Raw genomic sequence first — 113794 nt, 5'->3', positions numbered from 1 at the left:
AATGGAGCCGATTAGAACTAGTCAGAGAAAAGGGTATTTTTCAGGGAGCGGGGTTGTGGGAAATTTGGACTTTTTTTCCTTTGGTCAAAAAAACTCAAAACCTGTTAAGTTTGGGTTTTCAACCAAAATCTTTTTGCATTTTTCATGATATGTCAAAATTTTCTATGGAAAGCAGAGACTGCCGTGAAAATATAAATGTTCTGTCAGCACCTGTCAAAACAGCCTGGAAGGAAAACTCTTGGCCAGACTTGGATCACATGCTGACACTGCTGCCTTTGGTTTGTTTCCTTACTTGTGCGTGGCCTCTGTGTTCTGCAGTGAGGTGCCCAGCAGTGAGGCTATAGTCCAAGTGCTAATGCACAATCAGACAAGGGAATTATTACACTGTGGGGTTTTTGGTGGCATGTACGAAGATAGTGGCTTGGGGGTGGCAGGGACTTATTTATTTTTGGCAATGGTATGGTGGCTATTTAGTGTCCCAAAGACATTCCCCGCCAGTTCAATCTAAAGTTATGGTGGCATAGAGCAATTCTGGGGTCTGTGTGACTTAAATCTTTCTTGCTGCCTTTCTAGTGCTGTTGCAACAAAGATTCTATAACCACAATTCAGGAAACATCAATTTTATTTGGGGGCAGGGAGAGCAAAATGGGCAATTTCATACCTGTTGTAAGCCTAGTTATCCCTTTGCTCTTCCCGAGCAACAGGTGACGTGCAGGTGAATCAGATCTGACTGAATCGATAGCAAAGCTTTTTCACTTGGATATTTGTGTTGGTTTTTGAACCCACGTGAAAATAACCTCATGAAATCAATGACTGCATCTGGGGAAAAAACTTTGATTTTTTTTCTCTTTCATGCCTATCAAGGAAGACAAGATGATGTTTTTAATCAAGGTAGGGGTATGTGTGTGTGTGTGTGTCACACACACATACATAGAGAGAGGTGCTTTTGTTGCATTGAAAGTCAATGGGACTTACACTTATAAGTAATTTAGGCTCATTTGAAAATCCCACCCATAATACATTACAGACATACTCACACTTGTAAACTTGCATTTAAAACAGTGATACTCAGACTTCAGTGGTTCAGGAGTCAAATTAGCGATCAGCATTACCCAAAAGAGCCAAGGTCGTGTGAATTCATTATTTCATTTACTATATAGTCAGACTTAAACAGTGCGATGGGAAATATTTAGTTTATTATTCTCACAGCAAAACGACTGACCAAGTAGTATTATTTTATAAACTACAATTGGTTAATAACATAGTAAAAGCCTCCTGATTGGTTAATCATTCAGTCACACAGTGTTTTAATAGCATGTGCTGGAAAGAGCCACAGGAAACCCATTAAAGAGCCACTTGCGGCTCACGAGCCTCAGACTGAGTATCACTGATTTAAAACATATTTTCGTGTCTTCCTTGATGGCCATGCACAAAAGCAGATTTCTGCTTTACATGCTGGAGTAACCGGATCAGAACATCTCCAGGGATCAAAGGGAAAATCTCATGCAAAATGTGTTCTGTGGTGGCACACCCCATTGCACACTGGAACATGTTGCGTATGCTAGTACGACAAGTGGATAATTTCCTTACTGCTGGTCAGACTTGTTGAACCATCTTGGCTCTGTCTTCCTTATTCCCTTCTCCTCAGTCCCACAATCTGTTAAATTCAAGCCCAACGAACCATTGCCGTTTGGGGCCACTGGGGACCAAGGCCCAGATTCTTCACTGAAATCAATGGAAGTTAGAATCCTAAATACCTTAAGGATATGAGCCCAACCCCTTTTCCTCTAGTCCAATATATCTCTTGAATTAAATACCAAACAAGAGAAAAATTGGCTTCCATAAACTCCTCTCAGCATGTGAACAGTATTCACACCTGTGTTCTAAATATCTTATCAAGAGCCTCCAGGTCTGGTCTCATTGAAAGGTAACATGCTCTCTTCGAGCCGCTGGCATTTCCAAAGGACTTGTCGTCATTGTGGATTATCTTCTGACTTTTAGATTCAGCCTCACTGTGGTGGTTTCCACTTCCCATTGTGATGGTTTTTCATCAGAGGAGCAGTCAAGTCTCACTGACGATTGTCTTCTTCTGAAGTGGATTCAGTTTTCTGATGATGGGTTTTCCTTTCTGAAGGGTTCACCCTTGGCTCCAAAGAGAAGGAAAAGGGTTCACTACCTCAGTTCATTCAAGGGAATCACATGACTTAGCAAACACTACAATTTTTGTGTATATTCACGTAAGGTGGGGCTTTCAGAGGCACCTGTCTCCTTCGGGAGCTTCTGGAAAATCCCACCATTCAATAAAAATATAGAATTCCCTTTGGCTGAGTTTGCACCCCTTTCTGCTTTCACTCTGGGGTAACCTTGTGGCCAGTGCAAATAGTCAGTGAATACTGGAGAATACTTAGGGAAGACAGATCCCAAGTCATAGAGGTGAGTGTTCACACAGGAAACTTCAGTGCTAGGACTTGTGCTCATCCAATCATGGAACAGTAACTATTTCATGGGTCCAAATGAAACCAGTTGGATTTGGGGTCTCCAACACTCAGCTAGCTGTTCACAAACATCCTTGAGATGCACAGAATTATCTGGCGAATCATGGAGAAATTAGAGAAAATGCTGAGATGTTTGTGGATAGTTCACTGAATAAATTTGCTAGGAATCACTTGGCCCTAGCTGTTTCCAGCATACCTATCTGACTGAGGCTGGGGAAACTATGCCAGGGCAATTAAGCGAGGAGAGGCCGTTTTCAAACCTCATTGCATTCTAAAAAGGACAGTATGTTGCAGAACAAGGTGGGCTGCACCGTTCTTGTTGCAGACAGCTTATATATGGAGCTGTGTCCTCTGCCAACCTCTCGCTGTTTTGGCTGCATTCTTTGCACTTCACTTAAAAGTGGAGCAGGGGATCAGTGTGACTATAGTAAAACCTCCTCCCTTCTGGCTCAGCACATGGGTGCTAGTCTCCATCAGCCCTGTAAGCCAGTTGCAACACAGTCAGTATGATTCTCTTGTACTCTTTCCTAAAGTTATGGTTCATCGCCCCATAAACCACAGCGTTCAGACAGCTGTTGAAGTAGGCCAAGAAGTAACTGGCCGTGAAGAGCCACTCGGGTATCAAGGAGCCCAGTGTGGGCTGGACCGCCACCGCGAAGCCGATGAAGTTTAACGGCGCCCAGCACACAGCGAAGAGCACAAAGACCATGAACATGGTCAGGAAGTTCCAGAAATCGTGGGACTTGATTTTGGGCTGCGTGTCCGGCTTGACCCTGCGGCGCACCTGGATGACCAGCACCCAAATCCGCAGGTAGCAGTAGGTGACGATGGTGATGGGGAGGAAGAAATGGATGAGCACCACGGCGATGGTATAGAGGGCGCTGACAGACTGGGCAAAGGTGCAGGAGTACACCCGCGGGTCGTACTGCAGGGACTCCACAAAGAGGTTTGGCATGATGGCCAGCAAGGTGAGTGCCCAAACCAGCCCCACGTAGCACACGGTGTTGGGGCCCGAGAAAAGCTTGTCGTACTTCAGGCTGTGGCAGATGTAGCAGTAGCGGTTAATGGCGATGCCAGTGATGTTGAAGATGGAGCCGATAACGCTGATGCCCATCAGGAAGCCGCTGACCTGGCAATGGAGGTACCCCATCACCCAGCCGTCATGGAAAATAGCCATCAGGACCAGGGGATAAGGGTAAAAAGCCACTAGTAAGTCTGCAATGGCCAAGCTCACCACAAAGGCGTTGCCTGGGGAGGGTAACAAAAAACAACAACAAACAGTTAGAACCTATGATCGGAATGCAGCAGCAGCCCGGAAAACGCCTTCTCCTTGCTAAACAGATCAGCTTCCTGTGTCTACTTCAAACTGCACCTGCTTGTCGTACTGTCTTTTTACTTCTCTTTGCATGGCAGAGGTGGCTCTGAGAGATGGATTCTGTTCTGGCTCATGCATCATCTACAGAGTAGCGTAACTTATTACCACTTTAACTACCACGACTGCTTCCTTTCATCGCTACCTTGTACCCCCACCCATTTGTCTGTTTATCCCCTTGTTGCATCTTGTCACAATCTTAGATTTTTAGCTCCCGGGGGCAGACACTGTCTGTTTTATTCATTTTGTACAGCACCTAGCACAACGGGGCCTTGATTGCCTTTAGGTGCTACCAGAATTCAAATAACATTGAGCATCCATCTAATATATTATCCTCATACACCCTTGGGAGGCAGGGCAGTGCTATTAGTACAGAGGGGGAGCAGAGGAACAGACGAGCTAGTGGCTAGATTTGTTTTCTAAAGTGAAACCCACTTTTGAAAATTGGGCTGTGATTGACTGGCCCAAAATCGCACAGAATGTCTGTGGTGGAGCCAGGCATCGAACCTGGGTCTCCCGCGGTGTCAGGCCCTAACCACTGGGCCAAATTTGAGGTGCACATCTATCACTTGAGCAAGGAAAGCCAAATGGGTGCTTTGCAGTTCTTTGGTCCACAATCGTGTGCTTGCTCTCTGCTGGGCTGATTTGGGAATTAAAGCCCCAAAGGGGATAATGCTGCCCAGAGTTATTTGCGCCTCCTCTTCCACAAGAGGACTAGTCCCGAGCCAGCGGCAGTGTCTTTTCACGCAGGGATCTTTTTTCTTCCTCACCGTGACAGGAGAGAGGTGGGGTTTTCCCTCTCTTTGGAGCAGCTCTAGGGAACTGGTGCACTGGGTGGGGTAGGGAATTCGGTGGTAGGTGAAAGGCACAGCCCAGCTGCCTGGAGAATACAATGTCTCGGCTGCAGGACACCGGTCAGATGGAACCGTGTGATGGAAGAGGCAGAGAGCTTGCAAAATTCTGTACCCGACCTGACCCCTCTACTGCTTGCAATAAAAGAAAAGAGCAGGCGAGGGGTTTAAATCACTGCTCTCCCGGGAGACAATACAACGGAGACGTGTTCTCCTGGGTGGCACTTGCAGCTGAAGCCAAAGCAGATGGTAACCACTCAGTTTAATGCAATGGGGCCATTCAAGCTGGCTGCACTACGTTGCCCTGGCCACGGCTCTGCTCCAGCAGGGATGTGGAATTGGCCACTCCATGCACAGGGGAGTTGATTATACTCAGGTGCTTGGAATGGGCTCTGGATTTTGACACTGGGGACCCCTGTTAAAGTCAGTCCTGCTGTGATGACCGATTTGGTTCTGGCTTTGTGCTTTTCAACGGCCTTTGACATTTCTCGGCTCTGTAGGATTGGATTGATCCTGGCGTTAGATTGCATCAGTCGCACCCGGGCTATCCCCAGCCACTGACTTCGAATTTGGTTAGCCAGAGACAGTCTAGGTAGCATAAATGAAGCAGCGGTTAGGTGCCCCCCCTGGTAAGGGGCATGCAGGTGCACGCACGCCTATCGAAGTTATTTGTTTGCTCTCCCAGCCCCTCCTGCCTTTTCCCGGCAGTAAAGTCAGAATACTGGGATGCAGGGGATCAAACCCCGGACACAGCCTGGAACCCAACCCTGGCCATCACGGACCTACTTCTGCCAGGCGTGAGAGCCCTCCACGCTTGTATACCTAGTCATGCCAGCGAAGTCCAGTCATATTGGAGCATACATAACATTGTTCCCGCTCCCATTGCAAAGACTGTGATGTCCTAAGGATTGCATTGTCACTGCATGGCAAGGGAGAGAACCCATTAAAAGATAAGGAGGTGACAACTAGAAATGTAGTGTCTAGCAGTTACCGAACAGGACTAGGTGTCAGGACGCCTGGATTCCATTCCTGGCTTTGTCTTTTAGACTGGAGCTTTCGAAGGTATGCTGACTTTGAGTCACTGAATTCTGGGGAGAAAGACAGCCTGCTTTTAAGAGGCATGGGATTTGCCTGGCTCCCACTGAAGTCACTTGGGATTCTTGGACACTCGGCCCCACTGAAAATCAGACCCAATTTGTCTCCAGTTAGACATCCTTGACAATATAAGCCTCCAGCTTTCTGCCTCAGTTTCCCCCCCTTAAAATAATTTCCTAGTGGCGCTGAGAGTCAGATTTAGTGTAAAATGCTTCGGGATCCAATGCTGCAGAAGGACAAAGTATTGTTACATGAAGGGACTGAAGGGCTTTTCCAGAGATGGAGGCTAATTATTACGGACCAAGACCTTGGCTTGTAGCCTGGGTTTATTATAGGCAAGGGAAGACAGAAAACTTTCTACCTATGTGGGGCTTGCAAGCAGAGCGTGAGGTCAGCAAAATTCTCCACTTCATTGCCGCAGAAACAACCTAACCCGGAGAGTTACTGGTAACTTTTTTAGTGCATGAAGATGGACAAAAACCCAACCCCCCTGATTTAGTAAATGCCAGCTGAACAGTAGCTGCTGCTCGAATCAGGCTGTGCAAATGGAAAAGAGCTGTTTTCTCCTGTGCGAAGGCAGGAACAATTCTTACCATTCATTTTGTGTCCCATTCTACCCATGCACTTACAAGATCACCAGACAGGCTAGTGGAGGGAGCTTTAGATCCTCCAAACCCCTTAATTGACCTAAGAAGAATCTAAATCCCACAAGGAACTAGGCCAGAATTCCCCCGGAGAGGGATTGATGAGCCCTGAAGCCAGCTGGTGGAATCTGAGTCAAGATTTTCAGAACTGTTGAGTGATTTGGGGTGTTTCAGTTTTTGGGGTGCCCCGGCTGAGCACTGAGTACCCACCCTCTGAAAAATCGGGCCCTTTTTTAGGCTGTCCCAAGTTGAGCAGCCAAAATCACTAGTCACTGGGCCGCGGATCTGGTTGAGACTGTAAGCCAACGGGTGCAATGTATCTCAGGCATGGAAGCACGGGTCACTATGGCCAACAGAATTTTCCCCTCTAAGCTTTGGTAGCCTGCTTTACTAGCCTTTCCAACTCCAGGCACTCCGCACCTACTAGAAATTTGCCTTGAATCCCAGCTGTGCTGGGTGGGAGAAGTTTACATACCGAGATGGACGGACAGACAGACATGCACGCACACGGACGGACACACAGACACAAAGGTGGATTCTGCTAGCACGGGCATGTCACTGCACTAGCGGGGCAGGAGGCTGGCTTACTGCTCCTGGGCCCTGCGGAGGGAGGCAGAGCTGTTCCTGGGAGCCTGGAGAGTGAACCCCTCCCCCCACCCCCAGCAAGGCCATTACCTGCTTTTCTCAGGTTCTTGTTCTTGAAGACTGAGACAATCACCAGGAGGTTGCCCAGGATGTCCACAGTGATGGTGATGATGAGGATGACAGCCAGCGTGATCACCACCCAGGTGGGGTAGAGACCATCCTCCCTTCCCAAGCCAGCAGACAGGTTCTTCAGCCGAGAACCTTCCTCCTCCATCCTCGGTCATCTAACCTGCCTCTCAGGGCGGCGCAGAGTCCTCACCCAGTCAGGACTAGCATTTCCAGTGGCCCTGAGCCAAGAGGTCAGGGCTCAACCAAGGCAAGGGTCAGTGCCCCTCTCAAAGCACCAGGAGAGGCGCATGGGCCGCTCCCGGAGAAGTTCCTTGGAAGTGTGGCTTGCTCCGGCGTCCGGCGTGGCAGGGTCTCGCCTTTGTCCCTGTCCGCAGGCCCTGCGGGGAGGTGGGATTCCCCGGCCGATCACCGCTTTGGGCACCCGGGCGGAGCTAAGAATTGCGCACACGCGTCTCTGCGACCGGCGCTGTGGCTGCTCCGCGGGGCGCTCTCTCCAAAGCACCGTGCCTGGGGGGCGGACGGGGGCCGCTCCCCATACGCGTCGAGTGGCTCTAGTTGGGGAAGTCCCGCTCCCGCAGGCAGCGCTAGGAGCCCGGGAGAGCTCCCAGCTCAGCGCCGCCAGCCCCTTGCTGGGGGCGCTCCCTTCCCGGTGCCGCGCTCTGGGTGCCAAGCGCCGGGCTCCGGGCACCTCTCCAGCCCCACTGATGCTCTTCCCACCTCGTTCATCCCTTCGGCTCCATTCAGCCCTGTCCCTGGGCTCCCTCGGCAGCCGGCGCTCCGCGCTCTCCCGTGCGCTCCTCGGAAAAGTTCCCGTTGGTGGGGGCAAACTTTGCAGCCTGCGGCAGAACCGGACACCCCCGCGGAGCCGTGCGCCACGCTTCCCCCGGGGCCCCGGCTAGCGGAGCCCTTCCGCTGCCCTGCTCCTTCCAGTCCCCCGTCTCCTGCAGCGACGCTTGGTCACGTTCTCCTCTTTGCCCTTGGCCCCTCCATCCCTTCTCCCAGCCCCCCTGACCTGCGGCTCTGGGCCAGGAGAGCCCCGTGTCTCCCAGTCCCCGTGAAGCACCTTCCGAGGCGCAGCCTCCGCACCGCAGCCGTCTCCTTCGCGCATTTATAGGCTAACCTGCCCCGGGTGCGCTGCTCGCTCCTGGTTAGGGGCTGGTAACTCCTCCCTGCCCGGGGCGGAGAGCAGCGGCGCCCTGAGCCCCGCGGCTGTTCACGCCAGTTTTATCCAAGCTCTGGATGCGCGCAGGTGGGGAACGGGTCCCTATGGTGCGAGGGGAAGGCAAGGAGCCCTGCAGGCCGCTGGTCACAGTCACTCAGCCCCTTACAGCGAGGCTAGCTATGCCCCCTGTCCGACCCGGTACAATGAGCCCACTAGCAAAGGAGCCACCGTGAACAATGTCTGAAGTGGGACCTCAGTTCTGCCTCTGTTTTGGCCACTTGGTACCAGTCCCAGCATTGCGGGCTTGGTCGCTGTGGGAAGCCCAGCGCCAGGATTCCCAGTTTGATCTCCCACAAGTGTCTCTCTCGCTCTGCTCTTCCAGCCAGAGGGAGGCCAAGGCAAACATCACAGAGCAAACTGCCAAAACAGCACTCAGCAGCACTGCGCCAATGTTCTCCATCCTACAGGCGCCAGGCTGGGATGCCTGGAGAGGACGGTGTGGTCATGGCATGCTGCTGCTCTGGGGGGCAAGGGGTGGCAGCTGTGTGAGCTACTTGGTCTCGGGGCTCATCTACAGGGGGATGCTCAGGAAAGTTAGGGGAAATCAACCCACGGTGTGAGGTCGATGCACATTGGTTAACCCGCTCCCCCCCAGCAGTGGCGTGCTATCTGCGTATGCAACACATGGCCCAGGACCGGCTGTGCCTGCAAGATGATCCCTCCAGCCCCCAGACGTGTGCCGGAGGACGCCATTTTCTAGGACAACATGGCCTCCTCCACACAGCATGACTGGCATGCAACGTATGTGCAAGGGCTCGCCTCGTGGAGTGTAGCATTGCATGCCGGGCGAAAGGCCTCACGGCTCGCCGTTGCCCCCCAGTGCAAAGATGCTTTCGGGAGTGAAGTGGCCTTGCCAACTGGGGAGTTACGTTACAGTGAACTGAAAACATCCCCCGGGGTTTAAGGGGCCTTAATTCATGTGCGTTGCCTTCACATCAGTTGTAGTTGATTTGCCTCCACTTTCCTGAGTGTCCCCTCCCCATGTCGGTTTGGCCTCTGTGCTCTTCCAGCAGCAGTAGCACTCAGAAGGGGTGAGCAGAGGCGTTACCTTCCATCTTTCACTAGGCACAAAGCACTGTGTGTTAGTTTGAGGGCAGCGGGTTTTAGTTTGAGTGACAGACTTTGCCATGCAGGGCTCAGTTTTCATAGAATCATAGGACTGGAAGTAGGGTTACCATATTAAAGGTTTTCAAAGAGAGGACACTCCACGGGCCCTGGCCCCGGCCCTGCCCCAACTCCGCCCCCTCCCCTGAGCGCCCCGCATTCCCCCTCCTCCTCCCTCCCAGCCAAGCGAAAAGGGCTGCCCGAGCGCTACCGACTTCACGGTTTGCCGGGCAGCCCCCAGACCTCCAGACCCTGCCCCCGGCCGGGCACTTCCCCTCCTGGGCTCCGGCTGCACTGGGGAAGCGCCCAGCCGGGGGCAGGGTCTGGAGGTCTGGGGGCTGCCTGGCAAACCGTGAAGCCGGTAGCACTCGGGCAGCTCGGCTCTTCAGCTACACAGAGCTGAGGTGTCTGGGGGGAGCAGCAGCAGCCGCCTCCACCGCCGCAGCGGGGAATCCGCCCGCAGTTCGCAGCCTGCCGGAGCCGCTCAGGTAAGCAGGGCACTGGAGCAGGGATGCCGGCATTTTCCCGGACATGTTCGGATTTTTGGCATTTCCCCCCGGATGGGGATTTGAGCACCAAAAAGCCGGACATGTCCGCGAAAATCCAGACGTATGGTAACCCTACTGGAAGGGACCTCGAGAGATCATCTAGTCCAGTGCCCTGCACTCAAGGCAGGACTAAGTATTATCTAGACCATCCCTGACAGGTGTTTGTCTAACCTGCTCTTAACAATCCCCAGTGATGGAGATTCCATAACCTCCCTAGGCAATTTATTCCAGTGCTTAACCACCCTGACAGTTAAGAAGTTTTTCCTAATGTCCAACCTGAACTTCCCTGGCTGCAATTTAAGCCCATTGCTTCTTGTCCTATCCTCAAAGGTTAACGAGAACAATTTACCTCCCTCATCTTTGTAACAACCTTTTATGTATTCGAAAACTGTTATCACGTCCCCTCTCAGTCTCCTCTTCTCCAGACTAAACAAACCCAATTTTTTCAATCGTCCCTCATAGGTCATTTTTCTAGACTTTTAATAATTTTTGTTGCTCTTCTCTGGACTTTCTCCAATGTGTCCACATCTTTCCTGAAACGTGGCACCCAGAACTGGACACAATACTCCAGCTGAGGCCTAGAGCGGAAGAATGACTTCTCGTGTCTTGCTTACAAAACTCCTGCTAGTACATCCCAGAATGATGTTTGCTGTTTTTGCAACAGTAGTACACTGTTGACTCATATTTGGCTTGTGGTCCACTATGACCCCCAACTTTCCGCAGTACTCCTTCCTAGGCAGTCATTTCCCATGTTGTATGTGTGCAACTGATTGTTCCTTCCTAAGTGGGGTACTTGGCAATTGTCCTTATTGAATTTCATCCTATTTACTTCAGACCATTTCTCCAGTTTCTCCAGAGCATTTTGAATTTTAATCCTATCCTCCAAAGCACTTGCAACCCCCTTCCAGCTTGGTATTGTCCGCAAAGTGTACTCTCTATCAAGGCCGGCTCTAACTTTTTTGCTGCCCCAGGCAAAAAAGAAGAGAGACGCCCTGCCGTACCCCCCCGCCCCATGAGCGCTGCCGAAATCCCCACCCCTCCAGCACCACGCCACCCAAAGCCCCGCCCCCAGCGCCACCCTGCCCGAAGCCCCGCCTCCTCCAAGCGCCACGCCAGCCCCCGCCCTCCCAAGACCCCGCCCCCCAAGCACCACGCCACCCAAAGCCCCGCCCCCCAGTGCCACGCTGCCCGAAGCCCCGTCCCCCCTCCGAGCACCACGCCACCCGAAGCTCCGAGCACCACGCCGTCCAATCCAAAAATAAAAAATAAAAAATCGACTGCCGCCCTGCCCCAAGGTGCCACCCCAAGCACATGCTTGGTCGGCTGGTGCGTGGAGCTGGCCCTGCTCTCTATAGCATTATCTAAATCACTGGTGGGTTTTTTGTTTTTGTTTTTTTGTTTTTTTTGCCCTGGGACGTGAGCCCAACCCCCCCATTTTCCCCTTTTGTCTGACTCCATGGCAACTGCTGATGACATCACTGACACCGAAGGGTTTCGGTGCTGATGTCACCCCCTGTTGTTGGGGAGATTCAGAACCAGCTGAGTTCATAGGCCCGATCCTGTGTCTGTGATACTGGTGTAAATCTGCTGGGAGGTTAGTGGAGTGACTCCTGATTGACCAGGGTGTAATGGAGAGCAGCAGTGAACCTATGGTCAGTAAAAACCAGCACAACCTTTAAGACTGGTGCACACCTGCCAGCAATAGGGAGCTATGAACAGGCGTAGCTGGGGAAGAAAGCAGAGGCCAGCCAATGAAGCACAGTGGGCCAGGAGTGGTGCAGAGGTGCTAAACAATCTGCTCCAGCCATCGGCATCAGGGCATTGGCTGCTCTGCTGGACATCCGTCCTTAACTCCGATTTTGGGGCACAGTGGTGTGGATGGAGGGGAAGGTGGGGCTGGAACCACCCCCTCGGTCCCCTGCTCACAATCAGAAGGCCAAGGTCTCAAACCCAGTCTGATTGCTGCCCTGTGCTGAGCCAGTTCTCTTGTATTTTGCGGGGACAGTCACAGCGGCCACCCCCAGATTGGTTTGTTGAGTGCCCTCCACTCTCTGCAGGACCTCACTGAAGGTATTGGAGCTGTAGCCACTTCCACCAAGGTGGAGTTTGGCCCTCTGGCTCACAGGAAGAGGAAACAATCCAAAAGCGGGATCATCCCCATATAGCAGTGTGCAGAAAGGACCCTTCCCACTTGGCTGCCCTCCATCCTGCAGGCTGGGTGTGGTGGTGGTGGGGTTGGCCACCTGTGGGAAATGGGGTCCCCTCTTCTGGATCCCCACCAAGTGGCCTTTGTCAGGCAGAAGCTCAGTGTGGTGGAAGGGCTGGATGCAGAGCTAATGGGGGCATGCACCACTTCCCCTTCCACCCCCCAAGCAATGCAAGGGAGTTAATGCAGCCTAGGCCTCCGCTTGATGCTATGGGAACTTGCCCATAGGGCTCTAGGGACATCTGCCCCTGGAATAAGCCTGGTCAGTGGGACCCCATGGGCTGCATGCTTGGGAGCCAGCCCAGAGCCTCCAGGCAGATGACTGGCTCCAGAACATCCTGTGAGACTATGGGCCTTGGGGCTAGAACCTCTCGTCCTTCTGGTGGTGATGGGGGACATGGCCAACCCTCTGTTCTCCTCGGAGACCCTTCTGGGAGAATTTCCCTCTTTGAGAGCCCCTCCCATGGGAAGGGGCAGGCTGGCCTCTAACTTTGAACTTCTCTTGCCTTCCCTTTTAAAAAGGAAGGAATGAAAGCGGTCGGGTGCTTTGAGCCGCATTGAACGTGTCCTCCCTTTAGTTCTGACTGTCCTTGCTGCAGCTGGTTAGGAACTTGCAACTTAAAAGTTACATGGTGGTTCACCTGGTGTCTGATGGGGGTGGGTGGGTTCTCCCTTTGGGGGCAGGGGGGGAGGGAGAAAAGAGCGCTCCCTTTTCCAACGACAGAGTTCATTTAAAAAAGGGGGCGGGGGAGATAGTTTAAGACCCCACTTCTGTGTCCGTGGGCCTCATCCTGAAGAGCCACCAGAGTTTCTGATTTGGGTCCCACTTTCATTATCTTGGCACAAAGAAAGATTTCCGAGCACTGAGCTATACCATGCCCCCTCCCCTCAACAAATCAGCCCCATTTTTTACATTCAAGCGAGGAGGTCGGGGGGAGGAATCGCACTCATACAGAGTGTTTCTTGAAAGCGGCTGTTAAAAAAGAACAATTTATTTTCTCTGCACTAACCGAAAGCCGGGGGACAGTAATAAATGGCAGTTGCTCTCTTTAACAAAGGCTCCTTTGCAGAATAAACCTGTCCACCCCCACTCCAAGCCCATTTTCAGCACGCTGGGGGGGCTGGAGGGATGGAAAAGGAGAGGAGAGGTGTTACTTTGATTTTTTTTTCCTAGCAAGACCCATCTCCTTAAGGCCCCCTGTGTGACTCATTCAAACCTGACTCTGGTGCAATTCAATTTCACCCTTCCTTAATGAGAAGTGCTGGCTACATCAGAGAGGCTGTAGTTAAGGTTGCATCACTGCTTCTTTTCAAAGGGCGACCTTTCTAAATCTTCTGAAATTGACATGCATAGTCAGATGCCTTTGAGGTTTGGTGTGCCTCAGAAGGGAGCAGGGTAGGGGTTGTGTCCCAAATTTGGGGTCATTTGAGTTAGGGGTTGCAGAGATATAAGCCCTGAGAAAAAATAGCCATTTTTCAAAAAGTTTCCAGGCTGTGGGTTTGTTTGGTGTTGTTTGCACAGAACTAGAGATCAAACTCTTGATATGATGCCGGTCAGAATGGTTTCAAGCTGTTGAGTTTTACCAAAGGGGTGTGTGTGGATCCCCTAAATCTTTGGGGGACCCAAACTGAGAACAGGTTTCAGAAAATGTACCTTTCTACACAGACGTGTACGTAGAAAAAAATGGCTAGAGAATGTCCATTCCCATTGTTCTCTATGCTTTGCAACTTGACTCTTGTAAGGGCTCTAAAATCCGAATAGCTGCTCAGATTGCTTTGAAATATGGTGTGCCTCATGGGGATGTGGGCTAGGATCAGTGCTCCAAATTGGGGATCATTTGACTGAGGGGTTCCCAAGTTACAGTTCCTCCCCCAGCTGTTAAACTGAGAGGCACTAACCAAAGGACTGGAAGGAACTTCGAGGAGTCATCTAGTCCAGTCCCCTGCACTCATGGCAGGACTAAGTATTATCTAGACCATCCCTGACAGGTGTTTGTCTAACCTGCTCTTAAAAATCCCCAATGATGGAGATTCCACAACCTATAGGCAATTTATTTCAGTGCTTAACCACCCTGACGGGAAGTTTTTCCTAATGTCCGACCTAAACCTCCCTTGCTGCAATTTAAGCCCATTGCTTCTTGTCCTATCCTCAGAGGTTAAGAAGAACATTTTTTCTCCCTCTTCCTTGTAACAACCTTTTATGTATTTGAAAACTGTTATCATGTCCCCTCTCAGTCTTCTCTTCTCCAACTAAACAAACCTGGTTTTTCAATCTTCCCTCATAGGTCATGTTTTCTAGACTTTTAATCATTTTTGTTGCTCTTTTCTGGACTTTCTCCAATTTGTCCACATCTTCCCTGAAATACGGCACCCAGAATTGGACACAATACTCCAGTTGAGGCCTAATCAGTGCAGAGTAGAGCGGAAGAATGACTTCTCGTGTTTTGCTTACAATACTCCTGCTAATACAGCCCAGAATGAGGTTTGCTTTATTTTGTAACATTGTTACACTGTTGATTCATTTAGCTTGTGATCCACTATGACCCCCAGATCCCTTTCCACAGTACTCCTTCCTATGCAGTCATTTCCCATTTTGTATGTGTGCAACTGATTGTTCCTTCCTAAGTGGAGTATTTGGCTTTTGTCCATATTTAATTTCATTTTATTTACTTCAGACCATTACTCCAGTTTGTCCAGATCACTTTGAATTTTAATCCTATCCTCCAAAGCACTTGCAACCCCCCCCCCCAGCTTGGTATCGCCCACAAACTTTATAAGTGTACTCTCTATGCCATTATCTAAATCACTGATTTAAGATATTGAACACAACCGGACCCAGAACTGATCCCTGCGGGACCCCACTGGTTATGCCCTTCTAACATGACTGTGACCCACTGATAACTACTCTCTGGGAACAATTTTCCAACCAATTATGCACACGCATTCCTTTGGTAAAACTCAACAGCTTGAGAGCATTCTAAATATCGATAGTTTGATTAGATAGTAATGATTGGATGAGTCAGACCTCATTGAGATTGATAGCTGTGAATTCACCCTTCAATTGACATAATTAAGGATAAATTAATCACAGGCCCCCACCTGAGACAAAAGGAGTTTGGGAGTGAGTGGCTGGCGAGTGCTACGCTATGTGAGTCATGCATGGGGGGAAAGTAATCAAGTATTTGGGTGGAAATTAGACACATGACTGCTTCCTGGGAGAGGAGAGGTATCAGGGGGCAGAGGAGAGGGGCAGTAGGAGGCGGGGGGCTTGGGGCTGCAGTGAGGGGACAGGGTTATGAGAAGGGGGATAAATGGGAATGAGTAGTATAGGGGAGGGGAGAGGTGTTTTGGGGGCTCAGGTGAGGGAGTGGAGAGGTGGGACACGGGGAAAGGGTGAGTGGCAGAGTAACTGGGGGAGAGTAGGGGCGGGGGCATCTCTCAGCTCCAAGTTCTCCCCTCCCATGTGTGTGCCCAGATCTGGGGGGCTCTTGCCCCGCTTGGGTATTTTGAGCTCACTTCCCTGTCCCCCTCCTAGGGGCTGGAATATGGGGCCCCTCACCCTTCTGGGGCTGTCTGAATCCCTCTTGCTGCCCCCATGTGTGTTCTAGGATCTGAGGTGCCTGGGTCCCCCTTCCTACCTCCCACTCATGTGAACTGGGTTCTGGGGGCACTTGTCCTTTCTGGGAGGGTCTGAGGCCCCCTCCCTAGCCCCCATGTGGGCCAGGTTCTGGGAAGGCCTGCCCCTTTGGGTGGGGAGCTGAGAACAGGCATGCTTCATACATATCACAGGCTCTAAAGCCCTCAGGAGGGGGGATGGGCACACCGACTGAGCTGAGTGGAGCAGCTCATAAGTCTCAAAGCTGCTGTTTAGGCTGTATCCTCCCTATGGGGTGTTCTCATCGGACCAGCTCACGCCTCCCAGAGCCTCTTGTGTTGCCTAGGGAAGTGTAGAGGAAAGGCTCTAGGTGGGCTTTGTTTTATTTGCATGGCACTAGAGATCTAACTATTGCCATTTTATTGAGGAGGTTGTGAAGGCTAGGACTAGAACAGGGTTTAAAAGAGAACTAGATAAATTCATGGAGGTTAAGTTCATTAATGGCTATTAGCTACAATCGGTAAGGAATGGTGTCCCTAGCCTCTGTTTGTCAGAGGGTGGAGATGGATGGCAGGAGAGAGATCTTATAGACTCATAGACTCATAGACTCTCAGGTCAGAAGGGACCATTATGATAATCTATTCTGACCTCCCGCATGATGCGGGCCACAAAAGCTGACCCACGCACTCCTGGAAGAATTCTCTCCCTTGACTCAGCTGTTGAAGTCCCCAAATCATGATTTAAAGACTTCAAATCGCTGAGAATCCTCCAGCAAGCGACCCCGGCCCCATGCTGCGGAGGAAGGCGAAAAACCTCCAGGGCCTCTGCCAATCTACCCTGGAGGAAAATTCCTTCCTGACCCCAAATATGGCCATCAGCTGAACCCCGAGCAGGCGGACAAGATTCTCTAGCCAGACCTTCTGGAAAAAGTTCTCTGTAGTAACTTTTAATATCCCATCATTGACCATTGTTACTAATTACCAGCGATGGCACGTTATTGACCTATTGACTAAAATCACTTTATCCCATCAAACCATCCCCTCCATAAACTTATCAAGCTTAATCTTAAAGCCAGAGAGGTCTTTCGCCCCCACTGTTCCCCTTGATCATTACCTGTTCTGTTCATTCCCTCTGGGGCACCTGGCATTGGCCACTGTCGGAAGACAGGATGCTGGGCTGGATGGACCTTTGGTCTGACCCAGTATGGCCATTCTTATGTTCTTGTACCATGATGTGGGCCCAAATGGTCTCAAACCGTTCATGTATACCCAAGGGAGGGCATGGCACCCTCTAACTCTTCAGGGGACCCAAACTGAGACTAGCATGTGAGATCATGTTCCTATCTTTGCTTGCACAGATGTGCAGTCTGGAAGGGTTACGGTGCATGTGCACCATTAAAGGGTTACACTTAATGCTTGCCTGGCTTGTTCGAGAGGCCATCCCAATGCCATTGCCGCGTGGTGAGCGCCTCACCACTGCTGGTTCTAGTCCGAACGTTTGCTGTTGCAATAAAGATTTAGTAACTCATGTTGCTTGCGACAAGTTGTCCCTGTTAGAATGCCCTGTGTTTTTATTTGATGGGGAGGCTTACTGTGAACACAGAGCAGACGGAGAGAGAACCAACCGCACGGGACACACGTTAGTCACGTTGCTTAATGGGCCGGTGCTCAGATGCTGCGGTGAATGCTGTTGGAACTCCAAGAGCCTGCCTGTCAACTCACTTACACTGTGAGGTTTCCCTGGACTCTAATGGGGTTACTTACTATAGGGTCTGTGGAGAGAGCAGAGTCAGGCCCCGGAGTTCTGATGTGGAGGGTGGTGAAGCACTGGAAGGGGTTCCCTTGGGAGGTGGTGGAATCTCCATCCCTAGAGGTTTTTAAGGTCAGGTTTGACAAAGCCCTGGCTGGGATGATTTAGTTGTGGATTGGTCCTGCTTTGAGCAGGGGGTTGGACTAGATGACCTCCTGAGGTCCCTTCCAACCCTGATATTTTATGATTCTATGTAGGAGAGTAGCAGGGGAGGGGTTTGGATAGATGGTTCTGCTTTTTGCCCCCATCTCTGTGTGAAACCTTCCGATGCCCGGCTGTTGCTCAGGGCTTCACATCCCCACCATTGTATCCCCGGGATGCTCATTCGCACCCACAGAGCACCCGGCGCAGCCATCTGTGTTGGAGAGCCTTGTTTCATGCAGCATGGAAGGGGTTAATACCCAGTCATTATGCTGTCGGTCTCTGCAGCCCAACAGGCTGGCATGGGTGGGGGAGGGGGAGTTCTCTGTTCACCTGGATGGGCACTGGGAGGAGCTGGCTGAATAGTGCAAACACGTATCCACCAATACTGGTTCCAATAAAAAAGCCAATCTGCTCTGATCAGTATGGCCAGCTCTGGGCCTTCACTCCCCTGAATCTCTACACGTGGGGGTGTTTTACACATGGAAAGCACAAGTCATCCGGATACTCATGACTGCTGTGCAGGTGGAGACTTGTGGCAGAGGAAAGCTCTTGGATTGCCGTCTTGAAATCTTGCATATCCTCCCTCAGTTAACACTGGACCTGCTGGCAAACACGCCCCAAATAACCCCTGTGGCATAACACTGTCAACTGGAAATGGGGCACAGGATAACGTTGATACGTGTCCTGTATTTCCTGTTCCACTTGAACAGGATCTAGTGGCTTGTGGGCTGAGACCCCAGTGCCGCTGCCTGCAATCCAGTGCTCAGTGGTTTATGGGGGTAATCCTGACTTTGGGTGCTGGTTTTTTTTGCATTGTGCCCTGGTATTGCAAGCAAAGCCTGGTGCATCATTGTGTCCTTGGGGGTGTCTCTGCTGCATTTCCAGAGCGGTCTTTCTCCTGATCCTGGCATGCTCTGCCAGGCCTGCTCCATCTACTGCCCTAATACCTGTGGGTCAGACGCTTCCTTTAGACCAGCCTACCTATTGCACCGCTCCTTGATCCTGCCATGTCCTTCTCTGTCCAGGGATGGCTGCTGCCCTGAGCTATCTATGCAGCTATAATTCTAGCTCCCTGTGCCCTTGTGTGGGCATGATGCACTCCCAGGACATCATTAACCCTGGATGCACTCAGGTCTCCAGTGTTGTCAGGGGACAACAGAGTGCTGTTTGCATTGCTTCTTTGAGTGCAACTCTTGTCCAAACAAACTTTTCTGCCCCCATGGGGACAACTGGTTCCTATAAGGGCAGTACTGACCCTATGTGAGTCTGAGAATGGGTAGGGTCATCGTCACTTGCCTTCCTAACACAAAATCATTTATGTATCAATTCAGGACTTGATAGGGTCTAGTAATGGCAGCCAGCGAGCACCCTGGACAACCTTCCTCTCCCCTTGCCCAGTTATCTGGTTTCTGAGTGGGAGAGAATGAATGTTCCTTTGTGTGGGGGGCTGTATGTGTCTTGCTTTGCAGATCTCTTTGGCCTTGGTGCGTCTCAGGTTTGTGACCTACTGTCTAGTGGCGTGAAACTTTGGGTTTGCAACTTGGGGTTGCTCCTGAGGGTCACGCTGCTTGCATCATGCCCCCCATGCCAAGGCTTCAAGCTGACTGATAAATGAAATGAAAAGGGAGCCTCGTGGGAAACATCCCATTTCCTGGAAAAATCGCTCTCCTCTGACTGAAGCGGAGATGTTTACCAAGGGTGTGAGTCCTGACCACTCCCCGGGTACCACTGGGGGCTCTCGGGCCCATTGCTAGGAAAACATGTAGCGAAGCTGGAGTTTGTGACCCCAGCACAAACTGCTCACACTTTCCCCACCCTCATTGTCTTGGCTCTAGAGCAGGGGCCCAAATCCATGGATCCAAAGGCCTCCAGACTTTGAGGGTGTTTGAAATCTGAGACGGATCCAGAGGCAAAATGTGCAGGTGGCCTCTGTCTTTAGAACGGGTTCAATCAACAGCCAGAATCTGATTGCACCTGAAATGTAGGGCATCCAGATCCAAATTTTGCACCCCACGCCTGTCTTTCCTCTGAGCTAGGCAGCTGCCTGACGCTTACAAAGGAGTCCCAGTTAGTTTTCAAGTAAAATAATAATACAAAACCGCCTCTTTTTTAATTGCTTTCAAAAACCGGCCAAACAAAAAAAGATAAACTCTCTCCGAGAAACTATCCATTCCCAAGCACAAGGAGATCCAGGCGAATCCCATCTTAAATAATCCTCTCTCGCCGGGAGGGGACCTGGGAGGAACGAGCGCACAGTCTCCTCCCCCGTGCGGATATTCACGGCTGCACATACACACATTGACACGCGCACACACACACTCGCACAGGACGCGCATTCACATGTCTGTGGGTCATTGCACATAGTGAGCTGCTGTAGCGTCGGCAGCAGTTCTTTCTGGGTCCCTGATCCCCAGGCCAGGACTTGGGCAGCCCCTGGGTGGAGATGCTCGGCAGCATAGGCTGTGTTGAGTCTGGGCATGAGAGAGCCAGCGAGAACCTCAGGTTCCCCTCTGTACCCAGCAGCCTTTATGAAGAATCCCCCTTTATATGACGACAATGGAGCCATGTCCCCAGCACGAGGGATGCTGTAGATGTGGATAGATGACCGGTAACACTTGCGGTACAGATGTAGCCTGGCAGATTTCCAGATGGGAAGGTGCTGAAATCATTGTCCAGTCAAACACCTACCTACTTTGAATTCAGGCCTGCCTGTATATCTTGTGCCTTCTCCTGCCAGCAACCTGTGGTACCTCATGATGTGGGTTAGGGAGGCGGGATTCTTTGCTCAGTTTCTCCTGTAGAAATGGACATTTTTCTGGGCTCTTTACAGTTGTAGGGAGACAAGCCCAGGAATGAACTAATGTAACGGCTAAATTCCCCCTTCTCTCTCCCCCTCATGGCCATGAGGGGCGCCAGCCCGGAGGATGGACGGAATCGGGGGCAGGCTGTCGTCAAAACTCCACCGTTCTGCTTGGAGAATTATTAGCCCACCTGAAGCCCTTGGAGCCAGGCACAAGAGACCCCTCAGAGATGTAGCTCAGATCTCCCTGGACTACAGTGAGGAACCAATCCAGTCCCACCTTCTGCTACCCTGGCAACGGACTGTCCCAAAGTTCCGTGGTCCTCTCTCCCGCTGCCAGGCTCCATGCCCAGGGCAGGGAGAGGTGGTGCCTCCATGTCTAAGGAAGCTGTTGGCATGAAGACTGACTTGCCATCAGCGCCTGTTGGCATCTGAGGAATTCCCTTTGTGTTCCCTGGCACTGGCCTTTGTGTTTTCTGCCCGGCTGAGATCCATTCCAGAGCAGCAGCAGGATCGATTTATAGAACGCCAGGGACAAGAGTCCATGCTATATTACAGCCCGACTGAGCACGGGGAAGCTGTTAATGGGGGACAGGGAGCGTTGTATGTCCCAGGAGAGAGGGGACTAAAACAAGGTTACTTCTCCCTCCATACACGTTCCAGTCACCGCTCACGCTGCTTCCTTCTCGTTTTGAGCACACGGCCCCATTAAAACATCACCTCCTCGCAACTCCCATAGTCACTTTCCACCATGTCAGAGCCCTCGTAGTTTGGGGGTGGCATTGGCTGGGCCCTGATGCCGGGCTGGTGCCCCACCTCGCAGTCTGCGTAGGATGGCTGGGCCACGCTGAGGCGCATGCTCACCCTTTTGTAGCCAGCGTCCGGAGGATAGGGGGTCCCCTCGCTCTGCAGCAGCTGGGAAGGATAGTAGCTGATGGCGGTGTACTCGTTCTGGCACTGGGAGGCGGGCAGTTCCATAGGGTCAGGTGGCAGGAAGTCCTCCAGGTTCTGGTTGCTGTAGCGTGGAGGGATGGGGGCCCGCTTATTGCTTTGGTCTAGTGGGAAGGGAAAGCCACCATAAAGACCAGCTGGTTCAGAGTCTATTTGGGGAGGAGGAGGATGGGAAGATGGCAGAAGAGGGCCTTGAATAACGTCGTAGTGGGGATGGTCCTGGACATCCAATGGGTGGTACCTGGGAGGCCAGTAGGTGGTTTCTGCTGGATATACTGGAAATAAATCAGAACCAGGTTAGCAGCTGTCCATAGCCATTCCTACTTGGAATCAGAGCAAGGTAGGGCTGGAAAGGGTCTCAAGAGGCCATCTAGTCTATCCCCCGTGCTGAGACAGAATTAAGTATGCATAAGTATACATCTAGTCATCCAATAGCTCTTTATCTCTTCTTCCTCTCTAGCCATCTCTCTCTCTCTCTCCATCCATCCAAATCTGGGTATATTAGAGAGAAAGGAAGAGAGAACAAGTAGAAAAGAGGGGTGTAGTGGGTCAGGTGTGAGGGGTGTAGCAGGTCAGGACTGAGGGGTGTTGGCAAGGCTGGGGGGGGAATAGCTGGGTGTAGCGGGTCACATGTGAGGGGCGTTGGCAAGGCTGTGGGGCGGGATAGCTGGATGCAGTGGGTCAGGTGTGAGGGATGTAGCAGGTCAGGAGTGACAGGTGTTGGCAGGGGTGTGTGTGTGTGTGAATAGCTGGTCAGGTGTGAGGGGGGTAGTCAGTCAGAAGTGAGGGGTGTTGCTAGGGCTGTGTGTGTATGTGTGTGAATAGTTGGGTGTAGCTGGTCAGGATTGAGGGGTGTAACAGGTCAGGAGTGATGGGTGTTGGCAGGGCTGTAGGGTTGCGGGGGGGAATAGCCGGGTGTAGCTGGTCAGGGTGTGAGGGATGTAGCAGGTTAGGTGTGAGGGGTGTTGGCAGGGGTGTATGTGTGTATGTGTGAATAGCCAGGTGTAGCTGGTCAGGTGTGAGAGGTGTTGGCAGGGCTGTGGGGGGGGGATAGCTGGGTGTAGTAGGTCAGGATTGAGGGATGATGGCAGGGCTGTGTGTGTGAATAGCCGGGTGTAGCTGGTCAGATGTGAGGGATGTAGCGGGTCAGCAGTGATGGGTGTTGGCGAGGCTGTGGGCTTGCGGGGGTGAATAGCCGGGTGTAGCTGGTCAGGTGTGAGGGGTGTAGCAGGTCAGCAGTGATGGGTGTTGGCGGGGCTGTGGGGGTGAATAGCCGGGTGTAGCTGGTCAGGTGTGAGGGGTGTAGCAGGTCAGCAGTGATGGGTGTTGGCGAGGCTGTGGGCTTGCGGGGGTGAATAGCCGGGTGTAGCTGGTCAGGTGTGAGGGGTGTAGCAGGTCAGCAGTGATGGGTGTTGGCGAGGCTGTGGGCTTGCGGGGGGAATAGCCGGGTGTAGCAGTAGAGACTAGACTGCATGGGGAGGGCTGTGGCACAGGCTTGGACAGCATCTGCCCACACTATGCCGGCTCTTGCCAGTGCCGTTGGCCCTTCACAAGCCTGAAGCCCCAATGCATTGGGGAGCCACCTCTAGCAGGAGGAAGGGGCGTGTGGAGGGGGAGCACTGACCCATCTGCTCCCTGGCCCAGGAGCTCTTGATGAAGGACTCGTTGTCGGAGTTGGAGGAGGGCACGGCCGACGGGAGGTTGGGGGCCACGCTGCACACGATGGTGCCCCGGGGTTTCTGGGCATTGCCCGAGCTGAAGGTGACGAACTCCGGCATGGGGATGGGCTTGCGCTGCTCCGGCGTGCCCCTGTCCAGGTTGTTGTGCGGGCCGTTGCTGAGGATGTTGAGCTCGATGGGTGGCGGGGCGTGCGTGGCCACCCCCACGCTCTTGGAGAACTCGCTTTTGGAGAGCAGGTCTGGGTCCTCGCTGGCCACCGGCTTGTGAGCCTTGGCGGGGCGGCAGTAACGCCTGCGGATGAAGGCGAAGGCCACCGCCAGGATGGCGACGCCCAGCACCCCAGCAACAATCTCGCCGATCTCCTCAGGACCCATCCCCCACTTGGCGGGCGCGATGTCGGGGGTAACGAGCCTCTGCGTGCAGAATGCCCCCTGATACTCCCCCGTGCAGATGCAGCTGACAGAGCCGCCGGCGTTCACACAGCGCCCCGCGTTCCGGCAAGGGTTGTCCTGACATTCCTCAGCCACCTTCTCACACCTGCAGCGGGGAAGGGGAAGGGAGACACCGGCCATCAGAGCTGGGGACACCTGCTAGAAGCTCTAACCAGCTGAAGCAGTGAGGCTGCTCCACACAACTGTTCTCAGAGCCCCAGCACCCGCTAGCCCGAAATTATGCCCAGCCTCGGTTGCTTGCCAGCCAAGAACCAGGAGATGGTGTATTGCCACCAGGGGATTTTGTGGGACTTTTCTGTCCACAGCGCTCCCAAGTTCTCCAGCTTAGATGGAGGTGGGGCCAGGCTGGGGAACCTGTGAAGTTGATTTCTGAATGGGCCTTTCTCTGGAATGTGGTGTGTTGCTCCCTCTAGTGGTGAAGGTGAGGTGGGGCCCACAGGGACATGTCCCTGGCAATAAGTTAAATGACAGTTTTCAGGGAACAGGAGCAAAGTTGCCTTTTCTCCAATTCTGCCAACTCGCAGGAGGATTGTGGGGTGGGGCAGAGGAATGGCCAGCTCCTAAAGGCAAACTTGGACCCCAGCCACATTCGTTTATTTTATACCCATATTTGTGGTTCGTTTGGTCCGGAGCAGCTGCTTTATCCCCATTTTTAGTCCTTTCATGGTAGCACTGGCTACCATAAAGTTCCTTCTCCTTGGTTTTCTGTAGGGTGATGCCACCCAAGCAACCCTGAAAATGCCTCCGCCTCCCTCAGCCATTACCCAGTACATTTCGCCACACCACAGCGACATAAAACAGATCATTGCAATACCAAAGGCCAAGGGACAAAACTCCTCTTTCCAAAGTTCAGAGGAAGATTCTTCTCCTCTCCTTTTCTGGGGAGAACTGGGTGCTTGGAACCTCCCCACTCTTGAAGTCTCTGATAAATCAGGCTAGGGAATCCAGGGACACTCTGAACTGCATTGATCTTTAAGAAACCTCCTCAGCTGTAGTTTACCCTAGGCTGTCTCCCCAAGGGAAGCTACAGATGTTTGCCGCCTGGAGCAAACATCTGGGGAGTGTCCAGAGTAGCTTTGACAAATGCATGAATTTCTAGAAGCTCTAGTAAAGACCAGCCCTTAGGCACTTAGAGATTTTATGAAAAGTCCGAGGAATCAAGACCAAAATACTGATCTAAATCCCCACCCCCATTTAAAAACCCGACACACTCCCATTCCTGAATAGAACAGGAATCCCATCAACTTCAAAATGATTCTAGAACTCTGAACTCCTTCAGGGCTCGGAAAGTTGGATTTGGGATCCTCCCATCCAGAAGCATCAGCCCTCCCACCCTGAACGGGTGCCTTTTTTATCACATTCCTTTTCTTTTTCAGCTTCCTCTCCATGCCTTCTCGTGCATAACGATTTATTTAAGGGAGACATTCCCACACCCTTTAAGGCTACCTCCTTGTGCTAAACAATCTGTTCCATCTTGCATTTAGCTGTGACGCTCGGAGTATCTTTCCCAGACCTGCAGAAGTGCTCCGTGTAGCTCAAAAGCTTCTCTCTCTCTCTCACCAACAGAAGTTGGTCCAATAAAAGATATTGCCTCACCCACCTTGTCTGAGTAGAGGTGCAGCCTGTTTCAGGTGCAGCAGTGCCATCTGGTGATCAGTTGCACATTCTCCCCAAAATAGGGTGGATAATTTCAACCTTCATATTCACCCAAGAGGCCCGTCTACATGCCGGGCAGCTTTAATTGAAAGGCAGTAGAGATGTGCTAGATTCACTTCACATTCAACTTGAGCTGGGCTATTTTCGGCCATGTTGTGGGGCAGGCAGGAGCGAGGAGCCCAGAGAGGGACATGTGGTTACTGCCGGTGTAACTGCTTCCTTACTGATGACCCAAGGTGACATGGGTAGTGAAATCTACTTCTGGAGCCATGTTAACTCTTTCAGTGCTGAATGTGTATTCTGAACATGCGCTAATGTGGATATGAAGAATATCCAGAATTATCAAAATGAATGACAACAATAATTTGGGAAGGTGCCTTAAACCTTGTGCTTCAGGGCTTAAGCCAGTCTCTAATTATTAGAGACCAGGACGAGACCCACTGTAGGGGCAGATTATCCTATATCTGCCTGCTGTAGGGTTCTTACAACTTTCCCTGAAGCATCTGGTGCTGGCAACTATCAGAGACAGGATACTGGGCTGGATGGACCTTGGGTCTGATCCAATGTGGACATTCCTATGTTCCTTAGCACTGCAGATCTGGTGTCTGACAGATGTGGTCCCTGGAATATCCCCTCCAGCAGTGACTTGGTAACGGTAAGGATCTGACTCTTGGCTGATATTAACCAACTTGTAAAACTTGACAGGTATCAGCTACAGAGCCGTCATCAGTCTCCCCCAGAACAATGCATCCTCTGTGCTCATCCTCTCCATTCTGCGAAGGAGCCCTGACATGTCAGGGGTAATTTGTAACACAGCCGAGCAAAGTGTGTACTTGTTAAAAGAGCAGTTCTAGGAACAGCCCTGTCACAAGAAGACACTTTGAATCGGCACCAAACAAAACATTCACAGGCACCCAGCGAAACGCTGACTAAAGGAGATTATTTTCTCAGGCTCTAAGAACCGTGAGTACATGACTCGACTAGTGACAATGCAATCGCAGGGGGATTAATTCGTTGTCTGGTTCCTTCTGCCTTCTAGAGTCTGAGAATGCCATCCAAAAAGTGCATGGAATGTGGCAATCAATCTTGGAGTGGCTGTCTGGGGGATTAAGATTTGTGACCAGGTAAACTGCAGGAACATGCAGTTCCGGATATTCACCCCAGCCATGAGAAACGGTGCCCAAAGTTAAATGTGTCTTGTAAGCTGAGAGCTCCGCACAGGGGAACACGCAGTCAAAAAGCCATTCCTTGGTCTTACCTGTCCCCCAGGTACCAATCGGGGCAGCGGCAGGTGTAGCCTGTTTCGGAGAGGAGGCAGGTGCCCCCATGCAAGCAGGGCTTGGATTCACACGGGCTGTCCCCCAGCTCACAGCGGTCGCCAGAAAACAGCACCGGGCAGATGCAAGTGTAACCTAGAGAGGGCGATAGAGAGCTGTGAGATGGCTGCACCAGCTAGGCGGCGGAGGTGGTTTCTGGCCCAGGGTGCACGAACAATCTGACACTTTGGGAATTAGCAGCGGGAGAGAACTTGGGGTTGAGGCTGCAACCGCCCAGCGCTGAGACTCTCCTGAATGCGCCATCTGAAGAGCACAAAGGTGTTGTCCTGTAACCCCGGGTACAGCTCAGGTGAGGTCCTAAATGGAGCCGGTGGCCCCCTCCCTCCTGGGCGGGCAAAGCTGATCCACCGGCGATAGATTTTTATGACTCTTTTAGACATGATGTCTAACGATGATAGCCTTCAGCCCGCCGAGCGCCCGGCAAACGGCCATGTCTAGGCAGCTCCTGTCCGGACACGCTTTGTTCCACTTCCCCGTGGGAGCTGTCATGTCAAATCAAATTCTGATCCTGGGAGTTTCAACTGCTCAGCTGAGCTCTTTCGCACCAGGCACTAGCATGCTGCGCTGGGGAAGTGCAGCCCCTCCACCTTGGAGCATCCTAAAAGTGCCTGGTTATGACCCACAAAATAAACGTCTCCATTCTCTGTGCATAGAGTAACTTAGGCAAGTTCCGGCTCACTTCCACGTCACTAGTAGAGCCGTGTGCACACACGCGTGCACATGGCAGGCACAAGCAGCCAGCCATGCAAACACAGAGACGTGTATGTTCAATCTTATCCATGTGCTCACACACACTATCCCTGAGCGTGATCCTGTCACTGACTGATTGGCCTTATTGTGACATTTGCATGAGATCCAGGCATATTTACACAAACACTTTCTCGCACAAACACACATGCCTTTGCACTCCAGCACACATGCACACACATGCACAAGCACATTTGCACATATGTGCACACGTTCCCCTGTATACACATGACCCCTTTTGCAGGGTTGCACACTCACACACCCTGTGTCTGTGCACTTTACCTCAAACAAGTTCACCTGAGCTAAACAGCTGCCTAGCTGACAGGAATCTAAATCCTGTTGCCCAAGGGGGCAGGCAGGGAGGGAAGGAGGGAGGTGTGCTCTCAGCCCTTTGATTGCTGCTAACCCAATAGGGCGTGGGACTCTGCAGCAGACCTCAGGCAGAAAAACAATAGCATCAATAAGCACAGACAGGTTCAAAGGATTCCCCTGTGCATGTCTCCCATCACCATGTAGCTGTGTCAGAGCCGCCTCCAGATGCCCCCAAGACAGGGGAATGGAAGTCAGAGAAGGAAAGCCCGAGCATGGGCAGTGGCTGTCTCAAGAAGCTCAGTGCTGCAATGTTACGCTGTGCACATGAGTCCCTCTCACATACTGTTCACCCACAGAAATCAGAGCAAGATGTTCTGGAGAGGAAGGGTGGTGCAGTAGTTAGGGTGCTAGCCTGGGACTGGGAGACCCGACTTTAATCCCCAACTCTGCTACAGGTTTCCTGTGAGGCCTTGGTCAAGTCACTTAGTCTCTCTGTGTCTCAGTGCCCCACCTGTGAAATGGGGATGATAGCACTGCCCTGCCTCACAGGGGAGTTGGGAGGTTGATGAGGTGCACAGATAGATACACCCGTGTTTGTGACATGGATGAAATCCTGCTACAAATAACTGCTGGGCAACCAGGTTCAGATGAACCCGAGAATTGCAGGCATGAGCTTGTGCTAATGACTTTCATAGGTTCCCTCCCCCGCCCCCGGGAGTCACTTATAGGATGGGAACAAATCCACATCTCGTCTTCCCACAGTATTTCCACCTTCCAGGAGCTGAAACGTCACGGGATGACCAGACCTCACGTTATTCCAGCTCCTTGAGGCTTTGTAAAAGCCTGAATGAAAATACAACTGAATCCAAGGCCCTGTGCAGAAACAGCGGTGCACCCAGTCTGATCTGCCAAGGACTGCCTCGTAATGCTTCCAATGTGTTGTTTCACTGATTAAGGACATTGCCCCCTGACAGCCTGCTGGGAGACACGCAGCGCTGTGAAAAGCCAGAATTTCCCCTCCTCTGGGGCAGCCCCCTTAAATTTGTCCATTCAGCTCAGCTGTTTTCCACGCTCGCCTCCAGACTATTGATTTCTTATTGCCCAGAAAGTCATGGCGGGACATACACGTACCTCCTCCGTGAGTCTCGGCGCACATCCCCTCATTGAGGCAGGGGTTGCTGCTGCAGGCGCCGGTGTGCGGGCAGCACTGTTTTATCCCCACCTCCTCCACAATCCCCTTCACCTGGCTGTCCCCAGGCAGGAGCATCACGTCTTCGCTGTCAATTCTGACCGCATCCAGGCAACCTCTAAACCCCCGAGTGACCCGCTGGGGCTGTCGGGACTGGACGATCCCCCCGAAGAGCAGATCTCTCCTGGAAGGGGAGATGCTGCAGGCCCCGGGCAGCCGGAGAGACGTATTTCCCAAGCTGTCGACGAGCAAGCGGAGGGATGTGCTTTTCACTTCCAGAAGGACCGAGTGCCACTCTCCGTCGCTCACAAAACCCAGGGAGGAGAGGTTCCCGTTGATATTGCCACGGCATCGGTGTCCGAGATGAGGCACCCCATTAATGAGCTGCAAAACACGCCCAAACAGCCAGAATTAGGAGCGATGCAAACACCGTTGTGCCGCTGGGCTTTCAACGCTCCCTGCTTCCCTCCTTCCCCTTCTGTGCAAGGCAAGAGGCAAACGCCTGAGATTTCCAGGACCCAAGAACGTTCAGCCAATAGGACCGTTCCACCAGCCAAACCTCCTGAGGCTTTGCCTTGCATTAGAAATGAAATGCCCATGGGACTGTCCGTGGTGGGGGACGACTGTGTATATCTTTTAAATTACAATGCGTCTCACCGCAGTTCCTGGTGGACTGAACTACCACCTTCACCATTAACTCTACTCAGGAAGCTGAAGAATTGCACGAGCCTTGCAACCAAAAGTCTCCTCTTGCCAATTGGCAGGGCAGGCTTGGGGGAAGCTGGAGTAGGTAGGTGCTGGCCTGGAGAAGGCAGCCGCCTTTCGCCAGCGCTAAACTTCGCACCCTACTTTAAAACTAGGTTTACGTTGCTATTTTGGAAAACAACTAGTCCGTCTCACCTTGCTCACACAGCTCGATCCCTGGCCTCTCCTGCAGCCCTTGACTGGTAGGTGGAGAGGGCTGTTCATGAGATGGCCTGTAAAGCCAGGAGTGGCTCTGGGCCACCTGGGTGACCCGGAAAGTGTGAGGTCTCTAGAGGACTGCACTATGGACTGGTCCAGGATCACCTCCTTCTAACTGCTGGACCATTCCAATCCTCAATTACAATGGGGAGGAAGAGGGCAGGGCAGGAGAAAACCATTCTTAATGTGAACAAACCAAACGGCATTTTATTATTTCCTTTGTTTTTCGTTCTCCCTAGAAATGGCTCTGAACCAAAACCCAGCTCCTGTCACTTTTTCAATCGGCCAAAGATACGTTGTTTAGCTGCCCCCCGGGACTCCTGTAATATGTAAGGCCAAATTCTGCTCTAACTTACTCCTTGCATCACCCCGTGGGTTCAGAGTGCACGCTAGGACAGGCGAGATTTAGCCCCTCCTGCCTCCCTTTGTAAAGAGCTGGGAGGTGGGAAGGAATCAGCTCTGTGCTGTGAGTCATCATGCTATAATTGGATTATGGTAGCACCCACAAGCCACAACAGAGATCAGGACCACGCTGGGTGCCGTACATAGGCACAGTGAGACAACTGCCACCCTAAGGAGCTAACAATCTTTTGACCCCCAGGTCCACGCTCCGTGCCCCAGACCACACCGCCAGTGGCAGCATGCAGACGCTGCATGACTTTACTCCCCAGCTGTTTGCAGCCCCCACCTGCTGCCTCGGGGTTTAATTTGGGTCACCGTGGTGCTGGCGTTCAGGATGCCTGTGCACAAGTGAACTCCATTTCCAAGTGATTACTTGGTATCTTGTTACCGGTGTGGAAGCTGCCCAGGCCGGAGCGTCTCTGTTGGCATTAACAAGAGGTGCTGAAAGAATCTAGGCAAGCAAGAGCAGCTGGCAGGGCTGCATTGTAGGAGTAGGTGAAGGGGGCGAAGAAGAAAGAAAGAGACCTGCTGTAATACCCAGCTTTTTATCAGCACATTTGAAACCAGGGCCAAAGCTGCTAATATCCTCTGCAATCCAATACTCCCTCTCCAGCACCCGGGAATGACACAATCAGATCATTGAGCGTCTAATTATACTAACTACACAAACGTCCTCTGCATTGTAATGGAGGGGCAGTGCGGGAAAAATGCTGTCCATTGTCTGTGACTCCTCTTAAAAGCTTTGGTGGGACAGTGAAAAGAGAGAGAAGCATGTAAGTGTGGTTTCGGGGTGAATTCAGGTGAAAACCCCTCTTTTCCCCTACCCCATTGATTCGTAAGGGACTGTCTTCTATAGAACCCAGGGGGCCATGAATAGGGAGAATGCACAGGTAGAATTTTAAACATTCGTTTGTCTGTCTATATATATATATATTGAACTTGCTTTGATCCGTCGGCGTGCACAGCCCCACCCCCCTGGAGCACTGCTTTACCGCGTTATATCCAAATTCGTGTTATATCGGGTCGCGTTATATCCGGGGTAGAGGTGTATGTGACAAGGGGAAATCTGTTTTGGAAGGACTCGTAGAAGCTGGTGGATGATCTCCACTGGGTGACCCTTGGAGGAGCTGTGCTGTGAATCTCTGCACTGTGGGGTGAGAATATCAGAGAAGGTTTTGCCGTTTCCCTTCTGTTTTAAACACAAGCTGAGCATCAGTAACTGGCTTGTTCAGATTCTGGGGACAAGTTAGGATTCAATGCCCCTGAAGCAAAAAGAGACTCCTTTATGAGTCTCCTCCAGCTAGCCTGTCTTTTTCCTCCTTCTGGTGCACAATGCCGTTTCAGCTCGGGTGCAGTGCTTGGAGATCATGAGGATAAGGCAGGTTCACCCTGGGAGGAATTTATTCAAAACACTGGAACTACAAACCTGAGACAATAAGCAAATAAATAACAGATGCTACTGACTTGCGCTTATTTGCCTATTTTTGCAAAACTAAAAGCTCGAGGGCCCCCCGAGTTTATCAGACATGTCCTGGCAATGTTTTGGTCCCTCTGATGCACTCCACAAACAGCGTGACAAAGAAATGAGTCAAAGGCACTGCTGCCCCTCCAGCTGCAGGGCAGAGTATCTATTAATATTACGCACTGGACAGGCACAGCTGTCTATGTATAGCCAAAAAGACTGGGGCTTTGGACTCAGTCATTAACTAGCCTTTTGTCACCAGGTCCTATGTGTGGGACTGGCTAATAAATTGTCTCCTTGGCTACTATGCACGCCTCCTCCTCTTTCCCTGTGCACCTCCCTGAGGGCTAAGATCAGTGGAGGTGATTTTATTGACCAGTCTCTGAGCTGCTCTAAGACTTGGAGGCAAGGTGCTTCCAGTGGCGCAGCGGCATCTCTGGTTATGTGACTTTCTTGCTCCAAGCGCCTGCTGGAGCCTAACTCTGCTGGCCTTCAGGGCGAAGTCTGAGGCACCCCTTTTAGATCAGATGGGGGCTTGACAATGGCCCCTCCCTGAATGGCTTATTGGGGCTGGTTGGGGCAGTAGAGAGGGCGCTCCGGGGCTGTGCCAGGTGCAGAAGAGGGTACAAGAGCCTTCTGCAGCTTTCGTGACCCTGTGCAATGGGTAGCTACAATCGCAGTCCCTGCATTCGCTGTCTTGCTTCCCAGCCAGAGGGGCCAGCAGATCTGAGCGGCTGGGCAAGGTCACGCCCTCTAGCTGCTGCTCCAGCGAGCTCCTCCTCAGGGCCAAGAAGGAATTCTGGCTGAGAAAATTCTTCCAGGGACTCCTGCTGGTAAGCAGACCCTTTCCCCATCTCCCCCCATGCTCTGCAGCCAATGGCTTAACGCCACCATGGGGCTCAGGGGTGGGGTTTGTGTGAGCTGCCTCTTCTGAGCAGTTTGAAATGGACACTGTCATCTTAAAAACCATCCTCCTGTCTCAATATTATTAGGGTTACCATATCTCATAAATAAAAAAAGAGGACCCTCCACGGGCCATGGCCCCGCCCATTTCCCCACCCCTAGCCCCGCCCCAACTCCGCCCCTTCCCCACCCTAACTCCGCCCCCTCCTCCCTCCCACTCCCAGCCAGGGGGAAAGGGCTGCCCCAGTGCTACCAGCATCACGGTTTGCCGGGCAGCCCCCAGACCCTGCGCCCCCAGCCGGCGCTTCCCCAGCGCAGCTGGTGCCCGGGAGGGGAAGCGCCCAGCTGGGGGCGCAGGGTCTGGAGGCTGCCCAGCAAACCGTGAAGCCGGTAGCGCTCGGGCTTTGGGCAGCCCCCATGCCTCCGGACCCTGTGCCCCCAGCCGGGCACTTCCCCTCCGGGGCTCCGGCGGCTCTGCGTAACTTACACTGTATAAGTTACACAGAGCCGAAGAGGAGCAGAGCCCCCGCAGCTGGAGGCTCTGCTCCTCTTAGGCTCTGTTTAAGAGCCGGGCTGCCCCAGCACTACCGGCTTTGGGCAGCCCCCGTGCCTCCGGACCCTGCGCCGCCGGAGCCCGGGTGGGGAAGTGCCCGGCTGGGGGCGCAGGGTCCGGAGGCAAGGGGGCTGCCCGAAGCCGGTAGCGCTCGGGCAGCCCGGCTCTTAAACAGAGCCTCCAGCGGCTGGGGCTGTGTGTAACTGACACTGTGTCAGTTACACACAGCCCCGGCGGCTGGAGGCTCCAGTCCCCGCGGCTCTATTTAAGAGCCGGGCTGCCGGAGCGCTACCGGCTTCGGGCAGCCCCGTGCCTCCAGACCCTGCGCCCCCAGCTGGGCACTTCCCCTCCCGGGCTCCAGCGGCGCAGGGTCTCCAGGCACGGGGCTGCCCGAAGCCGGTAGCGTTCAGGCAGCCGGGCTCTTAAACAGAGCCGCCATTTTCCCGGACATGTTCCGCTTTTTGGCAATTCCCCCCGGACGGGGGTTTGACTGCCGAAAAGCCGGACATGTCCGGGAAAAAGAGGACGTATGGTAACCCTAAATATTATTCCCCCACCACTGTTCCAGCCGTCCCCTAGGATTGCTGTAGCTGCAAGAAATTAGAGAAGAAAAAACATATTTCCCTGTATTTTTTTCAGTTTGTTCATTTAACAGCACTTGGTGTATTGCCAGCGCCACTGATTCCCCTACTAGACCATTTCCCTTGTTGTTTGTGGGGGTCTTTTATACCAAAACAGCGGAGAGTAAAACATTTTAAAATTGGAAAACGCCACAGAAATAGGCAGGGGATTCAGGGGCCGGAGACGCACTTGAAAATATTGTTAAACTCAGTTTAAAAAATGGATTGTGTCCCTTTAAATGAGCATGATGCTGTATTTAATTTATGTCGTACGTCTAGATTACACAGAGATGGGTTCAGGGGAAAAAACCCAGTAAGTCAATAAGTGAGTTATAAGATATGAAACTTAAATTAGGCCCATTATAATTAATGAGACACAGACAATAAAACCCTTTTCTGAAGGGCTCTTGGTTTCCTTCTGCTGCCAAGGTTGAAGGGAGCAGACACATGCTCCTTTGAATTCTTTATAGATTCAGCAAGTGCAGCCAAAGAAAGGGGAGAGATCAGATTAAGATGTTCCTGGTTCTGGCAGCTGTCCGGAATGACGAAACCCACTGCAAGAAACATAAACTAAGAGGCCTGCAAGTTTAAGCTTGAATTGGTTCTCCCCCATCTCACTGGCTAAAGTTGCCTGGATCATTCATGAAATAGTAAGTGATGTGAGAGGCCATTTTATAAGACTTCTGTCCTCACCTTCTCCCTGCCTTCCATTAAAACAAAGAGCCTTTAATCCATTGGTGTCCATCTGGACAACTTCTCTGTATCTTTTTGGGTGGCCACTGGATCCGTGCTCAGCCCAGCTCAGCCACTGAGGAAACTAGAAGCAGCTGTTGTTTCCTGTGGTAAGTTAATGGGTAACACCATGTTTAGGGGTTTCTGACTAATTCCCTGGTGAATAAATGGGGTTGGGTTGCTCACTTACAAGCTTGTGGGTTGGTGGAAACACCATGTTCACAGGCCCTTGAATGATCTGTTTGTGAGTCTGTAGGTACCATGGGCCAGATCCTCCATGGGTGTGAGTCCATTCAGCTCCCCTGAAGTCAGCGGAGCACTGTCAATTTGTACCAATTTGCACTGAGAATCTGGCTCCTCGTGGTCCCAGAGTGACTCCTGTGTGTATGTGGGAACTCTATCTTCTGGCATCCCTGAATTGTCTCCTGTGCTGCTCGTACTATTATTAGTTAGTGCGGTACCCTCGGGGTTGGGATCGCATTGTACCTGGCGCTGTACGAACACCTAAGGTGACATTTCCAAAGATGCTCAGCATCAGCTTAACTTCTGCTTTTGGTCAAGTCAGTGGGAATTTTCCCATTGGCTAAACAGTACGGGGGAGGGGTAGCTCAGTGGTTTGAGCATTGGCCTGCTAAACCCAGGGTTGTGAGTTCAATCCTTGAGGGGGCCACTTAGGGACCTGGGGCAAAATCAGTACTTGGTCCTGCTAGTGAAGGCAGGGGGCTGGACTCGATGACCTTTCAAGGTCCCTTCCAGTTCTAGGAGATAGGATATCTCCATAAATTTAGGAGCAGAGCGTTACTGAAAACCCCAACCGGTACATAACAGTCCTTTCTCCAAGGAGCCAACAGTCAAATGGACATGATGTCACAGAAGGATGAAACAAACAAGGAGGGGTAAAAGAAGAGAGGTAGTAGCATCAGGCTGCTTTAGTACAGACTGGCTGTGTGCACAATCCATCGGTTCAAAAAGCCCATCTCTAGCAGTCATGCTGTAATCACAACGTGTCATGCTGTAATCACGTGTCACCTGCCTAGGTGAACATACCAAGTTGCACAGTACCCAGGTTACCAACGGGTCTTCACCACATGGTATTTTACACCTACACATAGATGGGTATTACTTTGTTCAGTCTGTTCCTTCCTTTGGTGATAGTTCCCAGTGCACATGCAATGGAATTGTAATAAATCCTTAGGTACTGCAAACCCTACCTCCAGAACAGCAGCGTTGGTCCCATTGACGAAGAGCAGAACACCGTGCAGCTGGTGGGTTTTCAGGCGGAACTGCATCTGCCAGTCCCCTCTCTCCTGGTGATGGTACCAGATGTAGCTGTGCCCACTGAATCTCACAGCCGTGCCTAGAAATATAACCAGGCAAGGCGGGTCATCTGAAAACAGTCTGAGATTCTGGATTGTGGTCAACCTACGGCATCCAGTGTTTTCCCCAGCCCTGTGCTTTCCCCCATTTCAGCCACCATAACTCCAGCCTGACCTGCAGGAGTCTTTGCTGCCCCCAGTCTCTACATAGCTCTGCCAGTGAAGCTCATGAGGACCTGCAATGCCCCCTGGCTATTCACATTTTGAGCCTCCCCAACAGCTCTTCCACCATAATGACCTGCAGCCCAGTCTTGTCCTGCAGCATCCCCGGACATTCCTGTTCGGGGGCTGCAAACAGCTTTTCCAGGACAGCTCCTTCCCAACCTATCAACCCCTGCTATTCCATGGGCAATGTGGAAATACAGTAGATTCCACTTATTAGTAACCCTCCGGTCACCAGCCAAAAGTTGCTATTACCCAGCCGTTACTAATAAGCAGGAGGCAGGTTTGCAGGGCTGCAGCCAGGACAGAAGCACTGGGACATGCCTTCCCTGGTTTCAGCCCGGATGCTGGGACTTTCTATGGGAAACAGAAGTGCTGGGGACCCCTGAGGCTGCACAATGCTTCTCCCTGCGCTCTTTGGGGCGCAGCATGCCCCAGCACTTCTTTCCCTGTGTGTAGTTCCCCAACAGGGCACAGCCTGGAGAGGCATCTGCCCTGCCAACAGCCTCCCCCCTTACGTCATGGGCGTTCCTGTGCAAGCAGGTTTGCCGGGCTGCAGTCCCAGAAGGAAGTGACAGGACAGGCTGAGCACCGGCCGCAGGCAGGTTTGCAGGGTTGCTGCCAGAGAAGGCAGGTCCCAGCACTTCCTTCCCTGGCTGCAGCTTCCCTCCCAAACCTGGGCCGCAGCTGAAAAACGTTGGTAATCAGCGGCAAACCGTTGCCAGGACCCAAATCCCCTTAACGTTAAAGTCAATGGGATGGGATTGGTGCCTGGCAAAATGTTGCTGTTAACAGGAAGTTGTCAATAGCTGGTATAGTAGGAAGAGGGCCTGAAACATAAGGCCTTGTATTAGAGGCCTGGTAGGAGGCCTGAGGCCTGGGCTAAAGTAATGGTCAAAACTTGCTAATATAAAGCAAAGTTAAGTTATGAGCAAGAGGCAAGCCCTGCTCACAGAATTTGGCAAGAACAGGGCCGATATTGCTGAACCACCCATTCCTAAGTAGTGTTAGTCACAAGAATACACACACAAACACATTCCAGAAAGGTGGTACCAGAACACCTCGATACCAGCACATTCCCCAAACATAACAGGAACACGCTGACCCATCCTAAAGCTAAGGTTAGGATGACAGCATGATGAATAGAGATGTTTTGATCATTACTTTAGTCTCAGGCCTCATTACAGGCCTCTAATACAAGGCCTTATGTTTCAGGCCCTCTTCCTACTACAGGCGGGTTGCTGCTAAGTGGAAGCTACTGTACCTAAAATATGAATACAAAATCTTTGCCTTGATTTGAAGCACTGGAATAGGTTACCTAGGGAGGTGGTGGAATCTCCTTCCTTAGAGGTTTTTAAGGTCAGGCTTGACAAAGCCCTGGCTGGGATGATTTAGTTGGGGATTGGTCCTGCTTTGAGCAGGGGGTTGGACTAGATGACCTCCTGAGGTCCCTTTCAACCCTGATATTCTATGATTCTATGATTTGAATTCACCACTTTTAACTAGTCTGTGCTTTGCTGGGCACAGGACCAAAGCATGGGAACCCAAGGATAGAACTTCTACCCGTAGAGCCCAGACCATTTTGCTCCACATATGAGTGACTTTACTCTCATCGGGGCAACAGAGATCCTGTTATTATTTAATGACACATGATAAGAGCTTAGCATTATCCAGTGGAATTCTTCCTACAGGCCAGATGGAATTTGAAGCTCAAGGACGCTAGGTCTGGCCCTGAAAGCGAAGGCAGAATGGCCAGTTAATGGAACAGTGTAATTCCATGACAACTCCCTGAGTTTCGTGATGTGCTGAAGGGATAATCCCACACACTAGAGACTGGCATTGCTTTCCCAAGGGGGAGAATTCAAGAGCAATAAGGAGGATCTCTCACCATTGCAAGAACAAATTTGCTCCAAGCTGTGCCGGGGCGTGAGAACGCTGAGTCGGGCAGTGCTGTAGGTGGACACCATGCCCGGGTCCAGCTGAATTGTCTCCTTGCAGACACGCCGGGCACAAGCTGGCCCATGACATGGCACGTGAATGGCCTTCTTTAGCTGGAGCCCCACCTGCTGGTCCATCTCCCCAGCCAACAGAGAAATCTTGTTTGCTAGGACGCGGGGCTCATAGAAGGCACCGGGGGACTCTCCGACAGCCAAGAGGAGCTCCACGCCGTTAGAGGCTGCCGTGGGCTGTAGGCTGGCCATGTGGATGTTCTGACGTCTTGTGACCAGGGTGTTTCCCAGAAACCTTTGCAAGTTGCGCCAATGGTCACCCACAAACTCCTCAGGGGAGAGGTGCTGGAAGTGTAACACCACGGCCTTGTCCAGCGCCTCCTGACTGAAGCACCACACATGGACGTTGATGGTGGTGGTGGTTTTGAACGTGCCATCGCTGACAGTCACGTTCAGGGCGTAGTGGCCATGGGGAAGCTTCTCGCCAGCGATGATTTTGCCATCCGTTGCCCCCACTGAGAAGTGCCCCTCTTGGGGTACTTCTGCTGCCAAGGTGTACACCAGGGTGTCATGGGGGTCTCGATCCGTGGCATGGATCTTGCCGAGAACACCGCCTCGGAAGGCGCTCTCATTAGTAGTGATGAACACCTCCAGGGGCAACGCCGAGGGCGCATATTGGCTCGGCTCACTCACTTGGATGTTTACAAAGGCAGAGGACGAAAGAGGAGGGATGCCGCTGTCTGAGACCTGTCAAGGAAAACAAAAGGACCCGTTACAGGCCTGCACTGAGTTACATTGGCACTGCTCCCAGGCTGGGGATCAAGAGGAGGTGGCACTGCTTGTGTTTGAGGTGCTAGGCCAGCTTTCCACCCTGCTCTGCTGACGAACCTCAATCCTGATCTATCCAGTTTCCTATTCCCCCCACGGCCCACCCGCTCCTAGTCTCTACGGCTGAAGCAAAAGTCCCGAGAGACTAGGAGTGTATGTGTGGGAAGAGCGTCTCATCCCCGCTCCCCGTCAGATGGGCGCAGAAGGACACATTGGGGTAGAGCACCTCTCACTTCCTGTGTGCAGGAGCTGGGAGAGCAGGAGCTGGGGCTATGGGATGAAGGAGGAGGAAGAGCAGCGGGGCAGCAATGGCAAGGCAGTGCCAGGAGATGGCCTTTGTGATTGCAGCTCTCCAGGAGGTGGGCGGGTAGGACTGAAACGGTGCCCTCCAAGAGAGAGACTCAGACCAGGCCTCCCCGTGAAAAAACCAGGAGCCTGCAGGCTGCTGAGGGAGGTGGATCACTAACAGAGTTAACATGGTGCATTCATTCGCATTCAGAGTGGAGCTCGTCGGCAGAGAACACGCCTGGGTGATTCTGATTTCTTGGGGTTTAATTGGCTCTTCAGTGATGGTTCTTTGGAGAAGGGGATGGTGCAGGAGCCTAGCCAGGAAAAAAATTCCCTGCAGGAACATTGACTACAAGTCACCGCCTAATAGGGTCTCCAAAATAATGCTTCTGGAATGTGTGGGAATGCAGCAGCCCCAGAAGCAGACTTGGAGCTGCTCAGTTTTCACAAAAGAGATCCTGTACCCACTCCGGTAGCCTCCTTCCTGTGAAGTCATTGGCCAGGTTCTGAGGGCACCATAACTGCAGTGAATAACGTAAGGACGGCTGCCAATCTTCCAACGAATCAAAATGCTGGTCCAGATTTTTAGAACTGTGCGTGTCGAAACACAGACGCCTTTGGGTGCCTAAGTTCTGGGCAAAATGACTGCGCTTGTCTGTGCAACTGCAGCCATTGTACATCCATATTAAGTGCACAACTATATGATGCAATTGCACACCCAAGCACAATTCTGACACTCCACACCTGCAGCAGGGGAGCTGCCATGCCAACTCAGAGCCGTGGTCCATCTAGCCCAGCATCCTGTCTCTGATAGTGGGCAGACAGTCCAGGAGGCCAGCAACCTCATAATGGACAAATATGGAACAATCAGAGCACAGGACATGTTTCTTTCTAACCTCAGGCAGTTAGTGCTTGGGGCTTATGTTATGAATAATTAATAATAATATTTATTTCTTTAGGTATCCATTATTATGGAAGATTTAGATCCCTTCTATGTTTTTACCCCATTGACGATACTTGTGGATGACTCTTAGTCACGTCAATGTCTAATTCTTTCATGAATCTTGTCTTTGTTTTGCCTCAGTGATATCTGAAGGTGGTGAGTCCTAGCGGTTAATTATTCATCGAACCATAGCATTTTCTTTGATCCCTGTTACATTTAGTTTCTTTTACTTTCTTTGGGTGATCCCTACACCTAGTAAATAGGAGGTTCTGAGTTACTGTCTCTGAAGCATCCATTCTGCCATATTTCTTCAGAGAGAAAAGGTGGGTGAGGTAATGTCTTATATTGGCCCAACCTCTACTGGGGAAAGAGACAAGCTTTTGCGCTACACAGAGCTCATCTACAGTCCAGGACTGCGTCTCCAATATCCTGGGAAGAACACGGCTACGATACTTCATATTTCTTTCTCATGTCACCTCTAAATCCTCCTTTCTCCTATAGTCCTAGGCTCTGGTTCTGCACCACTGAGCCCATGAGACCTTGCTATTGATTTCAGTAGGAGCCTGGTCACGCTCTCTAATCTTTTTACCTCTTCTCGTTCTATGGGTGGAACAGTGGATTAGTGCATCTCTGGAAACTGTGGCTTATAGTCTTCATTATTTACCAGGCAATATGATTTTGATGGATCTCATCTGAATCCCTAACTTTGTGCGCATCACACACCTCCATGTAGTTTGGGAAAATTGTCCGTTTGGGCTCAGCAGGGCTCCAGAAGTAGATTGGCAGGAGGCACTGGGGGATCTGGGTGTGGAGCTCAGGGGTAGAATAGCATTGAGCATTGCAGCACAGGGCTGAGGTGCACTGGCAGGGCTGTGGGGGTGAGGCCTGCTCAGGCATTTTAACTTGCAAATAAAAAAATAATTTCCCGCCCCTGTTGATTTGTTCCCCCAGGAAAACCAGTTCAGGCTGAAAACAAGCTATTTTCCTGTAATTTGTTTACTTGATGCGAGCATGAATAAAAGGGACCAGCTCCTTTCTGGAGTACTTAGGTGAAGCTTTCAGGAACAGACGCGAGTCTCTCCCCAAGTGGAAGGTCTCTAGAATTATATCGGGGAAAGCATCATACAGGGTCAATTGCACCGCAGAGGTTCCCATGACTACACCAGCAGGTTTTATTGCTGGAAAAGCTGGCCCCAGTTTTATGCAGACGCAGCTCTTGGGAAGTGAGCTCTATAGATGGATTCAGGCTTCAAAATTTGGATCTGGATCCAAACTTCCCAAAGATTGGAGTTGCTTTTATCTGGGCTTTTGGGTGTAATTTCCATTGCCTTCATTGTTACTGCACTGGCCTTGGTGAATTCATATCCTAAAGGGGAAAGGCAGGATCTACCTGGACCTGTAGGAGATACTGCTCTTTTGTTCTTCTATCCAGAACAGATGAGGTCACCAGCAGACCATCCTGGGTGACATCAAAGGCTTTCCCGTCGTTTCCCTCGGTGATCTGGAATGAATATGGCGGCCCGTTCTCAGGGGAGTCTCTGTCACTCATGATCAGCTGCAGGACACTTGTGCCAACTGGGGCTATCTCCTGAAATATGGGAGAAAAGGGGTTGAGCAAAGTGAGGGAAGGCACCTGGCCAAGATAAGGGTGGAATTTCTCTGCCTCTAGGGTTGCTGTTTGATCGTGGCACCGAAAAGGCACAGGGTGGTTGTGGTGACGTGAGCAGATGCCTATGGAAACATAAGGGGAAACAGCCAGCAGCTCGGGCATGGCTTTGTTACCCCCGTTTTTACATTCCAAATATGTAAAACTCCACTTGTGCTATGGGAAGAACAGTGAGCAGGGCTGGACACAAGGCTGCAGCTAACTGCTGAAAATCCATTTAACTCTCTGACTTGCTGTTGTTCCTTGTAACTTTGGGAGGAGGTAGAAACCCCCTCTGCCTCCTGAGGAATTAAAACTCTCCCTGGGCTTTCACTGGTTTGGCCCTTTGTGTGAATCTTGTCGTTCAGCATTGGCTCTCTTAATCTTTCTGATAGCCCACGGCTTGGCAGCTCTCAAGGTTTTCACTGGAGTCAGTTGGGTAGGTTCAATAGGCTGTAGAGCAGTGGTGGGCAACCTGCGGCCCATGGACCGCACACGGCCCATCAGGGTAATCTGCTTGCGGGCCGCAAGAGAGTTTGTTACACTGACTGTCCGCAGCTCCCAGTGGCTAACTTCAGGGACCATTGTGCTCCTCTACTCTGTCCTCCTGCATAAACCAGGCCATAGATTTCACCCCAGGCATTCCTGCACCTAGCCCAACTACCAAGGGCTAAAACTGCCTTCTTGATTTAAAGACTCCAAGTAACGGAGCATTTACAGCATCTCGAGGTAAGGGTCCAATGGTTAATTACCCTCACTGTTAAAAATGTGCATCGTATTTCCTGTTTGAACTTTGCTGACTTCAACTTTGCAGTAGCTCTATCTACTTTACTGAGTTGGAGTATTTGTGACTGCAGTAAATGATATATAATTATATCTATCTATCTATCTATCTATCTATCTATCTATCTATCTATCTATCTCCAGACACCCCCTCTATCTATCTATCTATCTATCTATCTATCTATCTATCTATCTATCTACCTAAAATAATAATAATGGGCCTGATCTTGGAACAAGAACCTGTCAAACCTCAGAATGATAACTGGGAATTCTTAAGTAATCAAAATAATTAATTAATAATCTATAGATACAACTTCCAGCCATTGGCTTTTGCTGTGCCTTTGTCAGAAAGCTTAAAGAGCCCTCTACTATCAGATGTCTTCTGCCTGAGTAGGTATTTACAAGCCATGATTCAATTGCCTCTTAACTTTCTCTTTGATAACTAAATAGACTAGGCCGGTTTGCCAGACCACAAATCATACTTGTAGCTCTTAAACTGTTCCTATTATACCCATCACCAAACACCCCAAATTACCCAAGGCCCTGGACAATTTTTAACCATGGAATCCAGATTACCTAGGGCAAGAAGATGCCTTCACTATTACATGTGACCAGATTGTGTGTGTAGTGGCGCGGGAGGGCACAGCCTGAGAAGGACCAGGAAGAAGTGCAGGGACTGGCCTCTTCCTACGTCCCTGGGGACGCTGTGTAGACCAAAGAGGGCAGGGAGGAGGGTGCTGCAGGGCAGGACCCCAGGTCTATTAGTTCATCGCTTGTCACCAACACAAAGCAGAATCTCCCTTCACAGCTAACCGCCCACCCCCAACCCTGGTGTAATTCATTGAGGGTCCCTTAGGTGTCCTGAAATGAAAGGGAGGCAACACAGTGTCTCCGTTGAGCAGAGGATCTGCCTTACCTGCACCACCACACTGTAATTGAGCTGGAAGAACCTGGGTGGGTTGTCGTTGACGTCCGTCACCCGGACGCGCACGGCAACGTCGCTGAACAGTGCAGGCTGGCCGCTGTCTGTGGCTCGGACCGTCAGGGCATAGCTGGGAACCTAGAAGGTGTACGGCATGCATTGATTATGGGGATTCGTGTCCGGATGTTTTATTCTCCCCACGTGCAGGCTTATTAAAGAGCACAAGGTACTGGGCAGTTTAATGATAATCACACTTAGCCCTTCTCTGGAGCTTTCCATCCATATGTCTCAAAGTGCTTCACCAAGAAAGTAAATATCACTGTCCCCTGTTCGTGAGTGGGCAAACTGAGTCACAGAGATTGGAACTGACTGGCTGAAGATCACACAGGAGGCTAGGGGCCTAGCCAAGCAGAGACCCAGGTCTCCTGACTCCTAGTCCAGTGCTCTAACCATTACACCATATTATCTCTGCTCTAGCCCAGCCCCCATGGCATGTGTTCCTGACCCTTCAGCAATATCTGTGGGTCCAAAGGATTCATGTGCATGGCAACTGATTACACTGGCCTGCCGAGTGCAATGGTTTCAATGGATCGTTCAAAACCTGGCAGACAGATGAGCACTGTGCGCTTCCCCAGTCTTTTCCATCCTCCTCCTGGTGGGGTGACGTAACCTTGTTTTCTAACTCGCCCATCTGCAGCATCAAGTCTTAGTGTGGACTGTAACTCACCTCCTCCCGGTCCAGGTGCTTGGCAATACAGATCTGTCCGCTCTTGGGATGGAGGGTGAAGTGTTCCAGGAGGTTCCCTCCCACAATGGAGTATGTGATCTGATTGTTCATCGCCCCATCCAGGTCATCAGCTGACACCTATTGGGAGAGTGATAAGAGGGGGGCTCCTGAACAAATGTCTCCTGTCTCAGAGGCAATGTCTTGCCGGTTGTTTGAGGGTGGGAGGTTCTGACTAAGGCATGAGAGGGGAAGACGGACTGTTTGCTTTTGGTACAAGGCTTAAGAGTACCTTGCAGAAGCCCAGGGTAGGAACAGAGAAAACTCTGCAAGGCCACTCCGCTGTCTTCCTTCAAATCATAGAATCATAGAAGATTAGGGTTGGAAGAGACATTAGGAGGTCATCTAGTCCAACCCCCTGCTCAAATCCCCAACTAAATCATCCCAGCCAGGGCTTTGTCAAGCCTGACCTTATAAAACCTCTAAGGATGGAGATTCCACCACCTCCCTAGGTAACCCATTCCACTGCTTCACCACCCTCCTAGTGAAATAGTGTTTCCTAATATCCAACCTAGACCTCCCCCACTGCAACTTGAGACCATTACTCCTTGTTCTGTCATCTGGTACCATTGAGAACAGCTTAGCTCCATCCTCAGTGGAATCCCCCTTCAAGTAGTTGAAGGCAGCTATCAAATCCCCCCTCACTCTTCTCTTCTGCAGACTAAACAAGCCCAGTTCTCTCAGCCTCTCCTCATAAGTCCCTCCTTAAAACTCACCTCTGCCATGGTGCCTACAAAACACTCAACAATGGCCTGGCGGCTGGTGTGCCGGGACCACTGCTTTTCACACAGCTGTAACAGTTTCACTGTTGCCTTATGCTTCCCACCCCCGGCCCCCCACTTTCTGGATCCACCTGTTGTCTCTGGTAATACATTTAGCCTGTAAGCTCTGTGGGGCAGGGATCTTTTAATCAATGTGTGTGTACAGCGACAATATCCCTGACTGAGGCCTCTAGGCTCCACCACAATGTGAATGAGAATGTGGGTGGACACCTGGCATTAGGCTGCTAAACAAGAGTCGTTCCGTTCTGTCTTACCGTAAGGATAGTTTCCCCAACAGCTGCATCCTCGCGGATTTCAGTGATGTAAGGATCCTGGGTGAACTTTGGCATGTTATCATTGATGTCGGTGATATTAATCACCACCATGGTGACGTCACTGAGAGAAGCAGAGCCCTTCCTTGTGCCCTCAACCGATAAGTAATACTCGTGGCTCACTTCAAAATCCAGGCTCCCGCTAACGTACAAGATACCTGTATATGTGTGCAGACAGCAAAGACAGGAGATGCTTTGAACGCAGGACATGTAATGTCTTACAGAGACCCCCAGATCAATCAAGGAGACGACTGGCAAACCACCGGCAGATAAAGCCATGGTGGCTACTGCTCTAGTCCATTAAACCAGGCCACTAAAAATTGTGACGTCACATAAAACGAGCTCCAATCAGACAGACTCTTTTCATAACTAGCCCAACTCTGCTGTCAAATGCGTGAAGAAGTAAAATATCCTTTCACTGCATAACAGCTTCTGGATTCATATGTGGAAAAGATCAGATCTGGGACAATATAAACCAATAGCATCTTGCGGTAAAGTAGAAAGATACATAAGGTGATAAGTTAGATTATGGTGAAACCAGAACAAGATAGGTATTCAATCAAAAGTGCCATGTGCAGGAAAGAAAAGATGCTTGTTGAAGCCTATGTGGACGTATGAGAGACAATCGCAGATAAGTATCAGCTGGAGATCGCTAGCTGTCCCCTTTGAAAGTGGTGGCATGAGTGTCTGGGTTTGTCTGTGGGTATATAAGCAGAAGGGTAGGGTATAGCTCAGTGTATTGGCGAGAAACCAAGGTCTACGTGAAAGCAAAGAGGGAGATAGAATGTTGCCATGTACTTGAATCAAGTCATCATGAGATTATTACCAAAATCCCATATTAACCTTTCACTAGGAATTACTCTGCTCCAAGTCTATTAGGATGGACGTTCTGAAGAAGTGATCTTTGTGGAAAAGTTAGCGAGAGTGTTGGGGCTGGGATGATAGAGATAAGGACGGCATCTTGGATTGGGATGATCAAGTGAAGGGTTGAAGGCCTCCATTGTCACATCGAAGTGGCTATCTCAGGGAATCTGACATTGTTCTTGCAGTAGGCAACCTTTATCATCTCTTTGGGTACACAATATGGCACATTACGCTAGCTCGTCAGGGCTGACTCAGCACCTGCTGCATGAGTAATAATTCCATTTTTATCCATGCTCGTTGAATAGCTACCTAATAAAACCACCTATTGTAGCACTTTCTGCCCTGTCAGATTCCTTGTGGGTTCGGGGTGGAGTGTTTTACCCTCCAGTACCAAACAACAAGAGAACAAAACCATCCTGAGCATTCACAGTGGAAAAATTTCCACACTCTGTTCTATGTTTATCCATCATCCCCCAGAAGCCTGATTCAAAGCCCACTGAAGTCAATAGGAGTCTTTCTGTTGACTTCACTGGACTTTGGATTGTTCCCTCAGAGAATCTGGCATCTGTATTTAGGGTAGCGGAGAATTACATATCCCTCCCTCTTCACAAATCATACGCTGTATCTGGGCAAGAAAGAGCACAGGGCTGAGTGTAGGGGATGGGGAATAGGGGTGAGGAGCTGTTGAACATGGAAAGACAAGAGAAGCTATTTTAAAATATGAAACATGATTTTAAAAAAAGGACTTGGGGAGAGAGGGAGGAAAAACATTAAACAAAGCCAGGGAAGATAAGAGGGGAGCGAGAGAAAGATCAAAGAAGAGGGAAGGGGAGAGAGAGATGGGAATGAAAGAAGATAAGAAAAGACCTCCAGAGAAAGATAAGGGGTGGTGGTGGTGGAAGGGAGGATGAGGAGGGGAGAAGAAAGTTTTAAGGATCATGAGAAGGGGCTAGAATAAAAGAGGGAAGACAGGTAAAGAGCATATGGAATGCAAACAAACTACATGAATTACAATATGGAGGAGAAAGGGAGAAGCAGCATGAGGCAGACAGAGAAAAACCAGGAAAACGGGCACTGACTAGAACGGTGTCACTGCCAGTCCAGCAGGACGTGCCGTGGAACAAGACCTTTTACCTGTGTTTGAGTTGATTTGGAATTTCCCGTGATCATTCCCATTCACGATTTCGTACTTGATCTCCATGTTCTCAGAGCCATCCCTCGTCAGCATGGACAGGCTGAGGACTTCAGTGCCCACGGCCACGTCTTCGGTGACCGTGGCCACATATTCGGTGCTCAGGAAAACAGGCAGGTATTCGGTCAGATCCACCACAGAGACAGTGACGGTGGTGAGAGCGGAGAGGGGGCGCGGGGAGCCCCGGTCTGTTGCACAAACTGTCAGCTCAAACGCTGAAATCTGAGTGTCCTTTAAGGGCTTCTCTAGCCGGATTACCCCAGTAGTCTCCTCGATTGAAAAGTATTCATCCGCTGAGTCAGTGAGAGAATAGATCACTTCTGCATTGCAGCCTGGAAGGATAACGGGGCAGACTGGATTAATCACAGGGCAGCACTGACCTGGGTTCATAGTTTATAATCAGTAGAACTATGCATACCCAAATGAACTTAAACCCAAGAGAGACACTGAGTCTTTTGGTTGCATTTAAGTCCCAGTTCATGTGTGCATCCATCCAATACAGAGCCAACCTTTTATCCATCCCTGCAGCCATCCAGCAGATATTTGTCTCTGATCTGCTGTTGCTCCCTATTTTTTGAATTAATTATTTTTATTTTCACCCTCATCCCAAAGTGGATCGCAGTCTCACATATACAATCACAACTGTAACAAAAAAACCTTCACAGAGGAGCTCTTCCAGGAGCCTTATCCAGGGCTCAGGAAACCCAGGGTCACAAGACAAATCCAAGCAACTTCCCAAAGATCATTTTCATTTCTCTTCCCTCGCCTTCTCTTCCTCCCGCCCCATTTATAAGCCTTCCTCACTACTGCCATTGGCTCCCATTCTCCATCAGTGGTGATATTTGCATCCAGCAGCTCTGTGGTGCTCCCACAAATACTGGCCCAATGAGAAAGAGGCCAGTCGAGACTGGAACTTCAGGCTTCTACCTGGTTGTGCATAATACTACTTCTAAGCTACGAAGATGCCCTCAGCTGGTATCTTCTGAAGTTTACACATGTATCGAATTTCCTACAGGGTCTTCAAGGTCTTCCAGAATGTGTAAGCAATGAGGAGATTGGCTCAAAGATCCAGACACCTTTGCACCAAGTCACAGCCGTCTATGCCCTTTGCTGCATTCCTTCCCGGTATTTTGAGAAATTCTATCCATGAGGTAAAAGAACTCCGGCTAGAAATCTCGTTCTGACTCACCTTCGTCGAGATCCCTGGCAGAGACCACTGCAATGGGTGTCTTCATTGTGGTGTTATCAAAGACAGCTACGGCAAAATGACTGGGAAAGAACCTTGGAGCGTTGTCGTTCGCATCCTCTATGACTAGGGTTATATCTGCCTGGCAGGAACGGCCTCCACCATCTGTTGCCTTGGCGACAAGATGGTACGTAGGTTTCTGCTCCCGGTCTAGAGGTGCAGAAGTGGTCAGCTCCCCTAGTGAAATAAGAAGAGATGGCAACGGCTGAGATCTAAGAGAATTTTGGTAAAGAGGGCTATATGACACACTCTGTCAATGCTGCACTAGCCTTGGGAGACAGCAAACTTGGGTTCAAACCCTAGCTCCAGCCCAGTTAGCAGCGAGAAAAAGCCCATGTCTCAGTGCTATAAGCTATTCCGATATCACTGTCCGCCTTTGCACAGGAGTGGCCCAGAACAGGCAGAACGCTATTCAAGGGAAGTTTGCACAGGATGTGTCTGAGCTGTCATAAATTGCACTTCGATAGCAGGATCTCAGTCTTTGCAAACATTGAGTTAATCACCCCCAGGTAGTAAGTATTATCTCTCTTTTAGAGATGGGGAAACTGAGACCCAGGGAGATGAAATCTTGCCTAAGGTCATGCAGAAAGACCTTGCTAGAGCTTCGAATGGAACCCAGGTCTCTTCATAGAATCATAGACTATCATGGTTGGAAGGGACCTCAGGAAGTCATCTTGGCTCATTCCCAAAGCTCTTGGCTCTTTCTTGCCCCCTAAAATCCACCTTCTCCTCTTATGCCCGGCTGTAGACTGTAATATTAGTCCTTCCCCTTCCCCAAGCACTAAAAACCCACCCGGGTAACTCCAAACATTTTTAAAGGAAGTCAGTGGCAGGAGCACTCAGTTAACTCCAGAAAAGAACCAGTATTCTAAAGATATTGCAATAAATGAAGGAGGCTTCCTGTTTGCCCTTCCCTGCTACCTTGACAGAGATGAAATTAAAGGCTTTTCTGTTTATTCAACAAGAGATAAGGGGTAGGCAGCTCCAGGGAGCGTCCTCTGCAACTGCAACTGATCTCCGAACTGAGTGGGTGGGGAAAAGAACATAAACCCGCCGTTCTCTGCAAACTGCCATATGGGAGGTGCAGCTCTTACCTGTCTGTGGGTCCAGTCTGAACTCCTCGGCACCAAGACCATGCAGACTATATGTTATCTGTGCATTGCTGCCAACATCAGAGTCAGTGGCTGATATTTTCAAAATGAAAAACCCAGGGAGTGCATCTTCAGAGACTTTCCCTGTGTAGAGAATCTGGAAAGGAGAGAAGTTACCGCCCTCAGACGTGCTTGGCGTCATTCTGTGTGCAGGACGTGCATACTCAAGCCAACATAACAAAACTTTACTGCTAGATGTTGTGATTTCAAATAAAGGAGCGGGGAGCTGGTAAGAAGAAGGCTGACATTGTCCAGGCTTCTCCTGCTTTTCTCCCACCTCTTCTCCAAGCGGATGGAAATGGGGAGGCCACGTCTATGGCAATTTGAGTGGGTTATTATTGTCTTTGTGAACCTTTAGCAGAGTTTTCTGAAACACGAGGTTATCAGGTTTGCCAGTGAATTGGGTCCTGCAGCTTCAGCTGCAGCAGTCCCCTTCAGGTCTCACTGCGGCTTCCATTTGTTACAAAGGGAAATCTATTTTATGATATATGTGTGGGTCGGGTGTGTATTACAGTGCTCCTAACCAGTGGTAGAATGATAGGCCCGGGGACTCAATCCACTATGCACAGCTCAATGTGCCTCCATGCGGCTTGTCAGTGTTCTGTGCCAGGGGGACCACCTCTGGTGGGAGAGGATAATTCAATGTCTGCTCCTTGGTCTCTTTGCTGAGAGTGCCTCAAGGTTGTTCATTAGCATCTGTGTCTTTTGTGATGAGGAAACCTGCCCATTGGAAACTGGGCTGAGGTCAGCAAACTCATTTCACAGAGGCCATTGCACATCGCTTGGAGAATAACAACTTCTGGTCATTCCCAATGTGAGCTTGATTCATACCAGTGACGTGGAGGTGACTATTGCCAAACCCCTTAGTCCCCTGTGATGGAAATCCTTTAGTCTAATGGGAGACATGGCTTGTCGATTTTCATGCCCCTACCCAGAAAGCTCCCCCGACCCTTTGCCTCTATATGTTATCCGTCACACAGCTCCCTTACTCATCTGGAGTCTGGGTCTGACCCTCTAGTTACCATGTTGCTTAATTAAAAGATGGTGAGTACGGTCAAAGTAATCAGGAGCTAGCTCTGTACAAGAATTACAACAAGACCAAGCCACGTTCACTAGGGCCAGCTCTGTCATCAGTTCCACTTCCGTTGCCTTTTCCCCTCGCCTTACCTGCTTGCATTCAGGGTCGTTGTCATTGATATCGAGGACAAAAATCTCCACTTCCGTGACGGCCTGAAATTTCCCATCGGATGCTGTGACCTTGAGGAGATATTTCTCTATATCTTCCCTGTCAAGAGGCTTCTTGGAAATGATTTTCCAGTCTTCCTTAACCTGTTTAACACTGAACTGTCCTAACATGTCTCCTTCTGGAAAGATATAGAAGACAGAGTGAGGAAATACAGTGTACAGCACGCACTGAAAGTGTGAAGGGACGGGGCTGGGGACGGATATGCTGCTTCTCTCCTGTACCACCTCACCCACTCCATGCAACCTGCTGCAGAACTTGCATGTGTTAGAAGCAGCTGTAGGGAGAAATGGGCAGGAACGTCCTATTGGCTCCATTTATGCTTCAGTCATTGGTTGCTTAAATATTACATGAGCTACTTGAGGGGAGAACAAGGTGTTTTCAAAAGGTTGTTTTCAACAGCTTTGAAATGTCCCAGCGATATACCTATGAGCCAGCACCAAAGCACATAACGTATCCCATTTCCAAAAGTCTGTCCATCTCTTTCTCTCTCTCCAACCACAATAGAATTATAGGAGATCTGTAAGCTACACATACACTGAAATGCAAACATTGATTATTCATTACTGCAGTGCAAGAAAAGATTTTTTTTTAAATGTACTAGTGCAACTGATCTCCTGGAGCTACTTTTAATGATATAATAAGTGAATCTTGAGGCGGTTGCATAAACGCTAGTGGGCCGGATTCTCCAGTCTGCCAAGTTCGCTTTATGCTGCTAACGTGACAGAAAGTGAACTTTAAAGTGGCCAGAAACTACCCCCAGGGGCGCTGGGACAGTTTGTATAGTGGGGGGGCTGACAGCCCTTGACCCAAACTGCAAACCCTGCAGCTGATAGAAACCACTTCAAGTCAGGGGGTGCGGCAGCACCCTTAATTCCAGCACCTATGACTACTCCTGGAGAATTCACCCATATTGTGGGAATCTCCGGTGGCAAAGAACTGATGGCCTGCACTGGAACTGTGCCAGTGGAAGCAGCGGCAGAGGGTGTATTGGGTGAGGGGAAACAGTGTGTGTTTGTGTGTGTGTGTGTGTGTGTGTCTCTGCTACACCAGGTTCTTCACTTACATCAGGCCACGAAGTGCCGTACGCCAGCGGCATAAGTTCGAGTTGCCGCCTTGAAACTTGCATTTACACTGGGGCTGGGTGGCTGAGAAGCAGGGAGCCAAACTGGCTCCCTCCGTTGCACCCCAGGAGAATCAAGCCCAAGCATTTTTATTTTGAACTTGCTCTGTGTTTTAAACCAGTGGTTCTCAAACTAGGGCTGCCGCTTGTTCAGGGAAAGCCCCTGGCGGGCCGGGCTGGTTTGTTTACCTTCCGCGTCCGCAGGTTCGGCCGATCGCGGCTCCCACTGGCCGCGGTTCGCCGCTCCAGGCCAATGGGGCTGCAGGAGGGGCAGCCAACACGTCCCTTGGCCTGTGCCGCTTCCTGCAGCCCCCATTGGCCTGGAGCGGCGAACCGCGGCCAATGGGAGCTGCAATCGGCCGATCCTGCGGATGCGGCAGGTAAACAAACCGGCCTGGCCCGCTAGGGGCTTTCCCTGAACAAGCGGCGGCCCTAGTTTGAGAACCACTGGTTTAAAATATCTAGTGACCAGTCAGTGGCCACCTAGGCCTCCTCAGCTGTCATTATGCTATTCACTAGGCCACTGAGACCCTCATGGCAGCAGTGGGAATAGCGCCCAGATCCTCCTGCTACAAAACCGCAGGCCTCACAATGTGAAACTCACCATTACCTTGGGCAGCACAGATCCTTGTGTTGTGGGCTCAGAATTCTAGGACCACTGACTCCAAAAAGTTCCAAGTGGCCTTGGCATACAGAAGAGAGACACCCACCAAGACCTAGGATGCCCCGGATTTGTTACCATATTTATGATGAACCCCTTCTATAAGTTTACTTCAAAATAGCATGTGCTGTGTCCCATGATCCAGTTCATTAGCGCTTGATGGGCATCAGCTTACACCCTGCCTCCTATTAACCCCACTTTTCTTTCTGATGCACATTCCCCGTTAGCTAAAAAAACAGGCAGTTCAGTTAAAGGGGGAAAGAATGCACGAGAGGATCCCCCCTAAAATAATGATCTGAATGGTTTTTCTTCCATGGACCCTAAAGGAGAACTGCTTCTTGATTGCCTTCTGTGTTATTTTGCTACAGTTTGTAGGCCCCGGGGCAATACATTTATTGTTTAGAATTTTAACTACATATGGAGTTGCCCAACCCAAAATAGTGAAAACATAAATAAAACCCAAACAACATCAAAGTGCATTTTCCAGGGCGGAAAGTAATCTGAAACCAGATCTTAAAGAAGCCAGAAATGTTCTGACAAAAGCAGCCTAACAAACTCAGCCCGATGAGTTAAAAATAACCAGGCATTCAACAAACAGGCTCAAAAGAGATTGAAAAACCAGACACACTTCTTCTGTTTTAAAAGATTGTAACAGATCACAGGCTCCAGCATGATCTGGCTAAATGCTTTGACCCTGAAGGGTCTTTTATCTGAACTGGAACAAACATTTTAATTTTAAGCATTTGTTTCACTGGTGAGAAAGACCCTTTGTAGTCAAGACATACTACAAAATCATGCAATTACTTGTCGAAATGAAGTATGGACATTTTAGTTTTTAATCATCTTTTGACTTTTTTTTTTATTATTATTTTTTGTATAGGCTGTGGTTAATTTTGATTGGCCTGGCTTCCATTCTGGGTGTGCAATAACCTCCTTATTGTTTCTTAATAGTGGAAAACTTTAGTATGTTTGAAACTACAATATTGGACAGACAATGGGCTAACTACATCACTGGGTAAGCGTATGCAATTACAGACATATAAGGACTGATTCTCAGAAATGCGGAGTGCCCATTGACTGCATCCTGAACATGTTCAATACCAGAAAATCAGGCACATATTGTGTGTGTGTGTGTGTGTGTGTGTGTGTGTGTCAGAGCCTCCATGAGAAACGAAATATTATGACTCACTCTGAGATCGCTGTAACACCCCTGTTGGAAAGCACTTAATAAGATGCATGCAATAAGTATTTTTGCAGAATAAGTAGGGTTACCATCCGTTCGTATTTCCCCGGACACGTCCGGCTTTTGCGTCTCTAAATAGCCGTCTGGGAGGAATTGGTAACAAGGTTAAAATGTCCGGGTTTTTTTTCTCCCTTGTCTCCCTTCCTCCCTTCCATGCAGAGTGTGGCTGCTGATTGGGTGGCTGGGCCGATTGACCCACTCCCATTGGCCTCCAGCAGCCAGAGCCCTCCCCTGCTCCCCCCTCCCTCTGTCTGCAGCCCTGTGTAACACACAAACCAACCCACCGGGCAGCGTGTTTTGCAAACACGTGGAGCCAGAATGGTAAGGGGAGTCCGGAGGGGGGCAGTCAGGGACCGGGGGAGTGTTGGATGGGTCCCCGGCCTCCACCTGCCATCCCTCCTTCGCGCGTCCCCCCCCCGTGGACCCTCCCTCTCTGCCTGCCTCTCCCTTGCCTGCTTGTACTGCCAGAGCCAGCAGCAACTGCTGTCTGCTGCCCCCGGGTCCTAGCGTCCCCTATCCACTAATGGGAAGACAGGTTGCCCTTACCCTGCCCTTCCACCCTAGCCCTGAGCCTCTCCAACGCCCCAAGCCCCTCAGTCCCAGCCCTTATCCCCCCGCACCCTAATCCTCTGCTCCATCCCTGAGCCTTCTCCTGCATCATGAACCCCCATCCTCAGACCCACAGCCCTCACCCCTGCATCCCCTCCTATCCCCAAACTCCCTCCCAAACCCCCTCCCTCTTCCTACACACCCCCTCCTGCCTTCAAACTCCCTCCCAAAGCCTGCACCCCCTCCCTTTGCACCACCTCCCACCCCCAAACTCCATCCCAGAGCCTGCACCCCTCACCCCCTCCTGCACACCCACCCCCTGCCCCAGCCCGGAGCCTGCACCCAGCACCCAAACTCTATCCCAGAACCTGCACCCTGCACCCCTCCTGCACCCTAATCCCCAGCCCAGGACCTGCACCCTAGACCTCCTCCCCCCACCAACCCCCCCTCCCAGAGCCTTAGGCAGGTGGTGGTGGTGGGAGTTCTGGGCACCACCAAAATTTCTACAACCCTGCCACCCATGTGAGTGGATAAGGGTCGGGGCAGTCAGGGGACAGGTAGGGTCCTAGGGGGGGCAGTTAGGGTGGGGGGTTCTCAGCAGGGGGCAGTCAGGGGACAAGAAGCGGGGGGGTTGGGGTTCTGAGGGGGGCAGTCAGGGGGTGGGAAGTGGGAGGGAGTGGATGGGGCATGGGCGGGGCTAGGGCAGGGCTTCCCCCACCCCAGTGTCCTCTTTTTTGATTGTGGAAATATGGTAACCTTAAGAATAAGATACTATTCAGTGTGACTAAAGGTAGCAGAATCTGGCCCTAAGATTATACGCTAATTATTCTTGCCAGCTCAAGAGTTAAAATTAATAGCAGCTCACCAGTTATGTAACATGTGACGCGTCTATTCTGCTCTGAGATATCAGCATCTGTGGTTCTGAGCGTGGCAATGATCTGCCCAGGATCAGCGTTCTCAGTCACCGAACCTTTGTAGACCTCTGAGGTGAACTGTGGAGCATTATCGTTTTCGTCGGAGATGGTGACCTCCACCAAAGTTTGGGAAGACAGCTGGACTTTCCTGCCATGGTCTGTGGCTACGACATAAAAACGGTAGGTCTCCTGAGCTTCACAATCCAGCTCTTTCAGTGTCGTGATCCACCCACTCTCACCATCAATGGTGAAGAGTCCTCTGATGTTGCCAGGTTCTGCTTCCAGGCTGTAGGTCACCTGCCCATCGCTCCCTGTGTCCTGGTCATTAGCGGTAACTTGAATTACTGTGGTTCCTGATGGCATGTTCTCCGTGACAAAAGCCTGATAGGGATCTGCCTCAAAAAATGGTTTATTATCATTGACATCTTTCACTTGGATACTTACGGAGACCAACGAGACCAGCTCGGTCCCCTGGTGTGAGCAATGAGCCATGACATCAATCTGGTACCATTTGGTCTTCTCGTGATCCACGGCCTTCTTGATTTTCAAAGCCCCCGTTTGCTTGTCCAGCGTGAATACCTCATCCTTATTGCTTTCAGCGGTGGTTCCCTTCACCAGGCTGTATATGATGGGCTCCTCTGCCACAGCTTTCACTGACCCTATTTCTGAACCTTCTGGAAGATCCTCAGATGCTGAGAACGTATACAGTGGCTCAGAAAACCTTGGCAAGGACACTTCTCTGGGGACAATCTGAAGATTCACGGGGACAAGAGAGTTCCAGTGAGGGGGTCGGCTGTCTTCAGCTTTGACTTTAAAGTTAAATGCTCTATTTTCTAACCCAATGAGGCTCTCTTTGACTTTAACAACCCCAGTGGCAGCACTGATCTCAACAAGATCCTCCGCAATGCCTTCCACTGAATCAACGGAGTAGGTGACGTCTGCATTCCCACCTTCATCGGCATCATAAGCTAGGATCTGAATGACTGGGGAGCCTTTGCTTACATTGGACTGAATGGACAAGGTGTATTCGGAGGCTTTGAACTGAGGCGGGTTGTCATTCTCGTCTGTAAGGATTATCTTGACTGTGCAGAAAGCCACCTTCCCGCCCCCATCCTTTGCCATGACTTTAATAGCAATGACTCGCTCAGTGGAATTTTCCCGGTCCAGCTTCTGCAGCGTGGCAATGTGGCCTTTATTGTCGATGGAGAACTTCTCATGGGCAAGTTTGTTTATGATAGTATAATCTATAGTGCCATATGGGCCATCGTCTGGGTCAATAGCCAGAAGCTCAATCACCTTGGTTCCTACCTCGGCATTTTCAGCCAGCTCTGCTTCATACACATTTTGCCAAAAAGAGGGGTTGTATTTATTTGCATTGGTGGTATTGATGTACACGGGCACAGTGGTCTTGAAAACCCCATCGGAAGCAGAGACCTTGAGGTTGTAAGATGACTCAAGGTCCTTTCTACAGCGGTTGAGCATGGAAATTATTCCAGAAGTGCTGTTGATGGCAAAATGTCTTTTGTCATTGCCTGAGAGTATTACATACTCCAGTCTGGTGATGTCTCCACTGTCAGGGTCCAGGGCCTGGACCTTTATGACAGTGTGGCCACAGGTGGCCATTTCACTCACCTTGGCTTCATACTGAGGTTGGCTGAACTCAGGGGGATTGTCATTTATGTCTGCCACGTCAATGATTACCAGGGCTTCGCTGCTAAGTGGGGGCATTCCGTGATCTGTAGCTCTTACTTTCATGAGAAACTGGTGGTTTGTTTCATGATCCAGCACGTGGGCCGTTGTGATTTCTCCTGTGTTAGGGTCAATATCAAAGGACTTGGTAGCATCTGAACTGTCGTCCAAAATCTGATAGGAAATTACTTTGTTTCGTCCTGAATCCTTATCAGAAGCAAAGAGCTGGACAACGAGGGTCTGAGCTGGCAAGCCTTCTGAGACAGATGCTGTGTAAAGCATCTGAGAAAATACAGGTGGGTTATCGTTAATATCCTCCACCTCCACTTCCACCGTGGCTTCCGAAAAGGACCCCAACGCTGTGTCCGTGGCTCTCACCGTAAATGTATGTTTTGTCTCTGATTCATAGTCCAGCTGCCCAGTGACAGTAAGGACACCGGTCTTGAAGTCCGTGTTGAACAGTTTAAGGGACTCTTCTTCCATGATGTTGTAGATGAGTCGCAGGCCTTCGGGGCTACGAGCCTGCGTGTGGAGAATAGGTGTGTACAGGGGGATATTTTCCGGCACTTTCACAGTATAATAAAGGCTTTGGAATAAAGGATTGGATTTGTTCCTCACAGTGATTAAAATCTCTTCTTCGGCCTGCAAGGGAGGCTCGCCACCATCTCTAGCGATAACTTTAAGGGTGTATTTATTTAAAGCATGATAATCGAGAGGTTTCTTGAGCGAGATGTCCCCCAAGTCGGGGTCAATCCAGAAGTACTCATAGAACTCTGCTAGTGAATAAGTAATGGCTCCATTGTTTCCTATGTCTCTGTCAGTGGCAGATACCTGAAAAAGGACATCGCCTGGTTCCGTACCATCCTGAACTGATGTGTAATACGGCACGTTCTCAAACTGTGGTGGATTGTCATTGACATCTTCCACGTAAACCTTGACTGTAGCCTGAGACACCCTGGGTGGGTTTCTACTATCTTTTACTTCCACCGCAACCTCATACGTGTCCTGTGTTTCACGGTCAAACTCCACACGCTTGGTCTGCAGCACTCCTGACGCCTGGATCATTTTGAACCTCTCCGTGCCATTTAAGAGGGAATAAAAGAGTGGCTCATTTAGTTGATTCCCCCTGACTCCAAGAACAATGAGAGTCTCTTGATCTGTAGAATTCTCCAGCACTGTTGCTGTGTACCAGTCCTGATCAAATTTTAAGGCAGTAACTTGGGCTTTGATTAAATTTATCCTGACCAGAGCTGTACTCTTATACAAGCCATCACCAGCTCTGACTGTGAGCTCACGATAACTTCCCAGGAGGGTAGCATTAAGCACGGAGATGAGACCTGTGAGTGGGTGAATGGAGAAAGCGTTATCAAGGTTGCCTTCCGCTATGCTATAAGTCACCTCCGAATCTGCGTCTTCTGCTTGCACTGCCAAAAGCTCCATGCCTGGGTGGGCAGGCAGCAAGACAGAAAGTTCATAAGTGTCATTTAAAAATACTGGAGGAGAGTCATTCACATCTTTGACGTGGACTATGACCTTGGCAGGCGTGGATGCAAATAAACAGGGATTGCCCCTGTCACGGACATGTATGCTGAAGTAGAAAACTGGGATGAGCTCATAATCGATGTCAGCACGAGTGGTAAGTGTTCCCATGCTCGGATCTATATTAAAATATTTCAGTGCCTCCTGTTCTAAAATTTCATAGACCAGCAAGGCATTCGAATCTTGATCAGCATCTGTTGCATGTGCTACCAGTGGGGCATTGTTTCCATCCATAACCATGCTTTGCGATGGAGCATTCTCGGTGATCCAGCCGACGAAGGAAGGTTTAACAAAGGCAGGTGCATTGTCGTTCTCATCCATGACGTAGATAAGCACTGTTACGTCCGTAAATGCTCCTCCCATGTTGGTGCCTCGGACTTTCAGCTGGTAAGATGAGACCTGCTCAAAATCTAAGTTCTTCTGAGTGGAAATAAGGCCGGATTGATAATTCATAGAGAATACACCATCCCCATTTCCTTCTTTTATTTCATAGCTGACAGGTGACACACTTGTGGCTGAAACCAGGATAAGAGGAGAGCCAGCAGCAATAGATTCGCTGATCTCTGCGATGTATTCCACCTCTGGAAATCTAGGAGGGGTGCTGTCGGAGGGTTTAATGTGAATGTGGACAGCAGTGGAGTCCTTAAGTTGGGGGAACCCTTGATCTTCTGCCTTTACAATGAGCGTTAACCGCTCTTGCTTGGACTGATCAAGTTTCTGGGCAACTGTAATAATTCCAGACAGCGAGTCAATGCTGAAGAACCCTTCGCTGTTACCTGAAATAAAAGAAATGTCAAAATCAAGAGATGACTCCACTCTTTGGCTGTGTTCTCTTGGGTTGTTTCCAGGGACATTCCTGGTGTCATATCAAATGACTTGTGCTAACCACTGTCTGTTTCTTTCATTGGGAAATAACAATCTATATTAATGTATAGGCTGGTCCAGGGGTGCTGGAACAATTTGTATAGTGGAGGTCTGAGAGTCATATATAAAGCCCATATATAATGGAAACCACTTCAAGCCAGAGGGTGCAGTAGCACCCCCTGCACCTCTAGTTCCAGCACCTATAGGCTGGTCTTCCTCTAGACATAATGATCCTGCTGTAAACTATAGGCAAACTTGTAAATTAAGGATTATTAAAAAAATTATTCTTTAACTCCGGTGAATTTAATGCTGGAGAAATGTGCACTTGAAGTTTTCTATTTTTGTATTGAACAGGTACAGCGTGGGCGGTGCCATATCCCCCCAACCCTACCCTGCCATTACTATTATTATTATAATATGTGTTTTTCAGTAGAACCTATGAGCTCCAGTCATGGCCCAGGATCCTAATGTGCTAGGCGCTGTACAAACACAGATCGAAAAGGCAGGCCCTCCCCAAAATGCTGACAATCTAAGCAGCCAGTGTGGCACATCCTTCCATGTTTGGGTTGTACTGTTAGAGTGATAAAATACATGACCATTGCAGTCTGTGGGCACCTTTGAACTGGAGGGACCATCACTAGGAGTTGAAAAGAGGTACTTCAGTTTCTATAGCAATTAATTCCTTGGCACCTCTACAGAGACAGCCAACAAGAAAGGTGATGATAAGTCTGGGGATCATTAGCGGCTGGACAGAGACCATCCACTTATTTCACATAAGCCATCAAACAGTAGTCTGGAGGCTGCTGCAGCTGGTCCCAGTGTTCCAATCACTAACGTCTTAGGTTAGACTTGAACTAGTGACCGAGGGGTGAAATTAACTTCTCTAAGACAGTATGTTAATATTCTGTAACATGACAGAGGAATGAACCATTTCTAAATGTGCATCCATGTACGGCTCCCATTTCCAACACAGGTTGGGGATAGATATAGTTGTTAGAAAGGGCATAATGTGCTGTGATTGTCCAGCCGGTTATGGCCCTTTTTAAGGTATCCAGGAATCTGGAGCTCGTTCAACTCTGCTGACGCTGTACGTCAATTGGAGACGTTAAAGGTGCCCTGGAAGAATGTTCATGCAGCAGCTAGGCTCTGGTGGCTTGAAGATATGAGGCGATAGGGAACAATGTGAGTTTGTGCTGAACTGAAGTCAGAGCCGGGGGACTGGGCATGAGGAAGAAATGCCAGGAGGTATTATTCCTAGCAAGCCTTCTCCTGCAGTTCACCCACAGTGCTGATTTTCCAGGCACTTTCTCCATTTTTTTAGGCGCTGCCTGTCTCCTTCTACCAGAACCCAGAGAGGAATGAGATTGGATGACCAACCACAACTGTATAGGGTTCCGAATGATACTTTCTACATCGGGTGAGGCTGAGTCTGTGCACATCAGGGGAGGTCAACAGGTCTGTTTCTACAAGGGGGGATGCAAAAGCAACTTCCCAATTAAAGAAGCTGAGCCTGGCTTCTGCGGCCTCAGCCAGGGAGATAGCTCTGTTTCAGCTCTGCAGATCACAAGAGCTCAGCAGTGGCAATATTGAGGGTACATAGAAACGGGACCAGCCACCGAATGGTGGATCCCACTAATTGGACAAGATTGCTCCAATGCCTGGACCAATGTTGCATGCATGTTCTTTACTAACACTGCCCTGCCTCATGTCCCTCACCTGCCTGAAGAGAGTAGCGGATTTCAGCATTAGCTCCTTGGTCCTGATCCAGGGCTGTGACTTGTACAACCTCTGTGCCTACTGCCGCTGAGTCCAGTGCCTCTGCTTCGTAGTGGATGCTGGCGAACTGGGGAGGGTGAATGTTGCAGTTCTCCACGTGGATGACTACCCTGGCAAAGTTCCGTTTGATGGGGACTTCCTGGTCCCTCACCTGAATGGCAGAGAGGAAGACCAGGTTAACATTATGCTCAGTGAGGGGAGGGCCATCACTGGGCAATGCTTCTCAGTTATTCTTCCAAATGCTCCTCAAGATTGAGATGTTTTGATTGTAAAAGCCCTGTATTATGGGTAGTTCTCAGCAGGGACTGAAACGATGCCCTTAAGAGCCAAAGCACAGCCCTCTACCAACTGAGTTGAAGGAGTAACTTTGTTAGCTGGCAGCAGCAATAGGCTCTTAACCTTGATGTGGATCAGCCATTAACACGTTTATCTGGTGTGTTACACGGAGAAAGCAAAAGGCCTGCCTTTCCCTCCCCTCTAAAAACGTTGGCCCCAGTTTAAACTTCTCAAGTCACCCAGCCATATTTCTGATGGACAAACCATGTTCCAGCCCAGCGGTCTGATGCTTTTGCTCTAACATACCATCACTGTTAAGATGTGCTGCAGCACGGATTGAGAACTGAGCCCCTCTGCAGTCACGATGGCGCCGCTGCTCGGATCCAACTGGAAAAGCCGCGCGCTTCTGGGATCCACGCTGCCATGGAGGGTGTAGATCAAACCCTTCCCTTTGTCCTCATCTGTTGCACTGACCCGAAGGATTTCTGTCCCAGGGGGCGTGTCCTCCGGAATTGTCAGCTCATAATGGCTCTCCCGGAACTGGGGGCGGTGCTGGTTAATGTCAATCACATGGATGTAGGCCTGCAGAGGAAGTAGTATGTTATGCAGGGGAACCCTGTTTTGGGGGCCAATCCTATTTACTAATCAAAGGGTGGCAGGAAAAATGATAGACACAGCCTGAGCAGTAAAGATTGTGTAGTACAGTTAGGTATGTAACTCTTGTGCCTCGGTTTGCTGAATGCAGCACCTTTAAATCCCTTAGGACTCTGCAGAGATTAGCAGCCATTTTGTGCTGATTTCAGGGCAGGCTGTCCAAGAAGAAGCACCCTGTGCTCTTTTCATTAAGACTTTATCTTCGCTCACTGTAGTGTTGCCGATCTCTCAAGCTAAAAAGCCATTTAGACTGAAAGTGTCGGCTGTTGGCCCTGAAAACATTAATGCAGCTACTGGTTTTGGCTTTGCTGGGTAATGTCATGCTGCTTCTTGTTAATTTTCACATTGGGAAACTGAGGGAGTGGTGGGCATGGTGGGTGGGAGGCGCTTGTACATATCAGAAGCAGCGTGAAAATATGGCTGCCCAAACAAGTGTTGCAGTTTACACTTATTTAAAAAAAAAAAAATCCCCTTGCATATTTTATGGCAAAGCCTGCAAACTGCAAACCCTATTTCTGCCTGGGAGATTGGCTGGTTCCCTCCGTTGTCCAATACCCCTGGATCCCTCCTTTCCCCTCCCCATTACACCCCCACCTCTGCACCTTTTGACCACATCGTACCTAGCCCGCTGTAATGATTTGCTTCCCTTTAATAAAATCAAACATGCCACGGTGTTTTGCAACAGCAAGTTCGCTGACATCCAGCAGTGCCCACCAGGGCCAAATAAACCGATGGTCAGATTGTGGGAGGCTGGAAATGGGCATCAGCCAAGGTGGTGGTTGTTTTTTATTTGGAATGATAGTTTGTGACATTGAAGATAGCAGGTGGTCACCAGTGAATTTCGGTGGAATGGCAGTCTCTGCCTATCTAACATCCTTGCTAACCTCCCCCTACAAACCACCCCAGTGAATTTCCCACCATGAGTTACCACAAGGAGCACTGATGGGTCAGTCAAGGTTAGAACCCCATTGGAAAATGCTTGTTGATTTTTGACTTCTCCTTGTCTCTGCCGGGTAATGGTCCGAGAGCGAGCAATCCCTCTCAGGGTGGAGCATCCTCAACCCACACAGGTGGAGAGGGGCTGTGCCTTTGGATACAGAATTGAGGAAGGGGTAGAGCAGAGAGCCCTGGCCTCCTCCTTTCTATTCCCCAGCCTTCTCTCCACATCACCAGTCTGAGGCTAGTCCCCTTTGTGCTGAGAACGAGAGAGGTCGCTGCAGTGCCAAACGGGGAAGAAATGGGAATAACATTCGAATGGGTGCATCCCCCCTAAATCGGTCACTGCTGCCCCTTCGGTTATCAGGGCCTTGAGTCTCCGCTGTATACACGTACTGATCCTCCAATGCTCCGTGTCCTCTCTGCTGTCTCACTCTCGCTCCTCCAACCGGAAGAGTTCAGCAAAGAACCCGGATAAAAGGATTAAACAGCCTCCTTCTTACTCATCCCTCCCAACTCCCTTCTTTCACTGAGGTTGATTTCCTGTGGGACTCTTCTGCTTCTACTCTTACGATATAAATGACTAAGGGATTGAGCGCAAGAGTTTAAATTAGAGTGTCCAGTCCTTAGGGCGCAGGTCTCACCTTCCTACATCTCTGGCAATATATAAACCCTGAGCCCAGGGAGTGTAAGAGGGATTTATAGCCCAGCCCAAATGGGCACAATGCAATGAGACTTGCATTGCTAGGGCCCGATCCAAAGCTTGTTGAAGACAATGGACAGATTAGCGACTTTAACAGCCTTCAGGAAGTTACCTGGGTCCTGATGAAACTCGACCCATCAGTGACTTCTACTGTAAGGTTATAGCTTGGCTTCTTCTCTGCATCTAGGGCTCTCGCAATGACCAGGCCGCCTGTGCTCTTTTCAATATCAAAGTCCATGTCGTCATCACCACCTGGGATGGGAAGAGAAATAAAACGGAGGTGGGGCGGGGGGAAGCAATATCAGACTGTAATATAAGAGAAGAATTTTGCTCCAAGGAAGCTGGGGTGTGTGTGAATTAAAGCTTGGCATTGGCAGGTGTTCTAAATGTCCCACCACCAGGACATGGAGGGAAGTATGTAGGTAGGACAGGAGGGAGGTTCCACAGGAAGGATGACTCAGTGAAAGCCCTTTTCTTGTTTGGTATAAAATCTAAAAGGCCTGATCAGAGGCAGAGGGAACACTGGGGCATCTCCAGCTGAAGAGAAGGACTAGGAAGGTGACCCAGGGCTAGAATTGTCAGGGGAGACAGAATGAGCTGACTTCATATCGGGCGGGAATTTTCCTCTCTTTACCCCCGTCCCAGTCCCAGAGGGAAGCCATCAGTTCCACGGATTGCTTCTAGCCCTCACTGTAATAACTGCAAGAGCTGGGTGGGGAAGGCAGAGCTGCTAAGTCTCCCAGATTGGCTAGAGACTCCCAAGTCTGGGGACCCGTCACTGGGCACCATCTCTTAGTTCTTGCCCTCATTGGGAGAGCAGGGGAGTGGTTTGGAGGAAGGAGCTATAGGCCGCATCTCTATGGTAAGAGCCCTGGATGGAAGCATTAGGGATCTAAACCATACAGACCCCTATGAGCCCTCGAGACTGGTAACCATGAAGATCTGGCCTTGAGGACCATAACCCTCAGCTCATTCACAGCCACCGAGATGGCTAGACGAGGACTGGTAGTGAATTGAATGGTGAATTATTCTATTCAGCTCTAGCTGTACTTCTGTGGCCATGGGCGGTTTGGGGGCTACGCTCTAGGCAGGGTTTCTATGGTCAGGACATCCCATTGTGGGTGAGCAGTGGGAAATTTGAGGGACAAAGAGGGGAACCAGAAATGAGACGGAGATGGGAGAAACTAGGCCAGAGGGGTGCCAGGGGAAACACTAGCTGTGAAATAGGGAGCTCAACAGAAAAAAAGGGAAATCTCAGATGGGAGACAGAGGGGAAGAAGAGTGATTTTATGCAAATAATGTCATGGATATTCAAATTTGAAAATTAGGGCATTACCTCATTTGCATCAGATCTCCAGATTTCTAGAGCTACAGGCTTATCACCTATGGGAAAGGGGGTGACTTTGCACAAGGGAATGCTGCAGTGGATTTCAAGCTCAAGGGTTGCACTGACAGTAAGTTAGTGGTGTCCTTCCCTGTCATGGCAGGGAGCCTGCAAGCTCTCGGAGAAGCCCAACGCTGAACAGCTGCAGAAGCAGACGGCGCTCCCAGTGTGAGCCAAGACCGTTTCCTTCAGCCCAGATGGCCGCGTAGCACTTGAGGAACTCAGCGGAAGAGTCATTCCTCATATTATTGCAAGGCAGCCCAAGGATGACAGCTCCTTCATTGTGTCTCACACTCTATTTGCTTGTTATTTACATATGACAAGCAAAATGCCATTGGAATAATCTGGTTTACAGACTGTTAGAGGCAGTTTGGGTTATTTATCGTGTGCCCCAACACCTCTGCCAGACAGCAGCCAGATTCCCCGACATTCTGAATCAGGCTTATTTTCCTGTGAGCATCCAATGGTGCAGCTATCAGAGCACGTAGGAAAATCCTGATTGATACAGTGCGAGAGAGACGAAAGTAGCCGAGGCTGAGGAAAAGAAATAGACACGTGGATTCCCTTCCACCAGCATAAGAGATCAGTCCTCTAACCTCACTTCCGTGGGGAAATGGGGCCAGAGGAGAAGAGAAAACCAGGTAAGTAAAGACTCCAAATTGAAGAGGAAAGAAGATGCTCACAGCCCCCCAAGGAAAATGTGAAATCCCTCCCCTCTCTTTAGCTGCTACCCCCTTGAAGTCGGCTCAGTCTGGGCTCTCACCCTCTCAACTGTCAAACCCTGCTTCCAGTGAGAAAAACCCTGATATCGGTGAAAGGCTAGTTTCAAATTATGCACCAAGGCTGCCTGATTTCTGCAGCATCAGCAGTGCCGCATTCTGCTGCAAATCACAACTTCACCAGCCGCGTAAAATAAATGAAACACTACGGATTCAGATGCACGGTGGGGCAGCACTTAGGATGCATGAACAACTGCCTTTTCTGAATTTAGTGGTCAGCATGCAGGAGGTCAGAAAAGGCCTGAACTATAAGGGAAGATAAACGCTGTGATTAAATTAAGAGTAAATATCCTTGGGGCTATAAAATCCAGGCAAGTGGTAATAAAGCAAGAGAAACGTTGCATTGGGATTGTCAGCGCTACACGATGTCGACTCCCATTGTTCATTGTATTTGTACTTCGTTATCCTTGCCCAAGTGCACTAGAGGAGGGAGAAGGATTTACTCACACACTTGAAGCTCTGCCTGCGAAGGACAATTCCTGCAGACTGGACCCCAACGGGGACTAGGATAATAGGAACATGACATAGTCCCAAGATAGTACTAGGCGCTTACTGAGCACTGAACAGCAAGATGGTTCTGAACCACTATCTCTGCCCTGTGCGATCCATGGACAAATTCACCCCAACGTCACAGTCTGCTTCCCACAAAGTTGTCCCAGAGGGGAGTCCTAAAAAGAAGAACCGTCATGGGTAAGCACCTCCATCAGAAGTAAGGGAAAGACACCCTGTCTATATCGAACCTGATCTGATGGAAATCATAGGCTATTTAAGAGCAGACTCAGAGGAGGAAGAAGCGGAGGAGTCCAAAAGGAATTGTTTTCCAGAGAAATCATACAGTGCCCTGAGCAAAGCAAGCATGGTAACCGGGTCAGCCAATCAGAACGCCCAAAAAGTGATTTACCAGGCTGCAGGGCCATGATTGCCACATATTTCCCATGAGCCATGTGAGTCTGTCTCACCCTCGGCATCTTCCAGAGCAGGAGATTTCATTAGAGATGGGCAAGTGCCAGAAATGTCACTGTAAAATAGGATGGGTAGTTGTTCTTGGACACCAACTCTTTTAGTGGGGCGGCTATGTTTACTGTGTAGTCAGCCTGAACGCCAGTCAATGCATACATGGAGGCTTCTCCTATAATCTTAAGTAAACAGCTTCGTTAGCTCAGGGCATGTATGTGTTGAATGCCAAGGGAACTGGGGCAAAATTCTTCCAGCTCGTAGACACCAGAGCACTCGTTTCCCACTGGGGCCTCACCTGTGATGTTAAACCAGAGCTGGCTGGGTCCGATCTCGACGCTGATCACGCCCACCATGTGGTTCACGGGGTCCGTTTCCATCACAGCAAAGTTAAAATGGGGCTCGTCGAAAGCTAGCGGCTCTGAGGAAGGGCCTGGGCTAGAGACCCAACTGATGTGAAGCCGCACGCTGGAGGAAAGTGGGGGGTTGCCCCCGTCTGTCGCCTTGACCTGCCAATGAATACACAGGCCGGGTTTCAGAGAGACGTGCTGGTTTAACAATCTCGCACACTAATCGGGTTGGGCTGCAGCTCTCAGGGGCCGGCTCTGCATGATACTTCCCTGCAGTTTCTCTTTGAGTTTTAAGCCTGAACTCACCCATAAACCACAAAGCAAACCTCACTCATATGGGCAAAGTTTCACCTGCTTTCACAGTGACATCATGCAAACCAAATTCCTGTTGGTCACGAAGCAAACCCTTATACTTTCCCAGGCTCACTCCAAATCAGACCCTTGCTTGCGTCAAAGCAGAGAGGGACCTGGGCCAGGTGCCTGGATCCAAAGGCCCCTGAAGTTGGCAGAAGTTTGAACCTGAATTGAAACTTTGTGAGTTGGGTCCAGCTCCTCTCTGCAATGGATCTGAACCGGAACCCCAAATCTAAACACCTCTAAAACTATGGGAAAGCTCAGACTCAGATCCAAGCCCAGGTGAGATCATGTGGAACATGATATTCTCCCTGGAAGAATGTGGTGTATTCCACCCCAGACTTTCCCTCCATTTTTCATACCTCCATCTCACTTTTGCTGGTTCTCTTTGTCCCTCCATCTGCGTCCATCTCCCCCTCCTCACTCTCTCTCTCTTCCATGTGTCCCTCTCATCTTATCCATCTTCTTTCTCTCCTCTCATTTTCTCCCTCCCCCCTACTTCTGTTTCCCTCTCCCCTTCTCCCTTCAGGTGCATTCTCTCTCTGTGCCTCTCTCACCGTTAGTATGTTGTATTCCGAGGCAGGGAAAGCCTTTCTGGAAAGCACCATGCCTGTTGCAGGGTTGATGGTGAATATCCCCTCATCATACTCCTCCATGCTATAGGTGACCTGTCCATTCTGCCCCACGTCACGGTCTGAGGCAATCAGCCTGCAGACCGGCAGTGGAGCCTCGGAAGCAGCTCTCTCTTGGAGCTGAACCATGAAGAGTTTGTGGGGGAAGCTGGGAGGATTGTCATTGGCATCCAGGACCTGGATCACGACTCTGGCGGTGGACTTCAGGGTTGGATCTCCGTTGTCTGAAACAGCAACCTGCAAGCAAACCAGGGGACTCGGTGAAGGAGCATCTTGTCATGACCCAGGGCACAACAGCCAACCCTCATCATGAAGGGCAGTTGTGAAAATATACGGTGTTTGTTGTGTGTATGTGTATTTGTCCGCCAACATGATCTGAATGTCACTTCCCTTGTCTGGATGAAATTTCAAACCTATCCAACTGCATGTGACCAAGTTGTTCTCTGGGGTCTGCAGTTTGCAGAAGTTGTGTAAGTCACACAACATGGTATTGTCTAGGGCTGGTCCACATGAGAGGAGATGCATTTACTACAACTACACCTTGTGCTGAAGGGTTAGAGAGTAAAACGGATGTGGTTAAATCTGGTCCTAATCTTGCTACACAAATATATACATTCTTCCAGGGTTCTGGATGTATGAACAGGCAGTCATGACCTCCCCATGGTACATGTGAGCTCTGTGCCAAAAGTCATTAAAAAGGTGACTTAACCTAGACTGAGCAGACCTGTGATCTTTGTGTGACAAGTTATTGATAATGTTTTGTATACAGGGACTGTAACAAATGGGATGGAGGTTATTTGTTTTTGTTTAGGATTTGGCCATTTTCACTGATGTGTTTGTGAAACTCTTGGAGGGTGAGAGAAAAGGAACACAAAGGTCCTGAAACTGCAGAATAAGTAGTGTGCTGAAATATCTCCCAAATGATCATGGAATCCACAGAAATATAGAAATGGGGCAGGAAAATTCCCCCTCGTCTGGAACTATAGAGTATTTAGAAACAAGGAAGATGCTGACAAATGTACTGACATAACTGAGCACTGGCACTGGAGACAAGAGCTTCTGAGTTCTAATACTGACTCACCCCGAGTCTTGGGGCAAGTCACTTAACCTCTTTGTGCCTCAGTTTATCCCGCTATAAAATGGGTATAATCAGATCTCTTGGGGATGCTGTGACACTGAAAAGGTATGTGTGTGTAGAGTGTTCTAAAATTACTAAACATTATTGTTAGGGAGGAGGGGGCTGGTTCCTCAAGGCAACTGGGGATTCCTTCAGCTTTATGGGAATCACCCGACTGTAGGGGAATCTCCTAGTGATGTAAAGGCAGCATAGGTTGCTCCATACCCACCCTTACTTTCCTTTCTGCATAGGCAATCCTGGGCTGGTGGAATGGCCCATAGGGTTGCTGTGCCTTCTCTAACTTGTACTGGGGGTTAGTTTGGCCGCAGCTGTGTTCCAGGACTGGGGAGGCCCCCTTCCCTTCCCTCCAATCCAACGGCAGCCAGCGTGAGGTCAGTGCTGCTGAGGACTGGGCCCAGATAATGTCGTACACCAAGACAAATAAGGGTGAATTTCTTTGGCTTGGCCTCTTACAAATGAATCGTTGTCTATGTTGTTAGAGGTTAGAATTGTAATTCCCACCCTTCGTTCCCCATGGTTTGGCAACAGGCCTCATGTTTCTCTGCTCTTCCGTTAGGAAATCTTGAGGCACTTTTCAAAAACATTGTGCAGCTGGCACTTGGGGCAACACGGGGAAAAAAAGCAGAACATTTAATTATCTTTCCCAGCGCTTGGGAGCTGATGGTATGAGCCTCTTTCTCTGTGTGCCAACTTGCAAGGCAATGTTCTTTGAGGACTTGAAACACTTGTAGGTAAATAAAGCTAATTACAGCTTCGTCATTACCCACCTCTAGGATATGTTCAGCCTTGTGTTCTCGATCCAGCTGCCGAGAAGTGGTGGAAATCAGACCTGCCAAGAGAGAAATAATCTTTGAGTTCCAAGCCTCATAGGAGGGGATGGCGCAAATCGCTCTTCTAACTCGCCAGCCAGAGCCACCGATTCCAATGCCGACGTTACCCCTTAAGTAAATGGATAGAAAAAAGCAAGAGGACTGTGGGAAGAGAACATTTCCTGGCTTCAAACTAGCAAACTTCCCATTCTTGCGAGTAGAAGTGGTTTTCCAATGTGGAAATGTTGCCTCCTGTTTCTCCATTTTAAACACTGGTCTCTAAATGTTACAGTATTTTGGGCAAAAGTTTGAAGTTCCTTTTTATGGAGGGGAAGAATCTCTCTCCCAGCCAGCAGCTGGAAGCTGACGCTAGATAAATCCGGGCTATGAGGCACACATTTTTAACAGTGACAGTAATTAGCCATTGGATCAGCTTTCCAAGGGATATGGTGGATTCTCCATCATTTGAAGTCTTTAGCTCTAGTGTCGATGGCTTTCTGAAAAATATGCTCTAGTGTGAGCTTGTTGCAGGGATTAGTGGGTGAAATTCTCTGGCCTGCGTTATGCAGGAGGTCAAACCAGGTGATCATAATGGTCCCTCCTAGCCTTTAAATCGATGAATTTCACAAGTAGCTAACCGAGGAGGGATCCTGATGGTGACTCCTCTCCTGGCTTAACAATGATCCTGTTCAGACAGGCTGCCAGCTCTGCACTGTTTTCAAAACCAGCTTTTCCGCTGATGGAAATGTTATATATAATGCATGACTTTCTGACAATGAATAGCCTCCTGCCTGCGTCAGCCCTGTGTCTGCCACGGCCAGCAGTCACTGCTTGATTTATTATGTATTCGTTATGGGTCAAATCCTGAGGGCCCTTACTCACGCAAACGCCGACTGAAGTCAATGGGAATTTGTGTGAACACTGAGTGAGGACCTCCGATTTGGACCAATAATAATACTACAATAACCAATCATAATGCCTAGGGAGTTTGTGGAATCTCCATCATTGGAGATTTTTTAAGAGCAGGTTAGACAAACACCTGTCAGGGATGGTCTAGATAGTACTTAGTCCTGCCATGAGTGCAGGGGACTGGACTAGATGACCTCTCAAGGTCCCTTCCAGTCCTATGATTTTATGATAATGCACTATCATAGTAAGCATAATTACAATCTATTGGACTTTCCATCTGAGAATCCCAAACAGCTTTCCAGACATTCATTAAGGTGCTTTGGCACCTTTAATATCTCTGCAATGTAGATATTATTATGTCCTTATTCCAGATGGACAAATGGAAGCAGGGAAGGTTGAGGACCATGTACAAGGTCACAGAGTAAGTCAGTGGCAGAACTGGGAATAGAATTCAGGGGCCTGTTTGACAGTCCCCTGCTTTAACCATTTGGCCTGGTCCACACTAACCCCCCATTTCGGACTAAGGTACGCAAATTCAGCTATGTTAATAACGTAGCTGACTTCGAAGTACCTTAGTCCGAACTTACCGCGGGTCCAGACGCGGCAGGCAGGCTCCCCCGTCGATGCCGCGTACTCCTGTCGCCGAGCTGGAGTACCGGTGTCGACGGCGAGCACTTCCAGGATCGATTTATCGCGTTTAGACAAGACGCGATAAATCGATCCCAGAAGATCGATTGCCTGCCGCCGAACCAGGAAGTAAGTGTAGACTTACCCTTAGAGTACACACCCTGTTACTAGGCAGTGTGGCCTACTAGCCTGGACTAGGGCTCAGGAGACCTGTGTTCTATTCCCACCTTTGCTATTGGGTGTCACTTCCCCTCTGTGTGCCTCAGTTTTCCCATCTGTAAAATGGGGATAATGATACCACCCTCTTTTGAAAAGCACTTTGAGATCTGCCATTGCAAAGCTAGGCATTATTATTATTTATGATTTATAATGAGTACGACAAATATGTCCTCTCCTCCTTGTCTCTCTTTATTGGTATGACCGCTCTGCAGAGGGGGGAAAGCACAGGGTATGAGAGATTCCAGACGAGACCATTGCTAAGGTGTATGTTTGGTTTAACAACCACGTTGGAGGGGAGGGATAGCTCAGTGGTTTGAGCATTAGCCTGCTAAACCCAGGGTTGTGAGGTCAATCTTTGATGGGGCCATTTAGGGATTGGTCCTGCTTTGAGCAGGGGCTTGGACTAGATGACCTCCTGAGGTCCCTTCCAACCCTGATATTCTATGATTCTAAAGGCACCTTTTTAAAACCAGATTGTTTCACAGGGTTGCTTGCCCTCAGTAACCATACTACACAGCAGCTGTGTCCACTGGCTGGCCTCCCTGAATCTCATCCACTGTCCGCTACACAAATGCCAACTCCTGGTGAAATATCTCCACATGCAGAAAGTACCTTTGAAAATAAATGGGGAAAGCTTAGACTTTACCTTGCATATTACAGATCCCATGTGGGAATAGACTCTCTATATTTTTCATATACTACTGAACATGTGTGTGGTGCAGTGTTGCTAACTCCAGTGATTTTATCACAAATTTTGGGACACATGGTGCTTTAAGCCCCAACTCCTGGAGTCGAATGATGATGTGAGAATCTCAGCTTTCTTTTTGTTTTAAAGTAAGTTTTTAGCCCTCACAGTTAGGGATAAAAGCTTGAAAATGCGACTGTGTGTACCCCAAAGGCTCAGGAACCAGAAGGCAAATTAAAGTGAACTCCAAATATATAGTTAAAAAAACCTCGTGATTTTTAAGTTCATCTCATGATTTTTGAGGCTTGACCTAGGACTTTTGAACACTAATTGTTGACTAGTTGCCTGGGTGGTAGTGAGTGCCTGTAGCAGTCTGTCTAACGGATATGTAATTCTCATTGGCAACGCTGTGCTTACATCATCCCTGCTTTCCTTCACCACCTGCTGTCAGTTGGATTTGCCTTTAAAAAGAAAGTGGAAGGCATCAAATGCCATTAAACATTTGCAGGGGTGTCAAAAATGACAACCCAAATGTTTTAATATCCTGTTTCTGATCCAAGGGTTAATACATTTACTGGACCGATACTGTTGTTTTAAATTTTGTCATAGGTACTTTTGTGTACACGTGTCTAAGTGCAACAGGCAGCAGAAAATCACATGTGGCTGCGAGAAACGCCCTGCAGCTGTGGCAGCTGCCACTATAAATATTTATCTGATGCATTTAAAACAGTAAACCTGGTCTCCTTGATGTATCTTATAACAAGAGTTTGGATACATGCGATGGATTCTTCCCCCAATTATCATTTCTACATCTGAGCAGAGGTAGAAAAGCAGGAAGCAATAATACAGCAATCAAGGAATCTTTGAATCTGTCCCTTGTCATAGAATCATAAAAATGTAGTGCTAAAAGGGAACTCAAACAATCATCTAAGCCTCTCCCCCTGCCCTCCCGCTGAGGCCGGAACAAATATATCTATGAGAACAAGTAAGGCTCTGATTTAGCAAAACACTTCGGCACATGCTTAAGTGCTTTGCTGAATCAGGGCCTAAATGCTGAGTCATAAACAGTGGTGCGTGGTGAGACTGCTGAATCCTGTAGCAACCGCTTACGTGTGAATAGCTGGGAGAGGCGGGTGGATGCCAGGTGGGTAAGTGGATGTGAAAGGGGGAACATGGGTGAAATGTATGCAATGCAGTTGTAGTCATGTCGGTCCCAGGATATTAGAGAGACAAGGTGGTTAAGGTGATATCTTTTATTGGACCAACTTCTGTTGCTGAGAGAGACAAGCTTGCGAGGCCTGAAGAAGAGCTCTGTGTGGCTCTCTCGCCAACAGGAGTTGGTCCAATAAACAATATTATCTCACCCACCTTGTCACACTGGTAGAAAGTTAGTCACAAAAAGGAGGCCAGACTGAGGGCTGGGCTGGTGGTGGAACTGAAAACAAACTGGGTTCTGGCTGAGCATCACAGCAGCTGAGAAATGAAGGAGTAGAAGGTGGGTGGACTCGGTCCTACTGATCATCATTCTATGATAGACGTATCATGGTCCATGCTAAACCTTCCCTGTGGATAATGGAGGACCCTGCTCACCAGCACTGGTGATTTTGCTTTATGTCCATAACTCCTGTGTACAACGGGGCGGGAGGGGGAGTCTCTCTTCCATTGGCTTCTCTTTCTGACCCCAGGGCAAGCTCCACTAGGCCAGACTTGTTTCTGTGCCCTCCACCCCATGCCCAATCGCAGCTAGTGATGCCTCTCCATGGTTTGTTAACCAGCCTGCCTTGAGCCCAGCAAGTGCGTGTGGTTAATGGTTAATTGCTCTAAGTCCCAAACGGAGCTGTAGTGCTGCACGCCTGCCAAGGCACACAAATGCCAAGTGTGTTCGCACAACTCCGGCAGCTGAGCACTCGGAGCCCCAGAGGCTGAGACCGGACGTGAAGTTTAGGGGAAGCCAGCTGGAATTAATACCTAGTTTTTCTTTGTTGCCCTTCTGTTACGCACACTCTGAAATCAGAGGGCTAGAGTGGAAGGCAAAACCATTACTTCCCTTAGCTCTTGTGCCCTGAAGAGATGTTTACACACAGCTGTTTGAACCACTTCCTCCTCGGAGCTGGAAAAAAGCACCCTCCCCCGATCATTGCTGTTTTCCTTTCTCATTTGGCCAACACCGAGCAGGCTCTCTAATGGGATTTGAAATCCACTCTGGGTTTTTTGGCTGACTTCCTTGTTTGGGCCCCAGTGCTCAGTAATCGTACAGGTACCTTGTCGCTGTTTGGAAAGGCACAATGACTAGCCAGGAGGCTGGAGCTCCAGAGGCCAACTCAGCCCCTACACACAACATGGAGGTTAGATGCCATTGGAGCGGTTAACTCCCTCGAGCTTTTACTGCCCGGGTTAATCATTGAGCGGGGTGGCCTTTTTACAGAATCCCAGACAAGAACCAACACAAACATGTTTACTCCTAGGTCGTCTCCTCCTCCTCATAATCTTCAGGCTGGTCCTGAAGATCACTTGCAAACTAACTCAGGTCCTGTATTGGCTTTAAAGTTCTTTTCGAGCTGGAAGGAAAGTTTGCAAGGCCAGGAATGCACAAGCCCTGTGCTTGCAGCCTGTCCGAGCCCACGTGCTGAGCAATGAGAACAGATCATTTCTGCCTGTAGCAACAGAATGCTTTCTGCTCATTGTCAGAATAAGGAAAAAGAAAGCCAGGCATGTTGGAACAGGAGCAGCAACCAACAGCGCATTGGTATCAGCCACCAGAAAACAACAGCTTCTGCTGGCAGAGCTGGGGATAGGGTTCTGACCGCATGCCCAGCTCGGGCAAGAGCAGAACCCAAAGAGTTAAAACAGGGAGCTCCAAGGTCAAGGGCACCTGAGCTTTCTACCACAAGGTCCTGAAAAAGGAGGAGGTAGTTTGCCTGAAATCCTCTTTCTCTCTTATATTGTCCCCTTCCTTCTTTCATTTCTCCCCCTCTCTTGTGCTTTCTTACCTACCTCACCCTCTTTCTTTTTTTCTGTTCTCCCATTTTACCTCCTCATTAGACCCCTCTCTCTCTTTCTTTCTTTTGGCACAAATTGTTAATGGTGAAGGCAATTAACCATTGAAACGAACTATCAAGGGCAATGGTAGATTCTCCATCTCTTGATGTCTTCAGATCCAGACTAGATGCCTTTCGGGAAGATATGTTTTAGCCACACACAAGTTATTGGGCTCATTAAAGGGACAACTGGGTGAAAGTTAATGGCCTGTGACATACAGGAGGTCTAATGGTCTCCTCTTTCCTTATATCTCCCTGTGATGGAATGTTCACCCCACAAAGGGTTAATGTGGCCCAGGAGGGATTAAGTAATCCAATAGGCCACATCTGAAGGAGAATGAGCCTTGATGAGCAAGCCCTGATTAGGGATGGAGCCCAGCTGAGTAGGAGCAGGTGGGGCTAGTATAAAGCAAGGAAGTTTACGCAGAAAGGGGCTGCAGTGTGGAAGCCTGCAGTCATTCTCTAGACTTAGAGAGGGAAAGGAGGAGAAGACCCAGGGGTAGAGAGAAAGTCCTGGGATCCTAGCCCTGAAGGAAGAGTTTACCTAGAAGGGTGGTGGAGCAGGAGCCCGATAGAGATGGAGTAGGAAAAGGCTCAGGGAAACAGCAGCAATGTTTGGGATGGTGCAGACTTTGGCTGGTGATTAGAGGGTCCAGGAGCTGGAACCTGGAGTAGTGGGCAGGCCCAGGTTCCCCTGCCAGCTACTGGGGAAGTGGCACAGCCTGGGCAGTGAATGGGAAGGCTGCTTGAGACAGTTCATATGGAAATAGTATGATATTCCAGAAGGGGGAAAACACATATTTTCACCAGGGTGAGTAAGGGCTGTGCAACTGGTCCTTAAAAAGTTACATCTGGGATGACATTAGCCCAGTAGTAACAGGGGTCCATACATTCCAGCATCCTGTCTCTGACAGTAGCCAGCACCACATGCATGAGAGGAAGCTTCAAGAACCACCCCTCAGTGGACAATTCTGGACAAAGCTAGCCAGCAGGTGTGAGGGATAGGGGTGCAGGCAGTCTGGCCTAGCAGTCACAGCTGGGCTGAGGTCTGCAGGAATCAGGGTCAGAGTCAGGCTGGAGATCAGAGGCAGTACTGGGCTAGAACTGAGAGGCAGGAATTGGGGTTAAAGCCAGGATGGAGACAGAGACCAGGTGAAGTCTGGCATTACAGCAGGCCAAGGTCTGTGTGGTTGCCCAGACAACTTACTGGGGTTAAGTAGGGGCAGTTGGCCAATCAGAGAGCCTCATGATACTGTCACTATGGATCTCTTGGGTGGTACTTCCTGTGGCACCTATCCTCCACCCTGTTCCCTGGCTATACTTCTATATGGCTACCTAGTGGCACTGTGGGACTATCAGCTACTCCAGGCTCTGCAGACCTGGGTTCTAGTGGCCAGGCCCTTATACAGGGGACACTTCTTTCTAACCCATTAATGGTTAGTTTATTCCCTAAAGAATAAGAATGTATATCCCTTATCCAGTGTAAAATGATTCCATCTAATGTGACAGTGGATGCCCTCATTCTCCATATAAATATCCAGCCCTTTTTTTTGAATCCTGCTTAACTCTTGGCCTCAGAGATGTCTTGTGAAAGTGAGTCCCACAAGCTCCAAGTCCTGTTCCTTTAAGGATGCAAAGTGAGATTATGATTGCACTGAATGTCAGCATTTTGAGTGAAGTCAGCAGTGAGTGCTTTCCATGATGAGAATGGTTTCCCTGGTATCAGGGTCACCCCTGACGCCATCAGATCTGCCCTGCATATTGCTGATTAGGAGTGAACAGTCTTCACTGCTGTAATTCATTTGGAAAGGAGCAAATGCTTTCCAGGGTTCTTTAGAAGAGAGGTATCTCCTGTGTTCAGGTGAATGGAGGTCACTGCAAAGGTGATCTGAGCAAGGGGTGGTTTCACACAGGGCCAGCTCTGGATTTTTTGCCGCCCCAGGCAAAAAAGCATCCCGCCACCCCCCGGCGGGGAGCGCGGCAGGGGAGGGCGCCGAGCCCGGCCACGGCCCCGCTCTCCCCGGCCAGCCAGAGCGCCGCGGAGAGGGCGGTGAGCCTGCCGTGGCTCCGCTCTCCCTGGTGGCCGGAGCACCGGGGGAGGGCAGCCCCGCTCTTCCTGGCCGGCCGGAGCGCCAGGAGGAGGGCGGAGAGCCCGGCCGTGGCCCCGCTCTCCCCAGGTGAGCGCCACCCCCCTCCAGGTGCCGCCCCAAGCACATGCTTGAAGGGCTGGTGCCTGGAGCCGGCCCTGGTTTCACAAGCACCTCTTTGGCTTGTGTCTCCAATTCCTAATTCCAAGAGTCAAATTCAGGAATGTGAGAGCTGGTAATAAAAGCCGGAGGATTTGCAGCTGGAACAAACCCAAGCATGTAAAGGCTTGTTGCAGGAGCATGAGGGTAGAAACCCAAGACTTATTCTGGCTTCAGCTTTTACAAGGACTTTAAATCCAGTCTCATCTGCAAGTCAGTATTGTATGCAGCCCTCTGTTTAGAGGTGACAAAGAAAAAATCCACCCCACAAGTATTGCCAGCATCATGTAACAACACTGCACAGTTGATGTTAGAACAGTCTGCAGTTTCCTAAACCTTTTACAGTCAGATGGGCACGGTGTGCTCAGTGGGACAGAGCAGAAAACAGGTGTATTAGATCTGGGTTAAAACAATGCCCAACATAGTATATGGAGATATACCTATCTCATAGAACTGGAAGGGACCTTGAAAGGTCATTGAGTCCAGCCCCCTGCCTTCACTAGCAGGACCAAGTACTGATTTTTTGCCTCAGATTCCTAATTGGTCCCCTCAAGGATTAAACTCACCACCCTGGGTTTAGCAGGCCAATGCTCAAACCACTGAGCTATCCCTCCCCCCCAAAATGTGACTCCGGTGGGACTTGAACCCAGAACCTTTGAATCCCTTCATCCTCTAGAAGTCCAATGCACTATCCATTGCACCACAGAGCCACCTTTTTCAAGGGGGAAAGACTGGGGATGTTATACGCCAAAGTAGCCCAGGCGCAAACTGGCACGTTGTTGCTCAGGTGTCCTTCTTAAAATCAAAGTCTGAAGACCCCCAAATGACTGATTACTGTGTCTGTAGGAGGGTGTCACAGAAGACGACATGCTAGCATGATCGGCAGGCACTGCTTGCTGCAGGGTCATTACAGACCGGCGGCTTCACGGCCAGACTTTCAGCTCGCCTACTCCAAGACAAAGATATACACGTGTTGTACAAGAAATGACATATCTGAGGGCACACAGCTACTGCAAGTCATAGAGAATGCCATGATAGCGGATGGCCTCTGAAAAGGCAGAGCTGGAGAAAGTTAAGCATACCTGTAAGCATAAACCACATTGATCCTCAGATACTAGGCTCCCAACTGCCTCCTGTTCAGGCATTTGTGGGATTTTTATAGCCAATGTAACTAACTTACAAGACCACACCCCATTAGAGCTCACAGCAGTAAAGCAGAAAGTGACCTTTTCCTCCCTGAGAATAAGGTGCCCATATGTCTCAAAGCACTCTTAGATCTGCACACTGGGAATGGGCTGGGAGCCCAGCTGATAGGTGACGGATAAGGCGAATGCATTCGGGCATGTTTCTCAGCCCTGGTCTCCTGAAAGGAGGAACTCGGGTTTAAAGAGGGAGGGGAGCCATGTCTGCAAGGCTTTCCGGTTCCCTCCATGGAAAGAAACACACAGGGAAAGAAATCGGTTTCTGGAAGCAGTAGCCCCTCCGGATGCAGGAACCCAGTAGGAGCAGATCGCTTAGAGCTGGAGGGTGTTCCCGAGGGAGAGATACTGGCTGAGAGAGTAGTTGGTGAAAGGTACCAGTTTTCTGAGACAAAGTGGATACCATGTATTCTACATTTCCTTGTCTTCAGGACAAGTGACCAAAACCACCCTGTAACACCGACATCCTTAATTCCCTCCACAGCACCCCCTCGCCACCTGCAAACTCCCCGTACACTGCAACGCAATTTACATCAAAGAATGACTTCCGAATACTAGGCAAAGCCAATGTAGATGTCTGCAAACATTTCCTGCTAAAACTATGTCTCGCAAAAACTCAGCTGCACCATCTGCTAGGCTGGGCTGGGGATATTCCATTGCCAGTGACAGGAAGCTCTCATCTTCACTGTGTTTATTCCCTCTTCTTATAAACAAAAGGTTAATTACCCCTCTTCTCCGCCCTCTCTCAGGTAGCCCAGAGGGGGGACAGGGTTGAGTCCTTTATGCGAGCTCTATGCTGTCTGGGGAAGCCCTTTGTTGAGGGGTCATTCTCAGGGGGGCCCTTTCTGCTCCCTGTAAAGCCTTGTGGCTCTGAGAGACTGACTTAAAGGGGACTGAATTCCTATCACTCTGCAGAACAGCTGCAGTGTGGGCTGCGTCCGCCAGTGTGTGTCAGCTCCAAACAGGAGGAACCTCCCTCTAGGACTGAGAGGTGGAGTGTAACCTCTGTGGCCCCTGCAATTCTTGGCATCTCTGAGACCACCAGCAAAATGACAACTGGGGGGAGGGGACCCTCTGTCCACAGGGAACTACATTGAGACCTGCAGGCGAATCCCAGAAGTGGCCACCATGTCCGGCAGTGGCTCCTGGGAGTGGGGTGGGGTGAGGTGGGGCAGGCGGCTCTGCCGAGCACTGACCTCGCCTGCGGGTACCTCCCCCACAACTCCCATTGGCCATGGTTCCCTGTTCCCGGCCAATGAGAGCTGCGGGGGGCAGTGCCTGCAGGCGAGGGCAGCGCGTGGAGCCCTCTGCCCCCGCTCTCCTCCAGGAGCCGCAGGGACGTGATGCCGGCTGCTTTTGGGAGCGGCACGGGGCCAGGCAGGCTGGAAGCCCCCCTTAGCCCCGCTGCGTAACGGAGCTGGTAATCCTGCGGGCTGGATCCAAAGCCCTGATGGGCTGGATCCGGCCTGCAAACTGTAGTTTGCCCACCCCTGACCTAGACTGTGGTGTTCTCCAAGTTTAGGAAGTTTCCTTTTGAGTGTGCTGTTGGCTCATGACTCTGAAACCTTTCTGCCAACTCTCATCTCTTCAGTATTTGCTAAAATTGAATGACTAACAACAATGGACTCTGTGGTTTCCACTTGAAATTACTCAGAGCTCATAACTGAAGAACATAAAGAAAGTAAGACTCCCAGTCATGTCCAGTCACAGCCACTTCTGCCTCAGCAAATTCAATCACTCAAAATATTCTCCTGTCTTTGAATGTTGGGTTGATCTCAGAGTGAGTGTGGTAGAATTTGGAAGTGATCATTTATACCCTCTTTTAGAGCTTTGCTGGTTCTGGAATTTAAACCCTTCTAGAACCTTTCACGGTCTTTCCTCCATTTAGTAAAGAAAGAGAGAGAGGCATTTTTTGGCTTTGAAAAAGCATTTAGAATAAAGGGCTAGAATATTGGAAAAACCTCTTCAGAGTGTGTTAAAAGCTCTAAAGGCTTCATGGTGCCAGAAATTCTCTGAGCCCTTTCCCCCCTCTCTTTAAATTTAGGTAAAGTCACCCATTTGTGAATGGTTTCCCCCCCCCCCCTACAACTATGATGGTTTTTCACTGTCCTGAGATGGTCAAATAGATCCCCATGTCAAACACATTGTCAATCATCACTGATGACAAAGAGCAGCATTCTGTCTTCCACCACTTTTCAGCCATCGGTAGCCTCAGGATGAGACACAAGAAGATTGTAGTTGAAGCCATTTTAGTGGGGCAATCAATACGTTCCCTTCCTCATTGTGAAATCAGCATTATGTTAACAATAAACTGCCGACAGGCCAGAAATGTAGACAAGCTGTGACTTTATCTGGCAACAGCAATCAATGCCTTCTTTTTCATTTCTGTAGATACTTGCATGTAAACCTAGGGGTGCATGCCAGTGTTTCCAGGCAATTGTTTTGGTCGTGGATGACATGCAAGTAAAGGGGAAGAGAAAGGAAGCTAGATCAAGTTTGGAAGCAGGTCCTCTCGCTGCTCCCAAGCTCTGAGTTTAAAGAAGAGACCTCCCACCAAGTGATAAGGTCACCTTTCATCAGATGCACACAACCCCGGAGATGGAGAGTACAGAGAGAGGGATGGGAGATGGCTTATATGTGAGTGACGCATTTTTTGTTTGTGTACAGACATTTCCCTTAGAGGTGAATCAGCTGGTTTGGATTTTAGCCTGGTTATTCTAACATAAAATTAGAATATTGTTTTTACGTGGCTGCTGCAACTCTCTAGCAGAGTGAATAGTTACCGGGGGTGCAGAGGAACGTAGAGCTGCAGCTGCTGAAGAAGACAGACGGGTGGGAGGACTCCAGAGCCCACCATGTAATATTATCCAGCATGTCGCCATTTGTGGCCAACATACAGTACCATCTTACAGGGAGTACAAAAAAAGTCTCTATTGAAATCTAGAGGTTCTCACCATTTACTATATTATACTATACCCGCCCTCCTCGCCACATGGTCAACTCTACAATATCTCAACATCTGGAGCCCACCTGGCCCCCTTCTCAACAAGCCAGGGGAGGGGTTACTAGAGACTGATGAGCAACACCCATTGCCAAGAGCTATTAGTTCACTTGCCTCTTCAGTACGTCCAGCTGTTGTAGCATACTGAGAGCAAGGAAGTAGGCATAGTTCAAAACTTTAACCGGTTGCACTATCGTGGGGCTGTACATGCCAGATTCATTTACTCAACCCCATCCCATACTCAGAGTCTTTGCCCTCCTATCCCCAGTTCCCAAGAGCTGATATAGTGAGAGGCCTGGCAGAACTTTCATTTTCAGACCGGCCCCGTGCCAGACTCTCCTAGTTTGGGGAAGCTGGTTACACTAGCATCAGTGGCCTTTGGAAGGCGCTAACGGATCTGGCAATTAATGCTCTGAAAGATGTCGTCTGGAGCGATGGCAGAAAGAGGCTGAGTCAATGCTGCACTAAAAGCACTGGCGAACCAGAGGAGTCCCCCGGGATAGCAGAATTTGTTTTGATTGATCCTGTCGTATGGAGATCGTTCTATTCCACAACCAAAGAGTGCCTTCCAAAAGGCCATTTCCTGCTGGTGCTGATACACTTGCTGCTGACTTACACTGCTCAGTGCGGCAGTTGATTGTAAATATTAAAAACAAATTTCTTTGATTCTCTTTGAAGCTCTCACAGAGGTAAAACAATCTTGTTTCTTTCTGAGAGCTGCAGATAAAGACTGTGACCGCTTGTGGGAGTGCCAGTGACAGACAATCGGGCTCTTAGCAGACATTGTACCTGGGGATTTGGATATTGGAAAGAGTCACCGTTAAACTGACCCACTTCATGAGAGGCCAGCTGTGATTTAGCAGCTGTGCTCTCTTTTGCACTGAGTATGCTATGGAGGCATGGAGTCTGGTTAGTCCTTACCTGTGACAGGGTCAATGGTGAAGAACCCTTGAGGGTTTCCATTTACGATGTGGAAAGTCAGCTTCCCTGCGGAGCTGCAGTCTGGGTCCCTGGAATCAAGCTGAAGGACAGAGGTATTCACTGGGGAGTTCTCCATGACGGAGGCGTAAAAGACTGGTCTCGACATCTGGGGCGGGTTGTCATTGAGATCGGTGACTTCAATATAAACTTCGGTCACAGAGGACAGAGGAACGGAACCTCGGTCAACAGCTAACACTGTCAGCCAATAGTGAGATGTAGATTCTCGGTCCAGTGGTCCCATGGTCTGAATTGTACCTAGGAGAGTTACCAAAAGCTCTTTCAATGGATTCCAAGAATTCCAAAAAACATGCATGACAATCCCCTTAAAAATTCTGGGTTGGAATTTGTGTGTGGTCCATTAGCAGTTCTGTGTTACCAGGCAGGAGATCTGAGTCTCAGCACTGAATCTGGTGCATAGGGTAGGGCTTATCTCAGAGATGAAGCTTGCACACCTTGGGGTTGTTGGGTGGTGGAGGGGGAGAAAAAGGTGTGAAATGCTGCAGGAGTAGACCCTGACGCCTGAAGTAACTCTTGATTTAATACCCTATCAGTCCAGCTGAACAAGGTGCATGCAAACCTCACTCTGCTGTGGGGCCTACAGCTGGCCCAGGCAGTCCTGGAGGTGGGCAATGAAAACCAGGAAGGGGATAGGGAAAGTGTGTCTGGGACATACACTAGTCTCAAGTATCCCTGAGCAGCTTCAGGTGGTGGGGCTGTTATGGGACTTTGGCTGTCTTGCAAGGTATCTTCCCCTTGCAGAGCCCCTTAGGGAGGCAGGAGATCCAGACATTGGTGAATTCCCATTGGGAGCAGCTGCCCCTGTTAGCTCATGGGGTTGCACATTCCACTCCCTTGCACAAGCAAGGGTGATTTGAGCCCATGGACTTTGCAAACAGAATACAGAAAGGTTCTGTTGGGTCAAAATTCAGACCAACCACAGGATGTCATTTACGTCAATCTTCACAGTGCCCCCTGACATACCCTTACACTGGCCCGTCATTACCTGTGTCTTCTTCAATGCGGAAGACGGCCAGGCCAGTGCCCTCTCGGATGAAATATTGGAGTTCTCCATCCTTCCCCTTATCGCCATCCTGAGCTGTTACCGTCATCACCGACGTGCCCTCGGGGCTGTTCTCCTGCACCCCGCCGCTGAACACAAAGGAGGCAAAGCGAGGAGGGTGTAGGTTCTCGTTGACGTCAAGGACATCAACTGCCACGTGGCAGAATGAAGAGCGAGAGATGGGCCTCCCGCCATCGCTGACTTGTATGGTCAGATTGTAAAAGTTCCTCGTCTCATAGTCCAGCTCTTTCTCCACCCGGAGAGCCCCCGTCAACCTCTCCATGTGGAATGTCCTCTCCTCGTTGTTGATAAGACTATATTTTACCTCTCCCCCAGAGCCAGCATCAGGATCAAAGGCTTCCAGGAAGAGCAGAATGGTCCCCAGGGGCAGGTCCTCAGGGACCTTCACATGGTTCAGGGCTGGGATGCAGTGAGGGGAGTTGTCATTTACATCTTCCAAAGTCACAACCAGATCAGTGACCGAAAACAGCTGGTGGCCCGTTCTAGGCTGGTCCCTGGCTTCTATTTTTAGCACATAGCGAGGCCACAATTCTCTGTCCAAGGGGCCAGTCACTATCACCTCCCCGGTGATACTGTTAATGACAAATTTATCAGTGGGGGCTAGGAGGGAATATTTTACCTTCCCATTGTCATCTGTGTCAGCATCTTCTGCTTTCACCTGTGCTACAGTTGTCCCTGTTGTTACATCTTCTGGTATCACCACCCCATATGCACCTGGTGGGAATTTAGGAGCATTGTCGTTGGCATCCAACACATTCACAGCCAAGAGTTTCCATGATGACCTCTGAGGAGTGCCAAGGTCATACACAGTAATGTTAAGGATGTAGAAGCTGGTTCGTTCATGGTCTAAAGGGGAGAGAACTTGGAGGAGACCCATTTCTATGTCAATTGTAAAGCAACTGTCTTCATTTCCATCAGCGATCACATAGACCAGTTTGCCATTAAAGCCAGTGTCGGGGTCAACAGCTGCAAGGTCAACAATGGTTGAGTTGACTGGGGCAGTCTCCATGATATCGATAGACCTTGGAAAGTTGTCATCAAACTGAGGTGCATGATGATTCACATGATACAGGTTCACAGATGTTTCCTCCTCCAAGCCTTGGTCCTGAGACAGAGACTCGATGGAGTGGATTATATTCTCCGTCAGCTGCTGCAGCACCCCCGTCTCCTCGCACTGCATGCGGACTGGGAAGCCTGCGCTGACCACAGTGATGTTAACAAATGTAGGTGAAGCGTAGTTCTCTCCATCTGTTGCAGTTATTTTCAGAGAATAGAGGGGTGACTGCCCAGCAGGCAGATCTCTGAGAGAGGTTCTAAGGGAAATGACTCCAGAGATGGGATTCAGGTCAAAATGCTGCAGCTCATTGCCAGACGTGATTTGGTATCTTACGTGCTGCAGGTCATCTACATCAATGGCAGATACTGTGACCACGGGGTGCCCAATAGAGAAGTCCCGTGGGATGCTTCCATTGCAGTTTGCCTTCTCGAACACTGGGGCATTGTCATTCAGGTTGTTCAGAATGAGGGAAACGTAAACCTCGGTCTCATGGCGGAAGGGGGATCCCCAGTCTGATGCCCACACACGCAGATGGTACCATCTCTGCATCAGTTCATAGTCCATTGGCTTGGAGGTGGAGATGATGCCTGAGTATCGGTCAATGACAAATGGAACTGCTTTCTTGTTGGCTATGCTGTAGGTGACAAAGGCATTCTCCCCATGGTCATGGTCTGTAGCCTGCACTGTTAAAACACTGGTGCCAGGCGGGACGTTTTCATCAAAGGTGCCATGGTAGGAAGACTGAGTAAAAGTTGGAGCATGGTTGTTGCAATCAATGATATCAATGGCAACAGTGGCGTAGGCCTGACTGTTGGCTGTTGTAACTTCAAGCTCAAAGTGAGACTGGGCTTGGAAGTCCATCGTTCTGACTGTAGTTATGAGCCCGGTTTGAGGGTTGATTTTAAACCCTGTGCTGTCGGGGGTAGGTCTCAAAATATACTTCAGTTTTGGAAAGACTGGAGTGATTTTAGCCATAGCAACTTGGCTCCCAGGTGGGGAAAATTCACTGAGCTGGACTCTGTACACTTCCCGCTGAAATCTGGCAGAGACGTACTTGGAAGGAGGTATGTGGATAACTCTAATCTGTGAGCACAGAGGTGGTTTGCTCTTGTCCTTGGCCTGCAGACTTAGATTGAAACCAGAGGGGTTAGCCAACCAGTTGATCTCTTTGGTTGACACAATCATGAACTCATTGCTCCCAACAAAGGATTTCATGGCTTTGAAATGCCTTCCTGGATCTCCGGCCACAATATCAACGGACTCGGGTTCTGAACCACTAGCTTCCACAAGCAATGTTGCATAGAGGAGGTCCTCGGCAGAGTCAGCTGGTGTCACTATCACTGAGGTAATAGCTGGGGGCTTCCCGGCAGATGGCTCCACTTGGACCACCAGACTAGCTAGGTTTCCGAATCCATTGCCCTCGGAGATTTTCCGCATTCGGTCTACAGCCAGGACCTGCAGCTGATGTTTCCCTCGGTATGTACCATTCAGCCTCCCAGCCGTCATCACTACTCCGCTGGTGGGGTGCACCGTGAACAAGTGTGAGCGAGTGTGGAGGGCGTAATAGAACTCGGCATTCTGACCCAGGTCAGCATCCGTGGCACTGAGCACACTGATGGCAGTTTTCGGAGGTGTGTCTTCTCTGATGGTGACTTTGTACGAGGGGGGTGAAAAGAGAGGCTTCAAGTCATTCCTGTCCAGAACGTGGATCAGCACTTTGGCCCACGCTTCGTAGGCAAAGGCTTTCTCCGTGGCTTGAACGATCAACATGTAATTGTCTTTGACCTCCCTGTTTAAAAGCGCCGTGTTCCCGCTCCTCATTCTGATCCTCAAGAAGCAGAAATCCCCAACCGTGTGCTCCTCGGTTTTAAAGAGACTGTCGCTGTCCCCGGAAGCTATTCTGTATTTGACGGCCCACTCTGGGTCCCTCACGTAAATGCCCATTTTGACGTAGCTCTCGACGTAGGTCTTGGGGGCAGAATTCTCATAGATTGTGGTGTTATAAAAGGGGTGGGTAAAATGCAAGGGGGAGGAGTTGCCTTTCTCAGAGCTCCCCAGGCAGGCCAGACAATGCATCAGAAAACAAGCAGAGCTCAGGACACGCTTCTTTGTAGCAACTTCCATGGTGCGTGAGGCGGGGTGTCTCCTCGGGCCCTGAAGGGAGGCAAAGAACGAACAATTAGTCTGTTAGCTAACATGGATAGGGGCAGTTATATTAAATCTCGTATGTTACAGCATGAAAGAAGATGCAACACAAGGTAAGGATGTGATTGAACTAGGCATTATGCTCACATCCAGCAGGACCTGATTTAAAGAAACAGTATCACTCTCCAGCAAATGTCACAAAATAGGAACACAGGAATTACCAGACTTGATCAGACCCATGGTCTGTCTAGTCCAGTCTCCTATCTCCGACAGTGGCCAGCACAAAGTGCCTCAGGGAAACTCCACTGTGGGGAGAAGTGGGACAATCTGCCCTAATCTCATCCTAATCCCTAGTAGCTAGAGATTGCATTAAACCCTGGTGCATGAGGTTTTCGGTCCCTTCCAAAACTCTCCTTTTTTAGCAATAGCTATTACAACGTAGGGTGACCATTTTATTCCTATAAATGTTTAGTCCTTCTTTGAATCCTGCTGAGGCGATGTCCCGTATTTTACTGAAATCTGGCTGAGCTGTTGTGTGCTTTCTGAGGTTCCTTCCTCTTGCTGAGTACCAAGACACGAGTGTTTCTGCGGTAGGTACAATCCTACTGCCCCTGCTGCCAGGTTCCTTCCCTAGCATCACACCTCAGTCTGTGGATTAACAACGTTATCATCATGAATGTGACTGTCACAAAGACATGACTGTGACATCACTGAAGGGCAGCAGATGTGTAATTAATATGGAGAAATGTTATTAGCGAGGGTGACAATGGTTTTTAAATGGCCAGGGTATTTTTTATAAAGCTAGATGAATGCATTTCTCTTTGCATTAGGGGATGAAACTGGGGATATTCACTGATAATTCAAGCTATTTATAGGTGCCTCTATTTCCCTTGGATATACCAGGAGATCACTCTCTGGGACTGTCCCTTCTTCTTTTATATTCAAATTGCATATCAAGTACCTGCCAGTTGTTTGGCACCTTACTAATTTAAACAAGAAGGACTTGTTTTTCCAGGTGCTTTTTCAAGATTCATCTCTTTAAAAGCCGGGACTGGTTCAATTTCCTAGTTAAACCAAACATGAGGAACAAATGATCCAAACCCAAGTTTGTGTGCATGTATGTCAGCTTCTCTTGCTGAGATGGCCAATAAAGGGCTGTACACTAGACACTATCATTCACACCCAGCCTTCATGAATAAGTAAAGGTCTGTCATCCAGCAGTCTAATTGACTGGTACTCCTTCCTTTCCGGAACAAGACAACTGAAGTTTAGCTATTGCATATGTGGCATGGGTCACAGGGAAGTGCAAATATCAGAATGAGAAGCAAAAGCCAATGTCATGTGGATTTGGTACAGAGCTGGCAAAATCTTTGCTACTATATTATTTCGTTTCCCAAAAACTCGACACTCACTGAGTCCTGAGCAAACGATGCAACACACATGTGCTTAAAAAAATCCCGGGAGGACAAGGCGAATCTATCAAGAGAGACGTGCAGTTTCTTCTAAGTCTGAGAGCTGTGTTAAAAGATCTGCTTGCTACTTAAGAGAGCAAAAGAGTCTGGCAACATGTAGGGACTTGTCTGAAGCTGCTCCTTTACGACGTTTTAATGGCGGAACCTAGAAGGAAGACATGTGGGTGTGTTTGAGTGTGTGTGTGTCCCATAGGACTGCAAAGCAGGAAGAGTTTTTTGTCTCATACAATACACGTGAGGAGAGTGAGCCAGCATTTAAAAAAAAAAAAAAAGTGAAAGAGACAGACATCACTTAAGAAGGTAGGATTTTCCAAATGGCATCAGACCATTAACTTTCATGTCTGGTATCTTTTCTCTAGCAGGGCCAATGCTTAATGCTTTAGCATATGCTAAAACATTCCTCCTGACTCCCGCCGTTATTAACCTATGCCCTAAAGCAGTCAATTTAATTACCCTTATCTCAGTGTGCGCAACTACTGATATTATTTTTACATACATAACTATGGCCGAATTCTAACCCCGCGTGTGTGTTTGTGCAATTCCCATTCAAGTCAATAGAAGCTGTGTTTGCAAATGTGACAGCAGAATTTTGCACTTAGCCAATACTAGAATGTTCCCTTCCCTTCCTGCTCTCCTGAAATAGCAATGAAATTCCTATAGATTTTTCCCCCTTTTCATTTTGTGAGTGGACAATAATCCCTGTTTTCAAACTCTCCCACATGTGGGCCCAAGGGAAGCCCAGTCACTGAAGCCAGAGGTTCTCTAACATTTTTGTTCTGCTGACCACTTCCTAAGAGAGCTGCTCATGGACCCACCGGCCTTTCCAACACTCCACGCTCCCACTGCTTATTCCTGAAAATTCCTTTCTGCAGATTACAAGGACCACACTGTGAGAACTACTGAGCTAAGGTTCATTTGGGACAAAGCCCTATAGAATTTAATAGAAAACAGTAATCTTTCTGGGGTTATTTTTAACCATTCTATAGAATTGAATGGAGAATCCTCTCTCTTCTACTGGGTGACTTTAAAAGTCTAAAGAAAGGAGAACATCCCGTGTCAAATTCAATAGGTTTGCAGATTCTATAACCCCTACTAAATATCGATGGCACCCATTGGTGTCTTCCTTATTAAATTTGATCAGACTTCTCCAAAAGGGGAAGCTCTGAAGCTGAGCATGCAGGAAAATCATAGCGTGAATAACACTGCTGTGCTCTTATTTCCCTAACCTAGTCACACCCTCAGGTTGTCTTTTGGTTTATCCGTGGGCAGGAGTAAGGAGACACATAGAGTTTAAAGAGCGGATGGTGTCAGTGTTATTAAAAAACCCAGCCTCTTCCAGTGAAGTGATATGGGGCCATCCTTTCCCTTGCACTAGAGCTCTTACTTTCCAGTGCAAGGAGATGACTCAATGCAGTTTCTATTTATTCTGTTCTCCATTCAGGTGTGGCACAGTACTTTGAGTTCCTCACTGCTGTGTAGGCTTTAGGTTTAGGCTTTAGCCACATTGGTAGGTTCAGTCAGATGGTTTCTGGAAGCCAGCACCTGGAGCTTCCAAGTGTGAGGTCATTCTTTACTTAGGTAATGTGATGGAAGGGAAAGGAATCAGAAACATCCTGGGAGGACGCTGTTTCTTTTACAAAGCTTTCATATAATTCAGGCAGTAAAGATCTCCTCAGAGCGTATGAAGTGGCACTAGCTGGAGATCTTTTTTTTTTCTTTTGGTAGGTGGGACTAGGAAAAGAGGATGTGAAAGCCAACAGGTGACAGATGTGTAGTCATGTTGGTTCACTGGATGGTGCTCAGCTACTGCAGAGAGGAGCATGGAATAGAATAGAGTTTGGTGCTCCTTAAGATATGATGTGCTGCATGTCTGTTAAAGTTCACTTCCTCCTTCTTAAAAGAAATGTTCTGTTGTGAAGAGACTGGGTGTTCTAGGGTTCGGTACATTGGGGCTAAACTTCAGGCATAGGAAGCAGCAGATATTTTTAAACAAATCTGAACGCAAAAAAACCTTAACTATCTCAGAATCTAGCTTTAAAATCCTCAAGATGCCTCCACTCAGATCTCTGTTTGGTAGGTTCTTACGTGCAATGAATCTGGTGGCTCCCCAGTCACCAGGTCCCAGTGGACAGGTCAGTGTCCACATTTGAAGAACCACCACCATTGTTGGCACCCTAATGTCAGCAGAGGTCAGTGTGCTCACAGCTGGGATTACCCTCTCACTCCCACAGGTCAGGTTTTTACAGATCACATGCGAGGAGCAGCAAAAGGATTGATTCCACAACACTGCTGCTGCTCGGGCATGACTTCTGTCCCTGGAACTGTTTACCTGATACCTTTCACAGGGACTAAGCTCACAAGAAAAACGGGTCAGAGATGGAACCAGAACACCTAAGAAAGCCGTGACAAAGCTCAGGCAGAAAGCTGGGGAAAATGAATTGCCCATGGGAGCAAAACTGGTCCGTTATGGCCTATCCTAGGACTCAGGGGATGAGGGGAAAGCCCTTTAGGAAAAGGCCGATAGAATTTTACAGCAGTGGAACCAGTAAAGCTCTGCAGAACTCTAGTAGGTTTCTATGACTTTGAAACCCTACAGATTAGGCTGTGTAGGTGAAGGGTGTAAAATAAACTGAATTTAATATCACAATAAACAGGAAATCGTGTGCAGGGTGTATGGCACTGGCCTGGTGAGGGAGTAGGGCATTAAGGGAGAAGAGGCTTTAAGGTGAGGGGCAGTACATAACTCTAAGGTTTCTGCTGCCTAGTTCAGGGTTCCTGAATCATGATTTAGGTGTAGCATCCTGTATAGGGTCTGGGTTTTGCCTATAGATTAATAGAGAATGAAATCCTTTCTGTGATTCGATTACCCTATAGGATTCTATAGGAGTGACATTATTCTCTATTAAATGTTAATATTCAAAATGGACAAGCTTTTCGGCAGGTTATTTTCTATAGGAAGCAAGAAAAACAAATCCCTTCCATGTCTTTCGGAGCAGTGACTCAAGAAGTGACACAAGAAGAAGTAGGCTGTAGTCCACGAAAGCTTATGCTCAAATAAATTTGTTAGTCTCTAAGGTGCCACAAGTACTCCTGTTCTTCTTTTTGCGGATACAGACTAACACGGCTGCTACTCTGAAACAAGAATACTGTGACCTGGGCTGTACACCCGGCTGTGGCAAAAGTTGTCTATGGGGGTAAAATCACACACAAGCACTCTGCTCCTAGAAATGCACTCTGCATACAACCTGAACTCTGCTCCTAGAAATGCCCTTTTTCCATGAGACCTGGAGGAAAGACTGGATTTGGGATTCCCATTCTCGGTACCACCCCCCTTTTTATTTCTTGCAGGACATCTACCCACCCTGCGTCATATATTCCCTGCCCTGCTCCTCCCCTTCATTTCCCACTCACCTGTTTAAAACTTTGCACAAAGCCCAGCCAGAATACTTCTCACAGGACAAACAGGTAGACACATGCCTACCTCTTCGCCAAAGGTTGTAAGGGGGGGGGGGGAAGCCCTGTAGCTGCTCAAATTACAAATGACAGGGTCAGTTTTATTGTGGTTCTAAAGTGCAAGGGTCACAAAGGAAGACGGGACAGAGCTAAGGGAGCAAATTATTTAGCAAGGTGGGAGCCAAGCCCGAGGGGGGAAGGACTCCAGGAATGCACCTTCTCCTAGCTCAGTATGTACCTGAACAGGAGGAACCCAGCATGAGAAATTCAGTTAGGGCTAAACATTGCAAAATGAAATCAACCAGAAAATAATTACTGTTGTTCAATATAGAAAATGTAGGATTAAAAAGTATATATATTTTTAAAGAGGACATTTATCCATGTCACTAATAACACTTTTGATTGACACTGAACCCTCTTGAAAAAAAATCTTATTGGCTTTTCACGATTCATGCCGTTTGTTTACCATTTGCCATTTTCTCTGCTTGGTCAATGTTAAAAAGGCTGGTCAATTTGATCTTGTAGCTAGATAGTTTCTAGTCAGTTTCACTGCCGTGTGCTCATGTATTAGCATAATCCTGCCACCTTTGCATTACCAGGGCTAAAGAGGCAGCTTGTTGCTGTTTAATACAGGGTTCCACTGGACTTTAAAAAATAAAAACAATGTGATGGAACCATTTCTATTAGTCTTAGGTGTCAGTGTTGCCAACTCAAATGATTTTAGCATGAATGTCGTCTCCTGATATTAGGGGCTTTTCTTAAAGCACCAGCTCCTGGATTCATGTGAATCTCTGTTTTCATTTTTAAAAGAAAAGAATGTTTCCAGCCCTCATAGTTGTGAAGTAAAACTTGAAAAGGCAAACCCTAAGCACGACACCGCCAGAAGACAAATAAAAAGAGCCCCAGTTTTATTATTTTTAAAATCTCATGATTTAAAATCTTGTGATTTTTGTGGGGGGCTGACTCATGATTTTTGAACATTTGGGGTTGGTAATGCTGTATGTGATGTGAAAGTGTGTTTGGGGGCAGACTTGACTGGACAGCATCCCTTTAAATCATAGAATGTCAGGGTTGGAAGGGACCTTAGGAGATCATCTAGTCCAACCTGCTGCTCAAAGCAGGACCAATCCCCAGATGGATTTTTGCCCCAGATCCCTAAATGGCCCCCTCAAGGATTGAACTCACCACCGTGGGTTTAACAGGCCAATGCTTAAACCACTGAGCTATCAAACCAGCTAAGGAAAGAGACCGAGAAGATCACCAGCAACAGGGCATTGCCCCGGCCCTGGCATCGAGGGCTGTATACATGCCTAGAGTAGATAGAAGATGATTGCCTGCAGAGATGTCACTGTTTCTATACCCCTCTGTGAGCTGGTCTGCTAACCACAGGGGAAGGTCAGGAGGCTTGAGCTTGGAGTATCGCTGGGAGGGTCGGTGAACGTCAGCAACATCAGCCCAGGTTAATACTTGTAATGCAGCTTGGCACTGATCTGGTTCCATTCTCATGAGGCCTTCAGAGCACTTCATAAACGCTATGTCTCACAACCCCCCTTGGAGGAGGGTGAACATCATTGTCCCCATTTCACAGACAGGGAAATGGAGGCATCAAGCAATTAAGTGACCTGGCCCCTCTGCGGCCTTTCCAGCTTCTTCCAGCCCAGCCAGCAAGAGGGAGTGACTCAGACCCCACAGAGCAACCAGCCTAGGTCTAGCCGGCCAGTCTTGACACCGATCACAGGGCAAGGAGGGCAGGAGCCTCCCCATGCAGTAGAGACTCTGCGGTTGGGCTACTGAACACTGGCCAGCATCAGCAGCCGCGCTGTGTGGTGTTACTCCCAGGGATTCCACCTGGTTTTGAGTAGGAGGTGAACGCAACAAGGCACCCGAGTCTGTGCCACATACATCGGTGGGCAGGTGTGTTAGTCTAAACCCCTTCCTGCTTGCTCTCTCTCCCTCCTAGAGGCCAGATTTCCTTCATCTCCCAGCTCCTCCTCTTCACTGATCCCATTCGGCAATCGGCAGCTTTTGCAACCTATCCCGTGTTCTACTGGGTTCCAGAGGCAGTGATCCTTCCTATCCCAGCAGTTAGATACCGCGGCGCAGCATGGGAGGAGTGGGAGTGCCTGCGAGGTGCCACCTCGAATGGGTGATGCTGAGGACAGCAACCACGGGAGCTTGAGAGAGAGCCTGCCTGGAAAGCAAGCTCGCAGAGGGAGGCGAGTAATAACTTTATTCCGGCAGGGAGCAGGGTGGCTCTTTATGGCTCCCGTGGGACCGCACCTGGAGTATTGGGGTCAGTCATTGCCCAAAAGATAGAGACCCTGGAATGCGGTTTTGGAGATGGGCAATGTGAACGGCTTTGGAATATGGAAGAAGTCACTGAACTAACTGTGGTATAGCGCGGCCAAATGATGACCGCCCCTAGACATGGGAACCTATTCCTACATGCAGCATATAAATACCAAGCGTGGGGAGGAGTGATTGAGTACAGTGCACTTGGGTATAACTAGGAGGCACGGGAAGAAATTCAGAAAGGCAACGGGCAGGCTGAATATTAGGGAACACTCTGGGGGAGTGAAAGAGGTTTGGCTGCGGAACAGCCAGTAACAGGACGGGATGGAAATCCCATTGCGCTGGGACATTGAGAGTACTCCTAGTTTTGGCAAGGGCTGGAAAGTCTGATTTTCAGGATTCTCCGTTTCTGACGCGCAGCACCAACTCACCCACAACATCCGCTCTGCTCCAACAAATACTGCCTGTACCTCTCACCCCCCCTCCCCGACACTTGCCCCTTCTGTGGCGTGAGGGAGGCCCTGGCGCACGTCGATCTCAAGTGCACCAGGCTGCAGCCCCTTTTCCGGCTCCTACAGAACCTTCTCCTCAGGTTCTGGCGCCACTTCTCCCTGCACCTCCTGCTCCTTGCACACTCCATCCATGGTCCCACAAAGTCACGAGACCTTCTCATCAGCCCCCTCCAAGGCGGCTGTCCACCACACCAGGAGAAGGAAGCTGAATGGGGAGGTGCTCTGCGCCTGTGGGGCCTGCTTTCAATCTTCCCTTGGGTCGTGTCTCTGGGCAGATTCCTTTGGGCCACATCCACTGGCTCCCTGGATGCCTTCGAGGAGCAGTGAGCGCGGTCCGGGGTTCTCTGCTCGGTGTCCCACTCGGGATCCTTGCTTTTGACCCTGTGAGCTCACTCCCATTCCTGTTTTATCATTTGTTGTCCCCAAACTCTTTTGACGCCTGGGTCCAGTGGCTCCTTCCCTTGGGCTGGGGGAAGGGGTGGGGCCTTTAGATGTGGGCGGGCTTCCGCCTGCCTGTCCCTGGCAATTTCCTAGGTACTGCCTGCACCTCAGCCACAAAGAGCCACAAATTCAAACCAAGCCAAGACAAAGCAGTAGGAGGAGGTAGTGAGCCCCTGCAAGTCTCATGCCGGGAGAGAACTCCTTTTGGATCAATCATTGTCTCTCTTTGCTCCGGCTGCTAACACGTCATTTCATATTTATTTTTATTTAAAAGCCACTTGTCCAGAATCTTTTGGGAGTCACTCCTGCCAACCGCCTATGCACAGAGCTCCCATCTGCCTGCAGGACTGGCCCCAGAAAAGGGCTCTGGAACCCAGGGTATGTCTATCTGCGCTGCAGTTGGGAGGTGTGACAGCAGCGTGTGTGGACATACACCTCTACCTTGATAGAACGCTGTCCTCAGGAACCAAAAAATCTTACCGGGTTATAGGTGAAATCGCATTATATCGAACTTGGTTTGATCCACCGGCGTGTGCAGCTCCGCCCCCCCGGAGCACTGCTTTACCACGTTATATCCGAATTCGTGTTATATCGGGTTGCGTTATATCGGGGTAGAGGTGTACCTGAGCTAGCTTTGACCAAGCAGGGTAGCAGGTTAGTCGTGGCAGCAAGGGTAGGGGGTGGCATGGAGAGCGGTCGGAGTAGTCCCTCCAAGGACCCCCAGCATGCACTAAGGGGGCTAGCCCATGCCGCCACAGCTACGCTGCTAGCCCGATCACAGCTAGCTCAGGTATGCGTTGTATGTGCTGTATTTGCACCTCCCGATTGCCGTGTAGACATCCTGCTAGCACTTACGCTCCCTTCCCAGCCTCTCTATCCCAAACAGACTCACAGGAGAATTCCGATTCTCTCCCAGGGATATCATTTGATTGATATAATTTATATGACCCATCTCCGTTGCCGACTTTCTTTCTCAGCAACCCAATTCACCTGCTGGTTGTTAGTTCTGGTCCCAGGGCACACGTGCCCCATCAAGCCAATTTTCTGCTCGGTCTACAGCAGCGTTGAGTCCTCTGCACTGGTCCTTCCAGACGCTTCCTTGCGTTCAGAGTGTGTGTATAAAGTAGGGTGATGGGGATGAGTCAACAAATTCAGCTGCACACTGCAAAAGGTTCACGGGCAGATCTCTGGGGAGCTGTTCTACAGAAATGTGCGCTGTAAAATTCCACAGGGCAGATGTTTCAGCCAATGGAATAGCTGCCCAGATAGCCTATAAAAAGACCAGTCCTGCACGCTGTTAGTAAATGCAGGGAGATTGTCTCCCTAAGCAGCGCTGTAATACTATCGTTCTCACTAGTTACACCTCTACCCCGATAGAACGCTGTCCTCGGGAGCCAAAAAATCTTACCACGTTATAGGTGAAACCTTTGATCCGCCGGAGTGCGCAGCCCCGCCCCACCAGAGCACCGCTTTACCACATTATATCCGAATTCATGTTATATCAGGTCGCGTTATATCGGGGTAGAGGTGTATTTCTAGATGCTGTACAAGCAAATAACCCAGACAGTGCCTGCCCCAGAGAGCTCACCATCTGGGTATGTGACAGTGTGTGATCGGTGACAAATGTGGTGGGGAGAGCAAGCTAACCGTAGAGACAGGTATGTTTGCAGGTAGTCACAGTGGGCTGTTGTCACAGTCACACTTTGTCTCAATGAGATCTTATCAACTCGGGACTTCTCTCTATATACCGTCTACTGAAGATACGCTTTTAAAGTGTCGCCATCTACCTACAATATTTATCCAGAGGAGATCGATATGGAGTAGTAGATATCTATTCACATTCTCTCTACATCGACCTGTTGCTTAATAATAGATATAAGTATCTTATATAGCAATAGCTCTGCCTACCCGGTAAGTATGACATACATACTATATCAACAGTGTCTCTACCTAAAGAATTTATTTGCAGTTTCTATCTAAACCATGATCAGTCCCTAGCTACAAACCTTTCTGCTTCCTAAAAATACCCCACACTCTGCTCTGCTCTCTTCAAACACCACCCAGCTCTTTCTTCCAAGAACCAGGAAGGAAAGTTTCTTTGCAACAAACCTGCCCGCCTGCCAAGGAAGACCGCAACAGAGAGGACAAACTGCTTGTTCAGCTAATCAGACTTCTAACAGGACAATGGGGCACTGGCTTTTCCAAAAAGGTCTGATGCTTCTTAATCCTATTATGCGTTTGCACTGGTGGAGACTTACAAATAGCCACTGATATATGCACAGACACACACATACCACATATGCACAGGGGTGAACACAAATAAACACATGCTCACAACAAAAATACCATTTTGGTTGCAACGGGCTGGCACGATGATCCTGCGTGACTTGCACTGGAGCCAAGAGCTGTTGTCCAACGAGCATAATGCAACATGAATTGGTTTCTAATAGATGTTTGATTCCAGGTGTGAGTTAGTTCCTCCCTTTTCCCCCCCATAAGAGTGATGCTTATTTCTTTAAAGGGCCAGGAGACCCGGCAGCTTCTGCAAAAGCTTCCTCTTTAAAGCTCACTCAGAGTAAAAATATTAGCAAGTGGGAAGTGCTTCAGAAAAGAATGGCCCCTGCAGAGAGTGAAGTTTGGGTGCATTTTAAAAAAAATGTTCCGGATTATAAGAGGGGGTTGTGTGCGTGTGTAGGTGATGCAAACAAGGGCAGTATATAGCTCAAGACATAACTACAGAATAAAATCCTAAACTGGTTCTCTTACACAATAAATCCCCCAATTACCCCCAACTTCATTTATCTCAAAGTCTGATGTCCCTGAACTACTTCAGATAAGCCAGATAGTGCTGGATATTAAGAGGTGATAAGGTAGCACAACAAGAAGTCAAATGATTTCAGCATCACTAAATGCTGAGACTGCCCAACTTTCCTCAAAGGTGGGATACAAAGTGTTTGCTTTTCAGTCTCGACCTCGCAGCGGGACTTGCCTCGCTAGCTCGCAATCTGGACAGCCCAGTCACCCGGACATCTTCCCCTCTGCAGCATGGAAGGTTCCTGGATCTCTGAGTGGCTGGGAGAAGTGAGGCTTCTAAACGGCAAACTGCAAATGATGCCGCTGGGACCATGAAGCATCCATACTACCTGTGCAGGCACCTTCCCCTTCCCACCTCAGACCCAATGCCACTTGTAACCATTTTCGGCCCAGATAAGTATGAGCTAACCTACAGTCCTGGCAGCAGCTCCAGGGCTTGCACAGGTGTATGTGCCAGTGCCCATCAGCCTGTGAATTGGTAGAATCACGGAAAAATAAAGAGTTTTCAAACTTTTGTTAACATGATAGCATTTTTTTTTAGAAGAAAGCTCCAGGGTTTTTCTAACTATCCCAAGCAACAGATGTCATTGGAGAGGTGATCTTTGTCCTTATGGATTCTTGCATTCCACCTGGTCTGCTTTTAATTCCCTCAGGAGGTTAATTACCTGATTGCTGCTGCTGCTGCTAAGGGCTTTCATAGATTATCTCCATGCTGCAAGTGCCCGCGTGCCCCTTTTTCTCTTCTTTCCCCTTTCTGCCGTGCAACATGTGTGCTGGGGAAAGAGCAGCTGCATGTTCATTGAGCTGCGTTTATGAAGGGATGTAGATGGCGATTGCTATCAGGGCTGCATACATGCCCAAAGATTCATACATGCATTGACACAAAAACACACACACACATTATATGTGCCCACGCCCACGTGAATGCCGAGCAAACACCGAGGCCTTGCTTCCGCTGAGCTTTTCCCTTAATTTCCCACCTTTGCAGCCCTATCAGCAACAGAGGTGGGAGCGCCAGGGTAGGCAAGGTGCGAGGGGCCCTGGCGTCTTCACCACCTTGCTGTCTAGATTCACTCTGAGTGCGGTTAGCTGTCCGGGTAGTAAAAATGCCAGTGCCTTGCCTACACTAGGGCTCCTTCTGTACAATTGAGCTGGCCCTCGTGGTAGCGTAACAGGGAAATAGTAAGGAAAAGCCTGGCGTAAAAACAGCCTGCACACAATGCATTGATAAATCATGTTCATTTCGCTTGCATTCCCTGGGGGATTCAATCTGAGCTGCTGTACGGAGTCCATTCACCGGATGTGACGGTCTGCCCCGAACTCTTGGGAAAGTTTACAGGAATTAACTGAAAAGGCTACTGCCCTGCTCGAACCCGGGGCAACACATGCAAACATCGTACACCTAGCCCAGTTCACAGTTCCTCATACTAGGACTGACAAGAGCAAGGGAAAGAATAACAAAAAGTTGTTGGTTGGGTTGGGGTTTTTTTTTGCTAAAAGTATATATCTTTAGGCTTGGGCTGCTTGTGGTTAAATCTATTTACTCACATACAAGCACGGTTTCATGAAGTCGCCCCTGACAATCCTAGATCTGTCCATCCTCCCTGGGCTTCCCCCCAGACCATGCTGCACAGGGCTCCCTGAGTCATTTTGAGTTTGCAAAGGCAGCGAGCAGCGTGCTCTTACCTGTTGCAGCAGGAAAGACCTCTCCTGAAATTTATCGTCTGGCTGCCCCCTCAGCCGAGTCCTCGGTCACTGTGCAGCACCCCACAAGCTGCAAGAGATCCATGGTGGCTGTGAAGTGGAGACGCTCAGAGAAGTTCCGGCAAGAGGAGATTTTGCTGGCTGAAATCCCTGCAGCACAGGTTGAAAGCAGCTAGCGAGAATGTTGCAGTAGGTGTAACTCTTTCCCTGAAGTTCCAGCCCTCCCTGACTGACTAGGGGAGGAGGAGAGGCATTGCTCTCACTCTGGAGAAAGGAGCACGTGTGTGTGTGTGTGTGTGTGTGTGTGTGTGTGTGTGTGTGTGTGTGTGTCAGAGCTGGGCAGACTCCCAAGTCTCAGAGCCAAATAATGGCAGAGCTTTTTACTGTTAGATTAGCCAGCATTGCCATGAAACCGAGAAATGCAGCTTAAAAGACCAGTGGTTGTTTTTAACTAGGAACCAGGTAGGTGCTGGCGGGAGGGATGGGGAAAGGGGGGAGAATCCTGTTCTGATCACAGAGGAGCTGATGGCTGAAAAAGCACCTGGGACGTTACTGGTATTGAAGGGTTGTGTTGTGGTAGCCCCTAGGAGCCCAGGCATGAACCAGAGCCCGATTGTGCTAGGTGCTGTACAAACACAGAACAAAAATACAGCCTCTGTCCCAAGGAGCTTCCAATCTAAGCATAAGATAAGAGACAACAGGGGGATACAACAGGCGGACAGTGGAGTACAAATGTAACCCACACACCTCCTGGGTGTGGTGTTCTGTCCCATCTAGGGGCACCGAGACGGCTTAGAGAGAGAGTTAAATGAGTCTGCTCTACAACCTTAGCTAACAGGCAGTTGGCTTTTAGCTTATGCGGTAGAGGTTCATGCACAGAGGTCCATGGTTCGATCCCGCCCGCCTAAAACCAAGATCTGTTGGCATTACAAGTGCCACACCCAGAAGGTGTGTGGGTTACACAAGGAAACAGTGAGACAAACGGCAGCCTTTGGGAACTTCTGATGAGTCTTAGCTGTACAGAGGCTAAAAAGTTGGTTACATCTTTCTAGCTCCCAAGGCTTTTCGTTTCCCCCCCAGACACGCCGCTAGATCTCAGCGGGGTTGCACAGGTGCAGCTAAGGGCAGATCTTAGCCCTGAGTTTTTCAATTCCTTTTTCTTTTTAAACCAATTTGTTAACCTAAAATTGCCAGTAGGTGAGAAATCTGCCTTGGTCTGCCATAATGGGGAGATACACCTTTTAATCACAGCCGGCCTAAGAAAATGTGTAAGCATTGGGGTGGCTGCTCCGGTGCTATCGACATGGAGGCTGTAGTGTTGACAGGACACAGGTGTTTTTACCACTATATTATCTTACTGCTTGCATCCTGCCTACGTTACAGGTTCTGTCATTGGTCGCACCATTGCAGCTGCACCTGTGCCGGAAAACGCTTATCAGTCTTCCTTGGGTAGCTGCACCTTGGGCCACATGCCTGATTCACGCTTCTGACTATGCGACATGCCAGGGAGAGCTGGCTGGCAGTTTTCAGTGAATTTTTTGTTGTTGAAAAATGGCTGTTTGAAAAATGGGGATTTTTCAGTAAAAAAAGGATTTATTTTTAAAAATTTTCAATAATTTTTACAAAACCACAACTGAATTTTTGTTGATGCTTGGATTCCATTTGCCCCCCTTCCTCCCCCTCTTTCTTTCCCCTTTTCAATCACTTTTACTAGGAAAATGGAAAAAAGGGTGGAAAAGGGGGAAAAACATGGGCTTAATGAACATTTTTGGTTGTAGCTGTTTTTCAGTGGAAACTTGAGCTTTCAACAAAATCGTCACCCACTGTGTCTGCTTTCCTCGGAAAATTTCCTTTTCATCAAGCCAAAACCTTTTTTTTTTTTTTTTTTGGATGAAACCTCTAAATTTTCGGCAGAAAAATAAACCCATTTTCTGACCAGCGGTAGGAAAAAACCTGAAATTTGCAAAATGAAAACCAGCAAATGTTGATAAAAATTCTGAATGGGTTTGTCTGCAGAATGTTAACAATTTCCAAATGTTGTGAAAAATCATCACCACTTTCTGACCAGCTCTAAAGTGGAGGCAGGTGCAGCTCAATCAATGCTGATCACAGCTTAGCTACGTGTATTGCTGAGCACAAACAGCGGAGTCTGAAGATATTTTTCCTTTTTTTTCCTGCACAAACAACACTACAAACTAATGAGATTCGAGAAAAAATAGTTCTCTCTTTTATCAGCACTTTGGATGGGATCTTTCAAGGCCCTCAGTCAGCACTGGTGTCTTCTGCTCTCCCTGAAGTCTGTCGTAAAGCTCTCACTGACGTTAAGGGGAGCACAACTTGGCCAGGGCTAAAGAAGGGCTTTTGAAAATCCCATCCTTGTTGCCAGCTCTTGTGATTTTATCTGAATCCCCTGATACTTGGTGTTTTTCTTAAAGCCCCAGCTGCTGGAATCTGGTTATTACCTCAGAAGGTGAGCTTTCATTTAAAACAAAAAGGAAACTTCTGGCCTTCATGGATGTGGAGAAAAGCTTGAAAATGAGCCAATGCCAGGAGGCAAATAAAAAGAACGTCAATGTTATTTTTTCTAATCCCACGATTTTTAAGCCAGTCTCATGATTTCGGGGGCTTGACTCACGATTTCTGAACACGTGCGGTTGGCGGTACATTTGTGTGTAGCCAGTTTCACTGTTTCCCCCGTTTCCCCCGGATAAGGACCTATCCTAGAAGTGGAGACTCTTATCCGCACACAGAGTCCCAAGGAAGTTGATGAGACTCCATAGAGCCATAAAAACAACAAGGAGTCTGGTGGCACCTTAAAGACTAACAGATTTATTTGGGCATAAGCTTTCGTGAGTAAAAATCTCACTTCTTCTTTACTCACGAAAGCTTATGCCCAAATAAATCTGTTAGTCTTTAAGGTGCCACCAGACTCCTTGTTGTTTTTGTAGATACAGACTAACACGGCTACCCCCTGATACATAGAGCCATAAGGGTCCCTCCCTTTAATTCTCTCTGTCTGCTCATATAGCCCCCAGCACTGCCATGTCTGAGAACCTCCCAAGTAGTTATGGATTTATCCTAACAACACCCTGGTAAGGCAGGGAAGGATGTATTATTATCCCCATGGGACCCTCAGGCACGGCGAGATTAAGTAATGTGCCCAAGGTCACAACAGGAGAGCATGAAAGCTGGGAATTGAACTCAAGAGTTCCAGACCAGGACCTTAACCTTTGCTGTTTGTGTGGGAAGTTCTCACAGCAACATGGGAACAGGAAAATGTGAGTGGAGAGCTATAAAAAATGGCAGAGGACGGTGTGAGCCCTGCAACTTACATACCTGGCTCAGTTTTTGAAACTGACTTGGATTTCAAGTTGATCGTGCCCTTTAAGAAATGGCCTGATCTGAATAAGTCCCAAGAAGGGTTACAAACATGACAGGGTTTACATAACAATCAGCCCCTCATTTTTGAGATGTCTCATAAGAAGAAAAGAAGGGCTCACTCAGTAACAATAAGGGTAGGTATATTGAAAACAAATGGAAGGCCATGCTACTTCACACAGCTGTGACCCTCACAGCCACATAAGGTGAGAGAATCCGGGGTTGGTGCCTAGATTTCAAGGAGGTTAGCTCACTTGATGAACAATACTGACATTGTATTTCGACGTGCTAAGTTACGAGCGATCAAATCTCTGGCCTCGGGGCATCAGCTGATTGCCACAAGAGTTGGGAAGTAATTTTCCCACATTTAAAAGCCTTGCACAATTGGCCAGGTGCATTGTTTTATTTCACCAGCCTTTGAAGCATCAAGATAGGCCACTGCAGAGACAGGATACTAGAGCTGATCTGGTATAGCGAATCAGATGCTCTCGGCCAGAACGGCTGGAAACACCATTCTGGACAATGCAGCGCCATCTGTGAGACACCCCCTCCCTCAACTCTAACACCTGCATAGTATATTTGCTCCCCTAGATTGTCAGTCTCCCTATTTCAGTCCTTTTTCTTTGCCACATTTCTGTGGTAAAATACCATTTCAGCAAGCGCTGGGCATAATAGTCCCATGAATGAAGTTCCCATGCTGCAGCATGGGCAAACGCAGGTTGGCGCCGAACCCAAGTGCATATTAATGTCCAGTCATCTTGCACAAACACATGCTCTCACATACAAACACATACTCACACAAACACACACAGACTTCCTTGACGGCAAGCAAAAACATCACTGAGACACTCTCCCAGTTTCCACTAGGTCAGGGAGCAAAAATCCCCCACTCACTCTTAAACAGTGGCTCCCACGCAGAGCAAGTTGCTGGTGCCATGTGGTCCCAGTTGGGCAGCTGGTGGGTTTTAGTCTCAGGTCTCAAAGAGCAGCATGCCTTATCTCCCCTGCTATGGATCAGAGGATAGTCTCTAAGCTTCACAGCAACTGATGAGGTCTTGTCTGACTTAGCCAACACAGGCAAAGAATGTCAGTGCAAACACCAGTGTCAGCCACTCCTCTCCTCTCTCCAAGTGAAAAGGGGACAGAGACAGTAGCACTTGTATCCATTGGACACTTGTATCCACTGGACAAGGATGAGGGGACCAGCTCAGGGAAATCCCTAATGAAAAGGCAACCAAGACTCAAAAATGTGGATGGTTTGGACTGGAGACTGCCCTTGTGGTAACCCCAGTCCTTAGTGTCTCCCTGCGTTGATATCCTACTCCTCAAGGCAGAGACAGGAGTTGTAGGAGAGAAGGAGAAATTCTGCATAGAGAATCAAGGGTTTTAGTGAGGTCTGGTCATTATGCTGACCTTTTGTGGCAGGTGGGAGTATGGTTCCTATTGCAATTATCTGACTCTGCCTTCTCCCCTCCCTGGGTACGTCCTCATATTAAAGCACAGACCAGTACTGAATCAAAGTGAGACCCATTGGCTCTGGGTAGATAAATGAACCTGGAGTTCTTTCGTCCTGTCTCTGCAGAAACATGCAGGCTGCAAAGATACCAGTGACTGCAAGCAAAGGGCATTAGCCAGGCTGTGAGTGGGACGACTGAACAGAGCCCGTCCATCCCGTCTGGTTCTGACAGGGGCTGTCCAACCCACACTTCCCCTCTGACTTTTTTAAGCTGACAAAACAAACAAACCAAAAATGAGCATCTTTAGCTGGTGCCGACATTTCCCTCACTCACATCCAAATCCCATGACACAAACCCAACGTTGGATCCAATGGAGCCTTTCCCAGCGCATGGAGAATATCCTAGGTTTTGTCACTTCTCTGACAATTAGAAGATTTAATTACTGGTAGCTATTTCCTTTCCTGGCTCCTCTCCAGGGTTTCCATTTGATACATCCAGGATACAGTCTTGCAAGTTTGATTCCTGCAAAGCATTTTTAAAGAGAAACAGAGTGTTCCAACAGGGTTTGGGAAATCACCAGTACCCTCACTGCACTGACTGCTACAGGGACTCTGCTGTCCATACGTCTTTCATTGCAGGTTGCAACTCGTATCCTCCTCCAGATGGGTGCATTTCTCATTCAGTCCTGGTAGAATACCCATGAGAATCCAGGATTGGGAAGGATCTGTAGGTCATGGCCAAGAGGATACTTTTATTGATGTTCAGAAAGCACCTAGCGAATTGTGGGCACCTCCAATATCTCATGACTGTAGTCACTGTGGCTGAGTTTTTCAAAACTGGATACGCCTACAGCTAGACTCTGATGTCCTCATGGAGGGGCTCAGCACGTTTAGAAATCAGGCCACTTATTTAGATGCTTAAATGAAAACTTAGGAGCCAGACTTTTTTACAATCTTGGCCCGTCTCTGTAGGTAAGAACTGGTTTCTTAACCCATGATCTGCCTGTAACGGATCAGTTGTGGAGTGGTCAGGGCCGGCTCTAGCATTTTTGCTGCCCCAAGTAGCGCAAAAAAAAAAAAAAAAGCCGCGAGCACGGCGGCAGCTCTACCGCCGCTTCATTCTACGGCGGCAATTCGGCGGCAGGTCCTTTGCTCCCAAAGGGAGTGACGGCCCCGCTGCCAAATTGCCGCCGAAAGGGCCGGACGTGCCGCCCCCCTCTTCATTGGCCTCCCCAGGCACCTGCTTGCTAGGCTGGTGCCTGGAGCCGGCCCTGGGAGTGGTACTGTGTCCTTTTGTTCTTCAAAGGTGGCTTACTTTAGTAAGGCTGATCTGTTAGCTAGGCCCGAAACTCACAGGATATGTCGTACGTGGTAGTACAACCATGTGGAGGTGCAGTCAGCTGTCTGATAAGCATTTAGGGAGAACAGAGACAGGCTAAGACCAACCAGACAGGGAGATCTTTACCGCTCAGGGACAGACAACTTGTTTTCTTTGTGGCTGTACATAATTTCTATCGGATTGGCCTGTCAGCCTCAGCCTCTGGTGTGCTTTACAGCTCTGTACGTAAGGCAGTGTGTGAGCCTGCGGGAACATGCAGGGCAGGAGGCATTGCCTGAGTGAAACAATAGGAACAGATTAGCTTTGGAGGGGACTGGAGAAGAAGGGGAAAGGGGGGGGGGTGTTTTTAAAAAACAGAGCTTCTGTTGCTCATGTACCCTCCCTTTTCTACAGCTTCAAGTCAGGGTAATGCTACTTCCTGCTCACATCCCAAGGCTAAAACGGTTGCTTATCTCTTGAGGTGCAGCTAGGGGAGGCCTGGGCTGAACTTTGGATCTGTCACTCCTTGTGGAGTTCCGGCCCCGGGCTTTGGGGAGGAGGCTCTGATGGAAACTTCTCCCCATATATTGTAGGCAGAGAGCTTCAACTGTCCATGGGCCTGATCCGGCTACGTGCCGAGTGTGAAGCCAAACAAAAAGCAGAGGCTCGCTGACGCTTAGTTCCCTTCTCAATCAATCCGGTTTCACTCAGATGGGTGTCTCTGAAACCATAAACCTACCGGCTCCCCTGTGCACCCTCGGGTCTTCCAGGAAAAGTGGGGCAGATAAGACTTAAATTCCTAATGTAAAAGACTAGCAGAAAATGATAACTTGTGGTGCCTCCTGATCCATTATGAAGAGCACAAATGGGCACGCACACATTTTTTCCCTATAAAAAGAAGAACAGGAGTACTTGTGGCACCTTAGAGACTAACAAACTGAAACCTTTCCCTATAAAGGTGACCTCTAAATTGCTCATCGGGCCCAGTCGGGGCGGGAGGGGGGATGCTCTGAGATTCATCTCCTTCAATTTCTCCTCAACCCACATCAGGTTTGGGGATGCCTTAGGATGCAGAGCAAGACTCCTTTGATCATTTAGGCGCCTTTGTTAATTCCAACTGTGGGCTGGGATCCAGCCGGAATTATCTCATTACTGGTTGGGGATGGGTTTGATTAGTGCTAATTGATTTCTGGAAGCAGTTGGTTAATTTGGGGGACATCTGCTCAGGTGTTGGGTGCAAGGTAAGTATAAACAAGTGAATAATAATGATTTGGAAGAGGAAAGAGATGGGAGGCAAACCAAACTCTCCCAAATTTCCCCCTGGCCAATCCTGGTTCCACTGAGATGAATTTGGTCCCTGGAGCGAAACGCAGTGCATTGATCTTCCCTTCTCTTATTTTTATTATTTATATTGCAGAAGCATCAAGAGGGCCCAGCTGAGATCGGGACCCACTGTGCTAGGTGCGCTATAAATGCATAACGAGAGACAGTCCCTGCTCCAAAGAGTTTACAACCTAAATAGACAAGGCAGGGGAAGGGACTCGTCTAAGATCACACGGCAGGTCATTGGCAGAGCTGGGAATAAACCCCAGTTCTTCTTAACCCTAGTCCAATGTCCTAACCACTAGACCATGTTTCCCTAGCTCAGCTTCTCCCTTGCCAGGTCATAGACTTTTAGAAGGTGTAATGAGCAAGGAGTTTAAATCCAACCCAAAATTCTTAATAGGGCCCACAATGCACTGCAGAAGGGAATGCTGTGCTTTTCAAGGAGATGAAGTCATCTGCAGACAAAGCCATCTGGCACCATGACGGCTTCAGGAACTCGGAGAAACAGAAGGTTTAGTGCAGGTTGGGATGTCAGCATGCTGAGGGGGATGTCATCACTCCTGCAAACAGATGGGACCCTGATGAGAGCAAGAGAGATGCCACAATAGAGCCCAGGAGAAGGCGGGACTCTGTGGGGAATGCAATCAAACACACAGCAGACCTGCTGGCACTGGGCATCTGGGCGCATTGCAGTCTCATTTTCATCCTCCATTCAAAGCAGAGATGTGTCAGGATGATGGACCCTGAGCACCGTTCTCCCAGGTAGGACACAGCCTGACCGTGGACATCACTGTGGGATGGGCTGGCTAGTCAGCATGTTTCTCCACCATCAGTCTTCTTTTATAAGCTATTACCTCACTTTCAGCCAATCGGTTTCCATCAATTGCCGGAACGCTTATGTCATCTTTGGCTCCAGTCATTGTCACTGAAAACAGAGTGTTCTCTTGCTGCGGTTTCTGGCGGGCACTCCCTCCGCGCACAGGAGACAGGAGTGGGAAGGACAAGGGATCACCAGCTCCCTGAGTCTCAGGGAAATGGTCACGAGCAATATGCCCACCTGGTCCTAGTGATGGTCTCCCCTGAATACTCCAGAGACTCTTCCAGCTCATCCAGGGGGAAACTGTTTCTCAGCTAACTCCAAATTTTGCAATAAGTTTAACTATGAGTTCGTGAGCATGGATCCTTGTCGTTAGATTTCTGATCCCATCCCTGGGTACTGCTGGTGCCGACGCTGCCCGTGCTGTTCATATCACTGCTCATTCGAATCCCTAACTCCCTTTTGTTGTCAGTGCCCTGAAGTCCTTTACCCGATATTGTAGTCAGTCCAAACTTGACATTAGCTCACACCCGCCACTTCACAGAGCAACCTTAAATGGGCTTAAACTTTTGTGAGATGATCTATGGCATGCACTGTACAAAGGCTACTTCTAATGCATATATCATGACTAAACCCATATACTGGAGCTCTAACGCATGCAGGACCAGCCAGCCATCCTCTCTGCCACCCTCTGCAGACCTCAACACTGCTTGCCCTCTGACACTCCACAAGGCAGGAGTCCCATCACCAACTACACGGTGACAGCCTGTTGAGTGGCCTGGTTGCCCTGGGAGGAGCTGGCAGGAGCAGCAGAGACAAATCTTTGTATCTTCATAACCCCAGGAGTCTTGTAGCATCCCACTGAGGTCAGAGGAACCAGGCTTCAGTGAGCCAATTATGCAGAAGAAAGAGGTTTGGGGCACAGCGGTGGGAAGGGGACTGCTATTGAAAAGTGTAGAGGGGGGAGGCTGGAAGAAACGATGGGTTAATAGGTCAGGGTTAATTAAACTAGGAAAGGGGGAAGCAAAGGGTTGAACCACAAACATAAATTGAATACAGGAAAGGATTAGAAATGTAATGGGTGAGGGCTGCAGGGGGGAGGAAACCTTTACAAATATATATATATAAATTGACACTGTCGCTCTTTACTGAGCATGGTGGATGTGCCGATGAGTTCTTTGATGGCTGCTAAGTCCGATGTGCAAATGACAGTCCCATCCACAGCTTGGGCATGCCCACGCACTAGCAATGCTCTGAATCTGAGCAGCGGATTCTTTCCTCCTCTGACGCCGTCGTCACAAAGATTGGTCCAGTCCACCTCACTCCATCTACAAGCTGATCGTCCGCCAACCACAGCGGCTTTCTGCGCTCCTTTCCCAAGCATTCACAGAGATGCCAAAGGACACTAAATCATCTTTGCAAGCATTCTGAAGACCCTTTGCGAGCTTCAGTGTACAGCACACTCTTCGGGATTCACTTGACATGTCCAAGCCACCTGAGCCTTTCCTTACTAATCAACGTTCCCCTGAATGACATACCAGCACGATTGAACACTTCCACGTTTGTCACCCTGGCTTGCCATCTGATTCGAAGAATTTTACCCAAGCATGATCTGATATGAAAATTGTCTAGTCGTTTGGTATGTTTGCTGTAAGTCATCCCTGTTTCTAAGCCATAGAGAAGAGTGGATAAAACACGTCTCATACATATGGATTTTCACTTCAGTTGACAATGTGTTATTGTTCCAGGCTCTGTCTTGCAAAAGACCAACGTTCCTGGCTGCTTTGCCGATTCTGCTAGTGAGCTCAGCATCCAGATCTACATTGCTGGTAACAGTGGAGCCAAGGCAACATAGAGATGAATACCATCTATGGTGATATCTGGAACTGGTTCTGAAGAGCCTTGGTGCAGGGTAACTATCTTCTTCAAGCTTATTGTTGGCCCAAAGATTTTGCATGAATCAGAAAGCTCGGTAATAAGATATTGCAGGGCATCAACACCGTGAGCCACAAGGCTGCATCATCTGCAAACAACAGGTCCATTATGAATAGCTCATACAAATAAGAGGGAGGCATTTATATTAAGAAGTGTAGAGGGACACAAAATGGATTGCAGAGGCAAAGGTTCAAACCGAACTAGAGAGGCGATTGGCCAGGGCTTTCCCCGTACGGCAGAGGCAAGCTGAGCTGAAGGATGGTGTGAAATGCGAGTTTGCACCTGTGCTGGTGAAGAAACCCCAAGCCCTGGGTTGTTAGGTGTTGGCAGACGGCAGCCCTCGCTTTGGAAAGCCAATAGATCTCTGAGGAGCAGGAGAACCTGTCAGTCCTGTGACCCTACTGGCCTGGACTGAGTCCTTTTTCAGGGCCAGCCTGAAGATGCATGTTAGGGAGAAATTGCCAAAGCAATTCAGTAAGTGGGGATTTGCCTGTCCCCGCTCTAGGGCGCAGGAAGGAAGTTGATAATGCATGTGACACGCAGCAGGAATTTGATTTGGGAACACCCCAGGCTCCTATAGTTCACTCTTCGGCACAAGTTACATTAAAGAGGACCAAAGGGAGTGTTTATCCCTCTTTTTGCTTCTTTAGGACAGATACCAGTCACCTGGCTGGTGGAGGTGGGGGTTTCTGCTTGTTTTTCACACTAGAAATATTAGCGCTTCACTTCTCTATTTATGTCGGAGAACTAGTGTGATTATAGCCTCCCAAGAGCGGGACTGAATTGCCCATGGGAAAAAATGAATTTGACTGACAAGGGGAGAGGGAGGGAGCCTGGCCATTCAGACTAGCGTAGCAAACTGTAGCAAGCGCTGGAGAGGTTCGCAAAACCGTCTACTCCACAAAGCTCCATCAGCTGACTTTGCACAAGGGAATCCATCTGATCCACTGTGTTGTCTGATCACTAGTTTGTGGCACAACACAAAGCTCTTGCACCTGGCAGGGGAACATTCCCATGCAATGAAAGAAGAACCTATGAGCAAGCACATGTAAACCCCAGGAGAGATGTGCATAAAACTCAACCTTGATTGGTCTCCTGGGAAGATCTGGCCCAGGGATTCTGGATCGCACATGTTTGGAAGACTTTGTCTCTGGATAAGGGTTTCATCTTGAGCTGGTCTAGCACAGGACACCAGCATGCAGCAGAAGAGGAATAGGCAGTCAAGTTTGCCAGCTTGCAACAGGCCTGCAACAGACCTACTGTGCAGTGCTACACTCATTTGAACAGTGACTTGCAAGTAGGGATGGGCAAATAACCAGGTTTTTGTCTAAGTGGTTGAACCAAAAAAAAATAAAAATGTTTTGGATCAAACTGAAACAATTTTGGGGGCTTTTCTTGACGAAATGAAAACCCTCTTTTTGTTTTTGTTTCTGCTTCAGATCAAACAAAATGTTTCACTCGACCTGAAAGAGGTTTTTTGGCTTTTTGTTTCATTTTCAGGTTTTACAATATTGTTAATGTTTTTTAAAAATTAAATGTCGGTAGATTCCGAAACAAAAAGTCAAAACGTTTAACACATTTCTGATTTTTTTTTTTTTTTGCCAGAACGATTTGCTGAATAGGACCTGAATTTGCAAATAGTTTTGATTGACTCAAATCTGTATTTTTTCAGCAAAAAAACTATTGATATGAAAATTTTTACCCAGTTCTACGTGCAGCACAAAACGGATCTGAGGAGGGACTCTATGGATCTGTAGTGGAAAACTTGTCTTCAAGGGCCATGTATCTGATGTTTGTCAGGGCTCGGTTCTTCACCAGCCTCAGACCCAGACTTTGCCATGTGGCTGTATAAAGATGTCACTTTTTGATGAGATTCAAGGAGACCTTGATGCCTTGGAGATAGAAATGGCCTTCTCTCCTCCTTCATCTGGCACATGCTAACTGTGCTTAAGCATTACTAATCTCTTCCTGCCCAGCCTGCCGCTCTGTGCTCAGTCAGGTGAGAGGCAGATCCAGTCACTTTTTACAAGCATAAGATCAGATGTCGCTTCAGAGGGAGGCGATGGAATAGAGGAGGTAGAAAGCAGCACATTTGTTTCACTAACTCTGATGTAGCCCCCTGCCACCGATCATCTGCCCATATCAGCGTATAGGTCTGTCTGACAGCCTCTGCGAGCTGGGTTAGGAGTTATTCTAGCTTGCTTTCCACCACCACTGCCCCCTGGCAAAGCTTCCCTCCCCTCCTCCCCTGCCACCCCCAAGAGAGACAGTTCTCCCGTGGAGCCAGAACTAAGCACCTTTCCTAAGGTGATTATTAATGTGCCACTGTGGCTCAGGAGAAGGGATTTCCTGCCCTACTTCCTTCCTTCTATTGGAAAAAGCAGAGTTCACCAGAGCGGAAGGACAGTGCCGTAGCTGGTCCCAGACGCTGCTCAGCGGGAACGCTGTGTGGCCGGGGTTGCCCCACCCTTGGTGGAAGCTGTGGAGGAGGGCTGTCTCCCCAGCATCATTTCCCCCTCCCCAGCGCTCCGTGGATGCCCTTCTGTGGGACAGCATGCACAAGCTGAGGTGGATCAGGCATGAGTGGTGCACCGGATCAGCCGCTCTTCCTGTGCACCCTCTCCTGCTCTGCTCAGGGGATTCCCAGGCAGGACTTGACTCGTGTGGCGTCCCCTCCCCGCTGAGCACTGTGGGTCTGTCTAGATTGCAGTCACTGGATGGAACTGCAGCTCAAGTTAGCTTGAATCTAGCTAGCTTGGGCCCTGCAGCAGTGAAGCGGTGGTAGCATGGGCTTCAGTATGAGTTATGCAAGCCCATCTGGTTATTTATTCCTGGTGCATGCTGCTGTACTTCCCGGGTCTGGGACCCAAGCTACCGAGATTAAAGCTAGCCCAGGTATGTCTACTCGAGCTACAGTCACACCCATCCCATGATTGCAGTCAAGACGTTGAGTTTCCTACAGAACGCTTTGTAGCCTTCTCTTCAGTCTAGCTTTAAAAATTGTGAGCAATGGCACATCGGACATCTCCCTTGGGGGACTATCCTGCAATCCCGCATGTCTCACTGGCAGGACATGTTTCCTCATCGACTTCATTCCACCACATTTCCTGGCATTCCTCGGGGGCTTAAATAGGGGGCCTGGACCAATCAGGAGTCATGAGGGAAGCTGTCAGTCCAATCTTCGCAGGCAGTACTTCCTGTGGTATGTATCTCTGTGGAGTCTATGTAGTAATGCTTACAGCCCTACCATGGCTGCAGGGTGGTAGTGCAGAAGCATCAGCTGTCCTGTGGATTCAGGGTCTAGTCCTGTTCCCCCCAGAACCTCCTGATCTCT

The 113794-nt window shown here is 49.4% G+C and overlaps 2 protein-coding genes across 2 annotated transcripts; both read right to left on the bottom strand.

Annotated features, from left to right (window-relative positions):
* Positions 1–2958: 2958 nt before the first annotated feature.
* LOC128842270 (melatonin receptor type 1A-like) lies at positions 2959–7316 on the bottom strand. Its single transcript, XM_054038134.1, has 2 exons — positions 7133–7316; positions 2959–3743 (listed from the first exon to the last, which is right to left on the bottom strand). The coding sequence occupies exons 1-2, from the start codon at positions 7314–7316 to the stop codon at positions 2959–2961; spliced, it is 969 nt and encodes a 322-aa protein (XP_053894109.1).
* Positions 7317–19878: 12562 nt separating this feature from the next.
* Positions 19879–100367, bottom strand: FAT2 (FAT atypical cadherin 2). The gene is made up of 24 exons (XM_054038565.1): positions 100213–100367; positions 84263–87551; positions 83200–83514; positions 70313–70374; positions 68333–68644; positions 67370–67580; positions 64067–64206; positions 61968–62243; positions 61326–61536; positions 55469–59521; positions 50952–51148; positions 49728–49881; positions 48577–48810; positions 47330–47719; positions 45275–45489; positions 44182–44319; positions 43449–43592; positions 41495–41692; positions 37985–38792; positions 35770–35915; positions 28866–29307; positions 26597–26750; positions 23175–23767; positions 19879–21825 (listed from the first exon to the last, which is right to left on the bottom strand). Exons 2-24 carry the CDS (start codon positions 87519–87521, stop codon positions 21308–21310), a joined length of 13170 nt encoding a protein of 4389 aa, XP_053894540.1. The 5' UTR covers positions 87522–87551; positions 100213–100367; the 3' UTR covers positions 19879–21307.
* Positions 100368–113794: the final 13427 nt, after the last annotated feature.

The sequence above is a fragment of the Malaclemys terrapin genome, chromosome 8 (assembly GCF_027887155.1).
Source record: "Malaclemys terrapin pileata isolate rMalTer1 chromosome 8, rMalTer1.hap1, whole genome shotgun sequence".
Taxonomy (NCBI): domain Eukaryota; kingdom Metazoa; phylum Chordata; order Testudines; family Emydidae; genus Malaclemys; species Malaclemys terrapin.
The sequence above is the reverse complement of the archived record's forward strand: the minus strand, read 5'-3'. Positions and strand labels throughout refer to the sequence as shown.

Coding starts and splice junctions, on each gene's coding strand:
- LOC128842270 (XM_054038134.1), bottom strand. CDS start 7,316: ATGGAGGAGGAAGGTTCTCGGCTGAAGAACCTGTCTGCTGGCTTGGGA. Junction 3,744..7,132: donor CAAGAACCTGAGAAAAGCAG/GTAATGGCCTTG, acceptor TACCCTCCCCAG/GCAACGCCTTTGTGGTGAGC.
- FAT2 (XM_054038565.1), bottom strand. CDS start 87,521: ATGGAAGTTGCTACAAAGAAGCGTGTCCTGAGCTCTGCTTGTTTTCTG. Junction 83,515..84,262: donor CCGCATTGAAGAAGACACAG/GTAATGACGGGC, acceptor TAACTCTCCTAG/GTACAATTCAGACCATGGGA. Junction 43,593..44,181: donor AGCACCTGGACCGGGAGGAG/GTGAGTTACAGT, acceptor TACACCTTCTAG/GTTCCCAGCTATGCCCTGAC.